Source organism: Myiozetetes cayanensis, unplaced genomic scaffold (assembly GCF_022539395.1).
Source record: "Myiozetetes cayanensis isolate MyiCay16 unplaced genomic scaffold, myiCay2020 scf1, whole genome shotgun sequence".
Taxonomy (NCBI): domain Eukaryota; kingdom Metazoa; phylum Chordata; class Aves; order Passeriformes; family Tyrannidae; genus Myiozetetes; species Myiozetetes cayanensis.
This window is the reverse complement of record NW_026086604.1, coordinates 20,991,557-21,135,735: the sequence shown is the minus strand read 5'-3', so window position 1 is coordinate 21,135,735 and position 144,179 is coordinate 20,991,557. Positions and strand designations below refer to the sequence as shown.

General features: G+C 39.8%; 2 protein-coding genes across 3 annotated transcripts; both read left to right on the top strand.

Moving 5' to 3' along the window:
- Nucleotides 1-26,865: 26,865 nt before the first annotated feature.
- On the top strand, nucleotides 26,866-59,535 carry MTDH (metadherin). 2 transcript variants are annotated; one of them, XM_050312548.1, is made up of 13 exons: nucleotides 26,866-27,474; nucleotides 33,436-33,540; nucleotides 36,329-36,410; nucleotides 37,325-37,504; nucleotides 38,906-38,974; nucleotides 41,468-41,716; nucleotides 44,049-44,135; nucleotides 45,948-46,046; nucleotides 48,184-48,308; nucleotides 48,870-48,989; nucleotides 51,428-51,547; nucleotides 55,415-55,571; nucleotides 57,138-59,535. In XM_050312548.1, exons 1-13 carry the CDS (start codon nucleotides 27,070-27,072, stop codon nucleotides 57,206-57,208), a joined length of 1,869 nt encoding a protein of 622 aa, XP_050168505.1. In that variant the 5' UTR covers nucleotides 26,866-27,069; the 3' UTR covers nucleotides 57,209-59,535. The 2 variants fall into 2 exon arrangements, with proteins under 2 accessions (XP_050168505.1, XP_050168515.1); XM_050312558.1 differs by lacking the exon at nucleotides 51,428-51,547.
- A 16,482-nt stretch (nucleotides 59,536-76,017) lies between these two features.
- On the top strand, nucleotides 76,018-133,092 carry LAPTM4B (lysosomal protein transmembrane 4 beta). The gene is made up of 7 exons (XM_050317149.1): nucleotides 76,018-76,180; nucleotides 91,823-91,934; nucleotides 98,952-99,025; nucleotides 99,612-99,734; nucleotides 107,580-107,678; nucleotides 112,868-112,963; nucleotides 131,049-133,092. The coding sequence occupies exons 1-7, from the start codon at nucleotides 76,085-76,087 to the stop codon at nucleotides 131,121-131,123; spliced, it is 675 nt and encodes a 224-aa protein (XP_050173106.1). The 5' UTR covers nucleotides 76,018-76,084; the 3' UTR covers nucleotides 131,124-133,092.
- Nucleotides 133,093-144,179: the final 11,087 nt, after the last annotated feature.

Here is a 144,179-nt window from a genome sequence, read left to right as displayed (position 1 = left end):
ACTGTGGGAGTGCTGCATGTGCACTGACTGTTGGATTGGGCACACAACTCGTGCCTTACAAGAGGGTTTAGTGGCTTCTGTCTCTCCTCAGCAGCCAACAGAAAAAGGGAAAAACACAAGGCCAAGCATCATTCCCGGTAGAAGCCCTGTAGATTTACAGAAAACAAAGCTGGCTTATAGGATGTGGTAAAGTCCGTGAAATGAATGGCTGTTGTTTCTGCAGAAGTACTTCATCAGTGATGATATACAAGACACTTAAGTACCGCAATTACTTTAGACTGTACAGTAAGGGGGATTCTTAGCTTCTTTTGCAAAAACTTCCATTGATCAGTCTTCTTAATGAGTGGCTCAGTATTTGGTTTCCAAATCTTAATACTTTTAAATTACCTTATAATTTGATTAAGATACTGAAGTATTGTTTTCTTGAAGGGAGAGACAATATTTTTTTAGTACAAAAAAAGAAGAATAAAAGTAAGTTCTGTTAATAATTTTTATTACATTTTAATATTGGTGAATCAGATTAAAATAATGTTGATACCATAAATACCACAGTGGTCCTCCAGTATGTCAGTTCTTCATGCTCCTGTGCCTCAGGAACTGTCTGTGTTTGTCTGGTTTTGTCATTAATTTGTCCAAAATGTTTTCATTTCTAGCTTAATAAAGTCTCTTAAGGAAAAATTTTTCTCAGAGGGGGAGTTAAATTTGATGTTTTATCTTAAGCCAATGTTTTTCATTTAGCTTTCTAAGCAAGTAAAAGGTTAATTAACACTTATAAAATAATGAAATGTTCTCCATGTGTCTTCCTTCAAAGCTCTATGTTATCTTTGAACGTGACTATGTAGGAACATAGCTAATTTTATTTGAAGCTCTATGTTACCCCATTTGAAATGTTCCTTAATACACATCTCTAACTACCATGTTTGGGAAATAATACTCCATGTCAGCACTGAAGTATATTACAAGACATTTATCACACAAAGTCCAGTATTCATTAAGTTCTAGCTACAAACTGGTCTATGACAAATGCCTTTCTCATTTTTCCAGTCAATATAACAATGGAATATTATTCCAATTTTATTATCAGTCAGAATTCCATTACCAGATATGTTAAGAAAAACTCATTGTTAATTATAAAAAGAAATACCTTGGAAGTTGAGACTAGTTTGTATTTTCTCTTTTTTTCCCCAAAAACTTGGTATTTAGAATTAAATATTCCCTAGAAAGAACAGCCACATTCTCCTCTAGTGATATCTACACTTATTAGAGAGACTCTCTGAGGTGCCTTTGCCGTTTACATTGGAGTTGATTCAAATCTTGATTGCCAAAGGTTGGAAGGAAAACCTCTCTACCAAGGGAAAAACCATTTATTGCTTATCCTTTCTTATGTGTTCTTTGAAGAACTCCTCCATCTGTCAGGACAGGATGCCTATCTTTGGACTAACCAGTTCTTTAAATTTATACTTACAGGTGATGTATAATCCTAGTGTCAATAATCTGGTGCCAATAGAGGGTAATAATTGACTGCTTCAATTTCCTTTGCAAGGCTGGTTCCTTTGGTGGCATTACTAAACAGAGTCTTTCCTAAGCTCTTCTAGTTTTCTTGTCTGTGTGCTGTTCCTGCTTTGACATATTAAATCTCTGACATCACTGTGGTTTCTAGCCAAGACAATGGTCTTGTTGAAAACAGAGGCCTGGAACTTACATTTGGATTGTGCATGGCTCACTGGACAAATTCAACTGTTGCAGAAATAGTTTATGTATACAACAAGAAAATGTTGTAAATGAGAAACTGGAATCAAATCAATATTGTAGAAGGAATTTGAGAATGTTCATCAAGTTGTCTGTCAGCAGTCTAATTTTCCCTAATTTCTTTATTAAAAACAGCTTTTAGTAGTTCATTATATGAGATCATTTAGGTTAAAACACAACCCGCATTCATCCTGCAGCCAAAGAGTCTCCTGGGGTAGCAGAAGTTGTATAATTCTACTTTGGAGAGAGAGGAGCTGAAGAACAGTGAGGTAGCACAGCGAAATCGACAGCTTCCTTTGAATCCTATAGCCATGTCACATGGAGGCACGTTCTCTGAATGGGCAGTTTCTATAAGCACGTGCTCTGACTGTGCAGTAAATCAGTACACAGCTGCCCTTCAAGTAGGAGTGGAAAGATTTAACCTCAGAAATTTCCCTCACAGAAGCTCTTTACTCTCATTCCTTCAGGTGACATGGATTTCACCCTGAGGTGACGACTAGCACTTCACGTGTTCGTTCTCTTACATCTGGGAATATAAATCCTTTCACACTGGCATTTGAGTAGCTTTTCAGTACTTTGCATCTTTTAAGCACTTGAAAATAATCCCATCCTCAATGCCCAGTTTTGTGTGCTGGATTATCCATGGTGGTGGGACAGGAAGAGTCTCTTTCCGGTCTTTACTCCCTGGTAGGAAGGTGAAGCAAGAATTACTTGCAGCTTAGGTCTCTGATTCTGCCATTCTGCTCTCTAGTTCTGCCATTCCCACTATCCTGAAGTAACTAGACTTTGAGTTTGAACCAAAAGAAAATTTTCCTGAAAGACACATCCCAAGTCTGGACAGACTGCCAGTCACTGGCTGGATTTCTAATGCTGCCACCTCTCCAAATATGGCTTCAGCTGCTTTCTAGGGAGACACTGATCTATTTTTTTGACTGCTGACTGTCAAGCATCAAGTGCTCAACCAAAGAAGTGTTGAGTTTTAATACAGTCATATAGTGCCTGAAACCGACCACTCCAGGAAGTTTTGGACAGTCGGAGAAATAAAAAGAACATGTGGACACAGGCCTAAAGACATTTTGTGTGTAGTTGGTGACAAATCAGATATTGTTAGACTCACTTTAGACCAAGTATGCCTTTGCTGGCTTCTGGTCTTCTGCTCCAGGTCCCATGGGTGCATACCATCGTGACACCGACAACTACCGGGAGCTGAAGTCAGCTGGGGTCAGGAGGTGGTGGCAAAAGGGAAAGAGATGCTTATAAACTGGGAATAAAACCCAAGAACTAGAAATAAGAGATATTAGAAGACTAGGAAGTTAACACAGTTGGTGGAGCAGAGAGAGAAGCAAGAGGAGTAAAATCTGGCAAACTTCAGGTAAGAAACTGAGAAATTGTTCTTTCATCTAGAAATCATTTTGATCAGGAGAACATGATCCCCAGAGGCCAAGGAAGCAACCTGGATGTTTGAGGAGGTGCAAAGCTGGTCTAATAGATGTTAACTCTTAGCTAATCTGTGAAACAGTTTTTCCTGGGAACAAAAACAATGCTCCCCCGCAGTCCCATCTGGGCCGAGCACTGCCTTAGCACAGCTGACAACCTAGCCCTTAATCTTGTTTCTCTGGGTAAATGGATGACAGCCATGTATCATCCTTCCCTTGTTGACTTTTACTTCTGGCACCATTTGTTTCCATTTCATTTTAAGGTCAGTATGAATTGTCTTGGGCAAAAATGACTTAATAATGAAATTAATAAAGTTAAATGTTAAAGCAATGCTATAAACATAACTGTTGACAACATGATCGGCAAGGGAGGACTTAGATCAGATTATTCTATAACTACTTTTTATAAATATACCTAAGTCATTTCTCAGTGTAAACTTTCAGATTGCACAAGCACTCAGTGGTCCCTTGTAGGCTGCGGATTCATATCTTTCAAAAAACTCAGGAAGGTTTCCTGCATGAAACTCTCCAGTCTAAAGACTGTATATAACTGATTGCTTTAATATAATTTTCTACCAGAATGTTTCATGGTACATTGTGCCCTGAGATAGCATCTGAAAGTGGTTGTTTGAGAGAGGTGTAGGAGGATCAGGATTCATGACTCTATGGCAACTGAAAAAATGGGGTCCCAAAGTCATAATAAAAATTATTTCCTGTGACAGGAAGTTCTGTTTGCTCTTTGAAACTGAGAGTAAGAGAACAAAAATAGTGTTTGGTATCTAACCAGTATGAACTGGGGGCGAGGGGGAGGCATTTCACACTCTGATCAGAGAAGGCAAGTATGTGCAACAGCCTGCAAGAGAGGAGCATGGGGAAGGGAAGGGAAAGAGAACCCTATAAAAAATTATTCCTTAGGAGTGCATGGGTTTCCTAACCAGAGACATGGCAAATCACATCACTAGCCAGTGAAGCACCTAGCCAGCCCACAGCATCATAAGGAGGAAACGAAGGCAAAAAAGACAGGAGATACATCTCTTGAAGAAAAAGAGCATGGCAGCACTTCAGTCAAAACTAAGTAGGAACTGGGCCTGGAAGGCATTAACAAATGGACACAATAGGAAATGATTTTCCAGAGTTTTGCACGCTGAGCAGAATCTTCTATGAAAATGTGCAAAAAGTGCTGTCATTTTGCACAGATGGCCACCTGAGGAGCAAAGGCCAAAACAGTGTGGTCTTTCATCTCAGTAGTTACAGGCAAGTACAGAAGAGATCTGATAACCTAATAATTTTATGATAAAATTTTTTTTCCAGAGAAGAAGATTAAATGCATTTTGTCAATTAACTTCTATCTTTCTTGTAATAAGCAGTAAAGACTATTTTAACTAAGCCCAGAAGTAAATCAAAGGTGTGTGTATACAGAGTAAAGTTGCTTCTTTCTTTTTTACAGTTACAAAAAGACCATCTGATTCCAATGATAATCAGCCACTCCACATGATTCCCATTAGCTCAGTCCATGGAACACCTGAACAAAAGCCAAAGGAACTTGGACATGTTCCTCATTCTGCCTTTTCATTATTTTTTTCATCTAAACATCTGTTTTCCCATGTTGACGTATGAGCTCATAACTTGCAGAACAAAGACAACCCGTGCCTTCATGTAGCAGCATGTTTATGTAGGTAGCACTGGGGTTTTCTGACACTTTCTAGATATCGGTTCTTCCCTTTAGCCTGTTACCCAAATTCACCACCACTTTGCAAGGAATGAGAAAGAGAAATTGTTGGGAAAAGTTTTTCAAAACATAACCAGAAACTATGGCATAATTTAATGAAGGATATTGGTTAAATATAGCTTTATAAGGAAAACATTATGGTGATTACTTCACGAATAGCAATGCTATGACCACTATCACACATCATGTCTGTTTAGCTGCACAACACCATAGCATTCTCAAAACAAATGTAGTACATGTGCCCTATTTTGCAGCTTTTGCATTTTAGAGCCACAATCCTGTAAAAGTTTTCACTTTTCACAGATCATGGGGGTCTCTTGCAATACCCAATGCTAAGTATGTGTGTGTAACAGCTCAAAGGAGCAGGGCCTCTTAAACACAGTGTATTTAGGATCATGGGATCCTGTGGAATGTCTCACATATGGAAAACTATGAAAAGCCTAAGTGCTTGAAGATCAAATAAGTGAAATTAGAAAAAAAGATGAAAGATACAAGAAGTTAGGGATTGCAAAACAGGGTACAAAGTGGAGTTGCTTTGGACTGTAATGTGATTTGTGCTAGTCTTGTTGGTGTTGGCTTCTCTTTGTTTATAGTATGAATGCTGTGTACCAGAACACACTTGCACCCTACTACATATATCCCAAGTTTAAATAAAGTTGGATTCCGTGTTAAGTATTGATATACTCGAAAAGGTTTAGCAGTTTACAGTATTAAAGTTGTTCTTGCATTATTGCAGTTAATATTATCTTTAGAGTTTACACAAAAAACAAGTATCTTAATTTTCTCAATTATATAAAGATAAGCTGGAGTATTGAGACCAAGAAAGTGAAAGGCAGAAAAGGAGAGCAACATGATAAACCACACAGGAATTGTAGCAGAAGAACCTTGGAAACAAATGAGAGACTGAGTAACATTAGGTTAAGGTTAGAAGGCAAAGCACTAACAGTATGGATGTACAGATTTGTGGTCATTAATACAGAAATACAGAATACCAAACATAGCTCTGTGTATTCCTTCAGGGACGTAAACAGGGCTGCAATGTCAGGAGTGCGGCACCTGGCTCCAAAGGTGTGGGCAGGCTCCTGTCAGAGGGCATGAGAGGGCACCAGCTCCAGAGAGCTGGGACTTCAGACCTGAAGACACTGGTTGCACAGAACTGGATTGGGGAACAGCAAATGTGGTTTCAACAGATCTGGGGATTTATCTGGGATTATTCTTATGATTTTTCATGCAGAAATTGTTTTATCTCTCCTCAGCTCACTTCAGGGATTTCTGGAGATGCCCATTTACATAACATTTATTGTTGGAAGGCTGAAGATTCAGCCATAATTACTACCATCTCAGCCACAAAAGATAATCATACTTCAAGTACTAGCTGCCATTGCCCCATCAGCTACAGCTACTCATTTGTCTTCACCACCCAAGAGGAGAGTTCAAATGCCAGTTTTAGCTGATCCTGGTCCCATGACAAAGACAGACGTTAACAGCAAGGGACTCTTAAATCAGATCTACATATAGCAGATGCAAAGGAATGCAGTTTGTACCTTTTTCTGCCAAGATGTGTTTCATCTGAGTTAAAACCTGTGGCATCTGTATTTACTGAGAGGAAGCACTGATGCTGTGCAGTTTCAGGGGAAGGCTGGGAAGCTGGGAAGTTAGGGTCCCTTTCTACTGGACAAATGGGCTCACCTGCAGGGTGGCAGACTATGCTGCCACTTCTTCACAGACTCAGCACATGTGGCCAGCTGGTGCCAAACTGGGAAGAAGAGCCTCCTCACATGATTCACTGGAATTCCTGGAACTGTGTTTTTCACACCTCCTCTTAGAGTGGTCCTGCACTGGCACTCTCCACAACAGCATGGTAAACCAGGTTGGGGAGCTAAAGCAACACCCAACTATTTTCATTCTCCAGTGCTAGTTTTCTGCTGAGTTCACTTTGTGGTCCCATTCCCTCGGAGAGGGCAAGGGATGTCCCACTGCAGTGGTGCTGATTCTCTTCCAGCTCACCAGGCTGTACAGAAATCGGCAGCATGACTCATCAGAATAACTATTTTGGATATAGACACTTAAGCAGTTTGGAGTCATGCATACATAGCTATAGAAACTTATGAATCTGATTGTAGCAGGCCCTGTAGAAACACAGTTAGATGCTTCCCCTGCACTAAGAGATTTAAAACATGATTTGGGAGAAGACCAAATGATAAGCGAGGGAGTAAACCCATTAAATAATAGGAGCAAATATTTATGTAGTAACTAGAAGCAGCTAAAGTATTAAAGAGTCAAACAAGATTACACATTAAGAAGAAACGCTTTAAAAATGTTTGGACAATTTGGGTAACATTGCTTGGAGAAAAGTAGTGCTTCATGCAGTTTCATGATTCTGCAGATTTTTATCATTCCCAGCTCTCCCTGAAAGAGACTGTAAATGAGAAGTGTAGTTCCTTGCAAATCACTTCGGAAATCGAAAAGTGACACCTTTAAAGGACATGGAGCAAACAGGCAATCACAGCAGAGCAGATAGCTGAAGGAAGAGCAGTGCTACAAGTAACACAGCTATGAAGTGCTTTCACACCAAATTTACATGCAGCGAAACTCAACAAGAACAAGTTTTACAAATTTGTTTTCATGCTCTGCATTTATATTTAAGGCTGACAAACTTTTATTTCAGTTATAGCAGTTGTAGTACAAATTCATTTGCATTGCTTGGTTCCAACTCTTCTACTTTATTTATAAAAAACCACCATAATGAATGAGAAGTATTCCTCCCTGTTCTTTAAATAACCTTCTGTACTGCGCACTCTGAATGCTTCACAGTTATACTCACAGCCCTATTAATTAAGAAAATGCTGTTTACCTTCAGCACTGGGAGAAATCAAGTTACTGATAGATAGACATTTACACTTTTGAGGAACCTATATCCCATGGGAACTTCCAATAAAAGGGAATGGGGTTGTCTGACTTACATATTTTGACTGAAGAAGAAAAACTATGCCTCCTAAGGTCAAGATTCTCAGGAGAAGCTTGTTGTTTCACTTGTTTCATAAAAACATTTATGTTTCAGCCTCACAGCATCTACAACAATTAATAAGGCATGAGGAAAGATAAGCAGAAGTTTTTAATCAATCAGCCTTTATCTTTTTCCCCATTTTTGTCTTTCTTTCCTTCCAGATAGATGAAAGAGAAAGAGCATACAATGATTAGTTCTTAACAAACCAAACTAAAACCCAGGCAAATCTTCTGATCCTTATCAGGACAGTGACACAACAGCACAGTATGCTTAGAGAAATGAATTGCAGTATTTTGCAAATAAGTATACAACTGAGACAACTGTTTATGACAAAGACACATTTGCTTCCTACACATGATAGAAATTTTATCATACAAGAAATTAAACCATGCAAGAAGACCTATAGTGCATTCCCTGACACTTAGGTCCCCCACCTGACTGCACAGATAACTTAGAAATGTTACATTCTAAATTTGAAATACTAAATTCTTGTTATTCATGTTTGAAGTCTAACAGTCCAATGTTACATACTGATGTAGGCGCTACTAAACACTTCATGATGTATTTCACACTGGCATGAAAGCTCAACTTTTCAAACAGTGATACATTTTCTCATGGATATTTTCCCTCTTAGTTACAAAGCAAGAGACTAGACTTGCTGCTGGACACTTTCAATACCAAACTTTTGGCACACACCATGTAGAAATCTCCTTAATTCAGAAACAAATTCTGAAACTCTTACTCATATAAACTGTCTTCAACATAAATTTGTGGCATGTCACTCAAGTTTATACTGGATACCAATAGAAAACTGGTCTTACAATCTATTTGCAATCCTTCTGATCTATGGAATTGTTTCAACATTAAGTGTGGGTAAAACTTTTACCTACATACTAATTACATCAGGAGTAATAATATCAATAAAAAATCATCTGATATTATCTACTTTTGTCAAGAGACTTGCTATAATAACAAAGGAATAAAAAACTTGTTTACTTTGAGGTGTTCATGGAGCATTTAAATTTATATTCATGGAATCACATTAAGGTAGGTAATATTTCACATTAAGAGTGAAGATGATCCCTGTACTGACACAAGCTGATCATTCCTTAGAGTGTCTCAATGAAGAAAAGATCAGAAACAGGACAGAAGAAAATTCAAAATAAAATGCTGCAAAGAAATGGCTTCCCAGAGTACCATACAAACAAAATAACCCAGCCACCTAGAAAAAAAAAAAGAAGGCAAAGGAAAAAAAAAAAAAGTTAAAAAACTCATTAGTTTTTCTCTTGCAGAACATTTTTAACGTACCAAGGAAGAACAGTTTTGATCTTCTCAGCTGAACAGCTAATGAATAAAATCTTAGATGTTATAACATCTCCCATGTGGGAGTTTGAGAGCTTTGATTCAAAAAGTGCCAAAGAAAAATAAGAATGGAGAGAAAATTTGATACAATTCATAAAGAAGATGGTCTTTCGTACCATAGCTCAGATCTGGAAAATAATTCAGGTTCTGCAAAAGAGGTCACTGAATTGTGACTCTTTGCAAGTATCAGGCTATTTCCTACTATTTCCTTTGTCTTGTCTTTTCCCAGTTGGAACATTTTTCTTAAGCAGTAGACAAATAATAATAGAATAGAGCACATAGGAGTGAAATTAGAGCTCTCCATCAGCTAGTCTATTTTATGCTTCTTACACCATGAGGTGAACTCTACTGTAACTTCTCTGGCTCCATGAATTTATATAAAGGATAGAGGGAACTAATGCGTACAGAAGGATGAATGGCAGTAAAAATAGAGCAGATGTCAAGACTTACTATAAAGTGTGTCAGAGCTTTAAATCTGCTATACATTGTCCAGACTTGTATGAGTTTCTTCTGTTACAAAATGCCCAAATGACTTCAACATTGAAAGAATTCTGAGTGATTAATTCATGTGAATCAGTAAAAGGAAACTCAAATATCATAAACACGTGTTCAAGTGAGAACAGTTTCCATTATTTTTGAACAGCTAGATCCCTAATCATTACTTCACGTAAATATTTCTTCTTTTTCCAAAATTAGTAATGAAAAAGAAGCATACACTGGGGATTCTGCACTAACCAAACACACAAGAAATATGGCCAACTTTAAACATGCTAACCAAGATTTTTTGAAATGTGTGTGTCTTGAGGATCAGTTATTCTAGTTTTAGCTCCTGTTTTTATTGATGTTCCAGATTCCACAGTGTCGTACTAATCAGAATGACAGTATTACATTGGATAAGCAATATCTGCCATCTGCTGGAAGGATGTTTTCTAGCACCAGTGAGGCTGGAGTTACTTGGCTATGTGGCCAAATACAGGGAAACTGAACTAACAGCGTTCTAGAAGTTTTCGAGAAATTGGAATTCGATCTGCAATATAATAAAGACCTTCACATGCTGTTTACTAGTGAGAAAGGAGTCACAGAAGAAATTATTTCCAGAGCAACCTAATGGAACAGGAGTAGAGACTTGATCTAAGTCATAATCCCCTTTTCTGTACAGTATCCCACACTGCTACCACTGGTACTGCAAACAAACAAAAAACCAAACAAGCCAACCAAAATAAAGGGGGGGGGGGGGTGTAAGCCCCACTAAAACCAGCTTTCTATTCAAAACATTTTGACAGTACGGTCTTCCTCTATCCACTCTGCAATTATTTGCCAGCAATACTGCATATTTGAACAGAGAAGGGTCTCTGTTTTCTTTTCTTATTTTACATAAGCAGGAAGGCATTTGAGTTACCATGATGATACAATATTTTAGAAAGGGAATCAAACTTAATGTTCCTGTAATGGTGTTGTTGATTTAGATGGCTACTGTTCCATTCATACATTTTGCATTCAGATAGACTTTTACATTAAGTCTCTTTGGGATCTTGACAAAATTCTGCTATTTGGCTGTGCTTTTTAATGCCTTTGAAAGTATTCCATTAGGTTTCAAACTTGTATTTCCATTTTATGAATGAATGGAGTGAAATGCTAACAGAAATTGCACATTGCCTTTGCTACTCTTTGGTGAGCAGCAGTATGCTAGCTGATTCAGTTAATCCATTTGTGTGCTGTAGTTGGACTTGTAGCACTATTATAACAATTATGCATCACTTCTGAACCCACAGCCCTCTTATCAGCTGCATATAATTTTACCACATGAATAGTTCAGTCTGGAATATTCCATGCTGGATATTTGCCTCTGGGCAATTTTGTAGAAAACTGTAGTCAAAAGCTTTCAGTTGTTTCTAAAAACACAATTAGGAAAAAAAAATACATTGTTTTGACCACGTTAAAAAATTCTGGCAAGCTTTTCTTTAAATAGCTTTAGTACATTCCTCCTCTGGTACGAGGACTTCTTGTTTGCAACCTGGGTGGCCTATTTATTGAGATGAACTTCTTGTTATCCTCATGAAATTTTATCAAAGTCTGTCCATGTTATAGACCTTGGAGCCTTTGTATAACAGATGTTTTCAATAGAGACCCCAGCACATCCACCCACTCCAGCCTCAGGCTGTGCACTACTTTCCCCACATTTCTGGCTCCAAGCTGGTATCATTGCTGGCTGGTCTGGGCACATGGTCTGAGAGCAAGGCTGCACTTTCAACAGCCACCACATCAGGTTTCGGTGGTATAGGAGAGAAAAATACTATGGTAAGTGTGGCTGGTATGGTGTGGAGTGGTGTAGATTGGAGTGGTGTGGTGAGGAAGATGCAGTATGAGAGAGGAAAGCTGGAATAGGCTGCCAAGGTGCTAAGAGCAGTGGAATGGGAACAATTGAGAGGCTGAGGTGGCTAGCTTACATCTAGTTTGACATGAGATTGAGACGAAGACCTAGAGGAGAGTGAGAGTGAGCAAACAGGTTGGTAGAGAGGAAGGTATGAAAGGGAGATGGCTTCGATTAGTGATCATACATGGTGTAAACAACGGGAAATGTCTAGGAAAAGACAAGAGAACAAGTAACCAAGAGTAGATGACAAATCTAAAGGAGAAGACTGGAAATCACTGTGAGTGGGGAAGCTGAGGAAGAAAGACTGGATGAAGAGTTAGGAGAAAAGAAACAGCATGAATAAGACAAGCATGAAAACATGAACTGAGAAATTAAAAGGGGACAGTCAAGGAGATAGGGTGGGAGTGCAACTGGGATTTTGTTGGATCATAGATCAGTACTGGCTTGAGAAGTCTGTCAGACTGAGTATCCTCAAATTTCATTTATTTCAAGACCCCTTGAGCAATATTGGACATATGTCCTCATGCAGACTGTCTGAGGCATGGGCTGTAGGCTGGGTATCTCGATGTCACTACACAGTATCTTTTCCTCCTGTTTCATTTACTGATCTGCTCTGATGATACATTTACCATTAGTGTAGTAAAAGAAATTGTGTTGTTCGATGTCAAGATGTGCTTTCAACAGAGGTGAACGAAGAATTTAATTCAGTAAATACACCACCTATCACAGAGAGTCTGTTTTTACTTGGCTATATCACTTCCCTCAGGAAGTCTGTGCATGTGTGTGGATGCATATATTTCTCTTAGGTTACCTTTCCTTCACGGAGTAGAGGGGAGGTATGAAGGAGGAGACACAGTGATCTATCACCTCAAACTATTGTAGAGGGGCCCCCATCATTCTTGCATGTTGCTTTAAAAATGAACCTCAAGCATTGTCATGTTTCTTCTGGTATGAAGAGAAATGAAAAGTATAAGCTGATGTTTGGAGAGTCAGCACATTGAGAACCACAGACTGGAGAGGGCAAGATGCATGGGAAGAGCTATGGACAGCTGGCAGTGAGCACCAGCTGACTGGAAGCTGCTGCGTTTCTTGCACTGAGTAATATGAAGATACCACTCAGTCTTTGGCCATACATACAATTTGTAGAGAAATCTAATCTCAGGAGTTCCCCACCAGTTTATTCATAATTTTTGAAGACCACATTGATCTCAGGGGCACTCTACTGACAGACAGTTAGTAATTCATTATTTTTGGATTTTCATAACCATAGTTAGAAGTTATTTTATGACTTCAGCAATAAAGAGATGTCATTTTCTCATGCAACTGAGGAACACAGGGAGAAAGTAATTCAGAGCCACTGCACAATGCCTCAGTCTACTGAAGATTGTAGTGAAAATGTTCATTTCATGACAGTAAGAAAAATGCATATGAGACTAAAAGCAACTTACATATATATATATGTATAACCTTATGGATGACTGGATTTAGAATGGATACACATCCATCGCTCCCTAAAATATTGCATATAAAATCTCCAATGTCCTGTAAAATGTATGTTTTGCTAACTAGCCAAAAAAAAAAATTTAAATATTTGAAATATTTAAAATATTTGTATCTGGAGTATAATTAGTATAATTTTAAGAGAGCCTTAGTACAACAACTGATCTGTAGTCTCTTCACACTGGATTTAGAACAAACATGAAAGAACAACCCATGTTATTCACTGACAGACAAGGGAGTCTTTTAAACTAAGTGGGTGATGTGTGTATTTAAAGGCTTCCATTGCTCTCTGGTGGTAAAGGTTCCCAGGCACCAAACATCTTCCAAGTGGTCAAAACCAGAGTTTTTTCAATCTCCTCTAAATTCTAAGCTATTTTCTTTCATCTTTCTCAGTCCACCCTTGCCTGTTCCTGTCTTGGATTCATGTGAGTGCAAAAAGAGTCCTGTGGTATTGCTGCCGAGTGCCCAGAAAAAGCTGTGCTGTGCAATAGCAGCTCTGTCTTACGTGCTGCAGCTAATTAGTGTCAGGAGGAACAAAAGTATAAAGAAAAAAATGACATCTTGAAAATATTCTTAAGATTTTTTTTTTTTAATAGGATCAAAAAATAATTTCACTCTCCCGAGCTGGTGTCAGGAAAACAGAATCCAATTCATGTAAGTACACTTCAAATGTGGGGTGATGTATATTTATTCCCCATGCATAAAATTTCTCCCCCAGCATCTCTGAGCTGGCAACATTAAGAGAGAACTAAAAAAAAAACCTTTTGAGACTTACTTGGAACTTTCTACTGCCTCCCTGTAGCCCAGTTTCTGAATGTTTGAGCTTCAATTCACAAACACATGCCAATACAAAACCCCATATTGAGCTCAGTGGGATCATTTGTGACACTTCTTCTTGATGTGATTTCACGGTTTTGGCAAGTCTTTATGCCTCTCTCTAATGAGAAGCATTTTAATTCCTTGGTCTCTGGGTAGTTCATCTTTGTTTTAAACTCCTCCCATTTGTTACCATAAGGCCAAATTTTCAAAGCTGTTGAAATACTAAAGTTGGAAAAGAGGCACAAAAGGGCAAGGGCACAGCAAAAATATTTCTCGAGGATGTCACTAAATACCTGTGTGAAGGACTAACTGCACGTGCTCAGGACTCAAGATTTTTGTATGTTGTCTGTGACCAACAATAGCATGACCAAGGATTATATGTTCAATAAATATTTCTGAACCAAGTAAAAGGGATAGGAGATATCTACCAAGGTTCTTTATTAAAAAAAAAAGGTCTCATGGACAGGAACTGTCTTTTTATTCTGTTTGTACACTGCACATATTATTGGGTTCCTCATGGGAACCCACTGAACAGTACAGAAAACAAGCAGGTGAAGAACTTAGATGGTCAAAGGATCACTTAAGCAGTTAACTTGTAGTCCACTTTTTGTTCCTTTTTTTATTCTGCACCTGCAAGGAACATTCAGCAACACCTATGTTCAAGATATTTGAACCTAACATGAATTTTACCTAAAGACAAACTGAATGGAAAAGACTAAATGTTTTCAGCACTGTCAGATTGTTAATATAGAGTAAAAGCACAAGCATGATGAGCATGATCAGTATGAAGTCCTGCTATTCTTTTTGGTGGTTTCTGGCTGAGGGGATTAATGCAAAGAAGGCATGAAGAACTATGCTTGTCCAACACTTTGGTCTTGGTGTTTTTCTCTAGTTGCTGCTTGCCTGGTTTTTCTAATTTAATCCACAGTGCAAAGCTTTCTAGGTGATCTGCATCATTTTTCAGTGCTGAATAAAGCTGTTGACAGTCTTATAGCAGGTAAAATTAAATGGATGCCAAGTTGGAAATCCTGTTTTCTGATGCTTTACTGCAGCATCTTAACAACCACATTCAGTATTCCTAGTCAGTTACTTCTCGTTAAAATATCACATAACTGAGTAGGAATCCTGATAATACAAGAAAATAAGTCATTTTCTGTGTCATTTTTCCCTATTATATTGCAAACAGTTGCTACCATGGCTGATGAAGGGAGAATAAGGAACAAGATGAACATTTTCTTTTTAAGCCACCCCAACCAATTTTCCAACACTGTAAGTCACTGACGACTCTTCATTCTCCTGATCTGCCCTTCTCCAGCACCACAACATCTTCTCCCCTTTTCTGGGAACTAAGCTACTCTAGTTCTCCACTTCTTCAGAAGACAGCTCCAAAAGCTGATTTGATTTCTGCTGTAATTTTATTGAGGCTTGGATAGTTATCAGTCTAGACAGACAATTTAATCAGGATGGAAGTGTGCCAGGTACTCTCTAGCAGCCAAGACAAATACAAGATCTCCAAGGAAAAGCCAAAAATAGGGAATGTTAAGTCAATTTTTTTTCTTTATTTCAAGATGTCATTCTTCTCTAACTCAAATAGCAGATAGAGCCTCTTTCTTACTTTTCTCAGTCAGACCGATCCATTCAAATGTTTGGGTCCTTACAGCAGTAATGAAAAGCAATGTTGCAGAGGTGTCCCAAAGCACGCATAAAGGGGATGCCAGTGTAGATAAACCCCCACAAAAAAAAATGGAAATGATGCATCAAAAAAGGTATTGACGTGCCCTGAGCAGTTTGCACTTGTTGTATTAAGAGTACAAAAATGTGACAGAAAATACACCTCCTTATGTTCCAGCTGATCCTTAGAGATCAGGGAGGCTGGGTGTGGCTGAGATTAATTTCTGATTATGATCAGTTCAGCATTCTAAGTCTAGTCATGTTCAATAAGAACTTTCATGAGCACAGGTTCACAAGTAGTGCAATTTTGACACTATGAGTCTGATCATGTTCAATTAGAATTTGTGCCAGCACAGAGTCATGAACAGTGTGATTTACCACTCTGATACTGTAGCTCTGGAAGAGTTTAGTAAGAACTTACATGATCCGGAGTCACAAATGGTAAGGTTTATTGAAGCAACAGGAAAACAGGTTCAAAATTACCACTGGTAAGCGCATTAACTACAGTGTGTTACTGTGTGTAACGACCCAAGGTACAGAAACAGAGATTTATTTTAAAAAAAAAGTGTGTGTGTGTGTAAATAAATATTCCTGGGTCTGCTCCAACACAGTTGGAGGCACAAACCTCCCAAAGGCATCCCTTTGGGAAGAAGGAGAGACACAGTAAACTGATCAATGCCAAACAAGCAGAGGTGTTTTCTACTCTCTTCTTTTATAATTTTCTTTCATTTTCTGTCTCCAACTTCCCCCTTTTTTTATACAATAGTTTTTAAACCATCCCAAAAGGAGGTGACACTTCATGTTGTAAATGGAGTCTTGGTGACCGTGGTCAGGTAAGGCATCTTCTCTTTTCATTTGCATTCTTAGGGGGGGTGAAAGTTCATAAGCAAACAGGGCTCAGTGACAGTCTTGGTTACTTTCACTCAGAATTCATAGTTGGTACAAAGACTAAATTAAACACTTTGGTGCTCCTCAACCTATGAAGAAAGTCTGACATTCATTGGACAGTTTTTGCCTGCATACTTACCTCCTTAAACAACCAGATTTGTAAGAAGGCTTGTTTTGCACAATGAAGGGGGAGTGAAGTCAGCAGCTGGTCCAGAGGTTTGGGTGCCCTTCTGTGCTTTACTGAAACATCGGCCGTGAGGCCCCCACTTTGCACCAAACATTATTCAGTTGTTAGGCCTTGCTCGAGCCAGCTGCAAGATATGCAAGAGGCTCAGCTCATGTGTTTCCCAATCAGTCTCATCAATTCTTCACCAGTTTAAGGCAACTCTGTAGCAAGGCCCACAATTTACCGCAGCATGATAATAGATGGGATAAAAGCAAGATGTAACATACACATGGAGTAATTCTAGTAAAGGCTAGCAAACAAGTATTGTTTCTTATTCAGTTATGTTATATATTATAGCAGTATTTCTTTAATAAAAAAAAAAGCATCCAATAATGAGTTACAGGGACTATGGAATTGGAAAAGGGTAAGAGTGCAGGTATAACTCTGAAACGAAAAACTCATCAGGATCCAGGGGAACTGGAGGGTCCAGGAGGAAGGTAAGTCAGATGATAAGCAAATGAGGTAGCAGATATGGTAGTAAAAGAAACAGGTCCAACAAGAAAGAAAAAACACATAAAATCCACTCTGGAGGATGCAGTATGTCATTTTTGCCCTGTAGACTAAATGAACCATCTACTGGCATTTTTAAATATCTCCTCTCTCCATTACTGTTCAAATGATACTACAAGAAATATTGTATTTCAGGATTCATCCGAGAAAACTTTGTGAAAAATAGTCACCATAAATAGAACTACTTTAAAAGATTATCCAGACAGCAACATCAGGAATTGTATGTAAATGTTGGAGGCATTTTGGCATCTACATAATTTTATCACCTTGAATTTTAATAGGAGTCCATTTTCTTGTAAAGAAATGTTACTCCTTCCCTAATGCACACAGACTGTTGATGTACTGAGAATATTTTCTTATTATTTTTGAGTAGAATTCCCCAAAGAATAACACACTTCATGAGAAGATCTGAGACCATGATTTTAATACAGGAAATAGAATGTCTATTTTAGACACAGTAAAAATGGAGCAGAAATTGTTGAATAGTCTGCATAAATGACACATAATAAACTCAAGTATCATAAAAGTTAGTCCTTAGGTTAGAGGACTGCTTTTCTTTTCTTTTTTTCTTTTTTTTTTCTTTCTTTTTTTTTTTTTTTTATTTCAAAGTGACTTTAGCAATAGAATGGGAAAAAAAAAAGACAAGAGGACATGCAGAATTTTCTCAAGGTCAAAGGCCATGGATGAGTAAAATGTTCTGATGGCAAAGAGGCAGCTGCAGGTAGAAAGCTGGGGTGCTGCTCAGAAATTCAGTATGCATTCAGCTGTGTTTGCATCACAAAGGTTCATCATCATGAACACGTTTTGAAAAATATGTGGAATTCAACACCTGTGACTATTTAGATCTTCACTTTTTTGAATGTAAACACTAGGCCTGTTCACCTTTTGGAAGCTATGAAATGCCTCTTACAGTCCAACACACAAAAACATCAATTGATAGTGAATATGGCAAAATGGAATTAAAGGGAAGTGTTCATGAATTTGAGTCAAATTGCTGACTAGCAGTTTTAGTTAGAAGACAGGGTGGAAAATCCACATAGGTTGGAACAGTTCAACTTCTTTGCAATAAAATATTTCTGTTCAGAAATGCCAAAAGCCCTAAAATACAAATTATTTTTTTTTTCAAAATAACGTTTTCTCTTTAAAAAATATCTAAAACAAGAAAAAGACTAAGCAAAAGACATAATTCTAAAAGAAACACACAAAAAAGAGGCAGGTTTCACATTTTCTTTGGCCACAATTGGTTTTGTCTTTTCAGAAAGGAATTCTTGCCTTTGTCCAGGTTTAGCTTTCTGCCCAAAGTATCTGTTTACTTCTGAGGGTTTTTTTTATTCACATACTGATTTCAGGCTCTGTGATGTATTTTTTCAGTGTAAAATTCACTAGTTTCTCATTCTTTTTTCAATGGTTAGAAGGTTGGAGCATATGCCATAGAAGAATAGATGGGTTTATTTAGCCTGGAAAAGATAAGGTTAAGAGGAAATTAACTACTGACTTCAGCTAAACTAAAGAAGAGTTATAGAGAAAACAGCACCAGACTCTTCCCAGATGTTCCAGCAAAAAGACAAGAGGCTGCAAGCCACGTCACAGGACATTCCAGCTGGAGATAATCATTTTCACATGAGTGTGGCCAAGCACTGGCACATGAAACTAGAGAACCTGAAAAATGTCCATTCTTGGAGACTTCCAAAACCTGATTGGGCAAGGCTGAGCACCCTGATGAAACTTCAGAGTTAGTCCTGCTTCATGCAGGGAATGGGAACAGATGGGTCACTCCAACTCTGTAATTCTAAATGTGAATGTTTTGCATAGTAGTGCTCTGGTTTAGATGAAAACCATACACGGAATGATTAAGTAACAATTACATGGTTACCAAAAGGCATTGGTCTGGCAGCTAATGCACAAATTCCATAGAAATCTAGGTGGTCTTTCACGCTCTACTTTAGACTTTCAGGCTGAGCTTGGCTAATGTCTAGGAGGGAATTCACATCCTGAGCTTGGTTTGGACCACTCCAGCTAACTTTCCAACCAAAACTCAGCATGCTCGAGATAGTTGGCTTTCTCTGACCTGCACAGTCCTTACGTGTTGAAACATCTTCACAGATCTTTACAGCGCCCAGCATGCACCCCTCAAACTCCCTCTATAAAAACTTAACTGTGGCAAGCTGCAACACAGCTCTCACATTGTTTCCAACAGCTTGACCTAAAAAGACCTTCAAAAAAAAATAGCAGTTATTTCTTAGGGTCATAGGAGCATCACATGGCACCCAAATGAAACTCAGAAGCACAACCTATTCAGTATGGGCACAGCCCATCAGTTAAAACAGCACGAGTTAAAACAGGGTGTGAGCCAATGTGTGCCACCCCAGAGTAAGGAACTGAAACAATCCCTGCAATTGTTTTATTGAGCATCATAGACACACATACTAAAGACAGTGTGGTCTTTCAGGGAGTCATGTTTCACTAAGTTTTAAATGAGGCTGAGGTTTTTACCCTGTATGAGCACAATTTCAATTGGAAGTTGATTTTAAAACCAGGAAAACTTTTTTTCCTATTTGATTTTCTAAAAAGCCAATCGGTATGTAAATTTTCACACTAAAAATAACTAAGAATGCCAAGTCGAGTACCCAAAAGTTAGGAAATGCCATCTCTAGGACTGACAGTTCAGACTGAATTCACAAATGTTCTATGTAATATTCATAGTTTAATGACTGACTTGTGGGGGTTTTTCTCCTCCCATGAGACTGTACAGCTTTCCACCCACTAAAAAAAAATGGACTGAAAACACATGATATCCTACCTTGGGCAAGGGTTTGGGTTTTCTGGGTTACCAAGAGTACAGCTGCCAAGAACAGGTTTTCTCTGTAGTGGATCTCAGAGCCAAGAATGCCTGAGCTTCACAGCACTCTGCTACGTGAGCCATCAGGAGAATAGGATCAGATGAGGCTGCATCAAAAGCTCAAAGAGAGACATTTTCCTTTGTGACTGTTATTTCCCTGAGATGGAGTTTTCTGATAACATTTAGTATTTTGGAATATTTCCATCTATCTCTAGGACAGAATGACAGTAACCAGTCCTAACATGTAACAAAATTATTTACAGTAGAATGTATAAGAACAATGAAAAGGACTTGAATATGTCTACACTGATATCCCTGCTGTTTCTGTCAGTAGCTACTTCAGGTACTGACAGCACAGGAGAGTCAGCAGCACAGACTGCAATGCTAGAGGCTAAATGATAAATGAGCCTGCACACTTGGATTCTGTAATTGTATTGCTAGTAAATTAACCACATGGTTTAAAGTTAACTTGGTGCCATCGCTATGAACAGCACTTACCTCTTGATTAAAATGCAGTATAATGAAAACTGTTTTGCTTATAAAAAAAAGCTGTGAAAACTCTCCATAGATAAATGTCAGAAGACATAATACAGGAGATATTTAATGCACACTTAATAAAATTAAAAAAAAATCATACAACCAGTGACATGTGCTAATAGGCCTATAATTTGGTGTTTGCTCTCCATTAATTCAAAGGGTTTTTCCTCAGCTGGGTAGCAAGTCTTTGCATGTTTATTTTTCTCAGTACTTAGGGCTGATAGAAATTTGAACGTGAACAGTTTGCCAAAGTGTTCTTCATCTCCCAAGACACTCATGAGCTCTATCAGTCATAGCGACAACTTACCTTGATGACTAAACACTATTTATGTCAAAGGTTTAATGAGAACAGACTTATCCATTGTACAGGGAATTAAGTTTAGTATTTTTATCAGAATACTTCTGTATTTGAATGATATGGTTATGCAAAAGAATGTGAACTATAAAGAAAAATAATGTAAAATTGATAAAGACTTTGAAGAACACATTACTCTCTAACAGTGAATTTTGATTTAGGATTCGGGGTCAGCTCAGAGAGCTGATCATACCAATAGGAAAAAAAAAAATAAGGTGATCTGTCAAGGTTTGGAGAGGGACATAGATTACTCATGTAAGTGAACTCTTCCTCTTCCCTTAGGAAAGAAATTCTTCCTGAAGCACTGCATCAGAAAAACTGAAATTGTTCAAAGTCTTGCTGAAATCACTGACCACTCAGAGATGAGAAAGCCACTGAACATTAGTCCAGGTCTACCAGCCATGGCCCAGGTGAACAAGCTCTCAGGAGACAATATTTGTTTGCAACATACACCTTCCTTCAGGAAGCCCCTTAAAGCCTCTCTCCTAATTGAGCTTTGTCCTTTGTCTCTCTCCCAACCCCAAACTTATGTGTTGGTGGAGACTTAGCCTCAGATACCTCAGACACTGTGTTGGATGAGATTTTAAATATCCTACAGCAAATCCTTCTTGCAAAATGAAACTCTAGGCTCTGCTCTGTTAAAACTCTAACTTAGTCTGAACGCAAAGGATGAATTAAGTTTTAGCTCCAAACCCTAAACTAGCATCCAGATTAAAAAGATTTCAGTTTTTATTTTGCAGCCCACCCCTTAGGGTAGGCTGCACCTTTTCTGTCCCACACCAACCGTAGCTCTAGGTTTTATCTCTTTATACCCCAGCTATGTATGTAATGTTAACACTAACCCTAACCCAAGACATCAGCTGTGCCTTCCCTGAAATGCCCAGCCATGGCCTGGATGAAAACTGTCTTGGGGAAGAATTTTTTGTGTCCTACCCCTCTTTGGCTGCCCTTGGTAACTCTGCACCAGGTGCATTTCTAGTCATGATGACACTTCTCCAAATCCAATCCTTAACTCTAAGCCCATTCTGCAGCCTGGGCTAACTCTTAGCCCAAGATACCCACCTATGAGCCAGATGAATAATTTCTCAATGAAAATTCTGTCTGCAGATTACTCATCTCCATCCTGGCTATTTGTTAACATTGCCAAGGATGTTAATTCTTGGATTTTTAGTTGCACTCTCCTTCAGGATAAATAATGAGTATCTACCTTAGTATTTTCAATTAATTATGTAGAGTTCACTTTAAGGCAACTCAGCGTCATGAGCCATGTAAAACAGCAAAATTGCCTATTCTTCAAGATTTTTTCAACTTCCTGTCATAAGAGAAACCTTGAATGTGTTTTGTTGGTATTCTGCTTATTTAACTGTTGAGAGGCTTAATTTGCTACTGTTCATCCATCTGACCTCTAGTCTAAAGCATGCCTAGAGCTCCAAGACACATGGCTTCAATATTGTTCAAGATAATCATAAAAACGACATGAAACAGATATTTTCAGACTGTAAGGCAATAGTTTGTTTTTCCTCATGCCATGACAAACTCCAGGTGCTGAGTTTTAAATATGGTTGTGGAAAGGTATTGTGTAAGGTATGTCTAATAGCCGTTGTGGTAAAACAAGGAGTGTTTGCAGCATCAACAGAGATTACATTTTAAAAAATTAAATTAAGCTTTGTCTCCATTCTTTTTGGGTTTTCCGTTATTTTCTCTTTTGTAATGTATCATTCAACCTTATGCTGTGATCTTTGCAAGAATGACATAAGAAAGATGATGTTTTATATTAGCACTGCTAGAAGAGTCCTTGGGTTAGCTTTGATCAAATTCATTAATGCAGTTGAAGATTAATACTAGACTATGTAAGTATTTAAATTAGTAGGAAAGACAGTGTTTGCTTTATTTGATGAGTACTGTCAGAGTAGTATATTTGTTCCAAACAGTTTTAATGAGTCACACAAACTTTCTTCAAAATATTTCAATTTTCTACAAACTGTATGCCTATTTATGGCTGTATCTCATTAGTTCAGAATAAAAATGAATTTATCCGTTTCAGATTAACTTACTTCAACAGCCGAATCGAACCGAAAGTGGTTATTTTTAGGTGAGGATCTGCTCCTTTTGTTCTTTTTTTTCCACACAAAATATGTTTCCTACAAGCGCTTGGCTTTTCACGGTGCTGCCACTTGATGGTGCCACGGTGCTGCACTGAAAATCTACAATGGGTCAGTCGCTTGTATTGTGGAATTCAGCCCCACCAGGTTCTTGAAGTGTTTTTTTAAAATGAACAATACCTACTGTTCTATGGCCTCGAGGAAAAAACAAACAAACAAACAAACAAAAACACAAAACAAAACAAAAAACTACACACACAAAAAAACCTATCCACTGTAGCTGAATGATGCTTTCAGATCTGTTAGGCATATTTTTTCAGTTAATGTATTTAAAACTAAAACTACATGATTGCTGTTCTGTCGCTTCTATCTATGTAGTGTGACATCTTAAACAAACATCTTAAGCAAATACCTTAAACAGACATCTTAATATAATTATAGAGTAATTTATTTGGGATGTTTGGGTGGCTGAAATGTGCAACAACTGGTATGATAATTAATATTTTCTGATAAACATAAACAGTCTATGTTAAAGCATGCTCAACTAATTGATCTCCTTCTATGACAAGGTGACCCTATTAGTGGATGAGGGAAAGAAAGGCTGTGGATGTTGTCTACCTGGGCTTTAGTAAAGCCTTTGACACTGTCTCCCACAGCATTCTCCTGGAGAAGCTGGCTGCTCACGGCTTGGGTGAATACCCTGTTTGCTGGGTGAAGAAACAGCTGGATGGCCGGGCCCAGAGATTGGCGGTGAATGGAACTAAATCCAGTTGGCAGCCAATCACTCGTGGGGTTCCCAGGGGCTCAGTATTGGCCCAGTCCTGTTTAACATTTTATCAATGACCTGGACTAGGGGATCAAGTTGACTCTCAGCAAGTTTGCAGCCAACACCAAGTCAGGTGGGAGTGTTTATCTGCTGGAGGGTAGGAGGGCTCTGCAGAGGAATCTGGACAGGCTGGATTGATGGGCTGAGGCCAACTGTAAGAAGTTCAACAGGGCTGAGTGCTGGGTCCTGCCTTTGGGTCACAACAACCCCATGCAGCACTACAGGTTTGGGGAAGAGTGGCTGGAAAGCTGCCAGGCAGAAAAGAACCTGGGCGTGCTGGTCAACAGAGGTTGAACTTGAGCCAGCAGTGTGCCCAGATGGCCAAAAAGGCAAGTGACATACTGGCTTGTATCAGGAATAGTGCAGCCAGCAGGACTAGGGATTTTCCCTCTATATTTGGCACTGGTGAGGCCGCACCTTGAGTGCTGTGTCCAGTTCTGGGTCCTTCACTACAGGAAGGACATTGAGGTGTTGAAGCAAGTCCAGAGAAGGGTAACAGAGCTGGGGAAGCCTCTGGTGCATAAGTTTGAAGAGGAGTGGATGAGGGAGCTGGGATTGTTTAGCCTGGAGAAGCGGAGGCTCAGAGGTGACCTTATGACTCTCTGCAACTACCTGAAAGGAGGCTGTAGCCAGGTGGGGAATGGTCTCTTCTCCCACGTAGCAAGTGATAGAAGGAGAGAAAATGGCCTCAGGCTGCAGCAGGGGAGGTTTAGATTAGATACTAGGAAAAATTTCTTTCTTGAAAGAGTGGTTAGGTATTTGAATGGGCAGCCCAGGGAAGTGGTGGAATCCCTGAAGGCATTCAAAAGGCGTGTGGACGTAGTACTTGGGGATATGGTTTAGGGGTGAACATGATAGTGCTGGATTAACAGTTGGACTCAGTCTTAGAGGTCTTTTCCAATCTTTATGTTTCTCTGATTCTATAAAAGGCTTTGAAAAAAGAAAGTATTATGACTTGAAATTAAAAGAAAAATTAATATTCTAAAAGTATATAAATGTCTACCAGCAAAATACTCTGCCTGAATTGTTGCAACCTCCTACTTCCAGCAAAATCCTTTGTTCCAAATGAAGTCAATTAGAAAAACATGACTTGACTCTCTGGTGGTATCATTAAAAAAAATAGGACTTAGAAGCAATTTCAGACTACTTTTTAAAGACACTTTGAAAGCATTAAAAACATAAATATTTGTACATAAGCGATATACTGACTTTACAAAATAAAGCAAAGTTATGAGTATAGAAAGCAGAGTAAGCTATCACTATGCTGCTTAAACAAATGAAATTCATTTTACTACACTTAAAATTCTAAGTATCCCATGCAGATTTCAATGCATTAAACCAAGATATTTTTCTAGCAGGCTATGAGGACCATTTTGTTAAGTCAAAATGCAGATGGGAGCAATGAGACACAATGTTCGTTTCCAGCAACACACCACTGCCATGAGACTACAGTCACTGTAAAGCCACCCAACGAAGCCAGGCCTGAGGTTTTGACAGCTCAAATCCTATAGGAACTCTAGACGCTGTGAGACCTGATTTCTGAAAAATCAAGACATGCATTTGGGGTCAAATTTTTTAGGGCTCATTTTTGAAATTCATGGAGAAACACAGTTCTGGATTTTGTAATAAGAAAAGAACTCCCACTGCGATACACACAGCTGTATTTTTCATAAAGCTATTTAATTCAATGTATTAAGTCAATTTGTGGGAGTTAAAAATCTTTAAAAATGTGGGTCATAAAATATATCTACCCTACATTACCTTGTCTAGTAAGTATATTGAGAAATAAAAGCACGTTTGTGGGGTTTTGAGGGTTTTTTTGGCAACATTTTCAAATACCACCTCCACAAAAGAGATAGCCAGCCTCCAAGGGGCCTCAGTCCTCTGGCCCTCAGGCCTCTGAAGCCTGACAGTGAGGAGTGGCTACCTGCAAGTCACGGAGGCCCTTGGTATGGCCCCTGGGCTGCTCCAGATGTGACACTGGTGATGTCACCAGAGCTGCGCTACCCCTGCAGGGCAACCACTCATGAAAACAGGGCTGGTGAGCGATGGCTACTGTGGAAATGCCCCCCCATTGCCAGGGCAGGGGCAGGGACACGAGCGCCTGGCCATCCCTCACAGTGTGCCCAGGTGGTCAAGAGGGACAGTGACATCCTGGCCTGCATCAGGAAGTGTGATCAGCAGGACCGGGCAGTGATTGTCCTCCTGTACTTGGTACTGGTGAGGCCACACCTCGAGTGCTGTGTCCAGTTCTGGGCCCCCCACTACAGGAGGGACCTTGAGGTGTTGGAACAAGTCCAGAGGAGGGCAATGGAGCTGGGGGAAGGTCTGGTGCACAAGCTTGATGAGGAACGGCTAAGGGAGCTGGGGTTGTTTAGCCTGGAGGAGTCTCAGGTAGGACACTCTAACTCTCTCTACAATTACCTGAAAGGAGGGTGTAGCCAGGTGGGGGTCGCCCTCTTCTCCCAGGTCACGAGCGACAGGATGAGACACAGCCTCAAGATGTGCCAGATGAGATTTAGGCTCGACATTAGGAGGAATTTCTATACAGAAAGGGTGATTATACACTAGAATGAGCTGCCTAGGGAGGTGGTGGAATCACTATCCCTGGAGGTGCATAAGGAAAGACTGGAAGTGGCTCTTAGCTCCATGGTCTAGTTGACACGACGGTGTTCGGTCAGAGGTTGGAGTCGATGATCTTGGAGATCTTTTCCAACCCCTGGGCCTCCCCGGCGCTCCCTCCCCGCTCGCTGCCTGCCACGTCGAGGTGCCTGCCTCCCGTGCCGGCGCCGCCCTGGGCTGGGCCGGGCCGGGCGGGGCGCGGCGCGGGGGGCGGGGGCGGAGGCGGGAGCTGCTGATGGCGCCGGGGCCGCGCTGCGGCGGGTGCGCGGCGGGGCCGTGACGTCGCCCGCGAGGCGGAGGGCGGGCAGGAGGAAGAGGAGGAGACCCGGGCGCCCCCGGGGCTGAGGCAGCCGCGTCCCGCCGAGCCTCCCACCGCGCCCCGTTCTCCCTCCCGCCGACCCCCGGCGCCTCCGGTTCGGGCGGGCCGGCGCGGCTCTCCCGAGGGCGCGATGCGCTCGGCCTGAGCGCGCCTTCGCCGCCCCGCCCGGTTCGGGCCTCTGCGGGGTCGGGGAGCGCGATGGCTGCGGGGAGCTGGCAGGAGGCGGCGGCCCGGCGGGCTGAGGAGGCGGCGGTCCGGGTGCGGGACGCCCTGTCGGGCGGGCTGGGTCTGCTGCGTGCCGAGCTGGGCCTGGAGCTGGGCCTCGACCCGCAGGCGCTGCCCACCTGGATCGCCCTGGCCCTGCCGGCCGCGCTGGGGCTGGCGCTGCTGGCGCTGCTGGTGGCCGCGGCCTGCCGGGGCGGCCTCCGCAAGCAGCCGGCGCGGAGCGCGGCCGGCAGGAAGGGTGACGAGGCGGTCGGCGCGGGCCTGGCGGCCGGCGGGGGCCAGGGCAAGGCGGCGGGCCCGGGCCCCGGGCAGATCAACCTCAAAGGCGAAGAGCAGAAGAAGCGAAACAGGAAGAAGCTGCCGGAGAAAGCGGCGCGGGTGAGGGGGGTGCGGGGGCCGAGAGGGCCGGGGGGTGAAAGGCTCATTGACAGCGGCGGGACGGGACGGGACGGGACGGGCGGGGGCGCCCGGCGGTTCCCTGCGGGAGGGCGAGGGGGCCGCTCCCCCGGGCCCTGTGTCGGTGCCCCCGCCCCGTGAACCGCCCGCCGGTCGGGTGGGCACCCCTGGGAAGGGCAGGACCGATCGTAGGGTCCGGGTGCCACAGACTTCCCGCCGAGCGATATTTGCCTGTGGAAGCGATGATGGGGGATCCTGACTGCTCTGGAGTCGTCTCGTGTACTCTGGATTACTTGGTTCCACCGAAAACCTGGAGGAGTAGCGCGCACACACGGAAATTACATGTTAATAATACTAGGTGGTGGGGAAAAGGCTCGCTTCTTTTTAGAAGCTTTATGGGAGCAACAAAAATTATATGAAAGCCTTATTTAGTAGTAGTAGTAGTAGTCAGTAAATGCTTGCAGGGTTAGGACCCAGTAGTGGAGACCTTGGTATGGCTTAGAGTTTCAAGACAGGAGTTGTAGTCTAGGCAGATAAAGACTAGTGGAAGCAGCATTCTAAGTCTCATAAATGCTGTGATGATTCAAACTTGAGTAAGCTTATTACTGTGTATTTTCAATGGAACATGTTAATGTCAATCATGTGGCGAGCTTGCCTCAGTAGGAATATGTCTGATTTAGTTGTTACAGTAAGGATCATCTCCTTTAATAAGGAAATCTGTGTCTTAGCAGCCCCTTAAAAACAGATCATTCCTGTAATTTTTTTTTAAAATCCTCAGTATGTAGTGTGGGAACCCTCCATCCTTGACAGTGTGCATCCACTTGTGAAAAAATTAGTAGAATGCAGACATTTTCAACAGCCCTTCCAAAGCTTCCAGTTGTCACAGGTTTGGGGCTTGAAGGGATTGCTTCTATAGCTTTTATATTGTTAGGATGTTTGTAATCCTATTTATGTCCAAATGGATTATAGGAATGAAAGTGTAGCAGATGTCCCCCGCCTGTTACAACTGTGTCATATAATTATATCTTGCTCTATAAAATCTTAATTGTTTCCCTAATGGCCAGAAAAAGGAGAGACAATGGTTTGTATCTTTATTTGAGTCTGTGGCAGTATTACGATTTGGCCAGTTTGGTGATTGTTTTTTTATTTGGAAGTTAAGGCTAGAACATCTAAAAAAAAAAAAAAAATAGAAAAAAGAAAGAGCCAGAATACACCACCAACCTGCCTGTGAACACTGAACCACTGAAGTTTTTTCTGGAAGTTGCAAGGGTCTGAGTCCCAAGCACCAAGAAGAGGAAATGCTGTGATTCAGAATCTTTCCAGTGTAGCTGGGGTCTCCATTTTGGAGAAGGCATGCTAAAGTTGTAATTTTTTTGCCATCTTGAACAGCAGATTTTTCAAGATTTAATAGATCTGTTATACCTTCTTGAAAATGAAGACTAATTATTTAGATTTTGCTTGTTTTATTTTTTTTAATCTCCAGTATGAAAACAAAGCATAAGCTCTTGCAAGTCATCATTGAAGACGTTAAAAAGTGCCTCAATAGAAGATAGAGTGAATGTGCAGATATTTACTGTTGACTTGATAATCCATTGTAGTGTAGGGCTTCATAAAAGCTAACTTGTTTTAATTTCATATAAAACTTCACTAACTGACATTTTTGGTGAATACAAATACTTGTACCGTTTCAAGCTTGGTTTATGCAGACACTGAATAAAGTTAAGGCAATGTAAAGCAAATCTTTTCATAATCAAATTGTAAAGTAGTTTTTAAGCTGTCATTCTGTATTGTTAAGATTTTAAAAGTTATTTTTATAGTACTTTGTATTCATTATTTCCATTCAAAGATGAAAAAAAATCCCACCTTTACCCAAAAGAAAATGCACAAACTGAATCATTAACTGAAGTGCAAATAAGTTTATACCAGTGGCAAAGGTTATTAGGCCTGCCTAGCTCTCATTTTCCAAGATAAGTTCAGAAAGACTGGTATTAACGTGTCCAATGTTTTCTGACTTTCATGTGAAAAAATCTCAAAATAACATTGGCAATTTAAAGATGCAGCAGAAATTATTACTGATTGTTGCCTGGTCATTTTCATCTCGTGGTTTTGTGCGAGGGGATGCTAATACTGAGGTCTGGGAGGGGAAAAGAGTAAGCCTATTACCAGTAGATTTGCTACAGGACTTGCTATACCAGGGTCTAGATTTCCATTGCAGGCGTTTCAGAAAGCTTAGAGCAACTGGTCTGTAGCATTAAGAACACACTACAGATGTCTAATTAAAAGCTGTAGGGTTACTTTAATACAGCATTACTGAGCTCACTGTATGGCAGGCGATGCGTAACACTCATCAGTCAGGTTCAGAAGTGTTCTTCACTGTACCTTTTCTGAGGAAGAATATTAATAGCTTTCTTGCATGTGGCTTCATTGAGTTCCAGTATAAGTAGGGTACAGCTTACCTCATGTTTTCAGTAAAGTAGGTTTAGTTGAATAGCACTGTGTTGACTGGATACAGTAGCAGCTATGAGATTCTGTATATTTACTTATGAGCATGCTGAGAAAAAAATGGAGCTGAAACTGTTAGGCAGTCATTACCATTATAGTTTATGGAACCAGTTCTGGCTTTCTCCAGCTGCTTGGAGCAAGGTAATATGGTGTCCTTACTTCAGATTCTGTGCAGTAAAACTGAAGCTGCTTGCCTTTTTTTTTTTTTTTTCCTTTAAATTCCTGGAAGAGGCAGTGATCTGTTTCTCCTGTCACAGAGTTCCTTGGTCCCATCAAGACTTTTTTTTTTCCTTCCAAAAATCACTCGAGATTATATTTTAATTCCTCCTGAATAATTGGTGTGTCTCTCTTTCCTACTTTTTAAACTTTCAGCAGAAAAAGGTGAAGCTGTTCTTACATGGTTTCTGTGCCATCTGCAAAACACCACAGAAACTTGAGAGTAACCATCTTCTGTGCTCTGCTACAGCTTTAGAAAGCCATTCACACCATCTATTTGTAGATGTGGAAAATTCCGAATTGACTATGTACTTCCTACTGTTTGAAGTACACCTGGAGAGTAAATGCTACACGATCTAGTAAAAGCATTTGCATTCATTTGAGAGATTTTCATACTTGGTCTTCTTGAAAGAACTTTCTGGGCTGTGACTGTTTAATGCTTGTTGCAGTCAGAGATTGTATAAAGACTTTATACTTTCAGCTGATACACCCACATTGGTTTGAGTGTATATTAATGATCAAAGGGCACAGGTTGAGCTATAGGATTCTACAGGGCTTAAAGAGAAAACTGCTTAGTTTCTTTCTGAAGAGAAACTTACAGAAAATACTAGTAAACAGGTTCTTTCATTGGCCAAAGGTATTCTAAGGAGAGATATCTTTATGGTGTGTAACTAAGGGCTTTGGCTAATACAGCCGTGTAAGACTGTGATTAAAGCAATTTCATTAACTGCTATTTGAAATGTGAAACTGAGTTATCCTTTGCACTGTGCCATGTTTAAAGAATATTTTTCATTTTGACAGTCTCAGCAAAACCTTTTCTACTTTTGGTGTATCTTCACACCCTCAAATGAATTGTGTGAAAAAAGGTTTGTTTAAATATTGGAATTTTAGGGTCATCAGGCAAGAAAAGCATTCAGTAATCAGTGCTGTTGTTGACAGCACTATTTCTGCCTTGTTGCATCATACCTGGAGGCCTTAGGATGGGGGGGGGGGAAGATGGCAAATAATAAATTGCACAATTTGAATTAATTCATTTTGTCAGTGGATGTTTAATATATTACCCATAAAGTTTTAAATTTTGGGCTGTGGTTGTCTTTTTAAAGCAAAACATTTCTGAGTACTATAGGAAAGCTTTTTTCTTTCCCACTTCAGTTGCTGTCTTTGGTATATCCAAAAATGGTCACATGAATTTTGGTTAAAATGCTGTGATTCATCTGTGGGCAAAAAATAAATGTGGAAAGCTTCCACTGAAAAGGACACTATTCAGGGATATATTTCTCCCTTAGTGTATCGAACTGCAAGTTTTTAAACATATTTCTAGAGGTTGTTGTTTACATGATCAGATGATCAGACAGCATTTTGAGCAGTCATGAGGATGAATTTTTCCAGAGGGTTCTTAAGGGGTATGAATTAGTTTATTACTTCAGAGAAACAGCTGAAGATTTTTAAATTATTTAAAACCTTTAACTGTTGAATATTTGGAAGGGATTAAGAAAGTGTAGTGTTTTTTTTTTTTAATTTAAGGTATATATGTAATAGCAAAGAAGCAAATCAAGGTACAGAATTTAAGAAGTTTGTTGGCTGTAAACTTTCTTGACTCAAGTCCAATACTAGATGCATCAAATTTAATACTTAACTCTACTGCTATACAGAATAGGAAGAAAATAGAGGGGCACAAGAACTGATTTTCGGCAATGAGTTATTTTCAAGATTGAGTATCAGGCCTTTGGTATCCCTGTGAAACTCAGTATTGTGAGCTTTGTTGAGAAGAACTTTTAGGGAGAGTTCTGGGACACAGATTTGTAAAATATACTTAATTTTCAGAATGCTGAGGGAAATGTACTGCACCTTAGATATGAGAACTCTAGTTTAGAGCTGGTTGTTGCAGGAGAAGAGGGGTTAGGTGACCTGATCTTTCAATTTCTATTAATAGTTACTTTTAAGAAGTTGGCATGCTTACTAACTACGGTAAGCAATACTATGTTATGCACTGGTGAAATCATGCCAGTGGTGGATTGTAAGTGTAATATAACAGTGCAAGACTTAAATACCTGTAACAGTAAAACTGAGGATCAAATCTGATATTTGAAGGAATAGGCCGCACTGAGTTGTGATACGGCTTTTGTTTTACTTGAAAGCAATTACGTTTGTGTGATGCAGGGTTAAAATAGCTTTTGGTTTAATAACAAAAAATAACTAAAGGTAGTATAACTTGAACTTTAAAAGAATTGCCAGAATTAAAGCAACTTTGAAGTAGTTATTTATGATTATTTAATTTTCATCCATTAATTTATCTGAGTCATTCTGAATGTGAATCAGTGACATTTGTGTGGACTCTGTCCATAACTATTCTTGACAATTGTTTTTCACTCAATGAAATTAATGGCTGACAGTAGTATAATGTATACTTATTCTCATCTTTTCTGTGGTTAAGCACAGTAATTTCAGTCACAGCTTTTTGACAGTGAACAACTTTAGAATTATTACATTATTGTATGGGGAATATATAGGCTAAGGTGTATGCCTCTGCTGCCAAAGGTAGTGGTAAAGACTAATTTAATCATTGTCCAGAGTTTTAACTTTAGATATTGAATAACACATGCTAATTTACTTTCCTTTATTATGTGAGGGGAAAATGGTAGACTAATGTAACGCCTATAATCAAATCTGTCTGGAAAGAACAATGGGATGTCATGCTTAGTCATGCTTCATGTTTGACTTCTAATTTCTGTTCTACTATGAAGTTTAACTTGTGAAGGAAGTGAGCTGTGAGAGATATACACAGAAATTCCAAACGTTTGGTTAAAGTAGGAATTAATTCTAAAAATTCAGCCTGTTGCTGAACTGCTACAAAGTGGTAATTGTGTTAATTAGATAATTTTTGGCACATACAACTGTAGCTGTTCTGAATCTGCTTTTGGAGCAGCTGCAGAGAACTTAAAAAAACTGGTAACTTTCAGAAATTTACCTTTTGATATGCAATTCCTGGGTTGAGTAGGAGTGAGATGAAATGAGGAGACCTGCTTCCTCTCCTTTTTCATTTCTATGTTTGGTAAATAGAGAATTGCAGTAAGTATTTTAAGCACCACTCCACAGTTCTTTATTCAAGAATTGTACAAGCATTTTCCAGTCAACAAGTAATTGCATTTCAGTAATAGTGTAATTTGAGCTTTGCATTATCTACTTTCTTCAATTATTTTATTATTTACACTATTATTTACACAGCCTAATGGACGGTCTTTCCTTGATGTATCTGAAGATGAAGTAACACAAACTGTCCGTAAAGACAATATAAAGCAGCCTGTGGAGACAGAAAAGAAGAATGAAAAGGTCAGTTATGGATACAAAATGACAATGTCAAAGTTTAGTGTATGTTATTTCAGTATCTAGTAACTCTATTTGTAATTTAAAATCCTGTTACTTACATGAGTGAAGAGGCATATTTCTTACTATAAATAGTGCTAATCTGAATTGGTGTTGGAAAGAGCTAAAGAAGTATTTTCTTAACTTCTGAGATCATATCTTATCATGGAATGTTTGTGAAGCAAAACACTCTCCTGCCCCCAACTAAACACTGATATCTCTGTTCATCATGTGACAATGTTAAGCCTACAGAAATTAAGTTTGTGTTTCTTCAATGGCTTCTGTGGAGATGCAGCATAATGATAGTATTGTTAAGTGCCTTGTAAATGGTCTAACAATTGGAGAACTACTATTCAGAGGATTAAGACCATGTGCCTGCTTATTTCTTTTGCCAGATGTATCCATTAGAGTTCTTAATTTTTGATGACAAATATGGGCTTTGAAGCGTGGTGTGAGCTTTTTGTTATGCAGATTGAACAGCTACATTAAAAACATTTTTATTTTTGGCACTGTGAGGACTAATATCTTCTTGCCTTATCATATATGCTATCATTTGTAGGCAACATGGATATACTTGATAAGCCTTTGATGATAATTTTTTTGCTTCGTTCTTTTGCTAACATTTTCCATTAAATTTTCCCACTGTCATGGATTTCTGACTTATTTTCCTCAACAAAATGCATTTGTTTTACCTCTACTGATGAGTATTGGAAAAATAAATGATTGTGCATAAACAGTCAGAAATTAGCATAGTGTGAGGGTGGTGGGGCACTGGAACAGGTTGCCCAGAGAAGCTGTGAATGCCCCATCCCTGGCTCTGTTCAAGGCCAGGTTGGATGGGGCATTGAGCAACCTGGTCTAGTGAAAGGTATCCCTGCCCATGGCAGGGAGGTTGTAACTGGATGATATTTGAGGTCCCTTTCAAACCAAGCCTTTCTGTGATTGTTGTCATTTCTTTAGCTCTTTCAGGCTTTAATAAACGTACACTAATGCCCTCTAATAACTTCTTTTGCAGTTAGTATATTGGCTAAAAGACTGTATCCTTTTAGTTTGCTGTGGGACATGAAGTCTTTTTGGCATTGGCAAATAAAGGACTTTTCTATGAAGTAGGTTTACCTTAAAATTTCATGCTGTGTGCCTCTTTCTGTTCCCCATGTTTTGCATATCTGATTGACTTTGTTGGGTTTTTTCCCAAGAACATAACACAATTTGAACCTGAATGAATAACTATTTGCAGGTTTTCAAGTAGGCGAGGTGTTTAAATGCTGAACTCAAGTTTTGCCTTAAAATTGCTAACATAAATTATCTGAATTTTAAAATGCAAAGTTGAAGCTGGAACTGCACTAAATGAGTGCCACTATATGGATGATTTTTCATATCACTTTGGGTGACCCTGGGCAGAGCATGACTGCCTCAGGAGTAGATTGTTACCCTTCAGTCAAAAGCATACTCAAGAACTTTCCTTGAACTACAGGTGACTATACAGGCATCTAATTATTTGGTAAGGCTTCTCAGGGCATCTGTTACATTTGTAACATTATAAACCTGCTAAGGTTTTAAGGGGTTCTGTGTGTGTCTTTGTGTAGCTTGGGATGGATGGTGTAAGTCAGTGAGTGGGATTAACGAATTATGTACATGTATGTAGATATATGAATACATATAATCTATGACCTGAAGGGCGTGGTTATTTTTTTGTGCTGGGATATAGGCTTTCAATGAAAATCACGCCTCCTTTGTGTTCCTCTATTTCTTACCTGCTTCGGGGTTGTGAATTTCATGCACATTTTTCAGGGTAGTCATTTAAGTTGTTCTGCACTGTGGGAAGGGAAGCCTTGGGTAATGTTTGATCTGTGGCTGTTCACTGACTTTATAAATCCCTTGACACTTTGAATAGTTTCTTCCCTTCTTTCCATTTTAGTGACTTGCTGCATTACCAAGGGTTTTTTTATGTTTAGTGTAAGGGATTGTTATATGAGAAGTGACTGTGAATGAGACTGTAGAATGTTAAAATGTCATCAATGCTTAAAAACACACAACTTTGCTTTGTCTTGAATACTAGAAATAATTAGACCATTAGGGATCAAGAAGAGAAGTTTATTTTTTTATCGTTCTTGCATGGGGTACGGTGCATCTTCAGGACTCAAAAATTTTGGCTGGCCTACTGAGTTCCTCCTGTGCTCTTTGGCTGTTGGCCAACACTGTATATTGCTACCTGTTGCACCAAAACTGCTTGCAGAAATAGTCATATCTGTTCCTATTTGTTTAGCTTAGCTCTTATATTCAAGAAGCCATAATTGGTGAAACCTTGGGGGAAAAAAAAATCTTTTATGTATGGGTCTAAGCACAACTTATGTTTTGAAATAATTTCCAACCTGGAATTTTCATATCTTTTTTTTTAAAGAGTCACTGGCATTATTTGTTTCTCCATGTGTAACTTTATTCTTGCTTCTGCACAAAACAAATTTTGCCAGACTGGGATCTGCCTGCTACACAGCTCATTACTCCTCTGTGATTGTGATGCCACCAGCACAGCTTCTTCCACCAGGCTTTGTGCTCTGTAGCATAAGTAATGTTCCACCCACCTGCCATTTCTGTGCTGTGTAAGTCTTTCACAGAGGGTTGTTCAGGAAAATCTGTTTCAAATTTATTCCTGCTTTTTTTTGGCAGCGGGTAGAGGGGGAGAATTCTCAATTGCTATGAAAAGTGACCACTAAATAACTATTAAGATAATGTGCTTTTTTTATTATTATTCTAGTCAAAGAAAAAAAAGAAATCAAAGGGAGATGCTAAAACGGTTCAGGATACATCTCGTCTAGATGGAAAGGAAGTTGATGAAGGTACTGAACACAAACATACACAACATGCAAACATTTTGACTTAAATGCTGTTTAAGATTTATTTGTGTTTGATGCATAAAAAAACATAAACTTATTTTGTCGTAACTCCATAGTCATGTATTATATCTGGAAATCTGATCTTTGAAACAACAGAATTTAGTAACTTAAACTGATTTTTCTAAGTTAAACTTATGAAAACAGAAGTTGTGAATAGTAGGGCCTCATGTTTACTTCATGTGAAGCAAAGTATTAATCACATTTCATCCAGAAAAGCTTACCTTTGGCCATTTGTTTGTGTTTTCAAACTAATGTTGAAGCTGACTGCCATGTTGTTGCAGTGTGGTCAAGGCTTGTCGGGAGCATAGGCCTGAAAAGGCCCCTGCCAGAAACAAGTCAGGGCTTGTCAGAGCTAAGTTGGGACTGCTTAGACATTAAGGCTGTGCTGACCAAAAAGAAACAATAAGTCAAGTAGAACCGAGACAAGAAAAATTTGCAACTAGAGATAGGATGTAATCTGGTGGTGGGATTTAATTACACAATGTTTACAGTTAGGTAAATGGATTAACAGTCAGGTAAATGGATTAATATTTGAATATAATCAAAGTGATATGTAAGTTTATGTTTAACTGCTATGTCTCCTGTGAAATGTAAAACCAATCATGTAACCTTGCTTGGAAAATAGTATAAAAGATGCGTTCAAAATGTGGGTCTTTGGGTACCTGTCTTGGGACAGGAGTCCACAGGGACCCCGGGCCCTGAATAAAGCACCGCATAAACTGACACTTTGTTAGTTTGTGTTCTCATTACGGGCAACAATGTCAGCCTTCAGACTTCAGCTTGGTATGAGACAAGCTAAAGCTCTTCCCTTGGTCTCTGGCTTAGTTTTTGATGTTTTCATTTGGGTGATGTTTTAGGAGCCTGGGAGACAAAAATCAGTAACAGAGAGAAGCGTCAGCAGCGTAAACGAGACAAGGTGCTGACCGATGGTGGCTCGGGAGAATCAAATCTCCAGGGGCTGGAAAATACGGTTACTGCATCCATTGAACAACTGATGCCTGCACCACCACTCTCTGTTGGTCTCAGGAAAAGTAAAGGTATGATGGTCGATAGCTCTGTGAATGTGTCCTAGAAAGATAACTTTATGTGAACACTTAAATAGTGACACTGTTTTGGATGTATGATAGGTATATTTGGAGGTGAACCTCTTTAGGAAATTATGTCAGGCTGTGTAGAAGTACTTTCTCATTGTGCAAAACTCCCCCCTTTTTAGCCATGTTCTTGGGGAGGCTCAAGAGAGAGTGTTCTGGAGTAAGTGGCTAAGACACTGGCCTCTGTCCGCACTGTTGCTCTGTCGGTACCTGCACAGCTGTGCAGACATATATCCCTGTTCCTTCACTTGTGCTCTGCTGACTCTACCCTTTATGTTCCTGGAACTTCAAAGGCATCCTCAGCACTGCTGCAGGCAGCACCAGCTCCTTAACTTTTTGAGTACTTCCTTGCGGGAGAGTTATGCCCATGAAGTTCTCTTTAAAGATCATTCAGTGCTTAACGTGTAGGCATTTTTTCCGAAGTAGATTTAGTAGTACCCTATACTAAAGCTGTTCATAATGGTGAGGCACATCTGGCTGAGATTTAGTAATCAATTATTATAGCTAAGAATTCAATAGATATGGCTGCTGCTGTTACAGAAGGTTGCATGGGCTGGTTTAAATCATGTGTAGGCACAGGAATTCATATTTGGCTGCAACTGAGAAATTGGTGCTTTAATTAGATGAAGCTTGATGTTCAGTGACAAAAAGACTGAGCCTAGCAACTGTCTGATACCTTGTAACAATTTATTGAAATTTGTATGCCTCACGCTGGTGTTTTATTGACACTTGTTTCCATCTTGACTGAGAACATAATTTTTGCCCTGAGGACTAGATCAATTGTTTCCTCTTTTTTCCCTGTCCATTTACGGAGAGTTTTAAGAAATTGTAGTTCCAATTGTCTCTCTGCACTGTGGTGAAACATAACTGCTACTGTAACCTCTCTAGCCAGAGTCCTTTATGTATCATGTTCTTATGTATCACTTTGTACCAAACTAATCTGCAAATAATTCAGCTGTATCTAGTGTTTTCATGGTGAGTTAGAAAGAAATAGTTAAAGGTTAGAAATACTTAGAGCCGCCCTTATCTTGAAAATAACAGGCTCTGGTTTAGATTTTTGCTCTTCACTCATGAGGAAATTACCTAAGGTTCTTTGAAATCTGCAGTTACTTGGTTTATGGGTGCTAAGTCAGTTTGGGTTCACTCTATCTGCAAAATAAGCACAATTAATAAATAAATTATAATAGAGCATTTTAATTTTATTCTTAAATTTTCTGGAAATGTCTTCATTTACTTGAGATATTAATATGTTTCCTAAAATAATGGATACTCTTTAAGAAGATTTTTACGAGTGGTGGTGTTTGAAAAAGCTTCATCTAACTTTGTTTCCTCTTACTTCTTAATCAGGTGATACACTTTCTAATGCACAGATTAGCAGCTCTAAACCTGCCAAGGCAGAGTCATCAATTCCACAAGGTAAAAATTTTTCATTATTGGGCATCATAAGTAACTAGAGAAGTGTTTTACAGAAGTGGAAAACACCAATTGTTGGTGCAGGACTATGTGCAGTTACTGACATGGAACTTTATATTATATAGCTGGCTCTTTGGCTATGCAAATGTAATGTATAAATATTATATCTCAAAGTTTCAGTTACCTTTTAACAGGTTGAAAACAGTCTCTGTTACATGAGGAAATAGGATTCAATATCTAGAATTTTCAGACAGATTACCTACTATAAAAATTGTTGCTTACAGAACATTAAAGCTTATTTTCAAGCTCCACTGAAAAATCCACTGTGCTGGCTTTTCAAACTTACACTCGTTTTCATGTTAGTGAATTGACTATTTACTCAAAGAAAAACTTAGTACAGATAACTGCCAAGAGCCCACAGGTTCTGATTATTGCAGAGTTTTCCCTTGTTTCAGGTTGTATGTGCTACTTACTCAGTTCTTTACATACTCTTTTGAGATGCATAAACACATTCCTTTTTAAAGTTCTTAAATATAAGTACATGCTTATAAATTAACATGACATATGTCACACACAAAAAATTTGGCTATTTTTAAACTGTCATTGACTAGTGAATCTCAGCAGTTTTCTAATAAGAGATACTGCTATAGTAATACCTAAAGTGAATTAGTTTGGAATAATGAAGTTAACATAGTTGTTTCTTATTCATAGCCAACATTAGTGGTGTCGTTTTAATGAAAAGTAGTTAGTGTAGTTAAGAAAGTCAAATGAATTATTAAAAGCACTCAATCCAGAAAGTGAATCCCTTTCTACCCTTTTTTGAGAGCTTTACTTCACATGCAAACTTTCTGTACCATCACACAGAAGGAGCTTTATTCTTCAGAGATACATAATGGGAGAATAGGAGGCAATAATCAAGTTTCAGTAAGAGGAAATTCTGACAGGCCATGAGGAAAAAAGCTCTTCATGAGATTTCCCATAGATGCTTTATACTATCAGCCTTTATGATTTCCAGAACTTGAATCATATGGTATAATTTTGAAGTTAACTGTGCTTTGAGCAGAAGGTAGAACTAGGTGACTTTGAGAAATCTCTTTCAATCTTGAGTTTTCTGTGATTCTGTAAAAACATGGTCATGTAGAAGGTAAAGAGTAGTATAATAAACACAGAATAATCAGTTTGGTCCTTCAAGACCTCAGGTACCTTTTTGCAAGGTTCCAGAAGGGGTTTTCTACCAGTTTTGTTTCTGTCTCTGGCATTTTTGTGGTTGCCTTTCCCCAGGACTTCATATTACCCAGTGGTGAAGTTGACTGGCAGGAGCAGTGCTAGTGCTGTGGAGAATGGGCAGTGTTTTGGTATCAGTGTTTGGTTGTGCAGCAGTGATGATGTTACAGATATCTGTGTTTGAAATTGATTTGTCTGGGAAAATCTTAGGCATATCTCACCTAATCAATTCTTTGTCAGTGAGGCCGCCTTGAATTTGGCATGTCCGTGCTGCCTGAGCTATGATTTCATTTGAGGAATAAAATGCTTGGTCTGTAGTTTTTGTTGGCAGATAATACTGACTTACGCATGAGGTATTGGCTCATTTGTTTAAGTGTTACACTTGCAATATGCACGTATTTCTTAATTGTTTGTAAAAGAGCAGTGTTTCTGTTGCTTACACTGCATGTGTAAAAAGGGAGAGGGGTTTTGATATACAAAGCCCTTTGAGAAAGGTTTGTGATGAATAGGAGTTGAGACGGTGCGCACTAGCCCTTATATTTTATGGGGACATAAATTTAAAAATGTTTTATAAGGATCTTTATCTCAGTGTACTGCTGACTTCTCTCAAAGTATACATTAAACTTGTCATGGCTAGTAATTTCTCATCACAGTAGACTGTTGGAGTCTTGTGGTCTTTTATCTTAGTATAACATAAAATATGTTACTTATAAATTATTTTGAGAGTGCTTCCATGATTTTTAACTCTTAACAGTGGTGGACTCTGTGTTCAATATGATAACTATGCTTTTTGTAAATCCTGTGCAGTGTTTGGTAAATATTTTCTAATACTTGGTAATTTCTTCTGCTTCCTGCTTGGAGAACTGCTGTATGCAATTATGAAACCAAAAATATTCTCTATTTAGTGAATAGGATTTTCCACAAATCATCATCATACTCTAAGAGAAATTACTTGATCTTTTTTTAATCTAGAGGCAATGGTTCACCAATATACCAGCCCTATAAAGAAAGGGGTGAGGAAAGAGAGTGCAGTTGGTGCTGTTTGTTCCTTACTCTTCAAGTTAGTAGACAGATGGTGCATATCATCTGAACTGGAAAATCAACTGAGACAGAGCAGCAGCTCGTCTGTGTCACACTGGTGTAGCAAAGCTGCCGTTCATTTGTCTTTTGGTTTTGGGGTTTTTTTAACAAGTAAGTGTGCGTGTAAGTGATATTTTAATTCTTCACCCAGTTCTTATTTTAAATAATGCTTTCATTATTCTTGTGTCTAAGTTTCTCCTGGATTGAGTGAAAGCCATACAGTAAATGGAGGAAGCTGGAATGAGAAGTCTGTAAAAATCTCACAGATTGGTGTAGGGGAGGAGAAGTGGACATCTGTTCCTTCAACTGCAGCTGGGAAGAGGAAGACTGAGACGTTGGCTTGGGGCCAGGACACTGGAGATGCTAATGGAAATGGAAAGGACTGGGGTGTAGGTCTGGTGAGCAGGCCCTGGAAAGAGCGTTCTTTGTTCACTCCTATTGGTAAGCTGTTCTGAATAAAGTTGCTTCAGTTAAGCATTTTTACATAAATATATTTTGTAGGACTGGATCTCTGAAATATCTTTATGCTTATATATTAAAAAAATCTTGGCACAGTCTAGTGAAATCTGAACTGAACAATTTCTGTTTACTGTAAGTTCTGATGATTTAGCATCCATCTATGGCTGCGTGTACAGTTAAACTAGGTTTTTTGAGTTTATCTGAGATAAAATCGTTTTTGAGATAAAATTGTGCCATTTTGAAGTGTAAGTTCTTTTAAAGAATGTCTTAAATCCCAGGTCATAAGTCTGTTCTGTTGATCCAACATGATCAAATCAACTGTGTTTGGTTTTGGCAGGTGTTTGTTTAGGCTCCAGGCGTAAAGATTGTTCAGCTTTTGTGACATTTAGTATTACACTGTTTTTCATATTAGAAACTGTTTTTTAGTGTTCAGTACAATTTTCTACCTTTATCACTTGTGCTGTCCATAGTAATAATAGAGAAGAGATTTTTTTTTATTTCTCTCTGGACAACAATCTCCAAATTATTAGTAAATGCTGTAATGTGGCCCTTCCCACTGTTCAGTCTAACTAATTCTCATCTCTTCTGGAAAGCAGTGTTCCTTTGAATTCAGCAGTGTTGCTTTAATCTTGTCATGGCTTAATCCCAGCCAGTAAGCAAGCCCCACACAGATGCTTGTCCCCACCAGTGGGATGGGGGAGAGAATCAGAAGGGTTAAAAGCTGGAAAAGGCCTTGACTCTGTGTAAGCAGTGCTCAGCAATGACAAAAACATCACTGTATTATCAACCCTCTTTTCAGCACAAATCCAAAACACAGCCCTACCCCAGCCATAACCAGCACAAGCCTAGACCTTTTTTGATTTCTCTGGCATATCTTGAAATGGGGTTGAGGGCTGGGCCTGAAATGTCATTGGAAGCTTTACTGTTGCCAAGTAGAAGCAAAGGGCTTTTTTCATGTTCTAGTTAGTTATTTTCTGCTGTATATTCTAATAAGGCAGTTCCTGGTTACTGTGACCATCTTTTTGTTGGTTTTGTTACTGAGAATACATCATGTTTGACCAGGCTAATTTACTTCTGGTAAAATGACTAATTTTGTGGATGAGGAGAGAGCAGTGGAAATCAAGCAGTGACTTGACTAATGCTTTCAACACTGTCTCTCACAGTATTGTTGTATCAAAGTTAGGATGGTTGAAAAACTGGTCAGGCTCAAAGGTAATGATTATAAGTCCTACTCTCCCTTGAGGCTGGTAACAAGGGGGATATCACAGGGCTGTACTTAAACTGTCCTGTTTATTGTCTTTATAAGTGACCTGAAAGAGACAGCAGAGTGCCATTTACATCATATTTCTAGTTTACACCAAACTTGAGTGGGAACAGGGGAATCAGTTGATACAGTCCAGATCACGGGTGCCATCCAGAAGAACCTAAACCCAGTGAAAAAATGGGTCAACAGGAACCTGAGGAAGTTCAGTGAGGACAAATGTGAAGTTCTGAACCTTGGTTTGGAAGCAATCCTGGCTGGAGTCTGACCGTGTGGAGAGGAGCTCTGTGGATAAGGAGTCCTGCAGGCCACCAAGCTGGACATGAGCCTGCCATAGGTCCTAGCAGCAAAGGACACCAACAGTACTCTGGGATGTATTAACACAAGAGCCAGTAGATTAGGGATAGTGATTGTCCATCTTTTGGACAACATCTGGAATACCTGTCCAGTTTTTAGTGCATCCCTCCCAATTAAATAAATGTGATTCAAAATAAAAAACACTAGTAGTTTTTGGTTAGAATCATATTATAACCAGGTGTTCCTTTTGACACATTAGCGCCACTGGTTATTTCTGCTTATTTTCTGCCTTACATTTAACAGTCAAGTATGTGTTCATTTTTAAACAGTATCTCCTGTTTCTCAAAAATTATTCTGAATTTGGTTCTATTCTGTAACACACACATTTTTATATATATGTGTTTTCTCCAAGCTGTGTTTCATCTACATGTGCTTTTCAATAACTTAATGGTTGTGATAATGGGAAGAATAATAGAATAGTGTTCAAAACACAGTCTACTTTTCCTCTGTGAGAAGTTTATAAATAGAAAAGGCTGTAAAGGGAAGATGATCTTGGAAAGCCTGGAAATTATTTCAAGCTGTGTGTTCCTGAAGTCCTATCTCTATCAGCACTGATTAATGTCCTCAATTGTGTGAAATGTTATCACAGCTGGAATGTCCACTGTTTTTCTGACTTAATTCATAATTAAATAACTTTTCCAACTTTGCCAACAGTGTGTGAAGTTCTTTTAATTTTTTTCTCCCCTTCCTCCACAGCTGCTTGGAATGTGGATGCAAGGATTAATACCTCTGAACAGAATTCTACTTCTTTTTCCTCATTTGGATTAACTCCTGCAGTTTCTGGTATGTATGCCTTTCCAAAGATTTTTCCACTCTCTTCTACTTCACCAGGTGGAATGTAGTGTTATTAATAAGCATTTTTCTCATTGTTCTTTGAAAATAGTACTGTAAAGAGTAGATGTGCTTTATGAAAGCCTAGAAAGCTTTTTTATTATGCTGAAGTTATGCAATGAAGTAACTGTTTTAAATTGATAATCAAAAGCTAGATCAGTAAGAAGGTTGGCATGTAGAGGGGCTTGGAATGAGATGATCTTTAAGGTCCCTTCCAACCCAGATCATTCTGTGATTTCTTACTTAGCCTTCCTGTTTGTGTGTTAAGTCTAAATAATGGGCATAAGAGGTTGCTCAGTCTTGCTGTGTCTCAAGCTAGAAATCGGAAGATTGCTTTCTAGGAAAGCCCATTTACCCCTGATCTTTTGGGAGGTTTGTTATTTGATGTTTTTTTGCCCTTCAAGGAACTGAATCACTACTTTCAAAATATGTTCCATAGGCAGGATTTTAAGTCTTGAGTCTTTTCTCTGTAAGACAGATGGAAAAGCTGAGCTCTAGGGTTTTCTTTTTTGAAGGGTGAAATTACTGTAGAGTGCAAACCTGCCTTTATAATAAATCTTGTATGTTGAACTACTGACATAAGTGCTACAATGATTTATTATACAATAAAGGGATCATAGGTTTTCTGCTCTTGCTTGCTTACTGCATGAGCTTGGCATGGCTATTTTCTATTTGGAAGTAGCTGGCCAAGTGCTTATGCACTTAGGCTGTGTTTGCTTGTATTGCATGTTACAGGCTTTTAACTGTTGAACTCAAGCTCCGTGTCCTGAGTCTTAATTGTGCAGAGAGTTTTAATTAAAAACCAAAAATTTCCAAGCAGCCACTTGAGTTCAGGTTGTCTCTAAACTAAAACTTCAAGTTTATTAAATGAAGTAGAATGACAGACTGAGCTGAGATTCATCTGCAATAGCAGCATTAAAACTTTGAGAGAAGTGTGGAAACAGTGAATGCTATTCGTTGCTATTAACCAGCAACATTGTAATGCAAAGTGACCACATGGACATATATTTACTTCTTCATTGTGACTACCTGGCAAAAAAATGAGAACATGTCAATGTTTCTCTCACCTGACGTATATTTTGCAGAGGTGTATATAAAAGAGACCCAGGTCATATTTAAACTGCATTTCAGAAGAAAGTCTCAGCATACCATAATATATTAATTTCTTTCATTCTTACAATTAAGGTTTTTTTGGTTTTTACTTTTTTATGTAATGGTTTCTGTTTCTTGTTAATAAAGTGTGTAACACTTGCTGTTATCATGACTGATACTGGCCTTACTGTTGTTTGCTGTGCTGCTTTTATGTTCCTGAAATCCTTTACTTTAAATGAGATTGGAATGTTAGTAATGTATAGTTTAATTGGTCGACCTGCAGTGTGATTAATGAGGTTTTTTCTATTAATCTTTTTAAGCTTCTCCCTGTAAGAGTTCCTACTAATACAGAGTAATAATTTTGTTATCCACGAAATTTCATTGTATTTTTCAGTTTGAGGAGACTTCTGTAAGCCTTACAGACTGCTGTGTCTCACTCTTATCTCTTTTCCATATTATTTTCCTGACTTAATTTTGTCTTCCTTCAGTTTCCTTCTTTTCTGAATATACCTCATGTACAAAGCCTACTAGTTTTCCTGTCCTGTGCAGACCTTAGAGTGTTTTCTTTGAGGCTTTTGTCTTCCTTTCCTACTTTGATTGGAATTTTGTTCCCCAAGAAAACTTCAAGAAGCTTGTTAACTTACAAGTACAATTTTATTTATTCCCTTTCAGGATCCAACAGTGAATCAGTTTCTCAGACTGGTACTTCTGATTTTCAGTGGGATTTAAGTCATGCTCAACCCCCTGTTGATGATGAATGGTCTGGGTTAAGTATGTTCCTCTAAAATGTTCATTAATAAAATGTTAATTGCTGTTAGTTACTTATATTAGCTACTAGTATTGGACAGTTGTGGGTATCTGAGGAAAAACCTGGAATGTTTCACTTTTGTAAAGCTAATTGACAGTTTGAAGAAATCAGGAAGAAGTATTTTGAGAAATTATAATAGAAAATGGTTAATTTTTAGAAAACATACTTGGCTGTTCAAACTCAGAAGTAAGAAAGCTCATGCATTTTAAGGCAGTTCTGGCTTTTACTAGAAAAATCTTCGTAATAAATTAAAAAAGTATTACTGCAAATGATGAGAAGAATCTACTGCAGTCTGCAAAATACATATTTAGCAGATTGTATTTGAGTCAGTTTGTTTCTGTATGTATGCACCTTACTGAAAAGTTAATGTGACATAAGACTCTTGTATTTAATCTAACTTACTTTCACATTTTCCAAACATTAGGAAGTTCTTGTGTATCTTGTGTATAGAAAGCATATACAGGATAGAAATCACTGAAATTACTTGGGAATTGTGGTAAAATGGGTGTTTATTCCCTGCTTTCCCCTCCCTGCTTAAGAAAAAGTTTGCTGCATCTCATTACGGCATTGAGCTGGAAAATTGTTCCAGAAATGGACTGCAAAAGCAGCCTTGCATGTTACCTTCTCTCTAAAAACAACTTCCTGTTTAATGACTGCAAAAGTGAAATAGATTGATGCAGTCCTGGATAACAGCACTTTTGGCATTGATTGCTTTGATACCAGATCATTTGGAAACTTAGCTTTGTGGTTTATCTGGTTTAAGGATAAGGGAAGCACATATCAGTTAATCGTTTGAAAGTAATCAGATTTACGTTTTATCAAAAGCATAATTCATTCACGTTTCTGAGCATAGAGTGTTTATGGGTATAGCTTCTGTTAATAGAGTAATTTCATCATAGATGTCAACTAATTGAAGGGTACAATGATAGAAGTGGGTAAATGCAAGTTTAGGCCAATGTGATACATGGATACACCTTACTGCTTTATCAGGATCGGGATGAGGAAATTAACTGTATGTAGAAATACTACTTACTTTTATTATTAATGGGAATGGATGTTTTCCTTAAGCAGCCAGTGAGAGGGCAGTAGATAAACTGTAAAGTGTTACGTTGAACGGTAACTGGGTGTTCAAATAAGTAAATGTTAGCATCCAAAGTAGACATAATTAAGGTAATATTTTTGTATGAAGGCAAGAGGCAGAAAAGTATTCTAACTAATTTTAAGATCTCTTAGTGCATTTTTAGCTTTGTAATGTTTGCCAGTAAATTTAATTGAGTTTGTTGTTACTTTTCATTTTGATTTGATTTTTAAATTACTAAACTGAATCCCATTGTAGTTGGCAGACCAAGTTTACCTCATCTTCAGTTTAATATAGACAGGGGGGTGAAAAATATTTGTGATGTTAATATAAATGTGAAATGAAAATGCTATATTTTACAAGGTGTTTTGGTTTAAAAATGGCTTGCAGTAACTTTCTGCTAAACAGTCTAAGGCTTAGTTCTTCCTTTCAGATATTTTTAACTTTTATATAACTGACCCTTTAAACCTGTCATTCCTGTGTGACATCATAAATGAAGAATAACAAAATGGAATAGGGATTCAAGAGTCTTAGAAAAAATAAGGTTATTAATAAATGTCAGTGCTTCAAGATGACTTTTGACTAAGATTTACACTTTCAGATACATCACTTGTAAAGTGTAGTCTTACCAAGGTAAGATTGATCAGTGTTGCAGTTCATCCTAATTTTTTCACAAACTAGGAAGAAGGTTTCACATAGATAACAACTCTTAAATTGTTTCCTCTTTATTTAGTTTAGAAAAATATCTCAAAGCATTTGCATCTGGCTAGCTGCTGTGATTAGTCTTTAATCAGACTGCACTGTAAAATCACTGTCATACTCATTACTTAAAAATTTCCTGTACCTATCCATAAAATCTTTACTTTTTTTCAGAAATATAGGAAATTCCTATTTATATCTTGATTTCAAGAAGTGAGTTTATGCTTAGTTTTGGTTGTGATTTTTTTTTTTCATTTTTAAACTGGCAAACAGCACCTGTAAAGTAAAGCAATATTCCTGAAAAAAACTTTTAATCTTTGTAGATGGACTTTCTTCAGCTGATCCCAGCTCTGATTGGAATGCACCAGCAGAGGAGTGGGGAAACTGGGTAGATGAAGAAAAAGTTGCTTCTGTTCCTCAGCGTGAAGAGAGATCTGATATTCAGAAGGTAAAAGGTGGTATTTTCTCCTTAGCACCAAGACTTTGCCCTTACCACTGCCATTTCTCAAAGTAACTTAAATGGTGGTGATAAAGGTAATTTCTCATCTCTTTTACACTTATAAGATTAGCACAGTTGTGTTTGTTGTGTACACAGAGAAGGAAAATGCTGAATGTTATTACTAAGAAAAGAGCAGTTGCTCAGCTTCATGTTAAATCTTACTGTCTCACTGTAATTAGAAGGATTACCTTATCAGTATAGACTGAGAGGATTTAGATCTGTTTTCATAAATACTACTTAACAATATTTAATTCTCAATATGAAAAAGAGCATTCCCATACCACCAGTACATGGTGCTTTGTTGCCTTTTCCTTTCCCAACTCCTCTACCTGTATTACCAGATAGCGTGTAAAGAATATGGTCTTCCTAAAATGAAATGAACAGATAAGGCTGTTTTCACTTGTGTATGGAACTAAATTCCTTATAGCTGTTAATTTGTGTTTAATCTATAGAAGGCATGTTTCACTGTCATTTTAAATGCTAAATACCTTTTGTTGTTCCCATACAAAGATTTCAGATAATGAAAGAGAAAAAGCAGAGCCAATTCTTCAGAGTTCTACAAGTGGCAAATCCAAGAAAAAGAAGAAGAAAAAGAAGAAGCAGGGGGAAGAAGCTAACTCTCCTGCACAGGTAAAATCTGGATGGTTTGAAAGACAGTTGTGAGAAATTCACAGACTTGCCTTAAGTTTGTATATTAGCGTCTTAAACAAAATTTATTTGGGGGAAATTAAATTCCTTATGGTATTGGGTTGTCTACTGTTGTTTCTCAAGAGTTAAAGTAATTCTTCTTTTACTGGTATCTTCTTACTTTGTTGTATTCATTGGTCAAACGTGGAGTAATTCGTAATTTTGCTGGGTTTAAGAAAAGCATGAAATATGGGAAGTATTTATCCTGAATTATTTGCTATCAAATCAGGATTCTGTACTGTAGGAATGCTTCCAGGAGGAACTACTCTCTACATGGGAAGCTTTCTCCTCATGTCCTTTCAAAGGCAGCTGCGTTGGTGAACATAGCTAGCTAGCAGAATGAAAGAAATTGAAGTTCTCTCTTAAACTGTGAGAATATAGTGGTTTTCTTAAGTACTGTTGTAACCTGATTTATCTGAAAGTCTCAATGCCTCAAACTCAGTAGGTGGAGCTACTCTGAGTCAGATTTCAACAAGGAAGAGAATATTTTCAAACTGTGAGTGGTTGGAGTTTTCTGTGTTACTTAAATAGCTTTTGAAGATTACATTGAAACACATTTGTAAAAATAGCGAAAGCAGATTGCACTTCACTCGGCAATTGAATCATGTTTGAATAGATGAAAACAAGTACTTTCCTAATAGGAAAAAGCTTTTAATAGCTCATTATCAGATTACATCCTGCTTCTGCTTGTAGTGACAGTCATTCATAGTTTACATTCTTTACAAAATGATCAATGTTCAGTGAAATATGACTAAGTGGATTGGAGAGAGGGGGAAAGCAAAACTTCAGTCATACTTGCTTGGAATTGGCTTTTATGGTTGACATGTTTTCAGTCTGAGATTTTGTTAAAACAATTTTAAAATATTAAATTCCTGCTACATAAATTTTTTTTTCAAGTTGTCTATTTGGAGGTGGAGCTTGTGTCCATTTGCAGTGTTTCTTTTGAGGCAGATTCAGTCTAGGGGAGCTAGGACTGCAGCTTTTTTTATAATTGAAATCTGTTCTGGGCTCTGTGATGACTCTGAGTGTAAGTCAAGATTAATAGGTTATGGTTAACAGGTGTTTGTGGGTATCCTGGATGGATCTTGTGGTCGGTGAGGCCATTCTGAATTTGGGGTTTTTTCCATTACTTGTGAGCTGTCTTTTAAGTGGTATATGTCAAATGGAGTTCTACTGTCCGTATTAACATAATCAGATTCACTTATTCTATGTAGTAGTCTCCAACAATTCCAATTTTGTTACTTTTTCTTTCAGTCCATCAGTCTGTGAAGCCACCAGTTTACAGATGAAAATTTTTCTGTACTAAATTTTTGTGTGAAATTGAGGGTGTTGCTTGATAGGAGCTGACAGAACTCTGAATAGGTCACAGAAGTTATCCTTGTTATAAGAGTTTAGTAATTTAACTTGCCAGTCCTACTTCAAACTCACTTAAAATCTGTATATTTAACCTCTGAAAATGGAACACCTTCATTTAAACAGCTTCATCTTTCTCACTGATTATTCTTAAATGTTCACACTCTTTTTGACATCAGTATTTGTCAAAGCAGTAGAAGCTAACTTAAGAGCTAGGTGTAAGGCAGTATAGATTCTTTCCTGTCAAGAATCAACTTAGACTGTGACTGCATTTTCGTAAGGTTCCAGTGGAAGTAAGTGAAGGAACAGTGTTTCAAGAGGTACCTCCAGTTTAAAATCGGAGACCTGTGTACTATTTACTCTTTACCACCACAGGATTCTTCTAGTCCTATAAAAAAGTATAACTACTCTAATTCCACACATAAAATGAAAACTTTCCACCATTAGAGTGTTTAAGGAGTAAAGGTCTTGGATACTTTGAACATATTTTCAATTTCTGTACTGAAGTTTGTTTTACAGGCGTCATGGCAAACTAAGCTGGGTTGCAAAAATATTAAAGCTTAATAATGATAGAAAACTATGCAGCGCTTGCATTTTAAAACTTTTTATGTGTAACAAAGCACAGAATTGAGAGCAGTCAAGTGTCATTGGGATACTTTTGCAAAGTTTTTAGAGTAAATTGAGTTTAATTTCACATCCCTATAATTTAACAGGAGTGTGAAGTGCAGTTCATTCTGAGATTGGGATTTTTGTTAGTAAACTGTATGAAGAATCCTGCTTTCTAGGCTTTATTGGATTCTATGGGTACTTTTTTATTATGTTGTTCTATAAATTTCGTGTTAGCCTAGGCTAATTTTAGCCCACTACTTTAACTTTTTTAATGGGTTTTCTTAGTTATAGAAGTTAGTATAGAAGTTATAGAAGCTATAATAAAATTATTGCAGCAAAACTCATGCAAGGAAGAAGAGTCAGAACTTGACCGCAAACACAGGCTCTTCTTTTTTCCCTTCCCACACCCCTTTTTGTAGGACACTGAAGAACTGGATAGAGAAGCTGGAGAGGAATTTCAGGAGGATACCTCAAAAGTTCAACCACAGCAGGAAAGAGCTTTTTCTCTGAAGACCATAAGTACTAGTGAACCAGCTAAGGTAGGGATGCAAAATTTGGTTTATGTTACAATTGGATTTGGAAGTGCTGAAGTCCTTTCAAAGATTAATTTGTGTAGGTAAGGTTACACTAAGAATACTGTTTCAGGCTATATGCTTATGAATGTAAAGGTAATTGAGCAGTTGAATTTCAGATAGATATCACTTATGAGATTTAAAAAATATATCTACTTTGAAAAGCACTATCTTCCAAATCAGTAGTGTCATAAGTTTGACTGGCAAGTTGTTTTCTCGTTTGAATTATTCAGGCAATAGTTGAAAACTTTGAAATCTGGAAACATAAGAACTAAAAGTTCTGAGCACAAGACTAGTAGGATATTCTACTGTTTTGTTGCAACAGAATGAAGTGTTATTGACTTACTATATTCTGGCTTAAATGCTGTCTAAAATCGATGTTTTTATAGCTGTACTGAGCTTAATCTTAGTGACTAAATAAGAAAAGCTTTTATTTGAACAAATTCACAAACTGCTTGCTTCATCTCACAGTTGAAACATACACTAGAGAGTACAAGTTCTCTTTCAATCTTTCTCCAAATAGCAGCTTTCTCAGATACTATTACCCTAGATACTATCACACTGTAGGAGATGTAAAGTATTTAATATTGCTAGTGGCACTGATTTTGTGTTCCATGAAGAGTGAACAATACTAGTGAGGCAGCAGTTCAGTAACAGAGAGTATATGTCAGAAAATTTAGTTTTAATTTTTAATTGCTAAGCATTAGTTTCGTAAGGGTAACGAAGTGTTAAGATTCAAATGAAAATACTAGAATGAAATCTTTTTCAAGAGGGTGCAGGTCACCAAAGAAAAAGTACAGAAGTGTGTCGAAAATGTGTCTTGAGAAGTACATTCATTCAGACATACTTAAGGCTCACTATAAATACCCTACATCCAAGTGGAGCTTTACTACAATTATTTAGTTTAGATCAGTTCAACCTTTATTTAAGGTTAGCAATAGCTACCTGTTCTATCTGATTAGTGCATAGCTGGTTTTAGTAGTGGTTTTTTGAAGCTGTATTCGAAAAGACATCTGCCTGTGTGTGCAAGTGCCTTTACTCCTGTCAGTGTCTGGTTTGGGGTTTTTTTAAACTTAAAAGCAAATACATTGTTTCATTTTAGAGGCTTTAGCTGAAAATGTGTAGACAGAAAGCTTGGGTTGTGACATCAAAGTGGGGTTTTTTGACATCTAGAAAGAGGTGTACTGGTGCATCCCAAAAGACTATAGCTTTTGCTGTTCAGAAATCTAAATTGATTTGAAATGTATCAGCGGTTAGAATATTTTTTTTTTCTCACAAGCTGTTGACATGTCAAAACACAAGCCCAGTTTCAGCAGACTTCCCCAATTCTTTAGTGTTTATAATCATACCAAAATTCCTAGGTGATTTGGTGGCATCAGCATCTGATGCAGACCCACACTGTGCTATTTTTGAGGGGCTTGAGAGCTTCTGTTACTCTTGAATCTTAAATTCAGTCTGTTAATATATGTGCCTATGTATGTCTATGTAAGTGGTGATTGAAACAAGACACAGTCTGTATTAAATTTGGTATGGGGGAAAAGGATAAACAAAACTATTACTAACGTTCTCTGGAACTGGAGTTGATAAAAGGACAGCTTGCAAATTGTTGTATCTGACAATGCAGATGGTCTGATAGTCTTTATCAAATCTCCTTGCCATCAGATTTGGCTTCATTATAATTTCACATAGGCAGAGATGCCTTCCAATATTGTTTGACTCAGCTGTTCCAAAAAGTTTTAGAAACAATCTGTGACTGATGTGTGAAATGGATGACTTGAGTTTCCAAGGTAGGTAATTTAGACTTGCTTGAGTAAACGCTCCAAAACATGAGAACCAAATATAAGGAAAAATAAACTGAGTACAAATAAGTTATTATTCAGTATATCCTCAAAGACACCAGAAACAGCTGAGTGTTGAACATTTCTGTTTCACATCACACTAATTTTCCCATGTTATACATTGGGCTTCATTGAAACTTTTTGCATTTTATCTGCAGGCACAGGTTTTAGTATTAAATGAAGAGACTTCTTTGGAAATCCTTCATTTGCAGTGCTTTGACAAGTTACTGCTTCATTACTAAATCACATAATTATGCATATAACTATATCTTCAAATAGGCTTTATTCATTGTTACAGGTCTACTTTCTGAATGGATTTGTTAACAGGGAATATCCTAGAAAAGAGTAGTACCCAGTTTTTAATTTTTGGTGTCGCTACTCAATTTCCTGTATCCAAAATTTAGATAGAAGTATTTGGAAAAATGTCCAGTTAGTGCTGTATGTACTTATATCATTACATTGTCAGTAATACTGCATGCTATAATGTTCAGGCTGCAACATGTTTGGTAATCAACCTAAGAGAGCTGAGCCATTAAAATCTTAATTGAGTTTCTTTACCTGCTGGTGGAGTGGGGCTGTCCCAGCAAAACTATGACACCAGTTACCTGAATTGATTACTGGGTCTAGAAGCTTTATGTCCTCCTTTTGTTTTAGAAACTACATGTCATTGTGTTAAAGCTGCCTTATTTATGTAGCTGATGATTGCTAACCATTAGGCAACATTAGAATTAGCTCAGCTTGGAACTCCTGTAGGATGGGAGTTCATTTTATGAGCACAGTTGATATATTAAAAACTATTTAAGATTACTAATTTTTCAGTAGATTAAGAGAAATACTGCAATGTCTTTTCAGTCGATGAGTAAGGGTACAGCAAACTATTCATAAAAGGTTAGAGAACTGCTATCCTCTACATTCATGTGTTTGTTTTTTTCAATTAAAGCTGTTTAATTTCTTGCTTAGTGTGATTTGACTAAAAAGAAAATTGTATCTTTTTGCTCTTTTGTATGTTCTGAATTTTTGAGGTGCTTGCATTATAGTGATGGAAACAGTACAAACTGGTGACTGTAACATAGGATCTGTGTACATCTGCACCAAGGGCTGAGTGTAGACTTCACTGTTTTGTTGTCAGAGTTCCAGGTCGTGGCCATTGTGGCACAACTACAGCCATGACGTCTTAAGAACATCCTAAAGTTTGGGTTTTATTGCTTGGCTAAGACACTGTTTTAATACATTCTTTTTTGAAGCCTTTTGTCATTTGTTGACTTGTTGTGGGATCGTACTTTTTTATGTTCTGACTTTCCTATTGGAATATAAAAATAGGTTTTTTCTGTTTTGCTGTAATTTTAATTACAGTAAGTGCTACACACTAAGTTACAGTTATGTTTTGTCTCTGTAGTGGGAACCTTCAAAACCGACTAGATGACTGGAAAATACTGCGAGTATCTTGGCAATTATTTCTGCTGTAGTTTCCACTGAAATACTTGCTGATGCTCTCGCAAATATTCATTATTCTAATATAAGCATATAGAGTGTTTTAAGCAGTTGATAGAAATGACTGCAAATCTTTTTAAATAAAAGTTTGATGTATTTGGGTTTTGAGTTGTATATTTGGACCTGTGTAACTTGCCTGTTTGCCTTGCAACCAGGTGTATATGTGTCACTGTTGTACATCTCTCTCGAATAAGTATTCAAGAATCTTTTTAGTACCTTGGTGACTTCTAGATTGTTTTCCCTTTCTTTGCATGTGATATATTTTAAGAATTAATTTGTGTGGTTTATCTTTGCTTGTATGCAACTAAAAATTTTGGCACTAGATGGCAGTCCTGGTATTACATCCTCAACTTAAAATTTTGAAGGATTTTAATATTGGCTTAATTTTTCAATGCCATCTTCTCAGCAGCTGCTAAGTATATTGCTAAAATAACTCCATGTAAGAGTAATTATTTTATATGATCTGAAAAACTTTTGGAAACTTTTTCTTCTCTTTCTCAAATAGTCTGAGGAGGCTCCTTCACTTGCTGTTTCTACTGAGCCATCTGTAATTGTATCAGAGAGCAATTCTGACAAGATCGCTTCCCAAGTGCCACAGATGCTGCAAGAGACAGATGTTTCTAGTCCCAATATTAAGCAAAACAGTGTGCCTCCTCCACAGAGTAAGTATCTCTCAGTGCAATTCATTTGTCTGAATTCAGAGTGTGCTCTTTGCCCATAGAGCGGCTACAGTCAGAATGCCTTGCCCTGGGGTTTGAGTTTTAGAGTGCTTTATCAGGTATTTGTGGATCTCATTTATACATCTTGCCATGTTTTTAACTTCCTTTGAGGCACTTTGATATATTTGCTTTCACTGTGAGGAAAAACTGGCTTCATATGCTTGAATGACTGAAAATGTCTGTTGGGCTTGACCAGTCCTTAACAGACATTAGGAGGTACTCACGTACACCTTGAGGACTTGAGCTCCATGCTGCGACTAAGGAGTTCTGCCAACACTATTTCAAAGGCCTGCTTGTGAGCCTTCAGTGGAGAACAGATGGCTGCTGACATAGCAGTTGACAGGATATTTAGCTACTAAAAATGTTGAAAAAATACAAGCAATTCAGTTTTCAACCTACTGGGATTTTTTTGACTTCTTAACTTAGCTCATTAGCATCTTTTTCTGTATGCTCCCATGTAATCATATAGGAAAACTGTTGCTTCTATGGAATAGAAAGTTATTGGGTGATGCATTTACTTTTTTGTTGTACCTTAACAGCACATAGATCAGGCTGAATTGCTGCAGGTATACTGTTTTTTGAAAATATGCTGTGCCCAGTGATGTCAAATGTACCTTCTTGCATGCTGCAGAAGTGCTTGTATTGAAATACACAGTAAGACAGGAAAATTAGAAGGGAAGTCAGGATGTGAAAGGCACTGCTTAAAAAAAACACAGTTGTTTTGAATCAGACTTTTTAATAAAATTAATAAATACTGACAATCTGTAATAAGTTCACAGCTAAGTGTTGAAGTACTAAATCGAGTTTTTAATGATTGTAGAATGATGACTTCATAATAACAGTCTCCTTCAGCTGCAGTAATTGGCTTCTTGGTTTTCAATACAGGAAACAATGGAATCTTTCAAATCAATGTGTCAACTTTTTGTTCTGGCTCTAAAATATGAAATCCTTTGTACTGATTCACGTCTCAGCAATTGATAGCACATCTCTTATGTTCCGTATATACAATACTTTACCCACTTTACCAGTCTTGGCAGCCAGCATGTTTTAAGGCAATCTGTTTTATGAAGAGAACATAGTTTCTTATTGGAACCGTATCTTGCATAGTTTGTTATTTCTAAAAATACTCTTCTGACTTGTCACATATATAGTAACTAAAACCAGTGTAATCTGGTAAAAGTGAGCATTTAATGTCAGCTGTGTACATGTGCATTATTTTCAGTTCACCAGAAAATAACAGTGACTCTTCCGTAAATAACATATGTGCAAAATGAATGACTTTTGTTGTGTATCACTCCGTGTGTTTGTGGGGTAAAAAAGGTTGAAATTGGCAAATGTTGGTTTAGATGTACTTCAAATTAAACTATTTGGAAGAAGCAGGTGAATAGAACTTCTAGTTGATCTGAATTACTTCATAATAATATGGTGTGTACTATCCAGGATTACAAAAGTTACAATTCTGTGTAAACTTTCTCAGTCCTAACACTGTAGTTATGTTTTGTTTTTTAGCAAAGTCTGAAGAAAGCTGGGAATCCCCCAAACAAGTTAAAAAGAAGAAAAAAGCAAGAAGGGAAACGTGAAGTTCCTGAGATGGACATGTGTTGCTGAATATTGTCATGAAGATTATGCTGTTTATGCAATAATTTGTGAACATGTACAGAATTTTATAAAAATTTCAAACAATTTTTAAAAACAGAACTGCTGTGAACACAAACATCTTTAAAAAGGAATCAAATGAAAGTAACTTTATGATATAGCAAACAGAACATGCTACATTTGAAAGACATTCTGAAGAGTCTGTTTTTCCAACTTTTGGAGAGAGATCTTAATTAAAAAAAACTGGTTTTACAACACAGTGCCCTGTTTACAACAGATTATACTCTCATCTACAGCTGCGGATAAAAGATTAATTTCAAGGAAGGGTTTTCTGTAAAAATAATTGTCTGTACAGTAGTGGGTGTTTCTTGCCTCTCTTATGAGTGATGCATTAGAAGCACAGAATGTCAACCATCTGAATTTGTTTCATGCCTAAATCAAAGTGCTTTGATTAAATACATAATCTGCCATATCTTTACAGTAAGTTGTTAGCTAGCAAGTCTGCTAGCTGTTACAGGAATCACAAGTGCAAATCATTAACCATTTGTACAGTCAGACCTTCATGGTTTATTATATGAAGTTAACACAATAAAACTGCTTTGGGTTAAAAGTTTGAGAATGTGATTTGAAACTTGAGTATGGTTCATGAAGTTATTTTTTATAATGTCTACTACCTTACTTGAATTATTGAAGATAACAGTATATTTTTAAGAATGCGGTAATGTGCATAAAATTGGTTTTCTCCTTCATTCCTTACAGTTCTTGGTTGATTCAGAGTCCTATCTAAAACTGTATTCTATCAACTTTTAAACTCATGGAATGAACTGAAATGAAACGTTTCCTTCCCTTAACACTTGTTAACTTACCATACCAAATTCTGTTATGTGTCTATTACTAAAAGAAAGCAAAGTTAATTTTTCGCTCTCAAATTATTTGGGATTTCAAAGATCTGTTGGAGAACTGGAGTAGCTTCAGACAGCTTTAATTGACATTGTCAAGACCAGTTATCAGGAACACATTTTTTTACTGCCTTAACCTGTAGTATGTAGAATGTGTCTAGACTTCTGGACAGGAGTTAGTGTTTTTATATTAAAAAAAAAAAATGATGCAAGTATAGCAGTTGTAAAATAAAGACCATTTCCCGCTTGAAACTGTTAATTAAAATGGCGTTTAAGATGTGTTGTCATTTTCAGGCACTGTGTAATGACACGGTATCGAACTGGCAGATGTGTTTGTGTCTGTAAGGTGCATGCTCAGCCGTACACTGTAAATAGCCTTTACAAAAATCTGTTTGATAAGGATGGTAGTTAACATCACCTGGTAAATTCAACTGAAGAAGAGTCAAGATTTCTTTTCAAATGTTGGCTTCTGGTTTTGTGGCAAAACAGAGTTAGTAACAGCTGTAATGAATGGTACTGATCAACAATCTTGTACTCTTACTGTACTCAACTGCAGTTCGACAGTGCTTCAGGGCAAGAACAGGTAAAGCAGCAAGCTGGGTTTGATTGTACTGAAAATGCACCTTGCTAATGGAGAGCTTTCCTAATAAATGGATACTGACTTGCACAGGTATTAACCCCTGTATATCAGGAACATATGACACTCTAAATTGATTTGTTAAAATAAATTGAGCATATTGACAGTATTGATTTATTTACTGGGAGGGAGTAATGCTTGAGAGTGATATCTGTCAAGATTCATGTAAGATAAATCTAGAACTGAAGTACAGCTTTTCAAGGAGTATCTTAAGGCAAACATGAAAAAATAGGATATTATGAAATCATGCAGCGTCCTTTGCATGTAAATATGATAATTTTACTTGTTGTCTTCACAGTAAAGGTTAAAAAGAATACCCTTTGAATTCAGGTTTTTAATGTATGTCTGAAATGTCTGTTTCCAATCTGTATGTTGTGCTATGAACCTCTTTTGTAGAAAATACAAAGATTTTATGTAATGAAAAAGACTGCCCCCAAGGGCTTTCACTGCATAAATTCTTTTTTCCTCTTGAAGATAAAATTGGTGATATTTCTGGGTTAGTAAGTGCTAGCTCTTGAATAGCTTGTCATTCTGGAAAAAGAAACAAATTAGCTAAAACATAGGAACCCTGCTAATTAACTGCTACTGCTAAGTGGGATCATATAAATACGTAGCCTTCCTTTCAAAATGTTGTTATCTATTTAGCAGCACCTCTTACTGTTTTCTTAATGTGCAGTTTCAATGTCTTAGAAAGCGAAACTTGCTTTATTTGGCATTCATTAAAGAGGTAGTAACTGTATATCATTGTCTATAAATAGAAACTTGGTTATCTGTGTACTGTCATGTTTCTATGACTAAAGCAGTGGTTAGTCTTAATGATACACTGAATCCAGACTTTGGTACTTGGATAGAGTGAAAAACACCATTTAAAGAAACTTAATTTTTTCTTCTTTTTTTCCTTCCTTTTTTTTCTATTTTTTCCTTTTTTTTTTTTTTTTTTCCTTTTCAAATGCATGGAATGGTTTCATAAATCCAGTATGTTGTTTTTTTCTAAATACTCTGGAATTATTTGTATGTGTAATTTAAACTTGTGATGATGTGTAATTGGATAGTCATGGCATATTTTTATTTCTTTTGTGGGGAGGGAAAGGTGTACAGAATTCATATGTGCTTGTTATAAAGGTAACTGCATTGGTTTGGAGGGGGGTGAAAACTGTATTTCTGATGCCCTTTTAGAAGTCTAAAGAAAAAAGTGCAAGAGAAGAGCACTACTTTAATATTTACTAAGAAAGAATGTACATATTAAAAACATTTCAAAATTTATAGAAATACTTCTAGTACTGTTGTGTTGTAACTGAATTGTATCTCATTTGAAACTGCCCTAGTAATAGTTCCTAGCCATGGGGTCATCCTGTGAACAAGGTTTTTGAAAAGTGCAGACAGCAAAGTACATGGTTTAAGCAGACTTTCATCTGTTACTAATCACAGTTGGTTTGCTTTTAACTCAACTTGGTTGCCAGTCAAGATTTCAGCTGCTAAAAAAATGCAAGTCTCTTGCAGCCACTCGTACCGCTGAGTCTCCTCCTGGTGACCACTGAGTACCAATGAGGAGCAGTTCCACTGTTTCAGGCCAGTACTGAAAGATTTCTTCATTGTCCTGCTGTGAATGGAAGGGGAAAAAAACCCTAAAACATTGAATAACTTCTTAAAATATTCTGCTAAAAATATTTTACTGTTAAAATTCTGAGTGAATCGCTTCATTTAAGAACTAAGAACATCAGCCAAGTGAATTTGGGGGGGGGAAGGAACAGGAAAGGCTGCATGACTGATAGTTCTTAATTTGAAAGTCATGTGGTAACACAGTGGATTTTATTTGCTGCAGGACTAACTGCTGTTAATTGGGATGGGTGTTGGGAGCATAGTGGGCCAACTTCTATTTTTTCATGGGTGGAGGGTGGGATTTATTGTTATCTCTATTTTATATCACATTATTAATGGTTCACAGGTTGTTCCTGTGGAAACGTTGGTTGCATTACTAAAATTGTCTAGTCTCCATAGTGGGTCTCGTCACTTGAGGAAACTATCAAACTTCTGCTGTTTTAAATTTCTGGCTAGTTGTACCAAGGTCTTAAGCTCTGCCAGGGGAGGTTTAGGTTAGATATTAGGAAAAAATTCTTTACAGAGAGGGTAATCAGACATTGGAATGGATTGCCCAGGGAAGTGGTGGGTTCTCCGTCCCTGGAGGCTTTAAGATGAGACCGGATGTGGCACTTAGTGCCATGGTCTTGTAACTACAGTGGTGTTGGATCAAGGGTTGGACTTCATGATCTCAGAGGTCCTATCCGACCTGGCTGATTCTATGATTCTATGAAGGTTTCTGATGCACTGAAAATCAGTTTCTTTACTGAAACTGTGATGTCTTTAATGTTGGTGTATTTTCTGGAAAAGAAAAATGCATTTAAACTCTTAACATGAAACTCATGGTTTCAGGGTTTCATACAATGCTCTTAAACATGCCTAGGAACATCAGCTCAAAGATGTACATTTTCTGTGTTAATTGTAGCATCAAGTGATCTCTCAACTTGGCTCAGTGGTTTTAATTCAGTCCATGGTAGAAGGTAAGTCATGGATCACTCAGAACCGGATCACCACAATGAACTCAGAAAACTGACTAGTTTGAGATGATTCTGTGTCTTCTACACACACAGTATTTCCCCTGTTCAATAGGCTTTGACTTGGAATTAAGTGATTCCTTATTTCAAATATCTGGTGAAGTATAAACCAAATATGTTGTTACTGGGAGCTACTTTTTTTTTTTCTTTTCAGAGGCCATTCTGACAAAGGCTGCCACAGCTTGTTTTTCATGACTACTATTTCTTTGGCCATCCTTGCCTATGTAGCTAACGAATGAAGTCATGCCTTGAACTGTGTCTGCAAGCAAAGCTCTAGATGGGAGATAACTCCTCTCTGATGTGATTCTGTAACTTGGCTTTACTCTCAGCCAGCCAGGCTTTAGCGTGTCTTTTGAAGAGGAGCATGACCCTGCAGACCAGTGCCTTTCTGAACTGCAGCCAGTCAGCCAAAAGAGTAGGAGCTGTATCAACTGATGGTCTGTCCACGGCTGAGTGGCTGGGTGTGTATCTGAGGAGATGTGCAAGGTTTGCTTCTGCTCGGCGTCCAAAGGCACTGTGAAAGATCAGTAACCTCCCATTTTCTCCTGTACGCTGAGGCAGTTACTGAGTGTCGGAAATACCTACAGCCATGTCTGAAATTCCTGCAGAATGAGTCTTCTCAAGAAGGGAGGGATTCCATGAGAAGATTCCACAGAGGGTAAAGAAGCGAGTGCTAGATGTTTTTAAGAAGACACTTCTGAAAGCACAAAAATAGTTCATCCCCTTTAAAGATAAGGGAAGTAGGTGGAGCAAGAGAACCCCTTGGCTTAACTGAGAGCTGCTAAGTCTGCTCAAAAGCAAAGCATACCAGAAATCAAAAGTGGATCAATACCTGTTGAAAACTACATGGACATTGCTAGGTCATGCAGAGAGGCAATTAGGAAAAAAAAAAGCTCAGCCCATGATGCAGTTAGAAAAAAATAAGCTGAGCTCAAATTGAATTTGGCCATAGATGTCAGAAACTACCAGAAAGGATTCTTCAGTTGCAGAAATGACAGGCAGAAGGAAAATACTATCCCACTGATAAACAAGTGAGGTGAATTAGTCACTGACAGTGCTGAAAAGGCAGAGGTTCTCAACACTTCTTTCACCAGCACTGCTTGGCCCCCGGCCTTGGGAAGAAAAATCCAGGCTGATGCAAACACAGACCCACCACCGTCAGTGAAGAAGGAGAGAGTGCGTGAGCTATTTCAGGATCTTGATCCTTATGAATCAATGGGCCCTGCCATTACCTGCCTGAAGGTGTCAAGAGAACTGGCTGATACCATTGCAAGGCTGCTCTCCATAGGTTTGAGAAGTTGTGGAGTTGGAGGGATGGCCCAGAGAACTGGAAGAAGAATAATGCCATTCCCTTCTCCAAGAAGGACTTAAATGAGGATTCAGGAAATTACAGGCACATCAGTCTTGCTTCAGTCCCTGGCAAAATTGTGGAATACATCCTGCTGGGGGCTATCAGAAGTCATATGAAGCATGAGATTGGGAAAAGCCAGCACAGATTCATCAAGGGCAAATCATGCTTGACAAACCTGATGACCCTTTGTAACAAAGTAACTGGTTTGGTTGGAGTGAGTGGTGGGCATTGTTTGCCTGGATTTCTTCAAGGCTTTCAATACAGTTTCCTACAGCCTCGTCCTGAAGAAATGGATGGGCTATGGTCTGGACCAGTGGTCCATGTGGTGGTGGTGAACTGGCTGACAGGCAGCACCCAGAGGTTGTTGGTAAATAGCTCCTTTTCAAACCAGCACCCTGTCATGAGTGGAGTCCCCCAGGGATCGATGTTGGACTCAGTGCTGTTAAATATCATCATAAGTGATCTGCAAGGTGGGCTCAAGTGTACCTCGATGAGGTTTTCCAATGATACCAACCTGAGTGGGAAGGGAGAGCCACCCTGCAAGAAGACCTGGATAGACTGGAAAAATAGTCTAACAAGAACCTGGTGAAGTTAACAGGTGTAAGGTCTTTCACCTGGGAAAACATAACCCAGGAGTGCAGCACAGGCTGGAATCTACCCAGCTGGGAGCAGCTCTGTGGAAAGGGACCTAGGAATCCAGGTGGACAATAAGATCAATATCAGTGAACAGTGTGCTGCTGTGGCAAAGAAAGCCAACAGGATGCTGGGCTGCATCCACAAGGGCATCACCAGCAGAGATCAAGAAGTCATTATCCCACTCTGCTCAGCACTCACCAGGCCACACCTGGAATACTGTGTTCAGTTTTGGTGCCCACTATGCAGAAAAGATGTGGACAGGCTGGAGAGGATCTAGAGAAAAGCAACAAAGATGAACAGGACTGGGAAGCCTGTCACTGGAGGAAAGTCTGAGAGAACTGGGTTTGTTCAGCATGAGAAGGTTTAGGGGAGAGCTTATCACCATGATCCAGCCTTTAAAACTTGGCTGTAGAGATGATGAAGAGTTCCTATCAACAAGGAGTTATGTGGAAAAGACAAGGGGTAATGGGTACAAGTTAATCCTGGGGAGGTTCTAATTGGACACAAGAGGAAAATTTTTTACAATAAGAACAATCAGCCATTGGAATAATCTCCCCAGGGAAGTTGTGGCTTCCCCAACATTGGACACTTTAGAAATTTGGCTGGACAGGGTGCTGGGGCATCTTGTCTAGACCGTGCTTTTTCCAAGAAAGGTTGGATCAGATGATCCTTGAAGTCCCTTCCAACCTGGTATTCTGTGATCTCTGATTACTAGAAAGGAGGCAACATCTTTCTAAATGGGATAGAGACAATGTTACAATTTATGAAAAGCTACACAGGGTAGAGTTTAGACTGATTGCAAGAGTTGAATCATCCTAATTTAAAGTTATCTTATTTATAGCTTCAACTAACTAAATAATATAAAGTGGAAAATTAGTAAGTTTGCTAATGAAAAGCTATTCCCTGTAGGAATTCCTTATTTGTATACATTGTGATTAGGTATTTCCTTAAACTTCATTTAAAAAATACTCAGGGGAGCTCAGGCTGTCTAGTTCAGTCTCCCTTCTGCTGAGCCCCCTTACCTTTTGTGATTTGATCTGCACACACAACTCCTGAAACACTCCCAAATGCGGCTGCACCAATGCCAATTGCTCTTCCCTTGTGCTTCCCTAGGAAGAGAAGGGCTGCCTCAAATAGGTGATACTTCATGTATCCATAATAATTCATGCCTTGGGAGCTGAGGTATTTCAAGTGTCTAGCACATGCCGAAACTCTTGTTTTCTCTATTCTTGGTTCACTTTAGTTACTTATCTTACTTATTCAAAGCTGACTGGCAAGGTAGTCTTTTCCTGAATATAAGCTTGAAGTATCCCAGCATGAGATTGTAATTGGTAAAACTGTTTTTGCAGCCAGAAGGCTTTCCTTGGAGCTTCCTTCCAGATCTTTATCCGATCTTAGGTAACTTTGTAAAGCTCTTATCCAGACAAGCTGGAAGACTGTATGTGTTCCTCACACAGACACACCTGTTCTGCCAGGTAACCCAGTGATGAGCCCTCCTCTGTTCCCAGTGAGTTTGGAGCTGTATGTTGTGCCTTAGCTGAGGCACTGTGCAGTCTCTAGAAGGTCTCTCAGACTAAGCATAAAAAACTGGGTTTGCATTTGAATTAGGTGGGATTTTGTTTTTAAGGAAAAAAAATTGAATCACCAAATACTATGAGGCTGGCCAGTTGTGCTTCCATACTGTCTGAGCGCAGAAAAAATTATGAACAGAAACAAACTACTGTAAAATTCTAAATGACTGCTACCTGTCTTTCCATAAGTGGGAAAGTCTATGGCCTGTGTAGAGTAGGGTTAATATTGGTGTTACATTAAGGATGAAACTCTCACAGTTGTCTTTTCCAGGTGAGGGCCCACCTTCATGGTTACCATCTGTCACCATCATGCCTAGCTGATTATTTTTAAAACATTTAGAAATCTTAATAATTGTGGAAATTTAAAATATTTTCTTTCATTTTGCTGAAATTCTTCTTTGCAGTTTTCAGGGACAGACATTCAAATAGCTGTCTACTCTGAACTTATGTGATTATTTAATTAAAAAAAAAAAAAAAAGAGAAACCTGTCTTTTTAATAAACAAAAGTGCTGTTACTCAGATTTGACCTAGGTATTGAACACTTTTGAACAGTAACACTAGTACTAAAAAGTATTTAAGTGCTTTTCTGGAGTGGGCTCAGCACTTGATAGAATTGAGTGGGCAAATCAATACTGTGCTATTTTATATTCATATGCTACAGAGATGCAGTTCAAAGTCATCCAAGTCATGCTTGGATGCTTAACCATGGAATTCCTTTGTGATGTTTTAGGAACATTTCCTTTTCTGTGAGTCCTTAGCAGGCATGCAGAACAGCAGGTTTAGTGATTGTTTTTATAATTATTAAAACACTTTAACTTGTGCTGCCTTGAATATAAAAAACACTTTGTAGAGATGCATGATTGAAGGGTTCCAAAGCCTGGTTACTGAGAGGGGCAGGTTTTACATATCCAAAGATTGCCATGTGTTTTGGATTTCTGCAGTCACATCATGTGAATACTAGACTATGGTCAAACTTGGTCAGAAGTCATGTGTGTCACATCAGGAAATAATTTTTTCCCTGTTCACTTTGAGGCAGAACATGGGTTGTGCAGCACAAGGTCAACATGTGAAGCAGGATCACAGGTCCTTCACTACACAAGTAATTCCATCACTAAAAATCTTGACTTTGTACTAGGATGCCTCTAAGATTCATCACTCTGTCTTGCCAGAGAGAATCTACAGTATGGGCAGTGGATCAGAGCCAGCCAACATGGCTTTAGGAGGGGCAGGTCCTGTCTGACCAAACCAATCTTTTATGATCAGGTAACCCACCTGGTGGATGAGGGGAAGGTTGTGGATGTGTCTGTCTGGACTTCAGCAAAGCCTTTGACACTGTCTCCCATAATATACTCCTGGAAAAGCTGGCAGCCCATGGCTTGGACAGGGGCACTCTGTGCTGGGTTAGGAACTGGCTGGAGGGCCGGGCCCAGAGAGTGCTGGTGAACGGGGCTGCCTCCAGCTGGCGGCCGGTCACCAGTGGTGTCCCCCAGGGATCAGTGCTGGGCCCAGTCCTGTTTAACATCTTTATCAATGATCTAGATGAGGGGATTGAGTCCATCATCAGCAAATTTGAAGATGACACCAAGTCGTGGGGGAGTGTCAATCTGCTGGAAGGCAGGAGGGCTCTTCAGATTGACCTGGACAGGCTGGCCAACTGTAAGAAGTTCAACAAGGCTGAGTGCTGGGTCCTGCACTTTGGTCACAACAATCCCCTGACAGCGCTACAGGCTGGGGACAGAGTGGCTGGAGAGCAGCCAGGCAGAAAGGGACCTAGGGGTTCTAATCAATAGGAAGCTGAACATGAGCCAGCAGTGTGCTCAGGGGGCCAAGAAGGCCAACGGCATCCTGGCCTGCATCAGGAGCAGTGTGATCAGCAGGACCAGGGAAGTGATTCTGCCCCTGTACTCAGCGCTAGTGAGGCCACACCTGGAGTGCTGTGTCCAGTTCTGGGCCCCTCAGTTTAGGAAGGACACTGAGGTGATGCAGAGTGTCCAAAGAAGAGCAATGAGGCTGGTGAAGGGACTCAAGCACAAGTCCTGTAAGAGCACCTGAAGGAGCTGGAGTTGCTTAGTCTGGAGAAGAGGAGGCTCAGGGGAGACCTCATCACTCTCTACAACTCCCTGAAAGGAAGTTGTAGCCAAGTGGGAATCGGTCTCAGGCAATCAGCAGTAGGACAAGAGGGTATGGTCTTAAGCTGTGCCAGGGGAGGTTTAGGTTGGATATTAGAAAGAAATTCTTTACAGAGAGAGTGATCAGACAGTAGAGTGGGCTGCCCAGGGAGATGGTGGAGTCACTGTCTGTCCCTGGAGGTATTAAGAAAAGACTGGATGTGGCACTTAGTGCCATGATCTAGTTGACAGGGTGGTGTTGGGTCATGGATTGGACTTGATGATCTCAGAGGTCTTTCCCTACCTGATTGATTCTGTGATTCTATGATCATGCTGGAACACATTTTCTTAAGTGAAGACTTAATGTAATGTTAACGTCTCTTGAGAGCATCGCACGTTATCTTTCACACAGTGTTTCACTTCTGCTTTGTGTTGCTGCTGAATGGAGGACGTAATAGTTTGAGGCTTTAAACTCTTTAGACTTAATCATTCCAAATATTTCTTGAGCATTCCATCTCAAAGAAGGCATTTTGTTAAGTTTAACTGAGGGAAGAATTCCTAACTGCAAATTTTGTTAGGTTTTTTTAATGGTAAATCAGTGTCTCAGCCCCACTTCAAATGAAGTGAACTATCAGCAGGGTATTCTGTCGGGGTTTTAAGGATGTCTCCATCAGCATGGTATAACTCTCAGTGAGGGGTGCTGTTTACAAATATGAAGCTATGCTGAGTGGCAGTTAGGTGGTTTAAAGGGTCATATACAGCAAATAGGAAAGGGGAAAGAGAAAAATATGCAGATTTGCATTTTCAAAGTATGCTCGGGTTTGGAGAATGTCATGTTGGTGATTTTTATGTTAAAAATGAAAAGGAGGTTGGATACTGAGAGGCTGAGCAAACAGTGATAGGTGCTTCACTACAAGAATGTGCAGCAAGGAAGCTGCAGGATGCATAGTAATGGCATTGAACTGTTACACACCTACCAGCTTGCCCCATTGAATTTGAGTTAATTTCAGAGCAGTGTCAGAATCACTTTAAACACTGGCTGAATGAGATGCTGAGATAGGAGGTACTGCTCTTCAAATTTGTATCATTCTAGTCTGCAGAGATGGGTTTTCCAAATGCTAAGACTAAGGCACTTGAGTCCCAAAGGTTTGTACATAGGTGTTTGACACTAAATGAGTTGCAATGGAGATGAGGAGTTAGAATTGTGTTGTATTGCAATTGCAGTTTTTCTGTGCCTTTACTAGTCCAGTACTGAAATCCAGTGTGAGCTGGGACATCTCTGCAATGTTGGCTCAGTCAGGATTTCCCAAAGTTGCTTCAGGCTATAATCAATGAAGTTCAGATGTGCATGCCTATAAAATGCTTTACAGCAATATACATTGATAACCTATATGAGGACACAGCACAAAGCAGTGTGATTGTGAGACGTGCTTTTGAAGTGATGTATATACTGCACTTGGGGATCAGTTGTCAAATGATACTATTTCAGTAGAATTATACTAGTATTTATTATGTGATTTGCTGTACAAAGCAGAGAATGAAAAATTAGACATATGAGTTAAATTATCAATGTTACTTCTGGCATGAGGGATCTTAGGAGGACGTTTTGGAGGAGACTGTGATAAAGAGAAGCTGAGTGTATTGTTGGTTTCTACGATGAGAAGAATATTAGCAGCCTTGATCTTTTTCTCTTTAGAAGAGACAATATAAAATATGCAGTATTAGAAAGCTTCAGTCTCACCACCCTGAACATACACCTGGCACTGGTGGATACCTTTTATGTAGTTTTAAATCTAAATTTCCTAGCTGCATTTCCTAATACATACAAAAGATTTATAAACTGGAACAAACAATCCAATTAAACTTTCTGCACCATCAGGACTGTGCAGGAGCATTTCCCTTGCTCTTGAAGTAGCAAAACCAATATGTGCCGTACCTCTGCACTTCATGAAGGACACACCATGGACCTGTAATTACATATAGTATATATAAAAGATGTTACTTGCATGTACAGCACTTGCAGTTTGCCTCTGCGCGGGCTGCAGAAAAGGGCAGGTATTGGCTAACTGTGTTTGAATTGCTATCGTGTGCTCAGCAAATCAATCATCAAGGGAATTCAGGACAGACAGCTGAAGGGGACAAACAGTTGACATTTTCACAGCATAAAGCCAACCTCTCCTACAGCAGAGTCTGCAGGCTTGGCTGGCAGCAAGTGATCTCCATTGGGAACTCCACAATAAGTAGTAGACAGATAAATGAGCAGAGGATGTGACACTATGAGAAAGTTAAGTGCTTTTTTTGTGCAGAAAAAAAATACATGTGAGACTGGAAGTTTCTGTAAAGTTCCATGGCAAACCACTGCCTGTGGTGAACACTGGTGAGAAGAACTGGATGGCATGTCCTGGAGTTTGCTCAAGAGTCCAGCAGACTTGGAAGAGAGCAGGAAAAGAGGGATAACTCCATAGATATTCAAAGCAATGAGGATGATACTATTCAGTTGCTTTAAAGCTGGTGATAGTTCAAAGCTCATTTTTTTGGTGCATTTGGCTTAAAGTGCACCTGTGGGAAAGTCTAAGCAGGCCCCCAGGTAAAGTGGTGAGTTACTGCTTGAAACCCAACTGGCGTCTGAAGATACAAAACTGGGAAGTGTTTCTTGTGTAAGTTACAGGCAGTAATAAATTAATTATGGAAGATGTGTTATTTTAATTCTTATTTACTTAAAATAGTATGGGTTCTCTATAGAACAGAAGAAGATGATTTATCTCTGGACTGAGACTGTTGATAGAAGACAAAACGATCATGACTTCTGCTAAATATAAGCAAAAAACAAATCTAAATAGATATGTAAACAGAACATGCTTGATGATCAAAACTATCCACATTCTTCTTTATCAAAAGAAAAAAACAGTAAGCTTTTAAAAGAAGGGGAAAAAACCCATAATCACATACTGAAAAAAGGAATAAAATCTGGCAACATTCCCAGTGTTGAGGTATACTCAATTGAATCCATAAATTAAACATTAACTAATCTAACTAATGGAACTAAAAGGAAATAAATGTTAGTTGATGTATATTAGCTTTTCTTAGAAGGTTTACCTTTCCTATCAATCAAAGGCCTGTGACCTCTTTGACCGCAAACTCAACAGAGTATTAAAACCTGTCACTGAAATTTCCTTTGCTCAAGCAATCTGGCAAGCGGAGAGACTGCTGGCAACACAACAACCAATTTATCCAACAACCCTGTCTCATCCTTGTATGCTGTAATTTATGTTCTATAATTGGCTACAGATTATGGATAAAATGTCCCAGTCAGTTTAATACTGTATCCAGCATAAGCATTCAGGCCAAAAGACAAAAAAAACCCTCCAAGCATGACCTTCCACTGGGTCAGTGTAGTAAAAGGTCAGGTGTAAATCTCGGGATGTTTTAATTTGCATAGTGAAGAGGAATGGAGGGAATAATCCCAATACTGTGTCCATTGAATAAAAAAGTGCTGTTATGTCTGATGCCTGCAGTTTTAAAGGCTTTTACAAAACTGTTTAGATCTCCACCCTAATGAGAGAAACAGTAAACATACTTAAAGGACTCGAAGCAGTGTCTGGTGAGCAGAGAATTAATTTATTAAAAGAACTTGGAAAAGAGTTTGTGTAGAGTAGAAATTACTAGGATATGAGGTACTAAAGGGCTCATTAGCCTGATGGAGGAAGAGGTGATGAATTTTAGTTGGATCCAGGACACCTGCACTTATCAATTCGGTTGATAACAGTTTCAATCAGCGATGGTGTCCCCACTTCCCAGTATCTTCAGGCATGCTGTGAGCACGCTGAGCCAGCAGCGGGAGGGGAGCCAAAGTTCCTCCATCGCCCTTGGTGTATGGAAGGGGTATGGAAGTGTTGGGGTACAAGGTTTAGGTGGGAGAACTAAAGTGATTACAGAAATTCACAGACTTCTCAAGGCAAAAGGAGAGAAAACTGATGTTCTTTATTGCTAGGGTACTGGCACAGCCAGGCTCTAATTCCAGTGTTATGTATGTTCTGCAAGGTAAAACCTGAGCCTCTGGCAACCGTGTGCAAAAGTGCCTCAGAAAGAACAGCACGGGCAAGGGAGAGGAGAAAGGCACTGTACACAGAAGAGCCAGATACTTTTGGAAGCAGGCATTCTGTGCTGCAGCAGATACGCCTCTGAGGAGACTGCAGCCTGTGGAAAGCACACTGTATCTGAAGATACGCTTCCAGTACATGTTACCAAACTGCAAATGTACTGCCAAGCAAATAATTAGATAACTGCCTAACCTATTTTTGATGTTTCTGCTTAATGTAGCACAGATCATTTCTTCTCACACAAAATGTTAAAACTAATCTGTGAGGCTGGCATGAATGAGAAGGCCAGGAAAAAAAGAGCTGGATCTCAGTGTACTGCAGAACTCACCAGCCTTCTTGAGTCCTATATCTTCACAGCAGAACTGAGAGGCTTTCAAGTCAGAAAAGGGGGAAAGGAAGGATGCACTAAAGCAACATTTTCCTTGGAGAACATTTAAGTTCTTTGCAGGGCCAATATATCATAATATTTTAATGATAAGATCTTTATAACCAGCAACTTTAAAACAGAATTAAGAAGCTGTGGCCCAAGGAAGCTAGAGTTGCAAATGCATTTCACCATCAGGAAAGAAAATGCCTAAGTATATCCGTTTTCGAAGATACTAGAATCACTATTTTCTATTAGGCAAATCATGGCAAAATACACCAGAGAGCTAAAAGGTCGAAGCATTTCTCTCAATAATTTTTAGAAGACAAAACAAAACCACCAAAACCAACTAACCATTTGTTGTCCATTGTTTGGTATTGAAATATGAGAATTTGACTAGCTCTGTGCAAGCAGTTGCACACCAAACTCTGTCATTGCAATGGCTTTCTAAAATGTATTCTGAGTTGTAACATGCTGGAGAGAAAATACTATTCTCACTCTGATCTTTTCTACACAAACCAGGAGAATGAATGGCCTCTTGAACACAACCTGAATCATGCCAGCAGTCCTATTTGATTGCATGTTGGCCAGTCTTTGCAGCAGAGAGATAGTATCAGACCTTTATTTGGAGGCTTACTTTTTTCAGAAAGCATGGGTGTTTTTTAAACTTAGTCATATTAAATATTTCGTACTTTAATCATTTGCAGCCATCATGAAACACAAGCTCTGGAGCAAGCTGAACAAAAGCTTAGACTCTTAAAGTGACTCTTTACTATAGTCACAGTCAGTTTCACAATGCTGTCACCTCTCTGTGCCCAAGGACAATATGCAGACCTTGGTTTCTGGACAATGTTTAACCCTTTTCTTATCTTGTCTTACCCTGGCCAAATACAAAACAAGTAACAATGTCTCTGGAGTAACAATGTCTCTGGAGCACTGTGGCTAATCCCACAAGCAGAAGATGAGATTCCCGTGAGCTGCCCTTTTGTTTATGTGCCGCAGGCAGTGCTGGGCAACAGTGTAATTGAATTATTCAAAGCCAGTTGAACTATGCTGCACCATCTCTGTGGACTGTGAGTACAGATAGAAGGTGGGAACAAGGAGCAGCTTCTGAGCCAACTGTTCTCTTCCAGTAATCTTGTTCAGATAAGTATTGAAAAAGTTGGGAAGTACCAGTAACCAATTTTAGTGAGACTAGAAAGCACAAGAAAATGCCAAATGGATCAGAGCATCCTCTGGCAGGAGGAAGAAGCTGTCCCTGGAGTGAGAAGGTCTCAGGGAACACACAGGGGAGTACAGATCAGAAGCAGGCCACAGAATGTACTGGATTTTTCTAACAGCTTGCAGCACAGAGAACAGTTGGCAATGAAGCAAAGTTGGGCTGGGTCCCTCCCCAGTTAGCTAGTGTAGCTCTCAGGGTGTGCTGTGGGGAACAAGAGGCTGTCTGAAATGAGTTTAGTGATTACAGCTCTGCTGTGGTAAGGAGGGGCAGGCGGGGGCCATGGGTCTGCACTTCTCTTCTGGATACATCCTGCAGCCTTCACGCTGACCACTGGCTGAGCAAGGGTGTGTGGAGTGTTTAATTTCAGCACTGAATGTTCCCTTGGAAAAATTTCTTACCATATCGCGGATCCCACTGGAAAGATTATCTACTTTTAGCACGACTAAAACAAATGCTTGTAAGTAGGCTGTCAATTCACTTGAGTTTATATCATTTTTCTGAGTGAGGCAGTGATACTGGTCCTGTTCAGATCTGATGTACGAAGATGACAATCTGGAGTGTCTCTTGTACCTCTAGGAACCTTGACAAAACTGAGGTGTCATCCAGTTCAAAAGTCCCCATTGCATCTTAAATGATCTTCCACCATATGAGTGTAAGATCAGATAAGCTGGACTCAGCCATATCAGTAAAAAGTGTTTATCCTTTCTAGTTTTATAAGGCAAAGTGAATGGCATGGTGGCTTTACCTACGGAGACTGTGGTTATGGGTCAGTAAGTGTAAGCAATACTCAGGCTCTGAAGCCTCCCAGCTACCAAAACCTTGCAGAGCAAACCAAGTGCAGTTGGTTATAAATCAAGAGTGTTACATGAAACCTAATGTTTCCTGATCTTTCTCATCAGGCTTTTTGAATGGAAATTAATAATTATACAGGAAACTGCTCTGAAGTGATTAGTGTTCATCTCCTCATTCTTCCTTCCTTTTTCTTCTGAGGATATGGAGGTTAAAGCTGATGGGAAACCATAAGCAAAAGCAGACATGAAGTTCATTTCTCCTTGCAGAGATAACGGTTGTGCTGGGAGATGTTATAAGCAGTGACTGTCTCCAGGGCCTGGAGTTTCTCCTGCCTATCTGCTAAAGCCCAGATTGTTGTGCCCATCCCAGTCTGAGGGATGCAGCTGCTGCTTTCCCATTTGCAGACACAGGACCTCAACAGGGACAGCTGCACAGATGGCCACAGACAAGGTGCTATCTTCATCTGTGCCTCCTACATGTAGGACTCGCAGAAGACCCAAGTATAGACCAGCTGGTCCAGCTTGATGCTTGCAAGTGAATAACCCACCCCCAGCAGCCAGCCCCAGGCATCAGGCTGTGACCCATGGTCCACTCCAGCCGCTGGCACTGAGCCCCTCCTTCACCCAGTCCCCCCAGGAGCTGGCACTTGCTCCTACAGCCCACACACATGCTGTGTGGAGAGTGGAGACTACACAGAGAGACAGTTACAGCTTCCGTAAGAGAGGGTGAGCAAGCAGAGGGTTCCGTCAGACTTCACACATTACTGAACCCCGTTATCCCCCTTTCTGTCTGATCCTCCCCCTTCCTCCTTCCTGATCCCCTTCCTCTAATTATTCCTTTCAAAGTTTTGTCTACTTGTGTGACCCTTATCAGTTACAAACTCCAGGTGACCCAGTCCAAAGCTCTTCAATGGCCCATCAATCAGTAACCTGAGACTTTTGGGTTTTGGCATTGTCTCCTTTGTCCCTTGTCCACCAGGTTTGCAACTGTGGGTCCTTGTTTATGGAATCCTTCTATATTTATTGCCCCTTTCGCTTTGAAAAGATCAGGTCCTTGATCAGATAACTTTCATGAAGCAGACGCTTTTAACTTCTATGTGCATTTAAAAGGCATACATACAAGGGTTTTGTCTCCAACTTGCCTACTTTCTGGTATTAAAGGACAAGGTCTCTCAAGGTTACCAGAGAGATAGTCCAGACCTCATAGTTCAGGATTTTCCTTTGGTCCCTCCATTTTGCCAGTATAGATGATTCATTTTACTACAATTTTAGTTTTATTTTTGAAAATGAATCTTGCAAATACAATATTTGGCTTATACATATAATCCAGTCAAAATTATAAATTCAATGTCAAGTGGCTTTTCTCTTTATGCAAAAAAACCCCTGCCAAACCCCTGGAAGTTTTCTAAGGACAAACTAAGAACATAGGCTATGTAAAGTTCCTACTTAAAATATTTTTAATTTAATTTACTATAGCAGCTTTACAAGTAGAGATAAGGCATAGTTAGAAATGTTCCTCCTTGCCAAGTTAGCTTTTATCTTGAAGTTCCTGTTCTGTGCAGATGTATGTATGAAATGATGAAGAGCCCCAAAGCAGCCATATAGAGAGGCATTGTGGAGTACTTTTCAATGTTATATTTTGATGATAAATTGTGGGATTTGGTAGAAAGCCAAACTGGATGGCAGTAAATAAATTATGCTGAGGGTAAGAGTAAGGGTAGACATACAGACCTCCTGTTAGAATATTCTTTGTTATTTCCTCCAGAGGATGATATACATCTCAAATAATAAAACATGGAAATCCAGCTGCTTGGTAGGAAATTTAGCTTAAACCTGCATCAGTGCTTGAATACACAGCAGTGGGTCCTCCCAGTGCTGCTTCCCCCACGGCCCATCAGGGCATTAACTACACAGGTAGCCGCAATGAGGTTGATGTTACCTTGTGTATCAGTTACAGGAGGCAATTACAGCCTCCTTAATAGCAGCAACTTTGGCAGTAGAATAGGAGGGCACCGTGAAGAAACTGAATGTTCATTGCTCCCAAATTTGGGGAAAATTCAAAGCATTCCTTAATCTCCTCCGATATTATCTTTCTTTATAGTGAAATAGAGTTTATTTCTGTTGCTGTGCCAGTCAAGAATTGCGAGACGAGCTAAAGGAGCGAGACGAGCCTTTGCCAAGGAAGCACCGACCCGGGTTCGCCCTCACCGGGGTCATTCCAAGGCAGGAGAGCCCGTGCGGGGAGAGGAGCAGCGGGAGGGCGCCCAGGAGAGCGGCACCTGCTCAACACCCGCCGCAGGCCGCGGCCAGGCTGCCAGCCCGCGGAATTCCCCAGACTTCGTGCTCTGAAAGCCCCTCGTAGTTCGGGTTTTCCAGCGGGGACAGGTCAAGGTCCTCAACGGGGCCACAAAGCTTCCGCCGCGGCCCTGCCTGGGCTGGGCCCGTGTGCTGGTCCCGCCCGCCGGGAGGGGCGGCCCCAGCGCGGCCCGGCCCGGCCCGGCCCGGCCCCGCCTCCGCGGAGCGGCGCGGCCAGAACGCGGAGCGGTGCGGAGCCCGAGGAACCGCGGAGATGCTGAGCTCGCCCTGGGCGCGGTTCTACTCCAACAGCTGCTGCCTCTGCTGCCATGTCCGCACCGGCACCATCATCCTCGGCGTCTGGTACCTGGTAAGCGCCCCCGGCTCTCCCCGTCCCGCGGGGGTGGCCCCCGCTCCGGGCGCTCGGCACCGGCTGCAGGGGCGGTCTGAGCGGGGGCTCCGTGGAGGGCGATGCCCATGGCAGCAGCTCAGGCTGCCCCCGGGAGCCCAGGCGGTTTTTGGAGGCAGTCATGTCGTTACAGCAGCGAAATGCGCAGGCAGCTCCGGCGCTTCCCGCCGCTGAGCCCCGGCTCGTCCCCCCGCGGGGCACAGCCTGGGATCTCGGCTCCGCCTAAACTGGGACATGAAGCATGTGCGTGTTTAAGGGTCAGGGGAGCGGGGGCAGGAGATACAGTGCTCGGGCAGGCTCGACTGGATCTCAAGGAAAAAGCTATTTGGGGGATGAAAATGTGATGACTGAAGACCCCTGGAGGGAGGGGTGCCCCCAGACTTGGGGGCTGTGTGCCTCAGGCCGGGGATGGCTGCAGCACTCAGGCCCCGCGGCTGCGTGAGCCCCAGCAGGGCTGCACGGACCGCACCTCACAGAAAATCCCGTTTTTTCATCTCTGGTGAAGTAGTCAGGGGTTCTCGTCACTGCTGTCCCTTGTTTGGCAGGTAATCGTTTGTCAGTGGTGTTCTGGTCTGCCCGGCAGAGAGCTTTCCTTTTCCAGGGTTATAGGACATGAGTGAGGAATTGACCCTGGAGGCTCCCGGGTTACCATCGGTAACCAGAGGCTATTTGACACCCCGTTACTCAGCCGGGGAAAAGACTAAGTGAGTTGGAGGCAAATTAAGCCCTCAGTTCCTCCCCTGTGTTTGACAATTGTTTCTCCATCCCTTGGGTAGCAGTGCAGGAAAAGGAGCTTTCCCAGAGCTGGCCCTGCCATGGTTGCAGGATTTGCAGAGTAAAAAGAGCTGGCTCGTTGCTGTAGGTAAGGTAGATGCGCTTCCCAGCCTGCTCAGTCTCTTGGTGTGAGGAACTGGTCTCCGTCAGATGGCAAGGCTGTGCAGAGCTGTTTGCCAAGCATCATTTTTCAAATGACTGCAGACGGAAGCAGATTAGACCCAGGCTTATTTGCTCACTACAGAAATTCCCTGCAGAAGCAAGTGAAAAATGCAGGGCTGGCCTCCATTGTAGGACAGCTCATTAAATAAATTCAACCAGTGTAATAAAAAAGCTGGGTTGACATTTATGTCCTAGAAATCACATAAAATGATCTGTGTCCTGTAAAATACATATTTCACCACTGAAAAAATTATGCATTAGTTGACTATTTCTTGTTCCTGGTTTAATAAAATATAATTAATTGCAATGTCCCCAGCCTGTGGTATCTGCAATACTGACAGTATTGTAAAAGATGCCTCTGTTTCACTGGCTGCAATGAAGTTTCAGTAAGTTTTAGTATGACCTGAAACGTTTTGAATGTTTTTGAATGTTTCTTTGAGGTGGCTTGTTATTTCTTTCTGCATTCAGCTGAATGAAATCTTTTCCCATTGGCTCCACAAAGACAGGGATACAAGTATTTTAGCTCTTCAGAACTAAAGATATTTGAGGAAGAGGGAACTGCATCACCTGGGCTTGGATACAAAGAGAAACCTGACAGCCATTAAGACTTTGTTACCTAATATGTTATTAACATTTAAATACCAGTGCCCCAAAGTTCAGATAGATTTTGCAGTAAAATACTGGGTTTAAGTTTTCTTTTCTAATGGGTAGCATTTCCTGATTTATACATCTTCCTACTTTGCTTCTTTTGCTTTCATAAATTTTTCAGGGCAGATTTCTGAATTACTTCAAAATGATAATGTGTCAAGGTGCACATTTCTGCGCTTCCTCCCCTACTGCAAATATTTAGATTTCTAAATGTAATCATTAAGAATAGAGATTTAGATACATGTTTATAATAAATACTAAACCTTTGATAGCTTACAAAGTTAGGAAACAATAAGAAAGGGGTAGCTCCTTGAATAAATGGACCTGGTTGAAAGGTCTGGTTGATAAAGTTATACTCAAAAAACTTGTTTTGTCTTAGAAGAACACTTGTGATTTGCAGCATGTGCTATTGAGGATTTACACAAAAATAGATGTCCTGGTGGCATTTTTTATTCTCTGCATGCATTTTGTGTGGTTGCATTACTCCAAACCACACGTGAGCTATGAGCATTACCTCAACTTAAGTTCAAACAAAAATACTTCTGATTTTTTGCCACACCGGCATGTATTCTATATGTGGTTTGCCTTTATGCCATACAGAAAATTACTGTAGGAAAAAATACTCCCCTAGAGACTGAATAGTTTTTTTGTTACTTTTCCATATCTCACTACCTGTGAAGTGTAAGTTTGTTTAATTCTATGACTGTGAATGCAATGATTCAGTAGTAGAGGTATCTGAAAGAGGAAAAAACAGTAGCTTAAAAGTTTTGGTAGGCTTTTAAAATAGTATTTTCACATACTGAGCTGGTTTTATGTTAGAATAATTTCTGAAGGGAGAATGTCATGCCTGAATAAATGTGGAAAAAATAGTGAATTTCTCTGAGATGATGCTTTAGCTCTTTAGTTTTGATGTTTTAATTCAATTCTTGGGATCCTACAAATAGTGGAGAGTGGGAGCTGAGTGCAGGTGGAGTCATCAGTGCTGCTGTTGAGAGCTCTTTCCACATAGGTAGGAACACTGCTTTTCAAACACATGCAGAGCAGCCATGGACACTTACAACGGTCTCATAAAGTATCAATAGCTGGGAAATAAATATTTAACTTTGCTCTATTCAGAACATAATGGATCTCAGAATCCTAATGTTTCTATAGCTATTGTGTTTCAGTAGTTTCTTCCTGGTAGAGCCCTCGGTACTGCATCTAGAGCAGTATAACACAGCATTGCGTGGTATTGCAGTATAGCACACAGAATGCAATATACATATTATCACAGAGCACTGAGGCACTTCAGTGTAAAAAGTAACTTGTAAAGTTTGGAGCAGCTAGGGGAAATTTCCTGAAAAGAATATCTAATCGGGTTGCAGAAAAACCTGCACTTCAGGAACTAGTGTGCTGCCTTGGGGAGAAAAGCTGAACAGGGGGTGATGCAATGTTAAATACAGGCATTATGATGAAGATTTAAATAGCAGTAATATGACTGGCTGGGGGCTGATATTTATTTCAAACATGAGGACCACTTTGGTTCAGCTGGCTATTAATCTTTGGGTTTTTATCCCACTGTAATGACTTTACGCTTCTCTGTATTGTAGAATAAAAGCAGAGGTCACAATAATAACACAGAAATGTTTTGGGGCACAAAAGTCTTACAACTGTCGTATTTAAAAAAAAAAAAAAAGGGAAATGAGAAAGTCACTTCCAACAGCTTGCTTTTGTCCCAGACACCTGTATGACTGTGCTGATCAGGGCAGTGACAGCGCTGAAATGAGTTCTGATCTCCCCTGGAGTTCAGGGGAAATCTGTCATTTCAGTCTGTTCCAAGTGGCCCAATAAGTGCTGGTGACTCAGATTAACACCCCAGTTGGTGACAGCATTTATAAACACTTCATGTCTTCTTCCTGAGGAAATGTATTCCACTTTCCTTATCTAAAACACAAAGAAGGAGCAATGTCAGATGTGCTGACAGTGTCACGGAGGGATTTTCCACTCTCCTGGCAGTGGGGTTTCTGCAAACCCCAAGGATGCACCAACACCATCTGGGATAACAGGAATTATTTCTGATTGACTTAGATGGGGAGAAGATGAAATTGTAAGGTATCAGTCAGAAAAAAAAAAATAAAAAGAAGGAGTTTTAATTTTTGAGCTCTGTGTGCCCAGTGCCTCCTGCAACCTTCCTCACTGCAGCAGGGCCCTAGACACAGGCTGCTCCTCCCTGTGGTCCCACAGTCCCCCAGGAACCCCAGGTGCCATTGCCATGCCTGGGGAGCTGCTGCCCTCCCTCTGTGCTCCCTGAGGCCCTGACAGTGAGAGGCTAAAAATAAAAGCTAGTGGAAGGCTGAGAACCTTTTATAACCACAAGTTATCGAGTTATGTGTCTCTCACTGAAGGATGTGTGCTAAGAACATAAATAGAGCAAGCCGAAGTTTTTAGCCAGGGTGTCTTCAATATTTGAGCTGCTACTTTTGGAAAGTTCAGCATGAATTACTAGTTGTGACATTTCAGTTCTGTATTTTTCTGAATATAGAGTTGAAAGCGTGTGTAATTTCTATCTGTATCCCAGTCATTGTTTAATAACAGGATTGAGTTCTAATGGATGAAAGAATTTACTGGTAGTGGCTACGTTATACTGTAAAGCAAAAGAGCACAACTTGCTATGGTCTCATTGATCTACAGGTTGAACACCCTGCCAAGATCAGTTAGTGTGCCCTTGATCTGATGTCAAAAGGAGAATGAAGGTATATATTTTGTGACTGGACGACATTTATTTCCTGGCCCTTTTAAAGCCTCGTGAAAACAGCATGTATGGCAGCATGCTTAAATACCAGTTAGAAGATTTCACTAATCTTGGCTTACTTGGCAGGGGGTAGAGATCAGCAGTGACTGCTCATGTAAACAAAATATACCTACACTGGGATCCTTGCAAGCTGCTTTGTCTGCACTCCTGCAACCTTTACACTGTAGGAGACTACTCACATCAGCAAGGAGTTGTAAGTGAGGGTCCCTTGAACAGGGTGTAAAGGCCCTTCTAGGGAAAATAAAGGAATTCTAGGAAAAGAGGAAGTTCTTAGTTATTTCCAAACCTATGAGAATCAGGGGTTTGTGAGAACTGAAAAAAGAACTGAAGTAGTGAAAACGGCAAAATTGCACCATGAGAAAGCCTGGTGTATTATCCCAATGCCAGGTTGTGGGAATTTTCATGAATAGAAGTATGAGGCCTTGTGTTTTACTTAGAAAATTAACTTGCTTTGGTTTTATATGGAATGAAATGGGCTAAAGATAAAGGATTTCCAGCTTTATCTCTGTATGAAGGGTCATAGTAGCCAGCTCACTGAAGGCTCAGTTCCTTCATGTCGGCCAGGGATGTCGCTTCCTTTGTTGTCCCAGTGTGATATAGCTGGGGTGTTGGGTCAGATTATCCTGCAGGCAGCGCTGCCTTTACCACTTCCAGGAACAGCCCAGTGCTGGTGACACTGGGGAAAGAAGCCTAGCAGAACAGGGCCTGCTGTGGGTTCACCAGGTAATTGCCCCTCCGTGGCACGGTCCTGGGCTGTATATTCAGAGGGTGGTGCCAATGACATGGCTAATTCCCAGCTCTTGGTAGGAGAAGTAATGTCAGCAGCATTTCTCCATTGCCAGGTGAAGGGGTCATGATATAATCTGAAATTACATGAGATTCTTCTAGTAGAAATGGCTTGACTAAATATTTATGCCCCAAGTACTATGTCTATAAAATGATCATTAATTTTTCTATTGTATGTACTTCCCTTCATAAGATGAAAGCTGAAATCATGAAAAAACCAGTAACATTCCCAAGTAGCTCATTAGACTCTTCCTGTGCACATGCTTGCTCTCAAGGAGAGTGGAAACCTGGAATTAATTATGAATAAAGAAAAATATGAATCTTACTTTCAAAGGCTTCCCTGATTGATGTACATGTTGAATATCCAACTGAGACTGGAAATAGAGGAGATTCAGGGTATATCTTGGATATACCCTGGATTGGACTGGATTGCATCCATTTCATTTTCTTCTTCAAGACCAGTGGGAAATAAATGACTGATTCTGCACACCAATGTCTGTCAGGTCTTATATGGTATTTTCTTGAGAAACAGAAATCACATGTATGCATTTTAGATATGTTAGAGCAAAGAATAAAGACAAATACTAATCATTAGCATGAACAAAGTGATCTTATCTGAAAGACCTTCTCAATAACCACGTTCTGATTGTAACTTTTCCAGAGAGGAAGTATTAAATAATGTAACAGTTAATAGCTTCAGAAATGGCATCAGGGGAAGTCCTTAAAGAACTCCTCCCTGCTACACACAAGCCCACCTTGGTTTCTGAGGTGCAGGACCTTTCTCCAAATAATGCTTCAGGCCCTCTCCACATGAATTACAATAAAGGGACATGTGGGAGGAATTTAAATTACACAACAATAAGATAGCTTATGAAGACCCTAATCATTTGTCTCTGAGTGACAGAACCCATCCGTGAACAGGCCAGAAAGATTATCTGAAAAAAAGATGAATTAATTGGTACATTATATCCCAAGTTACCTGTGTTTTCTATTCTAGTGAAAATAGCCAGGTTTATGTGTTTGCTGTGTTGCAGAGAGCAGCATTTTATTAGTCCTCCCCAGACTCTGTCATACATCAGTGTGTTTATTACTGTTTTTGTGGTAAAAACTTTTTAAGTCATCGTAGGGGTAAAATTTCTTGGTTTTTTTGGGCAGTCCTTGCATTTACTGAACATTAGTCTGTAACACAACACAAGGGTTTATGAAAATGTTTTTAAGCTCTAATCCCCTAACATAGGCAGTTTTTCTTGTATCCCCAAATACCACAGTGGGATATTTCAGAGTATGTGAATCATTGCGATCATGGCTGATAATCTGCATCAGTTGTCACGAGATAATGACACAATTGTCTCATCTAATCAATACAGTTATCAATTCAGAAATTGAAAACCCTCGTAAAATACCCTTTTTTTCTTATTAAGGCCTTCAGTTGGATAATAAATTCACTGGGATTACAAGTAACAGTTGTCTCCCTCCGGTGAGAAAACAGATGGCTGGTTGTAAGAACAGCAAAGTTTATATAAATGCTTGTTGAAGGAAAAAATCCTGTTAAGAGTCCAGCGTGCTGTAATTACATTTGGGCTTTTATACAAAAATCATGAATATATTTATAGAATGGAGGGGAGTTTTTACATTAATCAAGTAAAATGTGTTTAGAAGTTCTGTTGAAGGTTAATATGTATCTTCTAGTGAGCCAGAGGAGAACACATTAAGCTTCGTAAACTGATCGTTGATTAGACTGACGTCAGTGAAAATGCAATTAGTCTTATATATTCCTGGACCTACGGAACGGATGTTGCAAAATAGCCAGGAATTAATTTCCTTCACTGCTTTCTTTTTGTCTGTTATTACTGTGAGGTTTATGCTTTGACTGGAAGTCTGAAATGGTCAAGACTTGAAAATGTGCAGGGGAGTTTCTGTGCTGTTCTCCAGCAGGGATGGAGGTTTAAAGCCCCAAATTTCCACGCAGCAGAATAAGATTCTAAAACCCACACTTGTTGCTCAAGATAAAAGAGAGTGCTCCTGGTCGATCTGAGTGATTCTGCCAGGGAGGCATCATTGAAGGAATATTTTGGATTTGAGCCTAGTGCACTGTTCCGGGACCTCCTGTGGGTCAGCTCTTGTTCAGATGTCTGCGGTCAGCTCTGACTATTGTCATCCTAGTACCCAACCTTGGAAGAGCTTTTTAGAGTACAGTGACTGTTTTTCTTTTCATTGCTGGCATGTGCTGAGCAAGGTCTTGTTCTATCTGGAAATATATTCAGCCACTGAGAACAGACAGGACAAATGCTTTTGGCAGAAACACAGGTTTGTGGGAGATTTTCGCCTTGCAGAGGTGCATTTTTCTACAGTGAAACAGCTGTGCCCAGACAGCCTGGATGCATGTGATCATGTTCTTTACTATTTCAGTAATTATCCGTACTGTACCATCCTTCCAGTTCTTCCTTGCGTAGCTAAATCCCTGCCTTGGGTTGCGGAGTGATTCAAGGATGCAGTCAGTCACTTGCATGGCTTTTGTAGATACTGCCTGTGGTGGTTACATAGGAATAATTGATTGAAGATTCATTGTGTTTTGGTGTTTTGTTTGGTTTTTTTTTAATTAATCGGGCATTCTGACTTCTTGTCAGAAACTGGGGCACAGTCTTCTCACCAGTGCAGTGACACATGTCCGAAGAGGCTAGAGGTGAATCTGAGCACAGTGTTGTGAATCTGAGCAGAGTGTTGTGGGCTGGTGGGCGTGAGACACACCAGCCACTAGCCAGGGCCAGGTGCCTTGAGCTGCATGTCCTGGCCCATCCTCTGTCACAAGTTCACACAAAGGTCTAAGCCTGTGGGAGCTGCCACAACTCACATCACAGCCACACTTCAGCAGGTCTGCCCTCAACCTTTCACAGTCACCTGCAAGACTCAAACATGCATTTTTGGATGTCAAGGGCAAATGCAGAATCCAAGCAAATCCCAACTGGCTAGTTGAACAACCTTTTTCCTAGCAAGGTATTATTGCATACCACCTTTTTGCTAGCTTTCCACCACATCCTGAACCAAGTGACTTTTAGGAGAAATGGTGAGTTGGTCTAGCAATGATATCATTTGAATATGGGTATATGATTATATTTTTCTGGAGATTTTGCTGGGCAGAAGACCTCAGCAATCATTTTCAGGACTTTGCTGAGATAGAGGTTCAACTTTCTTTAAATACAATGTAAAAGTAACAATGAATCCAATAATAAATTTGCATAAAAATAAGCTATTTCCTTAAACCAGGAAAGGACTAAGATTAAGTACATAACAAATTAAACTCCATCTCTAGGGAGGCAGAAACCAATAGTGTCCATCCTGCACAATCTGTCCATTAATTTCTTTTTTTAAATAAATTTAATAATTTCCATATTTCATTAATAACAGACAGCTTGTGGTTTGGGCTTTAAGACTGTTGAAAGGCTGGCAGTAGGCAATAGTTAAGTCGTTTGTATGGAAGAGTGCTGGTAAATTATGCTGGACTTCCTATATCAATTAAATCAGCATAGCCTTTAAAGTTCAGTGTTTAGTGTCACAGCAATCAAAGTAGATGTTATGAATAAAGTCTGATTTAAATATTTTATGCAACTCTCTATTATATGCTCTCTATAACATGCACTCTGTAATATGCTCGTCTGAGCCTGCATGGATGATTCTTTGACTTCTCATGTGTAATATAGAAAAATAGGAACAAGAATTGCAGACTCTACCCTGTGTTCTCCAGACTAAAGAGCATAAAAACCTAATCACTACTTCCGGCCTGACTAGTGCTCTCCCTATTGCAGTGCACTTGGGAAGGGAGAAAGAACAACTTGTGCAGGAATAACACTTTCTATTATTCTCCTATTATTTTAAGGTTGGACAATGACCTGAAGCAGGACGGTTTGTAATTTGTTTTTAAAATGTTTTGTAAGCACTTGCAGTTCCTGAATAAATAGCTCATCTTTTTCTGTATTCCTCCAATCTTTTGACTTCAGTAATAATGTCTGATAATCAATTTCGCTGGTTAAAGGGTTGAAGGATCCCCTTTTAGCCAGGTTTAAGTAGCCATCTTTCAATTTCCCTTCAGGCTGTTTTGTTTCACTGGATGACTGTGGCTGGGTTTCCTACCTTGGACCACATACTAACTTGTGCAGCACTAACATACCAGTAGTTTGTCCCCCAGCACTGGGAAGTTGAAACATTTTCATTAGCATGAGGCAGAAGGCTTACACAGCAGAAAAAAGAGAGAGGTGTCTACTCTGACAGCCAGAGTTCTCCTGCTGCTCCATTCCCGGAGTTCAGGCCAGTGGCTGAGGTATGCTCAGATGTAGCTCCTGGGCCCTGAAGGGGAAAGTGATTGAATCATTGCCATGGCATTTGTAAAGAAACTTGTGCACATGGAGGAGACCTCATTCCTTTGTGCATTGTTTGCCTGCTCTCCACAGCAGTCAGCTCTAAAACCTTTATTGCTAAAATTGCCTCCTTGTTTCTTCTTTAATCAGAAAAAAACCCCCAAACACTCAACAAACACAAAACTTTGCCTAACAGGGGGAGAGAAAGAAATCACATAAAAAAATCTGCCTGTACAGGGCAGTGGTTCACAAATCTTAACTCATGATCAATGCTAATAGAACTTTGGGAAAAGCACCCCAGATAGTGCAAATCTACCTTGAGGTACGGAGTTAAACTCTGAATTTGATTTTTTTTTTTTAACCTTTGTAGAGTTCTTGTGTGCTCTTGATGAACAAAAGTGTTCTTGCTTTTATTAGTATCTTTTATGCTAAAAGAAAAAAAAATCAAGAAAATGCAAAGAACGTGCCACGTGAGAAGGAAAAGGTAGATGGGGAGAAATAAAGATGTTGAGGTACTTAAATAGATATTTTACATACATTCTTACTTTTTCTAATAGTAATACTGCCTTCAAATATTGAAATACTAGAAAATATTCTTCTGTTTAGTTTCAAAGAGCAAAAATAGTTTAAGACTGAGGTTTTATTTCTATAGTTTCTATAGAAAACAAGTACCTAGAGTCATAAACTTGCCTGGAGTTTTTTGGAGAAAGATAGAGGGTACAGGACTTCTGCTTGCGATTTTCTTCAGTTTTATTAAAAACAATTGGGATTTTTTACTAGTAAAATTATTGTCCTTGGTGATTTGCTTCAGTAATATCTCTGTAGAGGACAACAAAGTAAACCCTACCAATTTTGTGGGTATTAAAAATATGCTGGAATTGTGTGTGCCATTTCAAAACCTGGCCAAGGTTTAGGAGCCTTGGTCAGTGACACCCCAAGCACTGTTCAAAGACGTCAGAGGAAGCTACTGTTCTTTGCTGCTCAGTCACAACCATTTTTGTCAGAAACATCATCTTCTCTTTCATCTGGTAGCTCATACTGCATCAGGCCTGGGTCTACAGAGGAAACTACAGTGATGTTTTCTTTAACTAGCTGCCCCTATCAATCACAGTATTACAATTCACTAATATGGGTTACAGGAAGTTGAAGGATAGCCCAGAATTTTTTCATTAAATCTATTTTTTTCGTATTTCTAGATCATAAAAATAAAGCTTATCTTTGCAGTTTTCTATTTTTCTCCCCTTATCTAAAAGTATAATATTTTTTATATGTACATATTACTGGGGTGCTCCCTGTCAGTAAACCAGCTCTCTGGAACCACAGAGGAACGCAGGCAGGGAGTTAGTTCTCCACCAGTGCAGAGATTTAAGGGCATGTGCTTAAGTGGATCTCTCTTGAGTTCAGTGAAGCTGAAAACAGATACAGAATTACAACAATACCTACGTCTTTCACCACAAAGAGAACATTCAGACTGCTACATGCATGGACTCCAGTTATAAATTGAACCCTCAATAGAAGTGAAGCTAGGGGATCTTCCTTCCTTTTTCTCGTTGAGGTCTCTCTTCATTGCATTAGGAAGTCTTAGGACAACTGTAGTAGACTATTTGTGGAAGGGACCCTGTGCACTTCAATAGAAACATGGCTGTATTTTTAGTGCAGTGTATTGATTTAAAGTGAGCTTAATATTTCCTCTTCTAAACTCCTTTACCAGAGCAATTTTATTTCCACTCTTGACTGTAAACTGGAGAAAGACAGGGAGAAATTAAGACATTGTAACTCCAGGCAATTCTTTTAGTGATTGCAGACATCTGCGTACATTGCACTTCTCTGTCTGCTTGAGTTAGGAATCAGGAGCAGTTCTGTGTTAAGGAGCTGCTGGAACTAATTTCATTTCACATAAGCTGGGATAGATACCATGCAGTTGCACTTCTGTGAAGGGTCTGAAATTGTAGTGGTACTTATTTTCTCATCACCTTTTGATGCAGTGGTTCCTGATACCTCCCAGGTCCCCACAATTCCCTGCTGATCTCTGGAACAAATTACATGGAGAAGAAGGCCTCTCACTTGTTGGCAGTAGAGGTCTGAAATTTTAGTGCATTATATAGTTTCTAAATGCTGGATGCTCTCTGTGGAAGACATGAAGTTGCTTCCTTGCATCCTAAACACTGCACATTCTTTCCAGTGGAACTGCCTCACACCGTGCATAAGCTGCTGGTTCTTCATCACGGTGCAGATGGAAGCAGCAGCAGTGGCTGGCAGTGATGGTGCCAGCCTCTGCACGTGCTGCCTTTCTCCCTCATGTCTGTATGCACCGTTTCTCACACAGTTGGTGGTGTTTAAAATGTCTTCTACTCAAAACTGAAATTATGTTTCGTAAGCCCAGAGCAGGAAATCCAATTAATGTTCCGATATTTGGACTGCCTATCTATCTCTTATGTAATATTTCCTCTTTGCCCATTTATGTTATACATTTTGGGGTCTCTTCATTGCTGAGAAGGTGGGTGTATTTCATCTGGCTGCCAGAGAATTAAGATTTGGGGAATTTTTTTAATTATTATTTTATTTCTATATCAGGATAAGAGTATTTCTTGGGTATTTCTTGGACATTCCATGGGATCTCTGTCCAGTCTCTTGTAAGGGCACTCTGAGCACCATCATGCAGGGACAGAGCCCAGGAGCAGAACCAGAGGCTGGGGCTGATCAAGGGGTCTACCAACAGCCCCAACAGGGAAGGTGATGAACTAGGAAGGCCAACCAGGAGCAAAAGGGGCTGAGACCAGGGCTGACAACTGGAGGCAAGCTGCAATATCCATTCACAAGGTCCATCCAGGAAGTGTGGCTGGAGACTGGCACTCCTGGGACTGGTACCTCTGGGACAGGGACTGATGACTGAAGGCTGAGCTGGATGGGGTTTTGGGTCATCAGTAGGGATGTGGGGAGGCCCAAAGTGGGGCTGTGCAGGGCCAGTAAGGCCTGTTAGTGCCCCTGGGGCTCCTCTTCTGTAACCCTGGGTAGCACTATGGCCACAACCAGCCAAAGGACACAGAGGTCATAGTTCTGACTTGATAGTGCAAAGTCTTACATTTCATTCTTAGCACTGAACAGCACCCTGCTGCATGTTCATGGACATGTTTCTGTTTCTCCATTCATAAAAGGAGGTCAGTGTGGCTCTTTGGGAAGGTATAGAGCTTAGCTCCTTACTGAAAATTTGCATAATGAAAAGGCTTTCTAAGCATTGCTAATTGATTGTTACACTATTTACTGCTGAAGGAATGTAGAACATCTTGAAGAAAATCTTGGCCCTACAGAGAGAGCAGAAAAATCTTTACTTTTCCTAGAATGGAGATTTCAACTCACATACCAACTGCATTTATCAACAGGGAATCATTCTTTATGCCCTTGTCCTTGATTATGTGTCCTTGGAAAATGTTACATCAGTAAGTTTTTAGGCATACTGAATTTATGCATTAAAACATTTTTCAAAATTCAACGGTCACGTCACTTTCAAAACAAAATGAAAACCCTGATGAACACAGTACACCCAACTGTGCACACATTTCTGGGAGAACGAGGGTGAGCAAACAAACATGGGGTGCATTTTGCTTGCACTGCTGACAGCACAGCTGGAAGGTGCTCAGAGACCATTATGAAGATCTCAAGAGAACAACCTGATAGAACAGAAAAGTGATGCACTAAAGAGCATTAGAGAGATTCCCACTGACGGCAGCAGACTTCAGATCAGGCAAACACAATCTGTGTCTTATATAGGGATTTAAAGGCAGTGCTGACAAACACATAATCTGAATCTGGACATATGCATAAGGAGAAAGTAGAGTGCCTAGGTCAGTATTTTATGAATCTTCCTGACTATATCTCTACAAAAAAACCTCTATGCCTTTAAAATAGCAACACTCTATACATTTATAGTTTTTGTACTTGATTGCTTGGTTGAGTACTTTTCTTAGGTAACATTATTATTACTGGCCTATGTCCTCTAGCTTTCCACAAAGGACTATAAAGCAAGAACTGGATTGCAGTGTAGAGTTATACATAATGTTAAAAACTAGTAGGATTTATAGAATGTAACTTTGGATGTTGACAGCCATCTGATGTCTTCAAAGCCAAGACAACCCTGTTCCCAGGGTGTTTCCTTATGTGTTTTAAAGGGTTTTGAACTGGACCCTTTCTGCAGGAGGGCAAGTGGGAGGATGGCTTGTGCATCTACTACCCAGGTTTCTGCAGTACTACCCACCACCATGTAACCACAAAGATGAGCTTATGGGATGCCACTGAGTCATGTTTGGTTCATTCACTGTCATACCCAGGCTCCCTTCTGAGGAACTGTCACCTACTCGGGTATTTTTGGTGACAAATGTGATGCTCTATGCTTGTTGGTATGGAATTGGACTCTGTTGTTTGAATTCTGCTCTAGTTGGTCAAAATCATTTTAATCTTACCCCCTAAAGTGCTTACAGTTTGGAACTGTCTGCAAATTAAAGAAAGGTACAAGTCACAAGTGACTTGAAATATCAAGTTTTTTGATGATACTGGAAAACCCTAATCAATATATCTTCTGTGCTGGCTGTGCATCCTTGACAACTGTTCTTTCAGTACGTCTATCCAGCTGGCTGTGCGCTCATCTTCCTGCCTGTTCAAACAAACCAGGTTTTCCGTGCTCCTTTATGAGAATCTCCTAATGTCAAAAGGAGTGCTAAGATGCAAAGAGATGATATCCTACTGCTTTTGGCCAGTCTGTGAGGCCTCTTAGGCTGTCAGAGAAGGAAAATAAGATGAATGACTTACAGTTTGTCCTTGACAAGCCCATCGTGATTGTTGTTTATGACTGTACAAATTTGAAGTGCTAGAGGGGGACTGCTTGATTGTCTGTTCTTGGATTTGTTTTTAAATCTCACAGTCTAGCTAGAAATTCATTATTTAGCCTTCCTGCTTTGAAAAGGCATAAAGTGTGCTTGCTCTTTCCTTGTCTTATGAACTCAATCTGTTCTCAACAGTTTTCAAAGACTGCTAACAGATCCAGTATCAGCTACACTTGATGGAATTTGCCTATCAAAAAGCTTTTATCTTACCCAAGAAATTCTCTAGCCTTTTATGTCTTACAATAGCCTCTGTTCCTACACCTTTTTGTTGCTGTTAGTAACCTGTGATCAGGTAGGGATGACTTCAAAGTGACAACCAAAGCAACAAAACCCCATCTTTCCCAGCATATTTCATTATCAGCTTTCTTCTTTCCATTTTCTTGTTCACCAGTTATCTTCCTAGTTCTGTGGTATAAGCTTTTAGCCTAACTGTATTATGTCAAGCTGAAAAATCTTCTTTTCTGCAGTTAGCCCTCTTCACTTGGAAGTGATATGAGCATTTTGTTAAGATTTGTTTTAAAATACAGCTCTTGGCTACCTCTCCTATCCACTCATAGCTGATACTTGACAATCCTCTTCTCCTGAATCACTTGGTACTATATTCTTGGCATTTAATTCACTGATTTCATTTCACAGCCAAGGCCTTGGTGGATGTGAATGTCTCTCTGTGCCATATGACAGAGGAATGTGAGCATTAGACACAGGGCTCCCATTGCCATGTCCTCCTGTCCCCCCAGGCCTCCTCATTTAGCAGCTCACGTAAATCAGCTCATCACTCATGGCCTCTTAAAATACAGCCTTTCCCAGCAATTCAGCTCCTCTTTGATCATCTAACAGTTTCACAGAGCCTGTCCCCAATTTCAACTCTGCCATGCTAATAGTCCTTGACTACAGCACCCATTTGTAATATTCTCAAAATTACTGGTTTTAATTGATTTTAGTTTTTGCAGCAGAACTAAATGGGGATAGAGTTGGAATGAAAAGAAGTAATGCACATTTTGTTTAATTTTCATGCTGCCACTTGGGGAGGAAATAGGTCCTGTTTACACCACTCTAGAGAAACTAATTGCAGTGTTAATTAAATACTACGATTGTACAGCTGGAAAACAGGCTCTGTCATAGTTGGCTTGGACCACGGTGGATATGTGCTGGCCAGAGGTTTTTCATGGATTACTTTCACAGCCTGACCCTTTCCTGTTTTTCCTCTCTGTAGATTATCAATTCGGTGGTCTTGCTGATTCTGCTGAGTGCCCTGACTGATCCTGACCAGTACCATCTAACCAGTGCTGAGTTAGGGGGTGAATTTGAATTTATGGATGATGCCAGTAAGTACAAACTGCCTAAATACTCCAGCACTTATGTAATTGTCCTATTGTTTCAGTAATTACTGTCCTTTTAATTATTGCTTCACCTTGCTATCTTACAGATGCAGTTTTATTGTGAAGGGTGTATTCTTGGCACAGTTCAAACTGGTTTCCTAGTAGCAACTTTATCTACTACCTATTAGTAATCAATCTGTCTGCTCTGCTGTGTCCTGGCTCGGCAGAGGCAGAACCAGCCCTTGGCATGGAAATATATGCCTGAGCATGATGCTGAAAGACCAAGGGGGATTTACAAGACATGAGGAGATATGGAGTCTCTGCACTTTCCAGCACTGTGTCCCATTGTGCCCACACATGCATAAGAACCCATAGTGCTATTTATAGAACTGAGTTAGTTCATTCATGTTGTATGTATATATGCACACCCCCGTGGGCAGGAGGCATGACTTGCACAAACCTGTTCTGGTAGATACAAACATAAATACCAACTGTATAGTCATAGGCATATTAGAATAACACAGGGCAGTAACAGAAAATCTCCAGCACGCTTTCAGCAAAGGGTGAGACAGGCCATTTGTTTCCTGCAAAACCTCCTGTCCTTTGCGAATGTTTCTTTCTTCCTTGACTGTTTCAAATGATTTAGTAATGTTTGTTGATTTGTTTTAACTGTTTAATTTATATCTAGGAAAGTTTTCCCTCAAAGTGATTTTGATAAAAATGTCTTTTTATTTTCATTTCTGCTAACAAGATGGTTACATTCAACATTTCTCTGGAACAAAGTCTGTTGCTAGTCACACTGGTGTTTTTGTGCTCAGAATCCCACTCATCCACAGCAAAAGGCTCAAAGTCCTTTCCTCATTCCTAGTGAAGTCAATAAAAATGCCAGTAGGAGAAGCAATAGCCCCCCACATTAGAAAAATATTGCCCTATGGTGTGTCAGAACCACTGAGTATCATTTAAAGAATGCTTATTTCCACAAGGTCTTTAATGCAAGTATACCTTGAGGGTCTACATTAAATTAATGATAAGGGGTGATTGCTACTTTATTATGTCTTCAATGAAAAACCTCCTAAAACTTCTGACTAAAAATCTTTTTATATAACTGGATTTAAGAAAGTAAGGACCACAGTAGATACAGATGGGCTCCTAGCTGATTCTGACATATTAAAACTGACTGCCTTGTCCTAATTCTCAGAGATTAACCTTGGTAATGACTGTCTGTCAGTGTGGTTTTATATAGCTGACATCAGAGGCCTGCCAGTGCCCAAGGCTTTAAAATTGTAATTCTGTTTTGTAATGCAATAGCTGTCAGATCAAGTACATTGGGGATTTCCATCTACACTTGAAAATTGTATTTTCTGTATATTTTTAACAAGGCTTCTGAAGTGAATGCTGCAAGACTGTAAAAGAATGGCTTGTGGGCCAAACGACCTTATTTCCATTTGGTAAAAGGAACATTTCACAGCCAGTTAAATTACGAATGAACATTTGAATTAATGTCTCCTTTTATTCTTTGACTCCCTCCAGTTTAATGCCTTACTGAGTAAAGGCAGCTGAATCAAGCTACTGGCTTTTATAGTTACTGGAAATAGCTGGCAGGAGATAATTTCTTTCTTCTTTTCTTTAAGTATAACTATATTTGTTTCAAGTCCGAAGAAATGTTTTATTATGAGATAAATCGTTAGACAGACTTCCACATGCTCTTCTCTTTTCCTACTTTTATTTGTCTTTTTTTGAAGAAATGTTTCTCAGGTTAGCTGCATGTGCTGAAACCATGTGTATGAAATACAGGAAGATGCATAATTTTTTTATCCTAAAGAAGGCCCCAAAGTTGTTATCTACATGTATTTCTGTTGACAAATAATAATGACGAAAACACTGTTTTCATCATTATTCTCATTACTATGGATGCTCCTATCAATAGGAAACAACAAAAAAAATGCAGATGCAGAGTTTGCATGTAAAATATGCAATATTTATGCATTATTGCATAAAATATGCAATATCCCTTTCCCTCCCTTCTCTAAGAGGCTTCCTCATAAAAGAACTGAAAATATCATCTGGAAATAAACTAATCAGCTGAGTCACAGTAGTGAAATAAAGTTAATGACAAGTTTCCCTTGACTTCCAAAAAACCAGGATTTCCCCAGTATTTGTATTCAGATTTATTTCTGTCTGTGTCTGGTTTATGGAGAATTTTCAATTTCCTGTGCCAGGAGTGGGAAAAATTCCTGCCACCTGCAAAGCCACAGCCAGCCTTCTGCAAACTCCTTGAAAATGCCAGTGCATCATCAGTTCTGCAAAGGGCTGCTCAGCCTTAATTTCAGGATTAAGTGTCGTTCCCAGGGCATTACCAGAGGCTCCAAAATGCCTTTTTGATTAGACAAAGGATTTACCTGAACACTTAGAAAAACCTCTAGGCTATTGCTTTTCCCTTATATTCTAGAAAAGGAAACAAAAAAGAAAAGAAAAAAGTCTGCCAAGACTTACTATGTGGCAGATGGAGGTACTGGAAGACACCAGTGTGTGTGGTTTGCTGGCTCTCCAAGATGTACATCTGGGAGCTGGGCAAAATGCTGGGCTTCCCTGTGTACTGGATATTCAGCTGGACCCATTCAGACTCATCTTTCTTCTTATTATTTCCTTAGGGCCTGAGGGAGTTTATGAACTAGAAGCTGGACTAGAAAAAATTAGAAACATGTGAGCTGCTCAGTGTAATACTGCTGCTGTTAAAAGACTAATAATCTTTGAGCAGGAGATGGAAAAACCCTATAATTAATTTTGACTTCCCAAGGGGATTCACCTGAGCCTTCTGCTCAGCTTCTTTAGACACACAGACCATCATCCTGAAATGTTGACAGCCCAAATCAGCAGTGGGTGTTGCTTGGTTTTAACTTACTGCCTTCACAGTGTCAAAGATGTGTGTGATACTTCGTAAGTCATATGACAACAAGGACTGAAATCCTCTGTGGGCCCTACAGAAACTGAGAGGAATTTTGACACCAGTGTCAGCAACTCAGGCCAAAATCTGCCTGTGTCCCTACCCTGGGACAGGCAGATAGATGGGACAAGCAGAGATCTCAGGGCAGGGCAGGATAATATGATGATTTCTCTCCCTAACATGACATGCACCCAGGACTTAAAAAGATTAATTCAAATAGAAAAATTTTAGTGAGCCTACAGACAACAGGCTTGGACTTATGCGGGGGGGATAAATGGAAGTAGTAGAGTGAGTACGTTTCGGCCCCAATACATCAACACCATCATGTAATATGAACCCCATGTTACAGGGAAGGGGGGAAAAAACTAGATCCCTGTCCAGCTTAGCATATTTAGAGCAGTATCTTCCCCCCTTATCTTCTGGAGGAAATTGTGCTGGACTCAAAGGTGCAGAAAACTCTTTCCTCCTCGTTAGCCTCCTTCCTTTGCCAGAGAGAAAATGCCAGTGCTGCATGGATTGTGACCCAGGAGGCTTCACAGCAGCTGACAGCAGTGGCACCCAGCTTGCACAGGCAGCCTGGAGGAGAGAGCAAGGCAGTAATCCTTAGCTGGCAGCGAGGAGGCTGTTGGATAAATAAGGCTGGGAGAGTGGGTGAAACTGCCTGAAGATCACAGGCTGCTGATCAGCAGCTTTCTGGCCCCTGCTGTCAGAGCTGTGAGCCAGTGATTAACTCCAGGGCTGGTGCAGGTGATGAACTGAAGTATTTGAGGTCTTCATCACACCACAAGTCCTGGCTTGGGAACTGGCCTCATTGGCTGTCCTCCCTGTCCCTGCAGCACCCACCACCAGACTCCTTTACAAGAGGAGAGGGGAAGGCAAGGAAATAATTTTGAGATGGATTTGAGGGAGCTCCAACTTTTGATGCAGCTTGCCATGCACATGAGTACCCCGTGGCAGAAGCTCTGCCTAACCCCTGCAGCATCTTCTCCCCAAAGCGATGGGAAGGTAGAATCTTACTGCAATGTATAAGAAAAAAAAATCAACTGGTTTCTTTAAACTCAAGATGAAAACTCAAAAAACCATCTAAGGCAAAGCCTAATAGGCTGTATAACCCCTTCAGTGGTCCAAGTAAAGCCCTTCTAGCCATGAATGTCATGGAAAGCACAGTATGGCTGGGAAAAAAAAAATCACACACCCCTGTTAGTTTCTCATTTAATGTGCTACATATCTAGTTTCATTCTGATTAATTGAAGCTGACACAACTCAAAAAAACCAATGAAGCCTTAAATGAGAAAGAACTAGCTTGAGCCAACTAGGACTTGGCATGGTGGAGCACAGCTAGGGAGACACTGGAGACAGGGAGCCATGAGTGTGTCAGACAAGCTTCAGTGTCAAATTCATCGGAGTTTGCTAGGCTCTGGCTCTGAACCAGTTCTGCCGTGGTCACCAGCAAAGCCTGGTGACTGTGACTGCTGTGTCTGCTGCAAGTGACAATGACGCTTCCCCTTGGATACGGGTGGTTGGGATTAAGAGCAGACAGAAAAAATACATAAGCAGTGCCCCCAAACTGATGTTCAGAATAAAAGTAATGATCCAAGAGACTCTTTTACAAGAGATTCATTTGAGTTTAGCGGCTACAGGCAGCCATTTCCACTTCTTTTATTACCTCCATTGTACCTGGTCTATTCAAAATAATTTTGATTTCACAGGATGTATGTGGGCAGCCAGAGTAAATGGTCATGCAGCTAAAAGTGTCTGAAGAAGTACCTTTTATTAGTAGAGATTTATTTTGTGGATGCATCTTGCTCTTGAGGCGAGAATTCAGATCACCTCTAACAGGCACAGCACAGCCTTTACAGCTCCTAAAAAGCTAGAGACAGTTCAAAGCAGTGCAGCTCAGACACCTCCACAGTCTAAGAGGAGAAGGAGGTGCATCTGTAGAGCAATTTAGGATGCACTGAGATGTCATTCCCTCCTGAATTATGAGCAGGGGGCCCAGATGCCTCCTGATGGCCTTTCATAGCACCCACGAGCTGAGCTGCAGAAAGCCACTGTGAAGGAAGCAGTGAGCACCAGTGTGCAGGTAAACTCAGTGCTGAGTCCTGGCCCCTCTCCTGGGTGAGAGGGGCGTATTTGGACAATAAGACAAAGATTCAAGCATTTGCACTGTGAGTAAGGACATCTGCACTCAAGGGCCTCATCAGACTTTAGACTACAGTGCTTCTCCAAGTGTCAGAAAAGGACACTTTATCCACTAAATTTAATCCATTAAATTAGGAAATACTCTGCAATAGGACTTCTTCAGTGACATTTGAATCCCTATGCAATCACAAGGACAAAATTTGGGGGCAACAGGAGAGAACAAGAGTCCTGAAACCCAGGACATATGCAGTGTCCTGGAAAAGGAGAGGCCTGGATTCTGAACTCCTTAATCCTGCCATTGGTAGGCACAGTGCCCAAGGAACCTGTAGCCCAAAGAACATAAACACCATCTGGAGATGCCCTCACCAGCCAACAAGTCTTCTCTTGCTCATTTTTCCCCCTCCTTCACAAGTCTCAGGTTCCTCTCTGCATCAAGGGCCAGCATAAATCTGGATTAGTGTCATCAGAGCTCTACACTAGGGCAAGGTTTGTTTTCCCTCAGGCATGGGAGGATCAAGGACTGGGTCCTTTGTCTTCTGCATGGATGATCATATTGGTAGGCTGGAAATAATGACAGATTAGTGTCTGTCCTTCCTCTTCAGCCATGACCCTGGTGAGTCTGCGCTGCTACCTGGTGGTCGTAGGTGAGACCTGTCCACAGCTGCTGGGTCAGAACCTTTCAGGTACTTTGATGAAGGCTCCAAGGCACTTCTCCAGAACCAGATTTTGATGCATCCAGGGAGTTGGAGGGAGCTGGCCCATGCTGTGGGATGCTTCTTATCATTGTGGTGGCATTAGATATTACAGCAACTCTGTGCTGAAATGAAGTAATCTTTACATTTTGAAGTCATCTTTACAGTTAGAATACCTCCAAAATCAGGATAGTGAACAACCTGAACACTGTCATGTATTTGTGTGTCTCAGGTCCACCAAGTGCCTCATCAAGGCAGGTAGTTTAAATGTACCTGGTGGCAGCAATGTGAACAGCAGGTACCTCAGAGATAGCAACAGAGGCAGAATCTCTTAAGTCATGTCCTGTGTACTTCACATCCTCCCTCCTCTTTGTGCACTGACTTAGCCTTGGAAAAGTAGGCACAATGTGCCATTGCACTCCCAAACTCACTATAAAGTCGGGTTCAGAAATTCACTTCTGATAACCTGACAATGGCCTGTAATGATATCAAGGGAAGTGCATATGAAAAGACCAAGCATATGTAATTTTTTCCCCCAGGATCTCCTTCCAGCTGTCTGTGGCTTAGGAACTTCTTAAATCTAAGGAAAAGTTAATTGAAAGCTGATCAGCAATGAAAAGAAAAAGGAGTCCTGTAATTACCCCAATCAAAATCTTTAAGAATATTTTCCTTCCTTTACTGCTTCACCTCCCTTTACAGTTACACATCTTCATTAATAAATACATCTCTGTAGTATTCTTGGTTGAAATGAAAATTTTCAAGATGTAATTTCTGCTCTAAGATGCCTTTACCTGCCAGTTTTGCTCCTTTTCCAGAAGAGAGATATGTGAGCAATGGTATACAGCCACTGCTGGTGCAGAAACAATCTGTAGTGCAGAAAAGCAGGCACTCTCTGACAACAGATGTCATCATCACCAGCAAATAGTGTTCTTGTCAAGACTGCTCCCGAGTTTTGAAAATTCTCAGAAAAATTAGACCTTTCCTCTCCACAGGCTCATAGAGGCTACAGTGGCTTGCACAGTATAAGGCTGCAGGCTTGCAGAAACACTGTCTGTGCTTCTCATATTTAGGAAGTTCCCCTCGAAAGGCAGAGGTTTCCTTCAGCAATGGCTGAATGACGCACCTGACCCCGTCTCCACCCATTTCCCACCCTACCCTTTGAGATGCTCTGCAAAAAGTAGATGACAAAATAACTGAACCAAGCTCTGAATTTACCTGCAATCATTTTGTGTGTTTCTTTTCCAGATATGTGCATTGCCACTGCAATTTCTCTTCTTATGATTCTCATCTGTGCAATGGCTACGTATGGCGCCTATAAGGTAATTATATTTGCTGAAAACATGAATCAAGTGAACTACACAACTCCTTAGAAACAAAATTAATAAAAATGCTTTCTAACAATTGCTTCTTTAATTGTCTAGCTGAAAACTGAGAGGGAAAAAAAAGGAGAAGTGGAAGAGGCAGCAGAACTGATTGCTTAGATCAGTGGTACCCCAGGGCCCCCTGCTGCAGGCAGCAGAACTGCCCAGTTGTGTTGACTGCAGTTTCAAATAAGCTCTGGGCAAATGGTGAATTCAGAGAACTGAATCTTGTACCTATCAAAGTTAAGGGAATTTTTTCCCATTCACCTCCCAAGCCTGTGGTTTTTCCCAACATTAATCCTATTAATTAGGAGGGAAAAGTATCATGTGGTTTCTAAATATCCTAGTATAATGAGTTGTGGGAATTGCAGTGCAGTTCAGCAGCCAAACTGCTTTGGCCAGCCCCTTAGGCTGAATCTCATATTTCTTTGAGCTGATTTAATACTGCATAGTGTGAAATACTCCTTGGATTTTAGTGTAGAAAGACATATATCCTTCTATTTTAACTTGTGACTGATGAGTTTCTAATTTATTTCCTTTTTAGCAACATGCAGCTTGGATCATCCCTTTCTTCTGTTATCAGATCTTTGACTTTGCTCTCAACACTTTGGTTGCCATCAGTGTACTCATCTATCCCAGCACAATTCAGGACTACCTCCATCAACTGGTAAATCACTTGATGTTCACAAGCCTTTGGGATTTTGGGGGAAAAAAAACTGTGTCTGTTTGTTCTGTATTTCTAGCCTGTTAACTTCCCATGCAGTCCTTGAGAAATTTTGTCAGTCCTTGCCAGTCTGAATTCAACATCTTTGCAAGGTTACATTGCTAGCTTACTACAATATTTGTGCAAAGTTTTAGAGTTTTGTAATGTCATGGAAGCTCTCAGCACCATTTAATTTAGAATGAGTCTCATATTGCAAGATATAGATAGTAATTGCTTTTGCATTCAGTTATTGTGTTCATATCCAGTGCCTTATTTTTGGTGCTATTTCAAGAATGTTTTTTAGCTCCTTCTAGTTTATTTGGTAGCTTTAAGACATTTCATTAGGTAAGAGTTTGATTGAGTATATATTTGGTTTTTCTAGAAAATATTTTGGATTCTGTCTTAGGCTCCCTTCTTGCCATGGTCTGCTTTGGCCAAACATCCATAGCCAGTATGGCATAAGTGTGTGAGATATGATTGCAACACCCTGAAGTAAAGAGGAGAGCACCAACCTCTGTCTCATCACAGAACCACATATGGGTTCATGCGGAGTTGCGGAGCTCTGGAGAAGCCAGTGTGCAACTGTCTCTGAAAATCTGCCTTGAGAACCCGAATACAGATTAGCTTGGCTGTGAACTTTGTTGCGTGGATGGAAAGCTAGCTCAGCCAGTATAAATAACAGGTAGTGAGACACAGCAGGCAGATAAGTAGCCACACAAATCTTCAGGAAGAGGCAACGTGTCTGTTATCCTTCATCTTATTTAACACCTACCCGCCTTCACAGTGTACCTGATGGTACACTGGAAGAGAAGCTGAGGAATAAATCAAAGGGTTCTCAGAGGTATGAGTGGAAAAGAGAAATTGCAGTCATAGTTTAGTGAGTGATTAAGCTGGCATTGCCACTGCCAGAGCCTACTGCCTATCCCTTACCTAGTCCCTCGCTGCTCGGGGCCAGCCCTGCCCTTGTGGCAGCACAAGCATCTGTGTGGTTGCAGGAATTCCCCCCCACTTCCCAGAGCGTGAGTCATAACCAGGTTTCACTCAGTCTTGGTCACTGTGCAAGACTGTGATGGGGACAGGAGCAGGCTGGGAGCTGTGCTCTTAAAAGCCTCTGCTCTTCTGCTGAAAATCTGGTGCTACATCTGAAGCTGGCTCACTATAGAAGGGCAAAGAGCAGCTGATTCTCTGAAAGTGTCTGCTAAAACATCACTGTTAAAAAAATAATAGGCCTTTCTGTATCGGAAATAGAAGGAGCAGGCCTTGGAAGGGGTTGGATGTGGTGCAGCAGAGCACTCTGTGATCTGTACTGCTTCTCTGCAGTGTTAAAATCTCTGGTTGCAAACATCTTTGTGTTGCTGTTGTAAATCATTTTCTGTACTGGTAATGAAATGCTGCAGGACTTCAGGAGTGCTAAACTGTCAGTGCTCAAAAGGGCAAGGGGGATTTCCAGGATAATTATAGGCTGATTAGCCTGACATTGCTACCAAGCAGAATAATAACAGAAGGGCTGGGGCTGAGAGGACAGTCAATTGATAAAGGATTAGACCAGAGGAAATTGATTAATGACTGCCAGCACAGTTTCATGGAAAAGCAGTCCTGCAGGCAAACTCATTTTCCTTAGCTGACAAGATTACTGACTTCGTCAATAAAGATAGGCAGGGACATAATGAACTTTCTTGAGATGATTCTCAGAGCAACAATGAAGCACTAGATCAATAAAGGATGTATCACATGGATTAGGAGAGGTTAGCTGGCAGACTGCAAAGGGTCGTGGTCAAGCCAGCCATCTGCCAGTGAGTTTCTATTTTGAGCAGAGGAAGGGCTCCAGGAATCAGCAGTAGATTTCATGCTCATCCCAGCTTCCATTAATAATGTTGGTACCCAAAAGGCCCTTCATAAAGGCTAATGTCAGCCTTGGGAGAGCTTCTCCAGACTCATTTGTCTAGAGGGATCAAGTTCTTTGGTGGGAGGTTGTAAGGAGGAGTCTAATCTGGCTGTTCTGTGTCATTCTTTGAAAGACCCTACCCTGCATTGCCTGGAGTGGGCTCATCTCTGCATTTCCCAGTGGCAGTACCTGTGGCTTTTCCCAGCAAATTCACTTCTAATAAAACCCATGGCTGACACAGTGAGCTAGACTGATTGAGAACCTGAGTTCAGCCATTAACATGTGCCACATAGATAAATGCAAAGAAATGTAAAAGCATGAGGAATATAGTTGAGCATACAGTGCCACAGCTGTGCCTGGGATGCAGTGACCCTGTAAGCAGCCTACGGAACTAAGTGCCAAAACTACAGCCTCCAAGTTGTTTTTCTGCTTGCAAAAGGTGCTTTTGGGGTTTGTGGACAAAAAAAAAGAGCAATTAATAGTAAAGGAGAGGAGACTTCCCTTCTCATCTGGTGTCATAGATTTTCTCTGTCTATTTATGGAGTCTGGTTGTAAAAAACAATGCTTAGAAGTCAGGGAACATACAGGAAAGTTCTTCAAAAAGATTATATAAAATCTGGATATATTGTAGTATGATGAGAGACAATCAGCTTTTCCTGCTTCGTTTACTGAGAAAGGAGACCAAGAGGTAGTACCATTAGAGTTTTTATATGCAAAATAATGAGATATTAAAAGGCTGTTTAAATTTGATGTGAGGTATAATGAGCAGCTAGCAGCTAAAGGCTAGTCCAAGTTCATTTAGAAAGAAGGATTAGTTTGTATTTTATCGTTCATATTGGATATTAGTGATGGGGAAAAACTACCAAAGACCTGTGATGAATTCTGTACAGTTAATGTCACCTGTTCAACAAAGTTTTGAAGCTGTTCTGCATCTACTTTGAGGCTGATTACATCTCCTATGTCTTAGCTGTGGTCCTGAGCGCAAATGACTCAAAAGGAACCCTTTGTACCCTTCCTTGGAAGGGCTACATCAGTTGGCAAAGGTTTTTACATTTGGTTCAGAGTAAATACACTCTGTCTGAGTGGGCAAAAACAAAGAGGAGAGGTGAAGATCCCATCCGCTGTGACCAGATATTTAGGCACACAGAACTAAATACAAGCTTGTCAAATTTTCAGTAATAATGCCATCAATGCAGTGCTAGTGCTCAAATACAGGACTTGATTCCCTACCTTTGAATAATACTCATGGTGGATAGGTTTGTCATCTCAAACACTGTGTTTAGAACAAGACTTGTGGTTAATACCATTGTCCCTGTAGGTGAGACCTGAGTCATCCTGTTGGGTGTAATCCTTCCTGATGATTTATAAATAAGCCCTAGAGTCATCTTGCCCCTTGCCCCCTTTGCAGTGGTCTGCCAGGGTAGGCAGGAAGCAAGGATTGTGTTTCTTCCTGGCATTCTTACAGTTTCTGTTGCTCTAAAACTGCTTTGCATTTGGGGAATGGTATTTTAAAGTACACAACTCCATAAGGGAAATGAAAAATCCCAATCATTCCTCAAATCCATTATTGAATATCTAGGCAAAGGTGTGCATTAGGTAATGGAATACATTTGGCAGTCTCAGGGGAACATTTTTTCTTGCTCTAAGGTGAAACCCCCATGTCTTTAACGATTTCTACTTCCCTTCGCTAGTATATGGGATCATTATCTATTTACTGTGGTTCACATCTGCCAGATTGCAGTCTGTCAGTGATGAGTTACAAGCTACTGGGAAACCCTCCATGTACTTTTAGCAAGATGATTAGCACATAATCAATTAGCTGGGCAGAGCCCTAGCTGAAAATGTTGCAGTTGTGTTCACAGGATGTTTGGTAACGTCAGCCTACATTGGCTGCTTCTTTCAGAGGAGCAAGTGTCTTTGGAAACTTTTGGTTGCCTTTTGATATCCAGTTGCACACAGGTGTGCCACTTGATTCTCATAGATAGCAAGAGCATCTCAGCATAAAGAGTCATGTAAAATAAGTAAGTGTTACAAATCTTGCATTTTATATGTTTTATGACGATTGCATGATATAAGTTTTGAAGAATTATATTGGACATCTTGGTCATTATCATTGTCACTTAAAAACCAAAAACTTTCTCATACAGTGAATCCAACATGTGCAAAATAAAAACCATTTTGGTTCTTGGAGCAGTAGAGGTCTAAAGCAGTTTGACCTAAAGCACATTTCTTTCCTTTAACCCCACTAAATCTTTGATATATGGGCTTTCTAAAAGCTTTAAATGAAACACTTCATCTTCTGTCATCTTGTAACAGTATATGAAGTGGATTGAAGCAGAGGTGCAGAACAGGCTAATCTGCAATTGTGTTATGCAAACTTTTTTTTTTTATTAAAGTACAGGACTATGACAGTTCATCTAAACAAAATTTCAAATTATATTAAATAGCTTTACCATAGGACTGCCTGCAATGCTGCTGCCTAACAATTCATGTGTTATCAGTCATGCTTTTAAATCCTAGGGGAAACATCTAGAGAACATGAAAGAGATTAAACCTAAAGAATTTTTTCCTATAAACTAAAGCTTAAAAAAGAAATATCCTTTCTGACATTTTTAATGCCATTTTATAATTCCAAAGAAGTAGTACTAACTTCATAGCAGAACTTTAAAAATTCTACTGACACATTACTGTTTTCTTTCAATCTTGTAAGATCCTGATACTTGGAGGATTGCAACTTGGAATGAGAATCCACACCATATTTTAAAGTGGATTTTTTATGGTCCAGGAGGAAGGAAGACGTGAAAGGTTATGCAACAAGGCTGAGGGAATGAAAAATGGCTTTAGCCTTTTTCATTTTGTTCTTCTTGCACATTTGTACAATATCAATGCAGTAGAAATGTATTTTCTATGCAAGTTTTAGATTCTTTTTAAGTGTGTAATAGAGCTTTGATATATATAAGCAGTAATTTTTAAAATTAAAAGTGTATAAGGTATATTATTATACATGCAGCCCTTTCCATGTCCGCAACAAGGTTATAAATGACACTTTAATTATGACTTTAGCAGGCCAGTTCAACACTACTACAACTACATTTTGTTTGTATAGCAATTTTCATCATGTTGTGCTGCAAAATCACTTCTGTATTTCCAGTGACAGACTTGATTTTTCCCACCCACTGAGATGTATTTCAATCTCAGCTCTATCAAAACTTGCACAGCATTTGACACTCATCTTTTTCCAGAAGTTGCAGCACAGAGCCCAGTGTCTGGAACCTTTCTAGCAGCAGGATTTCAACTACTGGTCTCCCCACAGGAGAGCAAAACCCCCAGCACAGGAGCAGAATTTCTTGTCCCCCTCATGCACCTACATCAGTGTTTAAGCTTATTGCTGCAGGCAGTGGAGGGGAATGGGTCTTTGATTCATCTGAACCACTGTTGGTACACGTTTTCCATGGGAATTAATGAGATTTTGGGAATGGCTGCTGCTCTGGGAGGACCCCAAGGGCTACCTGATGGCACCACTTCTAGGGTGATCCATCTTTCCTGCTTTTTTGACAAAAGCTGCAGGTTTTGTAAATTGGTTTTCCTTCAGCACTGAAGGGGTTTCTAGTAGTGAGTCAAGATCAGACTGCTGATAGACTGGCCCAGCCCAGTTAGCAAATAAAGAAAAGGGGTTTCTTCCATGCTAACCCAATGCCCCCGGGCTATTCATAGAAGCCCTGAAAGCCTTGTCTCCCAATTAGAAAACCTGGAAGCTCCAGGAGGGACCAGCTTCAGTTTTCACACCCTGCACCAAGATCTCCCAGGTGGGGAGGTGGGTGGGGGTGACCACCACATGGGCATAGCACCCCCCCACACCTTGCTGGGGCTTCCTAACACCTCACATCTCTTCAGACAGAGACCCAGTAAAGCTGAGCCTGAAGGGGACAAACTGCAAAATTTGTTCCTCGTGCTGTCCTGGCTTTGCTGAATTACTGTTTTTTTCACCTAAAACAATGACACTGATGTAAGGGAGGGCCAGGTTTTGCTCAGCAGCATGTCCTTCTCCCAGACTTGACCAGGGTTCATGGCTCTAGCAGATTTTCCTGCTTTTCAGTGTAGTGGAAACTTTCTTCATCATTTTTCTGCCCTCCTCTTGCCCCCATGCAAATCCCATTTGAGTTGATGTCTGGAAACAGGCCAGTAGATTATGGCCAAGACCCCAGCATGCAGTCATCCAGTCTTCAAGTGGTGACTGGTCTTCCTACACGATGACTTTTGGGAACCAAATTCTTACTAGGAATTTTTTATTGTATTCACAAACTAGTTTGACTAGTTTTTTAATGGTAGGTCAGTACTGAAAAAATAATTTGGGGGCAATTTTATTGTAACTGTCCTTGACCGACTGGACTTCCTAACTTTCTGACTTTCTTTTATGGCCTCCCTCTTGCAAACAGGAGGGGAGGTTGGAGCATTGTTTTTTGACATATACTCTTGCTTTCTTGGTCTCTGGGTGACTGCATTCACTATATTTAGGATAACCTTCTGTGGGAAAAAAAGCACCGCAACTTATTGAATTATAGCAAGCTAGTGTCCTACAAAAGCTAGTGTCCTCGACAAAGAAGATAATGTGATAAAAACTTCAGCCATGAAATTCAGTACAGGAACAGAAACACTGCTGTCAAGAAGCGGAAAATATGCTTATGTAACATTTATCTGCAAACTGTTACAGCTGCTGTTGATGTTAACCACTCTGAACAGTTCATGGAAGCGCTAAATAAAGAGCTATTCTCAGTAGCAGCTGTCCAAAAAAAAAAGATAATTTCCTGATGCACTGGGCTGAGTGCTGGAATAAGGGTTATTAAGGGGTTACTCTGGATTTACACCATCATTGCCAAGAATACAGTTATAGCTCGGTCTAGTTAATTGTCTTGACAAGGATGCAGAGCTGGCCTGGTTAAGTAATTAGACCTGTAAGGGAAAAGGGAGTTGTGTGTGGAAGGAACTATTGCATTCAGTTATAATGAGCTACTGTTGCAGTGGAGCTATCTATTGTGGAGAACAGCTCGGTCTGTGAACAGTGGTTTATTCTAACTGAAACAGGAACTTGTGCCTTGCAGTATTTCAAAACTATTTGGAACATTAATTTTAAAGGGTGTGTTTTCTTTAAGCAATAAATAAGTAAAACATTTTTAGAGGCTGTTTTTCAGCCAGTGATCCTCAAGTGTTTCACAACTGTAAATCAGTAGAGTGTGTGCTAAGCAAGAAGATTAATTTTGTCACCTCCATTTCATATATGAGGTAGCAGAAGGACCTGGAGCACATTTCAATTTGAAATCATGATGTGGCTCCCCTGGAGGACCCGTGCCTCCATGGGACATGCACTCAGATAGCAGCATTAACAAGTACTCCTGGTGAAGTAGTCCAAATTTAGCCAAAATAAGATGGAACAGAATAGACTCAATGTCTTTTGAAATGTCTTCAAATGTTTAGGTGAAAGGACTATGCTGTCCAGTTTTTCCTGCTTTGACTTTCTGGAAGGAGCTGGCGCTGGCCTTTGGCAACCAGTGCCATTATAATGATTACTCAGTAAGTACAGGATTTGCCTGCTGTTTCCCAAGATGGCAGGTGTCCTGCTGCAAAGCTCCCAGTCCTTTGCTTGTTTGTGTCAGATACAAACCCAGTGAGCACTGAGGAAAAGAGAGCCCACACCACATCCAAAGCAAAAAGCAAATTCCCTCAGACTTCCAAGGAACCTTTGACAGCTGAGTTCACAACGCCTGTTCCAGCCAAACTTACTGAAATTGGTTGTTGGTGCAGAGCTCCTGATTTAGTAGATCAGAGAACGCTTTATAAGCTGTTAATTATAGTGTGCACTAATTGAATGCCTCTTAAATGACTCGTGAGATTAACTCACAGTGTTTTGCTTATTTTTGCTTATGCAGCCCAACAATTTTCCCTACAAGGAAGAGATTATGTCTGTGAACCCTACGTGTCTGGTTGTGATTATCCTCCTTTTCATAAGTATCATTTTGGCTTTTAAGGTAAGTGCATTACTGTGTACAAAGTCTATCTCTGATCATGGGTGGAATGTCCCTTGCTGGGAGGTCTGTCTTTAGAAACATCCAGGGACCTACAGCCCAGGCAGGTATACAAAACAGTGATAGACATCATGGAAGAAAAGCAGAAAGTCTTATTCATAACACAAGAACATACAAGCCACAATAGGGAGGTGTGATGCTTGTAGGAGTGTCATGACTTGTGAATCCTTTGAAGGAGAAATATGTAATTAAGAATTTATTACATTAAGCTTATAGAAAACAAGGCAACTAAAATTGGAATGGCAAAAATATTTACTACAGAAAAAAAAAAGTAAGAAATTAATTGTGCAAAAGACTCATTTGGTTTTAAAGTGGCTAACACGTGTTTTTTTCCAAGAGTACATGTGGCTCATATAATGCTCATTCTAGCAACATGTTATCATATAAATTAGTCACAAAAATATGACTCACACAGAAACACATGCTAAATTCCAATTAGCATTTTCATTTGAATTTCTTATGTTTCCAGAAGAGCTGTTATGCAGATTTATGGAATCTGCTCCATGAAAAGAAAGCTGGACACACACAGATGCTTCACAGTTTATCACTGATAGACTTAACAGATGGTACCACATTTATGTACTGAAACTGAAAAGGTATTGTGCACAAAAAATATGCCTGAGCTCCCTCTCCATCTGGAGTTCAACTAGAAATAGGGAGAGGAACCAAAACATTGTGACCTAGGAAAAGCTACAGTAGGGAAAGCTGCATTCAGCTGGTGGGAAATATGAACCAGAATCACCTAATTCCTTAGAAACATTTGGCATTTTGTTTTCAATTTCAAACTTTCATTTCAAACTTTTGTTTTCAGTGAAGCTACGTGCACAGGAAAACTTTACTGAGCAGAGAGCAAGACTATGCAGTGTTGGTTGTTAGGTTTGTGTTTTGCAGTCATGGGATTGTGAAAAGGCAAGAGATGGTGGTAAGAAAGCGAGCCAGCTAGCCACACACAGGCACTTGTCTTTTTAGAGCTTAGAATTTACTTGGATCTGAAGCAGTCAATGGATATTTCAGGCAGTTTCACATGGAATCCTTTTCAGAGTAGACCAAAATGTGTTATTTCATTCACTGTCTTTGTCTAGAAACTGAACCACAGTTGCATGCCACCAAACATATCTGGCCTATCTGACCAAGGAAGGACATCCAGCAGCACAAATGTATTTTATGTATGTACACAGGACTTCAAATGGCACATAGCCAACACAGTGGCTTTTGAATTACACCCTCCTCTGCAGCTGGTCTGGAGAACATGGCCTGGGTTTCCTCTGGCCAGCTCCAGCTGCTGAGACAGAATGGTTGAGGTTTCAATCTCCCTTCATGGGGAAGCCCCTCAGGCCCAAATGAGCTCAGGTGAGCACAAACACAACCAGGATAAACCTTTCCCCCAGGCTTCCTTGAGCACTCTGCAGCTTCAGAGTATGGTCTCTTCTTCTCTGGCCTTTCTCTTCCTGAAAAGTAGGTAGGAAGAGGTAGTTGCCAGTGGAGCAGCCAAAAGGTATTCTAGTTCAGTGAGACTGGCTGGTCTTCAGCAAACTCAGTATTAACCCTGGTCTACATAATATGCCTAAAAAGACACTCATACAAGGTGTTGAGCCTGGAGATGAGACCACTCTGCATGTCCTGGTGCCTTCAGCAGATGGGAAAGGGTTATATGGAATGAAGTTCTGTACTCTCCCTGAGAGATTTGCTATCTCAGCCCAAGGGGATGCCTTCTGGCAGGGGGAACCCTGACCTGCAACCCATCGTCCCAGTGTCTGCTACCTTCCTGTGTTCATGGGACCATGAAAACAGCCCCAACAACCAAGCTTTGATCCACATTCCCAGGAATGACCAAAAAGGAGCCACGAGGTTACCATCTGTCCCAAAAAAGCTTAGGACTGGTCCCAGCACTGGGGTTTCTGGTGGCAGGGTAGTTATGGGAGAAGCATTTCTAAAGTAGGGGTCATTTGCTTTAAATCGCATAAACACAGTATGTGTGACTGTGAGGTGACAGGTGATGTCCTGGCCCCTAGAAGGTGCCCTTTAAAGTGTTGCAGGCCAATAGTTTACTTCAGTATCATTAGTTCTTTCCAATCACAGCACTTCTTTGCTGTTCTAAGCAGTAGTTCTTGTACCCATTTTTTATACTCCTAAGATACACCTTGTAGTGTACTGAGAATATGAATTTAATTGCCAGTTTCATCAGCACAGCAACCCATTGTTTCTCCTTCTCTAGTACCAACACGGGAAATACACATGGTCAACTACTCTGCCATTAGCATCCCTCTGAAATCTTCATATAAATTTCATTTTGTGTATAAATCTTTATCTCATTTTCACCAGTTACTGAAGCCCATGCCAGCTCTTTAAATAGAAAATTCAAAGCAGCTTGGGAAAAAAATGGGATGCAGTGCAGGCAGCTCCTAACCTGAGGGGCCTGTGTCGGGTCTGCGGCATTCACCCTGCGCTTGCTGCCAGTGAGGGGGCTGCCCACAGGGCTGCTGTGACCCAGATCAGCACAGACTTTTCCTTTCTGTGTTACAAGAAACAGCACAATGTAGCAGCCTCTTAATATCCACAGAGATGATGGTCAGTCAGCTGGTGGAGCATGTGTCTGATGAGCAGAAGTCTGCAGTACCTTTCTGTTGATGTGCTGCTTAAGAAGTGAGTGTGCAATTGCAACAGCAAGAGGCAGGGTTACAAAGTTTTGTGTGTTTCAGTTCCATAGGGGCTCAAGTACTTTCCTACCATGCAAAGGGGAAGACTGAAAGCTGGTAGAAGTAGGTGCAGTGCCTGTTTCCAAATTCAACCCTTCTTGTGCACCCATCCTTTCACGTGGTGGCTACTTGGGGCTGCCTCTCCAAAAGGTGTCTGTCAGCAGCCTGTGCCATGGTATGCAGGAGTACCACTAAGGGTGGATTAGGCTGAGGAATTGAAGGCCTTTTATGTAGGGCCAATTTCAAATGTAAACATTGGTCTCCTGAGATAAAAATTGATATATTTATATACTGAGTGTCCAGCCATGCATTTTAAAGCAGTATTTGAAACCTTAGCCAGGTTTTTCAGGAGAGGAAATTGGTAACTGAATCAGGAATCCCATTTAATGGTGCAGCAGTATTGGTAGAAAACAATTATTAGGAACAAGTTTAAATAAAGTTATAGGTTGAAGAAAATGGGTTTCCATGACTCTTGATTTACAGACCAGCAGCACCTGTCCAAAGCACTTGGACAAGGATGTGCTCTGAACTGCTGCCACTCTCAGCCATATGTGGGTCAATGTCCTGTGGCCAATTACTTGGTGTATGCTGGCTGGTGACCTCTTTAATTCAAAGGCTGGAACAGACCTCACCCACTGAGAAACAGCCCATGCACGCAGGAGCAGGGCTGATTAGAGCTAGGGTTCAGAGCTGGGAGAGCTGTAGGGGTTAATTGTGGGGTTAAATGTGTTTTATTCACCACACATAATGGAATGGGAGCATTCAAAAATGAATTTCCCACTGGCTTCTCCTAGATAGGATTGTATTATCTGAAACAGGGCTTCCCTCAATTTGGATTTTAACAGGAGGAGTGTAGAAATAGGTTTGCAAATGGGTAGGCTTAATGTAAAAGGTCTCTTATAAAGTGAGGCTGTGTCCCCACAGAAGTGTACTATATTCAGTCTCTGTTCTGTAGTGGCTCTTATGCCATTCTCAGCCTATAGTATCTGAGCATTGAAAGCTACTGAACTATTTAATTACCACTTATAATTAACAATGACATTTTACTTAATCCTGGAAAAGATCCAGTTCTTCATGTTTGTGCCTTTACTTGTTTCAGTAGTTTGGGGCAGGTTTGCATAGCTCACAGCTCAGGCTGTAGAGCCTGTCTAATATTCCCTTTGGACTTAGCTCACTCCAGAAGCCTTTTGCTCCCCCAGTTTGGTGGTCAAAAGTATTGCCAAAGTCTGCAACGCCTCTGTAAGATGGTCCCCGGGGTCTGTAAGATGCTGTAAAAAAAGAGGAAGCAGATTTACCAGATTTTAGCCAGCTCCGCCCCGGTGGAAAAAACTCTTCCTGATCTGCAAGCAAGCCATAGTGAGTCATGTGGCATCCTTAAAAACACAGCTCATGTGTGTCAGCTCTGGAGATGGAGGAAGCACGGGGCTCAAAGGGATAAGAGGCTTTTGGAAGGTCATCAGTGCAAGTTGAGTCACAAAAATATGACTCACTCAGTGAGACACACATGCAAATGGAGTCAGCACAGGCAGTTTGATTTGCATGTGCTAGTTTAGTGAAAGAATTGCTGTGCGGAACCTACTAAGAGAAAATACAAGTTGGGCACTATCAAAACACATAGTTCTCCTCATCGCTGTCATGTGTGACTACATGGGAAACACAAAGCTCCAGAGGAAACTGCTTTCTCCCACCAGCCTTGTTACTAGCATGCTGCGGATCTGACTCCTGCTCCTTCCTGCCTCTCTGCCTTCCATCTTCCTTCCAGTCACTTTGCTCATCTCTGCTGCCCAGACTGGAACATTTCATGCTGGTGAAGGAGATGACAGTTGTGAACACTTTGCCCAACCAGTTAAAAAAAAAAAGGTGTAGACAACAGCAGTCCTACCCAGAGCATAGTGAGCTCCAAGAACAAAAACAGTGAAGTTATGTGATCTTGCAGTAGGTTTATTGCTGGAATAACAGGTTTTTTTGCTTTACACTGAAAAAATATTTGTAATAATGTTTAAAAGGTCAGAAATAATTTCAGATGTCAGTAAGACTCCAGACCATTCCAATCACATGGAATACATAGATTTAATATCAGATTAAGTGAAACAGAGTATTGAAATAGTGCAGGTGATCTGTAGTATCATCACATAGTCATTGTCTAGGTTTCCACTCACAGGACAGGGAAGGTTTCCTGTAATTTGATGATTCTTCAATCCCCAACATGGTTGAGCTCTTTATGCTGGGGTTTGCTTCCACTTTCTAAAACTACTAAACCCCAGTTGAATTACTCACGGAGCCCCTCTACATTGTCATAGCCACTGCAACCAGAAAAGTGACTGTCCCATGCTTCTACCAAGCTGATATTTGTATTTATAAAGAATGGAAATGCTCTAAGAGAAAAACCCTATGGTTTATTTTCTGCACAGAATAATAAATCCCTTTTCTTTGCAGGGTTACTTGATAAGCTGTGTGTGGAACTGTTACCGATACATTAATGGCAGAAACAACTCAGATGTGTTGGTGTACATTACCACCAACGACACTGCGGTAAGGATGTTAAATTGCAAACATCTGTCTAATGTTATGCATTTAATGGTTTTATTTTTTATTAATTTCTGACTCTTCAGTTAACCACCTTAATTTCTTTAGGAGTCCTCATCTATTGGTTATGTTTGGACTTGAGATTCAACAGAGTGGCGTGAAATGGTTGCAATTCACATCTATTGCTAAAATACTGAATTTATTTTAAGTACACGATCTGTTAAAGAATCTGTGTTAATCATAAACTAAGTTTATCTTGTGGCCCCAGGAATGACCCTCAGTTCTGATCTCTCCAGCTGTGTGATGATCTGGACAGTGGGGAGAATGATTAGGATTCAAGGGTGCCATGGTCTGCACCTGCTGTGACACTTGGATTTATCTGTAGAAACAGTGATTTAGGATGCAACATCTGGTGCAGTGCTTTATAAACTCACAGAGAGGAGCTAAAAGGCAACAAAAGTTCAGTGATTCATTTCCCAGCACATGATGAGGTTTGTATGGTAAGGAGACAGAATGAAACAAAGATTGTTGTGAAAGAAATTAATAAGCATATTTTAACCTCAAACATGGAAGGTATTATTTCACTTTACAGTAGTTTAGTGCTGACATACCTATGTGCAGGAAATGACCGCTAAGCAATGTCTCAATTTTGCAGAAGGCACTGAGGGAATACAGGAAGAAAGAGTCTCTAGGAAAGAGCCAGTTCTGTTTGCAGTGGTATCACCATGGAGCCGCTCAGTTCCACCCAAGCTATACACACTGACGGCACTGTGCCAGATCAGTCCCTGGGGTGACTCCACTGGCTCGTGGAAAAAGGGTCTTTACATCACTTACATAACAGAATGAGAACAGCATGAACTTGGTCCTTTGGATCATCTGGGTAAAATTTCAGGATTGCCTTCCTCAGGTTTTCCTAATTGTGGGTGGTCTCCACAAACTGATATTAGACAGTCAACTATAAACCATTGGAATGAGTGAGTCCTGTGCAGCCACAAGGACTTAGAAAACTATCACTGCTTCTACTTGAAAGTTGTAACTCCTGCATAGTTATTTGTCTTCAATACCTGAAGCTTTAAGAAAAACGTAAGAAGTTTTACAGAGCACGATCAGAGCTGGCAACCAGGACATTTAAGTATATATATATATAGTTTATTGAAAGCTAAGATGTATTATTACTTTCTTTACTGGAATCTACTTTGAATAAAACTAGGCGTTTTATGTGAAATAATTTTGATAGCTCCTTAGTTCAGCCTGTGGGTAGTTCTAACTCAGCTTCAAACCTTGTTAACTCTACAACCCACAGAACTGGCAGGCTCAGTAGTGGGAGAGTGTCAGCTGGATTATCTGGGAAACTGCACTTACTTTTTAAAAGCTACATTAAAACCACCTGCTTCACTGCTGCCTTTATAAACCAAAAGACTGGTTTTTAGAGATGCCTGGTTACCAAAACTCTTCTCATTACTTTTGTATTTAGTGATTATCAAAGTACTCTGAGCTGCCTCCTCATCTTCAAAGCACTTATGAGTGTTTCTGTGAGGAAAGGAAGCCCTTTTATTCCTTTCACAGATGACGTATTGTTGCACTGAGTATTTAATTCAATTTGGTTATTGTGATCTTGCAAGACAGCTACACAGAAGCAGGTTTTGAGAAAGGCTGTGCGTTCCTAGCTAGTGCCTTGACCACTGGACGCTTCTTCCTTCCCCAGTATTTACACCTCAATTTGAAAAAGGTCAGAATCTGTTGCTTTCAGGTATGATGCATCTTTCTCAGTTCAATAAGATAACATTTGATCAGGTCCTGTAGAAAGAGCTGTTTGGGAATTTAGCAGCTAACCAAGAGTATCACCCAAAACCTCTTGTTTGTGAGTACAGACAGACTCAGGAGCAATGCTGCTGGGAAGAGTTTCTCAGGTCCAGCCAGGGAGGTAGGAGGAGAGTCATTAACAGCCTGGGTTTTGAATTTTTTATTGGGGGTGGATACAAGCTTTATTCAAATTCATGTCTGACTGCTTCTTTCTGGTCAGGATGAGCTCCTTCATCCCCAGCCTCTTTCTTTGTTCTGCTCTTTGCTGAGCTTCAGTGAGGAACAACAGTATGTAGGGATAATCCTCATCCTTCTCCACTGTGAATCAGAAGGTTTTCTTCCTTCACCCCCCAAAATCACAGACTCAACAAGATTAATTTTTTTCTGTGTCTACATTAAGAAACAGCAACAAAAACCTCTCTTCACCTGACTGTAAAAAAGTAAGCTCAATACAATTGGATAAAAATTGGTTTCAAAATGAAGAGTGGAAGAATAAGACTTTGAAAGTTGAGTGCCGAGAACCTTTGAGAGTTTAGGACTCTTGAGGAAACCTTATTAATGTTGTGATAGGTCACTGCTGTCTGTTGAAATGTATAATATTCCCCTAACACTCAAGTCTACTTTTGTATTAAAATGATGGTTTTTTCATTTTTATGAATCTTGGGAAACTTCTTTCAGCGGGGCTTCTTCATGCCAACATGCCTTTAAATCATAAACTATAGGTTTCTTTAAAAATGTGAGTCAATCTCTGCCCCTCTTCTTTGAAATAAATATACCATTTGTAGAATCAAACCTGCTAACTGAATTCCAATAGGTTATATCTGCTGGGTATGTTCTCATCTTCAGGGATTTTTTTTAATATGTATTTATCAGCAGCATTAGCTAAAAGAATCTGTACAAATGCAAGCGAAAATCTAAGCTTAAATATGAGACTGAGCATAATTGCTACAACTTAAAGTAAAAATTTTAAGTATCACAGAAGCATAGAATCACAGAATGGTTTGGGATGGAAGGGCCCTTCAAGATCATTTAGTTCTAACACCCCTACCATGGGCAGGGACACCTTCCAATAGAGCAGTAGCTTGCTCCACATCCCATCCAACCTGGCCTTAAACACTTCCAGGGATGGAGTGTCCACAGCTTCTCTAGGCAGCCTGTTCCAGTGTCTCACCACCCTCATAGTAAAGAATTTCTTTCTGATGTCTGTAATCTAAACCTGCCCTCTTTCAATTTAAAGCCATTCCCCCTTGTCCTGTCACTACACGCTCTTGTGAAAAGTCCCTCTCCAGCTTTCTTGTAGACCCCTTCTAGATAATGTAATGTGCTATAAGGTCTCCCTGGAGCCTTCTCTTCTCTAGGTTGACAAAGCAGAGGTGTTCCAGCCCTCTGATCATCTTTGTGGCCTTCCTCTAGACTTGCTTCAACAGGTCCATGTCCTTCATATGTTGGAGGCCCCAGAGCTGGATGCTTCTTTGTTTATGGAAGGAACTTGTCTTAAAATTCAGCATTGCATATATATATATATATATACAAACACACATAATAAATTGAATTGCTTTTTGCTATGTTTTTGCTCTGGTGTTCCCAGTACAAAAATTTCCAGTTAGCTCTCCCCAGTCAAACTGGTTCTTATAAATAATGCTCATAAATCTGAACTGTAACTAAGCTGTTATTGGGTACCAGATAATCTGATTTTTGTCACTCAATGTAAGTGGCTTAAGCCATCCTTTTTGCAAGTGTGCCATCTGGAACTTACAGACATCCTCCCATTGCAGACCATGAACAGGATTTTCCTGCTGTCCCTGTTAGGTGAGAGGTCCTCCTTCTGTGACCTTTGATCAAGGTTTGACACCACATGAATGTACATGGCTTGGCTCCGTGGGCAGACTGTGTTATGGCATGGGGGAACCAGCTGGGGCTGGGCAGGGGAATGGCCTGGACCCCAGGTGGTAGAGGAGGACATGACCAGCTTATGCTCCAGGACATGGAGATCCAGCTGCATACCTTAGTCACAGCAGAGTCTCTTAGAAATATGGATCTCCCTGCTCTAAGTGTTTTTCTAATACTTCTCTCCCCTCAGTTTGTGGGAGCATCTGTGGGAGATTTTGGCATGCCAGTAACATGACTCCCCTGCAGTGAACCATAGTAACCTGAGGATTGTTTTTTCTACTTTATCAACTTGGGATTGCTTTTTCCTGCTAGCTACTCAAACACACCATGGATGAAGATTAATTTTCCACAGCAATTTAAACTGTTACAGCAGTGCCATGGAAATGTTCATCTAATTTGGAAAAGTTGCCAGTGTACAGGTGCAAAAGATAACCCAAAGTTAGACATTTGTTCTCCAGAGCAGTAGCAGTTCTATTGTGCTCTTAGACAGTCAGGGGATTTCATTCTGTTTATTTTTAACTCTCACTGAAGCCAATCAATGGAAGTTTCATCTCCGGTCATGCTGCCAGTGGGGATAAAATGTAAAGCCGTAAATCTCTCTTCAAAGTGGGATTTAGATCTTTATGTGCTTTATAAAATCGCTTCAATAGATCTTATCTAACATATATTTATCCACAATGGTTAATAAGTTGCTTTTTTTAAAAATGCAGATATATTCCCTCTGTGGACATGACCTCAACTAAGTAGCCTGTAATTAAACAGTCAACACTTGTTTGCTTTCCCTTTCTCAAAGCATTTGGAGACTTATTTGAGAAGTGCAGTTAGATCTTTCATTTCTGATGGATGATTCCTCTGATCAGAGGAAGAATATTCTTTGATAAGGTGGGAAGAGTCATTCTTTGTGTTATTGTATTATTCTGCATGTGTGGAAGGTAATTTATTTGGCTATGGACGGAGGGAAGAACCCTTAGACTCATGCCAGTTAAACAGACTGAAGCCTGAGATGGAGCCCAGAGACCGACAAACCATATGCAAGAGCTCTTATTTTTCAGAGGTGCTTTGGGACCTGTGATTTACAACTACAAAGCCAGTTTGAGGAGGGTACATGTCAGAGTAGAAGACAACTCGGAGGAAAAATCCTGCTTTAAAGATATTTTCCACAAAAATCCTGCAAACTTGTCAGTTCACCAGACCTCAGGTTTTGTGTGGGGGTTTGTATGCATAACATTGTTGCTGGGCCACTAGATCACAAACATCCTTTTGTGGTGAATAGTAACCATGAAGATACTTTAAAGTGAGCCCACACCACAAATGAATAGCCCTCCTGGCTCACCCTCCAAGTCCTTCTCAGGGCCTCCAGCTGAGTCCAGGCAGAGGACCCCCGACCTTCCCTAGTGGAAAACTGTCTGACAAAGCCCGCAAGAGGAAAAGCACGTAAAATAGGAGTCAGGGAAGAGGAAGAAGAATCAGGGGCAAGAAAAAAAGGGATACAAGTAGAACTATGCAGTGTTTAAGTAACCAAATGCAATAGTATACATGAGACCTGGGACTGTGGTTTAAATGCTGGATCTGTTTTTCTGCAGAATTGCATTTATAAACATTTCCAGAGTAATGACTTTAATGAATGAATCTTCAAAGTGCTCAAGCTCCTTGTAGAAGCCACCATTCACATCTTGGTAGTGTGCATGTGCAATATTTGCACTTCTTCCTCTTCTGTTTGATTCTGAATTGCAAAAAAGTATCATGGCAGTCTGTGTCTGCCAACAAACAGCTATTCAGCTGCTCCAGCATTTCATACTCTACTTGCAGAGAAGTTACATCCCTAGTCAGTTGGACTTTAATCATAGCAATGATATTGTTCCTTCTTCTTTCTTCTTCTTTTTTTTTTTTTTTAACTTTCCATCTTATCATCTATACTCAGCTCTTTCTTTCACTGTTTCCTTGTTTATGGAAGATCTTTTTCTTTTTTTAGATTGAGCCTACCCTGTGGTCTGAATTGCTTCATGCTGCCTGTTTGCTCTGTTGCTTATTGCTATTGGCTAATTACATTTCTTGCTATAGGTCTCACCTATTACTAGGTAGCTGCTAGTCAGAAGCCAGCCATATTGTTTGGAACAGGCTATTAACAGGGTCAATTTCAGTCAAATATCTTCTGAAGTTTAAAAATAAGATTTCCAAAGCATTTTCACATGTCATTACAGTAATTAAATTTACTTGTGAGTTAAATTACAAGAGCAAAATATACATGGTTATATATTTTCCCCACTAGATTTTTTATTTTAAATACAAGAAATGTATTTTTTTGCAGCCCACATACTGGAACTTTTCTAATACATGACAATTCATTAGAGATTTGCAATAGTTCATAATTAGATTAAAAAGAAGACATGAAATGGGGATATGTAATTTAAATCTTCCAGATCTTTCTGAATTCACTAATTGCGTGTGTTGCAATGTAGGAGAAAACAATGGTTATAAATTAGCAGTGTTTCTTTCTTTAGTTTTTTTCCTAACAGGATTGATTCATTACCATCTGACAGCTGATGTTTTTTGGGCATCAAAACATAAATCAAAGTCTTCAGTGTAATTCCAGGGATGCACATCAGTGTGATAGAAGTCAATGACAACTTAAATCCCAGTTGCCAAGAATATACAGGTCTTAAGCTGAGCTGTGTGTGAATTTTCCAGGTCAGGCTCAAGTCATAGTTACACTGTGCAACAACAGATGGGGAAGGTGAGAATTCACTCAGGCAGGTGTTGCTCAAACAGTGAAAGGCAGGAGGGTGTGAGAGGCAGAGTCCCAGCAGCAGTTAGCTGTGTTGTGGCTTTATATCTGCAGAGCTGGCCTGCGCTGGAAGCCCTGCCCTGCTGCAGAGCTGCTCCCCCAGGGGTGGTCCCGTTGCAGCTCTGGCACTACCTCATCTGGTGTCTCCTCATCGCATCCTCTTGCACAGCATGGCCCCGGCCTTTGCCGAGCAGAGGAGGAACTCCTCACACATCCCAGTCCCTCCCACAACAAGCCTCTCTGCTGAAGCTTTCCCAGCCCCAAAACCACACAGATGCCGAAGGACCATCAGCCTGGGCAGGCAGCAGCAGCACTAGCTAGTGGCTCAGTGGGTGGCTGTGTTCTCTCAGAGGAGCAGCCAGCTGCCCCTGTTTGCTGAGGGTGTGACAATAATTGAGTGGTCCATCTTTCTGCAGTTATTAATGGCTCCTGGTGACCTATGGACTTTCGGTCTGATTTCAATTCACTTTAATGGCTCCCTTAGAGCAGTTGTGCTCTTCCCAAGAATCCCTCGAGACTCTTTATGGACATAGGACTGTCCACTGTGGTCTGTTCCAAACTGCACAGCACTTGTGGTTTTGGTCCTCTGTCTTAATAGCAGTGGGGAAAGTGAGGTCTGCTTTAAATTAACTCTCTGACAGACACTCAGCTTTAGAAAGAACAAGGTTGAGTGGGTATTCATCTACCAAATTTAGGAGATAGGCAAAAGTTTGTGGGAGTTTCTGGATAACAGGTGCTTTACAGATGTGATTTATTAACATTAATAGCTTTTTTAATAATTATGGATAGAAGCCTTTCCAGCAATGTCTGCAACTCAAGCATGGCTGCGATAACCACACTTTTAGGAGATGACAAGTCCTATTAAACAATTTAGCTGTTTCATGTGACCTATTCCCAGGTTTCTGTCTTGTTAACTCTTGAGTGGGATACACAGTGTAATCATAAGAGGAGATAGGGTTACAAAGAGATGCAGTTCAGTAATTAAAAAGTCCATTAAAAGGGGAATGCTCTCTCACAGTTTCTGCACTCAAGACAACACACCAACCATTTGTTACACAGCGTAAAAGTATAAAAAGACACTTCAGTGTCTTCAGTACTAGTGACCTGCAGACAGGTACACCCTAAGAAAGCATATGCTCATCCAGAAAATGCTCATTTTGGAAAAAAATATGAAGGAACAATTGAAGAAATAAATATGCTTTGCCTATACAAAATCATGATGGACAACTAGAGATGCAGCAGTACAAGGCTGACCAAGATGTAGGAAATACTTCTGTGGCCTGAGATGGACTGTCCCTCCATGCCTTTGAATGGAGAGGGTAATTACACCATTATTTTGGATGACTTTTATGAGGTTGCATGTGATGGAAAAAGACAATAGCTTCCTGAATCCAATTTTCTTCCAATGAAAGGGTAATCACAATCTGTTCCTAAATATTACTGTGTCCTAGTAACATATATCTATTTATTCTTCTATCTTGAGTGCTGAAAATATTGTGCTGCTTCATTACAGAGATTCATAAACTTGTATAAAGTTTCTCAGATAGTGTCTTGGAGAGCTGGTGGCTTGGAATAAACAAGCAGTTTTTTCAAAAAAAAACAAACCAGCTCTAACTGCACAGATGATTTTGCAGCATTGAGCCCTACTTCTTTGCTGAATGGAGTTATAAATTATCTCTGAGCTGTTCTGCTTATAGTTACTCCATCTGTAATCATTCTAGTGTGGTTTCTAAAGGAAATGCATACATATAAACATGAAAATACTTCCTGTACATGTTGAGAGGAAGATTTCTTGGGATTTATTTGACAGACAACATATAATGAAATCCATAAATAGTAATTAACTAGCACACTTTGGACAGATTTTTCAAGCAAAAGCATGCAAGTGAAACCAGAACAGCATCTGTGCATAAAGCAAAGTCAAACATTTTTCATTTCAAATTAAATATGTTTTGGGCTCAGATATGAAGCTTTGGCTTTGGCCCTATACCCAGGGCTTTTTTTATCTGGGGACAGGGGAAGAAGAAAAAGAAAGAAAGATGGGAACTTTTTTTTTAAAACATTACTCTCTGACTTTGTCAGAAACAGTTGCTTTGACTGGACTCATTTGAGCAGAGCATCCATTTTACATTGTAAACAGCCACCTCTGAAGCAGATATTTTTAAGCAGTGATTTATAAGAATTGCTTCTAAAGGGCAGTTGATCTCATCTGGAAGAATGTCTAACCCAGGTCAGGTGGGTGAAAGTTCCTGTTGCTCCCCTGAGCGTGAAGGAAGATTCATGCAGATGTAGGTCAGCTCCTTCCCCAGCATCCTCCTGACTGAAGTGCTTCTCCACATGCCTGATCTTGGAGCTCTCTCTTCAGCCTGGACCAGAAACTGTCAAGTGAATTTCTTGTAGGAAGAAGGTAACTGTGGGCTGCACTGCAGGGGAGCAAGGATCCTTAGTGAGATGAAGGAGGGCAGAACAAGAGAGAACATGATAGAAGTGTTTAAAGTCATGAGTGGCAGAGAATGTAAAGGAGGAAAAAACTGCTCACTGACTTAGCAAAAGAACTAGGGAATATTCAATGAAATATCTAGTGGCAGGTTTCATAGCAAGCCAGAGAAGGTATTTCTTCATGTAACATCTAGATGAGCTGTAGAACTGCTTGCCATAAGACATTGTGGTGCTAGAAGTCAGTAGCGGTTCAAATACAGGCTAGAAAAATCAGTGGAAGAAAAATTCCTGTAATGACCAGTAATTCAGCAAGTCCTTGACTTTCAAATTTCTGACAGTCTAGAGCATATTCTGGGCAAGTTGTAACTATATGTGCTTGCACTGCTCTTTCTTAATTTCTTTCATTGTTCTGTCTTGTGCTTCTGTTTCTTCATCATCGATCACTAATTACTGTGATCTGGATGGAACATTTATCTGATCCAGGAGAGCTGTCCCTACATGCAAGAGCTAAACTGCAACATGATGAAAGCTAATCCCTACTTCTGTCTCCAGTGCTTGTTGTGTATGTAGCATCTGACTGCGTCTCACCATGGAACTATTATTATTATTCCTCACTACTGGAAAAAAGTTCCCTTTTCTCCTGAAAGTCTTTCCATACAGTCAGTGTAAAGAAATTGACTCATGTTAAGGAGTTAAAGAGAAAACTGAATTCTTCATGGATTTAGTTTTAATACTTCCCGTTTCTCCCACTGGTGCAGCCTTCTCTGTGCAGTTTTGGGCATCCAAAGTGGGGCTATGAAGATGGTGAAGGGCCTAGAGGGAAAGCTGTATGAGGAGAGGCTGAAGTCACTTGGTCTGTTCATCCTGGAGAAGAGAAGACTGAGCAGAGACTGAATTCCAGTTGCAACTTCCTCGTGAGGGGGAAAGGAGGGGAAGGCTCTGGTGTCTTCCCTATGGTGACCAATGACAGAACCCAAGGGAGCAGCCTGAAGTTGTATCAGGGAAGGTTTAGGCTGGATATCAGGAAAAGGTTCTTCACCCAAAGGGTGGTTGGGCATTGGAACAGGCTCCCCAGGGAAGTGATCACAGCACCAAGCCTGGCAGAATTCAAGAAGTGTTTGGACGACATTCTCAGGTACATGATGTGACTCTTGGGGCTGTCCTGTCCAAGGCCAGGAGTTGGGCTTTGATGGTACTTGTGGGTTCCTTCCAACTCAGTATATTCTATGATTCTATGAACTCTTGAGACTCCATTATAGAAAAAACGCATTTCTTCAGGTACACTTCATAACTGCTACTTCTTCTTTTCCTACAGAGAGAAATATTAGAAACTTTTGAAGATCTGCCTCAATAAAATCAGTATATATAGTAACTTGCAATATGTTTTGTACAGAAAATAAAACAAGTGCTACATTAATAGGCTTATTTTGAATAAATACTTGAATTTTTATTTTATTTTATTTGAAATTTATTTGAAAATACCTTTCAAAAAATTTTATTATATAATCAGTTATATTTACCTATAGTCCAGAGCTCATTCTCCTACAAATTACTAAAGGAAATAGCTGCCACTTGGTGCCTTGAGTCTCCAAAACAGAATTTGAATTGAGAAGATCTGTAGTTCAGAAATTTTTAAGCAAAAAGTACACCTTAATTTTTACATTTTCCTTTGTAATCTCAGACTTCTCAGAAGGAAAGCACATTGCCAAATTTGACAAGAAAACATTGCAAAGAGGGAGCTGTTCTCAGGCTTCCCTGCATACAGAGTGAAGCAATCAGCTGGCTATAGCTGTGTATGCACACAGACATCTTCTGTTTTCCCCAGGTGATCTTCATAACATTTGCGTGGTCCAGAGCCCAGTAGTACATGAGGGCTGTTGGGACTATCGTGAACCAGACAAGTGGTCGTGGGCAGCCTTCCCTCCAGAGCTGTTTGTAGGCTGGCTGCTTGCTTCTCTGCAGCTGAATGTGGTTTAGGTTGTGGTTACTGGCTGCTCAAAGCACGGCAGCTGTGGGAGGAAATTCCACTACTCTTGGCTGATTGAATGACAGGACAGCAGGGACGTAAACACAAAATTAATCAATGTGATTGTATACCCGTTTAACCCTCTCCAAACTGCACAGTGGTATCAGATTGGTACAAGATGGTGGTTGCTCATGGCTGGAATCACTGAGATGAAATGAACCCAGAGCAGACAACTGGTGGAACCAGGCATGTGCTGCTTAAAACCTCGTCTTTCAGTTCAGTTGTTTCTGAACCTGATGAATTGGCCTTCTGCTGCATAGAGGAGGAAATTTATCCTGAATTAGAAAAGGCATGTGGTGACTGTATTCCAGCCTGCAGCTGTGTCAGTGTTTGTCCCATCACCAAGCCAGAGGCCACGTGTTGGACAGAGGCTCCCACACAAGGAAATACGTGTGGTTCAGGCCTTCTACCTTTGAAATGGCCCAGCACTGGCTCTAGCATAATGTCCCCATCTTGCTATCACTGTTCACCTTGTGATTACTGTCCCTCCTGCTCTAAGTAAACAAAGAGTAAGTCCTGAACCCACCAGGGTTAAACTCTTTGTGTGTGAGCTGTGTGTAAGCTCTCTGGAAGAAAAGGCTTCTTTTGCCCTCTCTTCTTTTTCTCCTCACATATTTGCATGGGCCTTCCCTAAGGATTTGGGAGTCTAAAATGTAAAGGTCACTTCTGCAGAAGAATGATGTGCAGTGCATACAGGGCTGTGGTGAAGAGCTTGGGGTAAACACTTCCAGGCATAGGCTGAAGTTTCTGCAAGTATATATTTGTTTTTGTAAGTATTTTTAAAATTTAGCACCCATCTCGTACAGTCACATGTAAGTGTTATCCAAGAGAGTTTTAGCTCTGTCTTAAGTTTTCCAATCTCTTTTAATATGTTTCAAATAGTAGGCCTGTTTTACAAATGGGAGATCTTTCTAAGGCAAAGTCAAATGATTTGTCAGAACTCCAAAGGACAGCAACAGGACCAGGATTAAACTGAAGTAGTAATGACCCTAATTCTGCACAACTACTTATTGTCACCTGTGCCTGTCAGCTCTATGATGTAATGTGGAGTCCTTCAGTGTAAAGGGCTGGAATTTTTACTGAAAAGCTAAATTTTGAGAAAACATCCTGAATGCTCCCTATAACCATAAGTTCTCTCCATAGACATTTTTAATCTATAGCTTTTTGGCATTATCAGGTACATTTCAGCTCTAGAAGTTGTTGGAGAAAAGTATGTTAGAGCTGTGTATGACAATGTTTGTTTCTAATAAGACATCAACAAGGTTTTTTGTAACATAAATGTTTCATATATCAGACAAGCAAAATGCTGTTCAAACTCAAAGCTGTTTTGTGGCAACTGTACTGTTCCACCAAGTGAAGAATATAAATGAATATGGGAAAAAGTGATCTAAACCTTTCTGGAGACACAGAAAGATTTCTGTTGAGTTCATTTCTCTGAGTTTTGGGCGAGATCCTTAAAAATGCAGAAATAATCAATTAATCAAATATTTAAATTTACTTATACAGAACCAAGCACATTTTCTCCTCTAGAAGGAGATCTAAGAGCTTGAGTTCAAACAAGAATCACTGCAGCAATATGAGAAATCTTCTACATATGCTGAAGAATTTTTTTTTCCTGTAAGTTCAAGTAAATGTAGAATCAACTGAGTGATTATTGAAATTATGCAATATGCCCCCCATAAAACAAAACGTGGGGTTTAGAACAAGATTAATTACAAAGTGTTTGAATAGACAAATATTTGCATATGTTACTTCTTAGAGATATTACTAAACAATATCTTTGAAAACTTATTCTCCAAAACCAGATTAACCAGGATGTAAAAAGTATGAAATGCCATATGCTTATTTAAGTGAATATGTTATAGCCATTGGCAAACTTGTTTGGTGATTATTTCTTTCAGAGAAGGTCATCCTGTATCATGTGCTTTATAACAGAGGGATGTTTATGTAATACAATTATCCAAACCACTCAGATGACACTAACTAAGTCAGGAACAGGATTTCTTATGGGTCACTTATGGATTATTTCTGCATATTATACAGGACTGCTTATCACAAAATGCTTAAATGGCATTGGGAACAAAGCCCAGCACCCAGAACTCCCTGTCCCACTTGAGCATGGGGCTACATAGACACAGTTTCTCCTATTTTCTTTCTTTCCCTGCAGATTCTTGCATACTTGGCTTTACTGGGGCAGCAGGAGGATAAAAAATTGTCCTTGGAAACTAACTAAAAACTTTATATCTGGAGCATTCATATGGCAGATTGGAGCTGTGGGTTTCACCCCTCTTGGTTTGGGATCCCCTAGAGCTCTGGTCACAGTCATCTGTGCGATGCTTTTGTCACCAGACAACTGTACAAACAGTGCATAATGTCATGTTAAAGGATGTTGTTAAAATGGTACAGTGGTTCTTAAACACAATTAATGAAATTATAGGGCTTGTGAAAGAAGTCAGGAGCTTCTGTCCTTTGGATTGTAGGCATCCTATAGGACTGAAGCCTGCAACTATATAATCTTCCAAACTTGCTTGCTGGTCTACTGATAAAAAGCCAGAATGTCTTCCCATAGGGATCACTGAGTTCCAAAAAAATGGGGGTCCTTCATACTTACTTTTTATAGTAACTTGTGGGTGACAATCTCAAACACTCTGCAAACATTAATCCCAGAGCATTCAGGGCACTAACATACATTTTTCTCAATTCACAACAAAGAAACAAGGAAATGCTCAAATGTTATGCCTAGGAAGCAAAATGTGTCAGTTGTCCTAGTGGATATTCTGCCTTGGGGATACCATGTACCTAAAATACGCATATATTTTTTGTACTTTGTGAATTAATTTAGACTGCATCCATTCTAATGAGGTTTGTAGATAAGACTGAATAGTGAGTTTATGCCTATTTTTTTAATTTCTGAATTCACCCTTTGGCTCAGTGACTGGCTTCTATTTTATGTGTCTGGAGAGCAAAATGTACTGCCTGAATAACTGTGCTGTTTAATGTCCAAGGCACCTATCTGCTTCCATTAGCCATGCTGAAATTTAACAAAAGAGAAGGGGTAAGCTATTGTGATCCAGATTTTTGGTTCAGCTACTTTAGTATAAATTCAGTGATCAAAATTCTAAGGAAATTATCTTTTCTTTGAGATTTTTTAAACTGTTGGCCATTTTAACAGTAAACAGATAAAAGCTGAGATAATTCAGGTTTTATCATATTTCTCTCTTTTGCCAAATTAACTTAATTGAGAAAAGATGAAAAAATTATTAAGAGAAAGTAAGGGCCTGAAACTCTGGGGTTTTTTGAAAATATTTAAAAGGTAGTCTTACAGAGGCAGAGTTGCAGGATTTATAATTACAGAGTGGTTGAAGAGTTATTTGGTCTGTCATGGAAGCTGAAAGTTGATTATTTAGACTTAGAGTTGACAGATGATGAAGTAACAGTAACAAAACCACATCGACTGAAAGTAAAACAGTTAAATTAGTTTGAAAGGTTTTTACTATACTGATGATGTGAGATATTTGATGTCCAAGCTGTTGCCATGTATTCCACAAACTCCAAGTGTTTTCGTCCACTTGTTGTCTGTCACATTTATTCATCTTAAGCTATGTTTAACATTCTGCCCATATTTTCTTTGTTTAACTCAAATGTTGCTGGGTCAAGGTAGTAATTTTGAATTCTGCTCATAATACACTGATTATTTTTTATCACTATTCTGTTCATGTCAGGGAATGATATTTAAATATTGAAGCACAAAAATGTGTGGGAAGTAAGCCTTTTAAAGTCATCACAGACAGAACTGTTCAAACAAATAACTTTTGCCAGAAATAAGTGACCCCAAACCGTACAGACATTTGGCAAATACTTTTTACCCTTCTAGTGTATTTATTTTCTTGTGAAACTTCTTAACCTTTTTATCAGTCTACCCAGTTCATACCCCACATTCTTTGAATATTCTTATAGAAATCCATATGCCTTAGGATTTAGTCAGTGATTTCTCCAAAATGGCTCCTGTAGCTATTATTACGACTGGTCTCTGAAGTGGAGTAAGTGAGGTTCCTTTTAATAAATCCCTTGGGGTGAATTAGAGTGGAATGATACTGAATGACCAGTGTTTATGTGAGGCAGATTTATTTTTAAACTATTTAATTGCAGCAGAAAGGAGGTATGTGGCTGTTTTAAAAGTATAAAAATACCACGAAAAAATACATAAGGAAAAGAAAGAAAGAGAGGGAATTGATAAGAGCAGATAGTGGCAAAGAAAGATATCACCATCCATGAATCCAGCAATGAGACTCAAATGTTGTGCTTTGTACGTCCGTGGTTGGAGTAATGGTCACAGTCTTGATCTGTTGGGGGTGGGGGCCTGGAAAACAAAAAGTTCTTCAGGCTACATACATTCAAGTTAGCCTGGAAATGCCTAAATTGCTCCCCAGGAAGGGAATTCTTCATGTCTGATGCAACACTGAGGAGCACAGGCAGTTTTCCCGTGAGAGTTCCCAAAGATCAGAGGATGCTTTGGGGTCCTTGGTGGTCCATCACCCCCCCAGGGATACAACCACTGTTTGACCCTGCTTTTGTGCTTGCTCTGTATGTTCTGTGGTCACCAGGGACCTGAACAGAAAAATTTCTGTCTCCAGAAAGGTGATGCCCTACTTTCATACAGCCCCCCCTTTCCCGGCAAGTCCTGTTAGAATTTGCCCGCTTGACTGGTCATCAGTGTTTGAGGCACAGCAGTGCATTAACTCCTTACTGCCCAGGCCTCTACAGGTACTTATCTTCCCTCACATCTTTTTGAACTTTTGGTAAGTGAGAAACTGTCATCTGAGAGTCCCTGGGGCCATTGACCCATGTATGAGTTTTGGGTCTGTAGAGTGAAGAAGAGTGCTCACCTCCCAAGAGGTAAAAGCCTCACCAGAAGTCTGTTCTCCTGGACAGATTTTGTTTCATACAGGAGTGAAAGGAATGGAGAAGCTCACTCATATCAGTAATCCTCCAGGCCAGCAGACCTACTGCAGATGACAGTAAGCTCAGTGATGAAGCAGTAATAGTGATGCAACCACAGCAGTCTTAGTGATGCAATCACAGCATTGATCTAAAAGAGGACCAGAGCAGGGGGAGAGGTACTGTCCTTTATTTATCAGCCCATCTTTATCAACTGGAAGATGGACACCTCTTTGGATTGCGTCCGCTGTCATTTCTTACCACACCTGATGAAATAGACTCTGAAACTAAAAGGAATGGTCTGCGGGGTGGGGCTTAGCATCAAAAGAGTGCAGTGAGACAGCTAAATCTTCACAAAGTGAACTTGATTCATTTTCAGAGTCATCTGTAGATCATATTTAATTACTAATTGTGTTGTGTTGTAATAAACTAATGGACATGTTTCAGTATATTTGAGAAACTAGTTCTTTTTTTAGTAACATGTGGATTTTAATAGAAAACCTATTATTAAACTAATGATGAGTACTAGGGAGAAGATTTCAACTGTAGTGCTTTTTACAGTTTAAATGGTTTAGCACTGTGATTTACTGAGGTTAGTTGCAAAATACATTTATGATTTTTATCACAATATTTATTTGAAGTTCTATGTGTTGTCCTAATTTCACTAGATAAGTAGTCTGCCATAAGCTGCTTGCACCCTTTAAAGGTGACATAATTTATTAAATGCTTTTCAAATACAAGGCTTTTTAGATTATGTAGTGCTTAAAATATTGCATTTACAAGCTCAAACATATGGTATTAATAAGGAATGATGGTTCTAACAATTTCCTTTTTTAAATAATGAAACTTTTTTGATTAAGGGCTGGAGATGCCAAGGCAGCCATTCTGTAATCTAACAAACGTGCACAGATGTACTTGAACACATGAGTGAACTCACATGAGTAGAATCTGAATCATCCTTGGAACTATTCCACAAAAGCCTGATCCAAAGTCTATTTAAATGTATAGAAAGATTCCTACAGATTTTGTGCGTTGTTGCTGAGGTCTAAAAGGGATGACTATGGATGTTTCTTTGCAGAAGGCAGGTTATCAACCTCTTTTAAGAACTAGTGAAATCCCGTCAGGCCAAAACTTCCTTTGGCTTTATTGAGATCAGGATTTTCCCTGTGTGTGTTTAGACAATCAGCTTTACCTGCTCTTTAATGACCAAGAAGTGATGCTGATAAATTTGGAAATTTCATCATGAATGATTGATCTGCAGCTGCATAAAGTATCTCTGACAGTGCACTTCAGTGATACTCTTGCACAATGTTGAGATATTTTAGGGAATGTACACTCATTCTTCATTCAGACATCTATTTTATCTTCAGTTCTTGCTGGGATTCACAGACCAAGTGCTCCTTTCCTTTTCACATGCAAGCTAATTAATGTCAGTGTTGGTGCCATTAAAAAATTGCATGATAGCTTGCTAAACAAGTATAAATCTTGGTTCAAATCTATTCTTTGCCCTGAACTTGCATCTCCCATGTCCTAGGAAGCAGCCTGGACTCCTGTGAATGGGGATAATCTATGATTAAAGCTGTCCTAATTGCTATCAGATGTTTAAGTATTCCCTTAAATGCTTTTGGGAGTGTAGATCTTCCTTCTTCGTGGCTGAGTACTCCAGAAGCACAAAACTTGAGATTTATTTAGACATTGGGTAATTTGTTCTCCATTTACTTTCTTTCTCCCCACTCCAAAGTAATTATTAACTATTCCAGAGAGGGCTCAGAAAGAGAGGATTTTGGGTCTTTTCTCTCTTTGGCTAAGCAGTTTGAGTACTCCTCCAGAATACAAGGTTTAGCACTCTTGACAGAGGAGAGCTGCAGAATAAGCAGCTACTATCACTGCCAGATTGAACAAATTCAGGTACCATCAGTGAACGGCTGACATCAAGCTATCACTGGGGCTAATAAAAAATGAGAAGAAATCCTGTTTTCCTTCATAATGAAAACAAGCATATAAATTGAAAAGGAGGAACTTCAAGCTAATATTGTTTCATTTCCTAACTATTCTGCTCCTACTTAATAGTTTACTCTTTTGGAGTGTTTGTTTGTTTGTTTGTTTGGGAGAAAGGGGGAGGAACAAGGCCATAAGGGCTTTCTTTTCTGTAAATTTTGTCATCTGACTTCTGCTTTAAAAATACAAACTTTTTTTTTCCTTTCCTGCAGGTGCTGTTGCCACCATATGATGATCCTGTGAATGGAGCTGCTAAAGATCCACCACCACCTTATGTGTCAGCATAAGTGAGAGAGTGCTGTGTCCCTAGGGAGTATAGCTTTACTTTTCAGACATTTGAGCAATAGTTTGATAATTTCACTTCCAGGATATAACCTCTGTGGGTTATACATTGCTGTTTTGCTGACATATTGAAACCTAAATTTGATTATTGAAACCTAAATAATGATCATTATTCTGTAGATAGTTTTAATAACTTGCTGCAACTACAGTAGTGTGAACGGGTTTCAGAACAATTCTGGGTAGCGCTAAGGTTACAGTAGTCACTGAATAGCTTTTTCCACCCTGTCTGACATGCAGTGCTAGAGAACATAGAACTTTGCATTCTCAGTCAGATTCAGAGTGTAACTTTATTTTTTTTATTTGAAAAACTTCCAAAGCATTACGAATTTATTTCTCAGATGCCCACTTTCACCTTCAGAATACAGACCAAGTCCAAAAAAGCGACATTCCAGTTCATTCCTTTTACAAGAATTTATGAAGTTATGAAGGATGATGATTGCAAGAAGGATGAGTCTTAATCACTAATCTCATCAACCTGGCTAATGGGAAACAAATTTAATTGGGAAGGATAAGTATGGGAAATGGGAGTAGAGACAGTGCTCTGTGATGTGTAACAAGCCAGAACCTGTGGTCTACATGGGCTCACTTTGTACCAGCCTGTAACCATTCTAATTTTCAAAAAAAAAAAAAGTTCTTAGCAAATTCTAATAACTTTCTTTTCCTGCCTACACACCTTTTTCCTCCCCACTAACTTCACAAAGAGCACTTTGAGGTCTCAAAATCCCTACTTTTAAAATCACATGGTTAGTTGTCAAAGCTGTGTCCTTCTCACTTAATATGCAAATGTTTTCCCATTGGAATGTGCCTGTAAATATTGCAATGTTCTGCTGAGTGTAAATTAAATTATGCAGATTCTAAGATAAATGTTCCTAACATGTGGGGACTTATGCATGTAACTTCCTGGAGCATTAGCAAATATGTTTTACATGTTTATCATATATATCAGTGTGCGGATTTTAGATTTCTTTTATGACTGAAGTGGTTTGTGCTGAGAATCTTTGTCATGGGACTCATCCATCCACGAGTGCTTTTGTGAGGTATTTATTTCTTCTCCAGAGAAGTGCCTCCTGCACATGTAGCTTTTAGTTGCTGATGAAGGTTCTACTTTTAACTGAAAAGGAAAAGGGAGTATAATGTGTGTCTCTACCTCTCATTGTCTCCCACTGTGTTGTCTTCTCTGCATTTGGGGTGATTGAACAGGCTGAAGTTAAAATGATGCCATTGCACAGCGCCCCAGCTAAAGGGCAGTGCAGAGCTGAGCCACAGTTTGGAGGAGCACCAGAAGATATCAAGGTGCCATTTCTCCTGTGGCTGGGCTGGCATGTGAGTCTACAGCCTTCCTAAGGAGGACACCCATTCTCACCCTCAGTGCATTGACTCCATTCTGCAGACTAAAGAAATACAGAACTTTTCCTGCCTTTTTCTGGAAAAGAATTTTCCAGTGGAACACAGGACCAACAACTTCTTTTCACAGAGATTGCAACTGTGACCTGTTCTTGCACAACCAGGGAAGGAAAGGACAGACTCTTTCTGCCTGTCTCTTCCACACCCCTGGGAAAAGGCAGGTCCCCATCTCCTTGGAATTTTAGTTCAGGGTTCATCTACTCTGAGATCAAACTAAGTAATGCATTTGAATGAACCAGTCCTCCATTTGAATGAAGTGCATCCATTGATCTTTATCACAGTCCTATTTTTTCCTTCTGAATAATTCCATGTACTCTTATTACAGATATCTTTGGGAATTAATCTGAATTGGGGGTTGGGCTGGCTGGCTGGGCTTCTGAGCTTCATTTTCTTTCATTCTTGATAGATTTTTGAAGGATTTCAAACAGTCATCTGTTCGAAAAGAGCTGGTTGTAAATATATCGCATCTGTGTGTACAAACTTCTCTACAATAAAAGGGTGTTTCCTCAAGACTATGGAAATAATTTTTGGTGGTCTTCCAAACACAAACATACACAAAATCCTGTCCAATCCATCTGTCATGGCAGGATTTTCTCTGTAGAGGACCTAAGCAACAGTTTTTCAGTCCACTCACCAGTCCATTCACCAGTTTCCCTCCATACTGTATACATGGAGAAAAGGACAGTAAGTTCTATAATTTATTGCACAATAAGACCAAGAGATAATTCAAGGTTTTAGTTCATTGTCCAGAACTTCAGGCAGTTTTCTAGATTTGATGAAGTGTGTGATACAGAACAGGGCTAAACTGAGCTACACTGAAAGCTGAGACCTCTTTTTCTCCACATCGTAATAGGGATAATGTTGTGCTAATTCACATGAATTTACTTTAGGCTTAAGCTTGTCTTAATAAAGCCTCAAGACACCTTCACACACCCCATACGTGCATAAGTGTGAGTACAATGTGTCCTGCCAGAACTCCTCTTGGATTTGGTCCAATATGAGTTAAAGAAGGCAGGAAGGTTATAGTATCAAAACCATGGCATTCTTACACACATGGTAAATACCTGGGTTGGAGGTAACAGATAATGTAATATAAGTTCAGTTCTGGTGACGTATCAGAGGATCCCCCTGAGAGATTAGTTCCCCCACTCCCAAAAAAAACCAGATTCTGTGGGTTACATGGAGACACAAACTCCAGCTGAAGGGTTTTTATCCTCAGATGTTGAACTCATTCTCGATTTCCATGTCTAATCCTGAGGAACTCACACCACAGCTTTTCTATAATTCATTTTTAATAGTCATCTGTGACACAGAAACCCATTAAAAACTTGGCTTCTTAAGTTTCTGTGCTTTGGGAACTGCTTGCTCCTAACTGTGCTTTTTCCAATATTCCTTGCATTTTTTCCTTTCTCCCAGATATTAGGAGCATGTGCTCCTACTGAAGTTCTCTCCTGTTTTCAAATCTGAAACTCTAATATAGCAGTTTTATTAATAATTTTTAGTAATTTAGGATTGGAAAGAAAATATAACGAAATATAAGAAAATAAATGATGATATGGAACATCATAAATATGGGGCCAAAACCAGTAAGCAGGAATCTAAACTTTGATAGTATCAGAATTATAAGTAGGTCTTTTGCAGAAACCTCTTTAAAAAAAAAAATCTGTTACAAGGCATTGCAGGCTTCACAAATCCTATACATGCTAAGGCACAAAGGCCATTTCACTCATCTGTGCCTGTTGGTTTTTTTCCTGATTGAACAATGCGGTTTCCCTTCAATGTACACTCATCTATACATCGTATGGAGAAAGCAAAGAGGAATTTGTAGTGGTGACCCAACAGTGTGGCACTCGTGCTTTTAAGTACACTAAATTTTCTAAAACAATTATTAACAACCATTATTTTAGGTGTTAGACTGTCTGTACTTTGGGAAAACAACTGGTTGGTAAAAACAATCCAGACTTGATATGTTAGCAAAGGGCATGTCAGATCAATTTACAGCCAGAGAAGAGCTTGGCAAGGAAGCAGAGGAAATGATAGCTGGTCAACAAATTCCAAACAAATTCCAAATTCTGTGCTTTCATAATAGGGCATTCCTCACCACTGGCCTGTTGGCCAAAGTATAGCGGCTAGGGACATCATGGACAACTCTGACAAATTTTTGCTAATATTAACAAGTCTGCACACTGATGCTTGGAATGTGCAAGATGGAAGATTTGGCTACTGCTAAAGGCAGAATGGAAAGTGGAGCAGCAACAGGAACAGAACATAGGAGGGCAACATTCGTGTACATCCTTTAAGCAGCAGAGATGCCATTGCATTGACGGGTTCACTGCTACAATATTTGGTTTATGTGCTCTTTCATTTTCCTCTGCTATGGTCTGAAAGAAGTATAATTGCACCTGTAATCTGTTACATTAGCTGTTAGACCAGCTCTGTTTCACAATTTTATGAATTGTGATGGATGGATTATTTTATGGATGATGCCTTGTTCTTACTTGTTGTAAGGCAAAGTCATCTACAGATTTATATTTCTAAACCAAAAGGAGTATTGGTTAAATCCCTTCCAAACTATCTAGTGAGACAGAAGACTCCAAGCTGCTCCTCTGGAGCTAAGTTATATCTTTAGAGACTGCTCCTCATGGATGTTCTCACCATAAAAGCTGCTCTCTTCAGATGCTGCTTCTCTGGAGCCAGGTTATATCCTTCCCATTTATCTGTCTCTATTAGCTGCAGAAACTTCAGTCAGATACCACAAAAAAAGCATATCTTGCAAAAATTCAGTACCTATCACTACAGAGATGTTCGAGCAGTATCTCAGTTCCCAGCTCTGAGAATCCAAAACAGCAGCCATAGCTGTTTAAAGGGAGGCTTGGCTCTGATAAATCAGGATTAGCGTTCTTTCAGAGAAAGACTCTGGTATTTGTAGTTGATGTCTCCACACCCATGGATTTGACCCAGAATGGTTCTGCAATGTGGCCAGTTTTTCAGCTGAATAGTTCAGCAGGGTGTGGAAGACAGACCTGTGACCTTCTGCCTGCAGCCTGCATCTACCTACAGCAGGAGATACTCCCCTCTACCATGGGGAGTGAAAGTGTTATTATCACCCAGCCAGTAAATATGAAGTTATTTCAAGGCAAAAAGGCAGTTCTACAGCTATACCCTAGACAACCAACTTCAACAGTAGTTTATTTTAATAAAGCACTTCTGTGAAATTCTATGCAGTAAATTACCTTTTTTCTTTCTTTCAGATTATTCAAACCTTCAGACAGGAGAGTTTTTGGAAAGTAATGAAATGTTTGCACTTTGTAGCCAGAGCTGGACTTAACACAGGGTCACTCAGCTGAATAAACAGCAAGGAGATGAATCAGGGCTGCAGCAGGGCTGGCTACTTGGCTTACATTAGAAGCTTGCTAGCCAGCAGGGACAGAGAAGCTGTGAAGCTACTCAGAGAGAGGGAGCTGCAGCACAGCAGATTCTCTGCAGGCATTTCAGAGTACTTCTGTTTGCTGTTTGAGGTCAACATGACCAGCAATAGCAGAGATGAGCCACACACAGCTTTTTAGCCCAGAACCTGGGCTCTGTTACAATATCTAAGTGCATCCTGCTAATAATTTTAACAGGCTTCTTTTTTAATATAAATTTTGCCCAGGTATCTAAATATTTCTGGTTTTTGAAGGGGTTCATTTTTTTTTTTAGATTCCTTCTTTTCCATGTAATATTGAAACTATTTCCTTCTCCAAAGCTCCCCATTGAGGTCCTTTCCTGAGAGCAGGGGCAAGCATGCAATTAGAGACAGAGATCCAACATGGGTAGACTTTTAGCATCAAATCTTCTGAGCACATTTAGTGCCAGGATTGGTAAGTTGTTCTTCAAAATACAGATACCATTCTGATAAGATGAGATATGTTCTACTTTATGGATGGCAGATCTTTCAGCCTTCTCTCTGTGCCAGAGGCAAGCACAAATAGGTACTCTGTCTCTTATGGACTGGACAGACAGTTACCTTTACAGTTATATTTGTGTATGACCAGGACACCAGTTTAAGACCAATAGGTAAACAATAAATTACTGAGACACTCTGGGAGATGGATACTATTTATATGAATGTGGTCCTTCTTGGCAGTATCAAATGCACTCACCTGGGGCAGCAAGGGCAGTGAAAGTAAAGGAAGAAAGGCAAAAGCTGGCAATTAGTTACAAATACTTATATTTTGTGAGTTTATAAAGTCTTGTCCCCATCAAATCATTAGAAAAATTGAATGAGTTTCATGTCCTTCGTTGCCTTAGAAACAAGGATGAAATTAACTATATAAGTTGCACAGTCCAGCTTAAATTTCCTGCTATTGTGAGATGCTGCTGCTTTGCTTCTCATAAGGAAAAAGCAACTATAGAAATTCAAAATGCTTTTGAAGAACCAGACTATTTGATACAGTAGTTTTGGGGGTTTATTTCTTAAAAAATACATTTGCTTATTTTTAGTGCTAATTTTTTCTTTTTAAATACAAATATTTAGTCAAGGTGTCTGTGGCCACATGTTCATCTCAGGATCTTACTGGTTTCTGTTTCAAATGTAGATTTTCTATGTGGTTTTTTATCCTGTGAATTGTCAGGGCAAAAAAAGCCCAGAGCACAACATAATACATCACTATCTTTGGCTGCTTTTTCCTCTCTTTGCAATTCAGTTTTTCAACCTGGTTAAAAAGTTCTGACGCAGTAGTTTGAACAAATAAAGTTCAAATAAGGGTAACATACCATTACCCTGAACAGACACTGTAAACACTCCAGGGGACTAGAAAAGTAGACCCCCTGTGAAAAAGGGAAGCTCAGGAAAACTCCTTTGTTAACTGTTGCACTCCTGTTAGCACCAAGCAACAGAACACATACAGTTCCAGGATTGCCACTGTGCAGCTGTAGAGCAGCAGCATTTAGATCTGAGCTGCCTTATCTGTAGCCCTTTACAAGAGGCTGAACCGGCAGCACAGTCCCAGTTGAGCCAGGACCAGTTCATTTTACATGAGCAGCCAGAAGATGAGCTACAAAAAGAGGTGTCTGAGAAAAGGAGGGAGGTAAATGTTTGAGGAAATACAGCTTTGTCTCAGGTGTTCTGAGACCAGATAGGGTAACAAGCTGTGAAAGTTTAAAGATGATCCCTGATTGTGTTTGGGATGTCTACATACATCTAACGTGGTATCTTTTCTGGCCATGAGCTAGGTCCCTACTTAGCTCACATTCCTTCTGCTAGTTCCTTTTTCAGTTATAAATTTCCTCTGTGGCAATGCTTTTCTGAAATACAGACAAATTAGATCTACTGCATTTCCTTTGCCTAAACAAAAAAAACCCCAAACAAACAGAGGCTAGATGAGCATAACTTAATGCTGAGAAACTAATCCTACATTTATCACCTGTTCATGTCTTGCAACATCTTTCTTTTTTTTTTTTTTTTTTTTTTTGTTTCAATGTTTGTTTTGAAGTCTTTATTACTACTTGGATCAGAATAGAAGCTGAGATGGCATTTGTACAAATCATGATGGTTTAAGGTATTTACTACTTTTCAACCTGGTATGATACCTGTGCTGGGATGGAAATTGTCTCCTCCCCTTGATGGGAATGTGTTTAGAGGTGCATGTCTCCCTTGACTGTAGTTCCTGCAGCTCTTGCTTATTATCCTGCCTTTGTCTGTATTGACTGCAAAAAAATATTTATAGATAGCAAAAATTTTAGCACTGGTTAGACAAGCAGAAGCAGGACAGGTTTCTCAAAGGCCTAGATAGACATTTTGTTAGTTTCTGTTGCAAACAAGAAAAATTGAGGTCTTAGTTAAAGAGTTTAAAAAAATAGTCTGAAATAAATACATTAAAATGGTTATTAGAGCAATAAAATTTGTATGGCTTTTGTCAGTGGAGGAATTCAGCTTTTGATTTATTGACATGCAAGGTTTGAAATGCTTATAAACAAGATCATAATGTTGTTGCACTACTAAGTGCAACATTACCCTATTAGTCTGCACAGAAATTAAGCCATAATTTTTAAATCACTTTAAAAGTTTGTATCTGACAGCCCTGTGATTGGAACTGTGGGATGTATATGTAATGCTAACCCAGTACTAACCCATAGGTTTTATAAATCACACTGTACTGCAATTAATCAAGCAGATTTTGCAATGCATATGCAAATTGGAGCCTATCAATGTAAGCACCAGTCTTAATTATATAATTAGAAGAGATGGCCTTTCCTGGGCCCAGTGCTCACTGAAATGAAAGTCTCCATTGACTCCTGGAGTGCAGGATCAGCAGGTACTTGGTATCTTAAAAAAAGTAGAATGCAAATTCCTTATAGTTACAGCGGGATTTTCAGATATCCTACAATACCTTGAAAGTAAAGCTGTATCAATCTTTCCTTTCTCTACTATTTTTCCTAAAAAAAGACAGGACACTTTTGGTTTTTTTTGCTAAGATGTCTGTTGTGGTTCAAACTACTGTCATGTAAAGCAGGTATGTTACAGTTGGTCAGTAGTTGTCAATTACCTTATGATTCTCCATTTTTATCACATAAAATCACTTAAATAAAAGATAAGCATATAGTGTTCAAGGCTAAATCTAATCTTCTTTCCTGAAGAAGTGGATAGATAATATGATCTATCTCATCATCCCCCTAAAAACATTATCCTTTTGCTACATCCACAAGCATGTTCTACTTAAGATGTGCTCTTTTTCGTTTACTGTTTTGAGTGTCTCTTCCCATATCTAGCCACCTGCTTGACACTTGCATGATCCTAATTTGTACATGGTACATTATATAGCCTCAAAAAAGAAATTAAGAGACAGATATTGTGAAAACACATACTGTTTTCTTACATGAATCCTTTTTGTTCAGCTGCCACTTTCCGTAATTCCAGGAACACGTTGCTGGTTAAAAGCAAATTCAGTAAAGACTCAAACAAAGATTTAAAGACAAAGTGTTTATTTCTCACTGGTGGTAAAAAATACCATTCTCAGTGTTAGTGATGGACCGATGATACATGAATTGCACGGTTCTGTTCACAGTTCACTATTTGGGAACTTCATTATATGCATGTAAAACCAGGGGAACTGAAACAGAATGAAGAGTTTGAAGGACTTTGTAAAGAGCTTGCACTTTTTCCCCACACTTCCCTGTTGATTTTGCTGTGTTTCCAGATTTTTGAGGATTAGAATCTTGACTGGCTTTGTACCTAATTTTAAGAATCACTTCATATTCTCAAGGCATTTGAAAAAGGCAAATAACTCACTGGTGTGCATGGCTGGACATACAGGCTCAGATCAGCCCTTTTTGCCTTGCTGTCTCTGTACCATTGCAGACTTTCATTTTTCTGGGTGTCATGGATAGCAGCTGAAGTCACCCTCAATGGATCAGAGAAATGGACAGAATGCAAATGTTTTGATTGCTGAGGCTCAGATATTGCAATTAACAAAGTTCTTCCTACCGAAATTCTCTTGGAAATTCCATTTGACTCTTTAAAATGTTTCAGAAGAAGATGAGAACTGTAGCAGGAGGTACCTGAAAAGCAAGCATTTGCCTTACATATAGGTTACATATTTTCTTCATTTTCCTCACAACTGTACGGCAGCTTATGATTACTGTCCAGACTGGGTAATGTTTACTGGTGAAAAAAATTTAATATATGATATCATCAGGGGCAGGACTCAATAAATTTATATGCTGTTGATAAAATACATACTGAATTCATCTGCAGACAACACTCACCTACTTGAAACAGCTGAAAAATTTTCCTGGGTTTGCCACTCTGCCAAGTATATTCACAGGCTTTACTTTTGCTGCAACTTTGAACATATGATCAGTAAAATTGCATTTTCAGCTTTTCCATTGGTAACTTAAGCCATACCATGCTTAAATTCAACTCTCCTTTCCTTCAGACTCCAAGACAATATTTTCTTACTCAGGCCTTGGGACAAAATTGAGTTCACATACTCAAGGAGCTCAACTTTGATCTTACAATATGATCCAGAAAGCATGCAAAATGCTAGCTCTAAATCAGACCTTGCACAAGGAAAAATATTCTAAACATAATAATGTGTTTGAATTTTCACGTGTCTGGGTCGTAAATGAAATAGCAAGGTTCTTCATTAATCTTATGTAATATCTGTGTTGTGCTCTAAAGAGGCACCCAAATATCATCTGAACTACAACTTTGGCAGAATTTAGGCAGTCTGGCTCTTGACCAGTTTTGTATAGTGTTCATACAAAACTGTGTAGATCAAAGACTAAAAAAATAAAATTACATCAACAATTAAAATTTAGTGTTTCAGATGCCGAGCAACCAAATGGTAGCCACTGCAGTCAGATCCCTGGGTGCTTTTGTGATATCATTTGCAGCAGAAATACCTGCCTGATCTGTCCCTGCTGTGGATCCCAACACATTTCCTCTTTAATGAAATTAGGTGATGATTTCTACTTTAAAAAGAATTAGACTGTCTTGTAGCAGGTATCAACAAGAATGCAGTACCTAAACACATAAACTCCATATTTAAAAGAAAAAGTTGATACAAAAAGTGTAACTAATGAAACTTCCCTGACTCTGGATATCCCAGATGAAATATGTCCTGTTAAAAGGCTATTCAAATAATGTGTTAATATACATTATATAAGTGTAATATATATTATATACATTATATTAATATACAGAATATTTATGTACATATATATGTATATATACAAAAAACTTTGGGTTAATTAAATGTTGCATACATCTTTTCTTTTGGCTGTGGTACAGCTATGATGCTGCCCCCCAGTTAAGTCTGACTGATGAACCATCTTGAGGAGATAACTGGAGGCACCAAACACTGCACTGAATTTAGATTTAAAGGAGATTATTCATGGCCTTCAAACTAAACACATTTCCAGAGGTTTTGGTTGTTTCTTAAAAAAACCATAAACTTAAAAAATATTTGACTCCTGAAAGTTTTGCCCTGCAACACTTAGGTTTGTAACAATTGCCCCAGTAAAACTTGGTACATAAGGAAATATAGATGTTAATTCCTGTTGTTGCAACACCCAGAAGACAAGAAGTCTAGTTCTTGCTGCCAGGGCTGTGCAGAGGACCTTGGGAGCCACAAAGGGGTGGCCATATCTGTCTGGTGCTCTGCAAGTCCTGGTGCTGGTCACCCTGCTCATGCTCTCAGGCACACCTCAAGGACAGATGCTCCAAACCTCTGTGCAAAGAGCAGGTAGCAACAACCAAGCCACGCCTGCACCTCGAACTGTTCTGCAAAAGACGCTGGGAGCCACTTCTGCCTTTGTGAGGAGCAGATTTCTGCTGGTTTGTGCTGGGTGTGTTGTAAGAGCACACAGAGGAACTCAGGAGGCCGAATGGCTGCATGGGAGCTTGTGCATGAGCTGGGCACCAGCCTGCTCAGCCCTGTCCAAACTGGTGGTGCCTTTCTCCGTATCAGATCCCCCTGGGGCCCAGGCACAAAATGAATGCCAAGCTCCAAATGTTGGAAAAAACTTGCTCTGCAATGCAGAAGTGCAGGCACCAGGAGGGCAGTGAAACTGAGCAAGATGCAGATTATTGAACACGCTGTCTAGGCATCGGTTTGGGGATTAACAAGTTCTTTTTTGAGCCTTCTACATAACAAAAGATAAAGAATAACCCCAAATTGACTAATTTCTGAATTAATTTATGGATCGCCCTACAACAGTCCTTTATTACTCAAAAAAATTGCCAAGAAGAAAAAAAAACCCCTTACAAAATATTATCAAATATGATGGATGGAGATGTAGAAAAACTAGCCTGTTTCTCATCTGATTTTTCTATCTGCTTCTTTCTATCATTAAGTGCTGTTACACTTCTGTTGGCTGCACTGAAGACACCTTTTACTGAAGTTTTGTCCTTCATATAGTTACTTATGGTGCCCTTAAGACACCTCCTTAATCTGAGGTATTAAAGGCATTTCTTGAATTTTTCACTTGATGGCATATTTTCCAGTTCTCTAGTGGGTCTTTCAGCTCTTTGCTATCCCACTCCAAGGTTTTCTAAACATTCTACTTGAATTATTCCCAGCTTTAAGGTGTAGCCAAAAAGAATATGCTTTCTTTAATGTAGTGGATGAAGAATTTAGAGCACTATGGGGTAAAAAATCTTATCCTTGCAGAATTTCTCTTCAAACACACTCATTTACTGAGTATTCTTTGCTTACATACAGCTGAGATTTGTCATGTGTTTTACAATCTATTTCATATGTGCAATGCTGCTTCTATACCATTATAGTTCCCTAGTCAAAATATTGTGTTATATCAGTGCCTGAGAAATGTCCAAGTGCATAATGTTTACAGTTGACCCCATATTGATCCACTTCATAGCCCATTTAAAAGAAAGAAAAAAGTATATTTTGACAAAATCTGTTTCCGCAAGCAGACCTGTGTTCTACTATCAGTTTTGTGAGTAATGCACTGAATGACAGTATTATGGAAAAATTTAGGTGGGAAGTGACCTAAAAAAAATCCCCACTGATGATGTTCAGCATCTCTTAAGTTATAGCCTCATATGATGAATCTTCTGTTAGACCTGAAGGAAAAACATTTTGACTTGGGAACTCTCCAAAACATGCTTACTATCACTGGTGGTGGTGGCATTTGCCAATGTTTTGTCTCTTCATCAGATGACCGTGCTTTTAAAGACTGAAGAGGAAGAAAAACTTGAAAAAGAAGTTATAGTGAAAACACAAAGGATGAAAGGCTTCTTGAAAATACTGCTAGAGATTAAAAATAATTTAATGTGTACTTATTAATGTGGGGAAAAAAAAAAGGTCCTCCATCCAAATGTAAGATGTTATTTCACAGAAAAAGGTATCAAAGCAAAACTGCAGTAAAAGAAAAGTATGAGATGCCAAAGAGATCTGTAGTAACCTTGGTATGGTTTGTAGCTGAATTAAATGTGGTTAGGTAGTGAAAGGATATCTCTAATACTGCTGCTGAATCCAACCCAAAGGAAACCCAAAAGAAAGAAAAATCAATTATCATCTTTATTATCTATCATCTCTAAGAAGAGATGAAATACCATAGTATAAAATCACAGAATCTTCAAGGTTGGAAGAGACCCTCAAGATGATGTATTAGAAAGGATTTATCCACTGGCAAGCAGGTGCAGCTGCATGTATAAGCTGAACACAAAGATGCCCATCGGCCATCAATGGTACTGTGAGTACTGAAAACAATAGTGACATCCTTGACCACATCAGAAGTATTTTCAATAAATAGAAATTATCTGGAGAGAGCTTGTATGGCCTATTGAGTTCAGTTCTGCCACACATACCCATAGGAACCAGCTCAGCATATACACTTGCTTGTTGAGTAAAACAAGAGTGAAAGCTGAAAGAGAAAATTATTGTTGTCACTAAATGCACTGGGGAGGCAAGCCTGGGAGAACAAAATGGGTTGTTTAGGTTAAAAGACAATGTTGGCACTGGGAAACAAGTATAGAATGGCCATAAGTAAATTTAGACTGGAAATTAATAGGAAGCGTCTAACTACCAGGAAGGTCTGAAAACAGTTCAGAAGGAAAACCAATTCACTGCTTTACTAAAGCACCTGCTTAT

Coding starts and splice junctions, on each gene's coding strand:
- MTDH (XM_050312548.1), top strand. CDS start 27,070: ATGGCTGCGGGGAGCTGGCAGGAGGCGGCGGCCCGGCGGGCTGAGGAG. Junction 33,541..36,328: donor CAGAAAAGAAGAATGAAAAG/GTCAGTTATGGA, acceptor TTATTATTCTAG/TCAAAGAAAAAAAAGAAATC. Junction 38,975..41,467: donor AGAGTCATCAATTCCACAAG/GTAAAAATTTTT, acceptor CTTGTGTCTAAG/TTTCTCCTGGATTGAGTGAA.
- LAPTM4B (XM_050317149.1), top strand. CDS start 76,085: ATGCTGAGCTCGCCCTGGGCGCGGTTCTACTCCAACAGCTGCTGCCTC. Junction 91,935..98,951: donor TGAATTTATGGATGATGCCA/GTAAGTACAAAC, acceptor TTTCTTTTCCAG/ATATGTGCATTGCCACTGCA. Junction 99,026..99,611: donor CTACGTATGGCGCCTATAAG/GTAATTATATTT, acceptor TTTCCTTTTTAG/CAACATGCAGCTTGGATCAT.